At 50.7% G+C, this 121,896-nt stretch overlaps 7 protein-coding genes across 14 annotated transcripts; 2 read left to right on the top strand and 5 right to left on the bottom strand.

Annotated features, from left to right (window-relative positions):
- Positions 1 to 5,355: 5,355 nt before the first annotated feature.
- On the top strand, positions 5,356 to 16,907 carry PICK1 (protein interacting with PRKCA 1). Of its 2 annotated transcripts, none has more exons than XM_063322383.1 (13): positions 5,356 to 5,436; positions 6,424 to 6,516; positions 7,722 to 7,833; positions 8,319 to 8,447; positions 8,571 to 8,637; positions 9,957 to 10,046; positions 10,468 to 10,521; positions 10,622 to 10,684; positions 11,032 to 11,165; positions 11,917 to 12,009; positions 13,048 to 13,098; positions 14,582 to 14,726; positions 14,994 to 16,907. In XM_063322383.1, the coding sequence occupies exons 2-13, from the start codon at positions 6,476 to 6,478 to the stop codon at positions 15,239 to 15,241; spliced, it is 1,227 nt and encodes a 408-aa protein (XP_063178453.1). In that variant the 5' UTR covers positions 5,356 to 5,436; positions 6,424 to 6,475; the 3' UTR covers positions 15,242 to 16,907. The 2 variants fall into 2 exon arrangements, with proteins under 2 accessions (XP_063178453.1, XP_063178459.1); XM_063322389.1 differs by lacking the exon at positions 5,356 to 5,436 and adding an exon at positions 5,466 to 5,636.
- Positions 16,908 to 19,597: 2,690 nt separating this feature from the next.
- SLC16A8 (solute carrier family 16 member 8) lies at positions 19,598 to 28,309 on the bottom strand. Of its 2 annotated transcripts, XM_063322408.1 has the most exons (5): positions 28,208 to 28,309; positions 24,416 to 24,652; positions 23,788 to 23,931; positions 22,371 to 23,234; positions 19,598 to 19,989 (listed from the first exon to the last, which is right to left on the bottom strand). In XM_063322408.1, the coding sequence occupies exons 2-5, from the start codon at positions 24,642 to 24,644 to the stop codon at positions 19,598 to 19,600; spliced, it is 1,629 nt and encodes a 542-aa protein (XP_063178478.1). In that variant the 5' UTR covers positions 24,645 to 24,652; positions 28,208 to 28,309. The 2 variants fall into 2 exon arrangements, with proteins under 2 accessions (XP_063178478.1, XP_063178473.1); XM_063322403.1 differs by lacking the exon at positions 28,208 to 28,309 and having other exon boundaries at positions 24,416 to 24,814.
- A 1,609-nt stretch (positions 28,310 to 29,918) lies between these two features.
- BAIAP2L2 (BAR/IMD domain containing adaptor protein 2 like 2) lies at positions 29,919 to 41,837 on the bottom strand. Of its 3 annotated transcripts, XM_063322422.1 has the most exons (14): positions 41,509 to 41,836; positions 40,469 to 40,544; positions 40,065 to 40,151; positions 38,908 to 38,969; positions 38,251 to 38,322; positions 37,527 to 37,643; positions 36,974 to 37,120; positions 36,493 to 36,645; positions 36,105 to 36,234; positions 34,963 to 35,188; positions 33,937 to 34,008; positions 33,413 to 33,593; positions 31,523 to 31,563; positions 29,919 to 30,705 (listed from the first exon to the last, which is right to left on the bottom strand). In XM_063322422.1, the coding sequence occupies exons 1-14, from the start codon at positions 41,545 to 41,547 to the stop codon at positions 30,630 to 30,632; spliced, it is 1,479 nt and encodes a 492-aa protein (XP_063178492.1). In that variant the 5' UTR covers positions 41,548 to 41,836; the 3' UTR covers positions 29,919 to 30,629. The 3 variants fall into 3 exon arrangements, with proteins under 3 accessions (XP_063178492.1, XP_063178490.1, XP_063178493.1); XM_063322423.1 differs by lacking the exon at positions 40,469 to 40,544 and having other exon boundaries at positions 29,920 to 30,705; positions 41,509 to 41,831; XM_063322420.1 differs by having other exon boundaries at positions 40,065 to 41,837.
- A 1,156-nt stretch (positions 41,838 to 42,993) lies between these two features.
- On the bottom strand, positions 42,994 to 58,961 carry PLA2G6 (phospholipase A2 group VI). Of its 2 annotated transcripts, XM_063322424.1 has the most exons (16): positions 58,348 to 58,961; positions 57,600 to 57,815; positions 56,599 to 56,779; positions 54,845 to 55,032; positions 53,487 to 53,583; positions 52,313 to 52,495; positions 51,995 to 52,103; positions 51,253 to 51,402; positions 49,493 to 49,583; positions 48,688 to 48,851; positions 48,016 to 48,166; positions 47,700 to 47,836; positions 46,914 to 47,068; positions 46,003 to 46,170; positions 44,794 to 44,867; positions 42,994 to 44,293 (listed from the first exon to the last, which is right to left on the bottom strand). In XM_063322424.1, the coding sequence occupies exons 1-16, from the start codon at positions 58,554 to 58,556 to the stop codon at positions 44,152 to 44,154; spliced, it is 2,415 nt and encodes an 804-aa protein (XP_063178494.1). In that variant the 5' UTR covers positions 58,557 to 58,961; the 3' UTR covers positions 42,994 to 44,151. The 2 variants fall into 2 exon arrangements, with proteins under 2 accessions (XP_063178494.1, XP_063178496.1); XM_063322426.1 differs by lacking the exon at positions 51,253 to 51,402.
- Positions 58,962 to 59,486: 525 nt separating this feature from the next.
- Positions 59,487 to 62,836, top strand: MAFF (MAF bZIP transcription factor F). The gene is made up of 3 exons (XM_063322427.1): positions 59,487 to 59,581; positions 60,654 to 60,707; positions 60,791 to 62,836. Exons 2-3 carry the CDS (start codon positions 60,672 to 60,674, stop codon positions 61,202 to 61,204), a joined length of 450 nt encoding a protein of 149 aa, XP_063178497.1. The 5' UTR covers positions 59,487 to 59,581; positions 60,654 to 60,671; the 3' UTR covers positions 61,205 to 62,836.
- A 1,022-nt stretch (positions 62,837 to 63,858) lies between these two features.
- TMEM184B (transmembrane protein 184B) lies at positions 63,859 to 95,155 on the bottom strand. Of its 2 annotated transcripts, XM_063322428.1 has the most exons (10): positions 94,976 to 95,155; positions 81,342 to 81,602; positions 78,635 to 78,800; positions 75,043 to 75,133; positions 74,422 to 74,497; positions 71,237 to 71,328; positions 70,764 to 70,933; positions 69,341 to 69,535; positions 68,431 to 68,454; positions 63,859 to 67,200 (listed from the first exon to the last, which is right to left on the bottom strand). In XM_063322428.1, the coding sequence occupies exons 2-10, from the start codon at positions 81,540 to 81,542 to the stop codon at positions 66,959 to 66,961; spliced, it is 1,257 nt and encodes a 418-aa protein (XP_063178498.1). In that variant the 5' UTR covers positions 81,543 to 81,602; positions 94,976 to 95,155; the 3' UTR covers positions 63,859 to 66,958. The 2 variants fall into 2 exon arrangements, with proteins under 2 accessions (XP_063178498.1, XP_063178499.1); XM_063322429.1 differs by lacking the exon at positions 68,431 to 68,454.
- A 1,533-nt stretch (positions 95,156 to 96,688) lies between these two features.
- Positions 96,689 to 120,349, bottom strand: CSNK1E (casein kinase 1 epsilon). Of its 2 annotated transcripts, none has more exons than XM_063322431.1 (11): positions 120,089 to 120,349; positions 115,777 to 115,864; positions 109,704 to 109,814; positions 109,393 to 109,541; positions 108,467 to 108,695; positions 102,071 to 102,241; positions 100,259 to 100,407; positions 99,545 to 99,737; positions 99,307 to 99,446; positions 98,864 to 98,929; positions 96,689 to 98,237 (listed from the first exon to the last, which is right to left on the bottom strand). In XM_063322431.1, exons 2-10 carry the CDS (start codon positions 115,850 to 115,852, stop codon positions 98,897 to 98,899), a joined length of 1,251 nt encoding a protein of 416 aa, XP_063178501.1. In that variant the 5' UTR covers positions 115,853 to 115,864; positions 120,089 to 120,349; the 3' UTR covers positions 96,689 to 98,237; positions 98,864 to 98,896. The 2 variants fall into 2 exon arrangements, with proteins under 2 accessions (XP_063178501.1, XP_063178500.1); XM_063322430.1 differs by having other exon boundaries at positions 96,689 to 98,315.
- Positions 120,350 to 121,896: the final 1,547 nt, after the last annotated feature.

Consider the following 121,896-nt stretch of genomic DNA (forward strand, 5'->3'; position numbering starts at 1 on the left):
AAATGCCAGGAAGTAATGTTTTTTTCTTTCTTTCTTTTTTTTCTGGCTTTCTGGCACTCCACAAAATTTATTACACAGATTGATAAACAGCCAGAAATGATGCCGAGCAGCGCAGACTCTGCTTCCTCCTCCCTACCCCGAGTGGGGAAGCTGCCTCCCTCCCACGCATGAGCAAGAAGGGCTGGGGCCACCCGGGGAAGGGCATGATGGGTAAAGCAGTGCCCCCGAACAATTAAGCACTGTCCCAGGCACTGCACACCCCTGTCCCGGGAACAAAAGAGTCACACACAAGAGACCTGACTGTGAAGCCTCCATCCGCTTTCATCACTGACCCCCAGGGCAGCCAGGGCACAAGGTCAGCCCACTTAAACTCTAAACTCGACCAGAAATAGAGCTGGGAAGTGGGCAAGGGTGGCCAAGTGCAGGGGTCCCCAACCATTTGAGGGGTTCTTTGACTGAGCCATTTCATTTCATCAAAGACACATTTTTTTCTGGAAGGAAAATGGAGAGCAGCGGGTGTGAAGGGAGTAAGGGGGAGGCGGGTTGTTCACCGTGAATTATGACCACTCTCAACAAGAGTCTCTTACATTGTGGAGGTGAGGAGAGGATGGGGTAATTGGACGTCTTAGACCCATGCATAATGAGGGCAAGTCTCTGCCTGTTTCCCACCCTCCACTCTGCCACCGCGCACAAGATATGGTCCCCAATATGCCCCGTCCCTGTTCCATTGTGGGGGTCCACACCCCAAGGGCTCAAGCCAAGGACCATGAGCTTTGACTCGTCAGACTGGGAGTCCTCCTGGGCTATGCAATAGCGTGTGGTCATGCCCCTGGTGTAGAAAGACTGAAAATTGCCTTATAAATTAAAAATGATCAGGTAAGTTGGGGCCCATGCTTTCCATCTGCGGGGTCTCGGAAAACCTATTAGGTTTTAAGTCACTTTTTTTTCAGGTTGTAATTGCTGCCTTTGCATGTAATGCTTTCATATAGGTAACAGCTGGACCTTCTGGGGGTCAACACTGAGCAGTATATTAGTGGTAGGTAAGAATAGATGCTTCTGAGACCTGTGTCCTTGACTTGGAGTAGAAATCTGTTGGGGACAAAGTCAAGGGAGAATGAAACGTGTTTGGTGCATGTGGAAATACAATGCATCCACCATGGAGCATTGTCCATTTCACCAGGATAAGCCTAAATTCAGGAAATCTCAGAGAAAGGACAACTAAAACACCTAGAAAAAAATATTAATAAATGCACAAAAATACTGCTTTTTGTCCCAAAAACGTGAAGTTTCACCACTTGGATTAAGTCAGCCAGAACTCTGAAGGACAGCAATATTGTATTCTGCTGAAACTCTATGGGGCAAGCACTCAGAGCTCGGGGCCACCCTGGGGAGGGGTATCTCCAGCTTGTCAGTTGAATGAACTGAAGGTACATCTCATTCTGGGAAGAGTTTGAATGCAGCAGCAATAAGACATACAGGTTGGGAAATAAGCAGTCAGGTCATTTGCAGCCATGTTTTCAATGTTTCTCACCCTTTCCTTTCTCAGTTGGTAGCCCCAGGATGCAAGGGCTAACAGCAAACACCCACCCCGGGGTGTGATAAACCACTCCTGCATAAGACTGTCCCCTGTTCCACCTCAATGGGGCTACCACCACCACCTCCATGTCCCACCTGCACCATGTAGAGGTCCCTGCAGGGGTCTGGAGCACCCAGCAGAAGTGGAGAAGTGGGGCAGGGACAAAGCAGGGATGCTGTGGAATGGCGGGCAGGGAATACAATCCCCACACTTATCCACTGAAAATTCCCCCCAAAACAGAAAACACGGCTCGAGGGACAGCAATCAAGGAGGACATTAGCTCAGCATTAGTTGTGTTGACGCTCACAACAGTAGCAGAAAAGCAGCCAGAAACACGAGATTCAGCACAGACCCGGTACAGAGAAATGCATCTGAGTGCCAAGAAGCCAACTAGTCATGCAACGTGTGATCTGCTCGCAGACTCCTTATTACACGTGATGAAAGACAAGCAGAAGGGAGTTTGACTCTCAGAGCCTGGGCTGACTTTTCGTGGCTTGTCTATTTAAGACTGGAAAAATGTCTGTACTTGCAAACTGAGCCCTCTTGATCCAAGCCGCATTGGTAGACTGTAAGCAGTGAGCCCGTTTTTCAGGATAAAGCTGCATTTCAAATTTTTGATACAGCCCCATTCTTGAAAATGAACAGCTTCCTGGGATTTTTTACAAGTTGGCTAGCCTTATTTTTTTGGATTTTAGATAACCATTTTCATCAGTAATTCATTACTTTTTCCCTTGGGAGGAGGCGATCGGCTGGATTTCTAATATTGAGACAGACATGGCTTTAGGGCACACGCAGCTTCATTCTCCATCTCACACAGAGAGAACCCCATTGATCTTGGACATGTTGGAGCAACTGTGCACAAAAGGCAGGGTCAGTCAGCACACACATACAAAGGTTGATGCTTCGGGGACATACTGAAGGACATACACAACGTGTACACATCAGTGGAGCAGCACAAAAACAAGGCACATCAGACCTACAGGTTTTGGCCTTGTCAGTGTCAGCAGGTCTGTTTTTCTACCCCAAGCCAGTTCTGTCTCTTTCTTTCTAACGGCAGGAGCTGCCACAAAAGGAGAAATTCACTGCCCATTTTTTTCCCTCCCAGCTGCAGTAGCAGAAGTGGACCCAGGAGAAATAGTGTCCCAGGACTTCTTTTAACCAGTCTGTTACCCAGCGACACACAGGGCTCTGAGAAATCCTCTTGGGCACAACCAAATGATTTATGTTATGCAGGTGTTCTCCTAGGTGTGGGGGAAACTTTCCCCCCTACCCCTTGCAGTAAAGTAGAAGAAACACCCCACTGTTGCAAACCCAGTATCCAGGCCCCCTTCCTGCAGCAGAAGTTCTCAGCAGCGCCCACGTGGTGGAGCTCCCCCCTTACAAATGAAGCCCAGCTGGCTGGTCTGGTGGTCACCTCCTCTGGGTGACCCTGCAAAGCCCACGGTCACGAAGCAGGAGACAGCAAAGGGACAGCGTGGGACTTCCAGACCCCTACCCACTGCACGGCGCAGTCCTGACGTGGCATGGACACACGGCAGGCCCGACTTCTGCCTCTGACAATGATCTGCTGTCTGACATTTGCTTAATCAGCTCTTGTCTGTATTAACTGTCAGCTTTGGGGAGGGTTATGCAGGGTTTCCTCTGTGTTCAGCAGTGCCCAGCTAGCCAGGGGCTGGAGTTTATTGGGGGCTGCAATGTAACTGCATCACAAATATGTTAACGCCCAGCTGCCAATAGTGAAGCTCTATTCTCTGAGGAGGACAGAGGGGTAGATTTTTTTAAAAAACGCATTTCAAAGTAAGTATTTAAGAAGAAGAAAGTTATGGACAGTTGTTTTGATTCAAGAATTTGAAAGAGAATTACACAGGAAATGTTTCCAAATGTTGCAGGGTCTCTCTCAGGATCACCGCATCGCAGAATCTCTCCAGTTACATTTTCACCATCTCTAGGGATGGATATTCCAGTACCTCTCTGGGCTGCTGCTACAGTGCTTACCCACCCTTACAGTATTTTTTTTTCCTTTTATCTAAATGTAATTTCCATGCTGCAACTTGCCACCCCTGCCTCTTGTCTTTTGCTATGCAAAAGACAAGAGGAAGAGTTTGGCTCTGTCTTCTCCGTACCATCCTCAGCAGCAGTCAATTGTTGTTGTACCGCTGAGCCCCAGCGAGCTCCTCACATGCAGAGATCAGGGCCCGGCTCATCAATTCTAAGGCTTCACTGATGTAAAACTCCTGTCAGCGTCCAGGGTCAGGATGTCAGTCTCTTCTCTTCAGTGAGCTCACACCTGAAGGACTGCATTTCTCATTCAGCTTCCCTTCATAAATAAATCACCTCTTAGACCCAGGACTTCAAAGCGGTTATTAACAACACGCTCTTGCCCTTGTACTCCAGCAGTGTGGGTGGCTTCAGTCAGTGTTTTGATGTACACAGTCGAGAGGTTCATGGAGCTGCACACTGCAAACACTAACTACCCTCTCAGCCAGCAAGAGAGGTCATCATCATTGGCCTTGTTCCTGGTCACAGAGGAGTTTTCAGTTCAAAGAGTGAAATTTTTAATTTTTTTTTGATCTGCGTCAGTAAGTCAGGTTTCACAGCTTGGTAATTGCTCAGAAGCCAGCAGTGGCTGGAAGAGATGACACATAATGCAACAGGCAACCACATTCATCTGGGAAATCAAAGCATTCTCCCAGTGATGGGGTTGTCTTGATGAAGGCAGAAAATTCATTTGAACACCTAACCGCTACCCCCACCCCCACATCGCAGAGGAGAAAAACGCGCAGAAGCTTGGCAATCCTGCCATACACATGGCAGCGTGGCGGTTTTGCATACAGCTGTGCTGACTGACTTCCAAATCACTGCTTTCACAGGTCGCTGCTGGTCTGCCAGCAGTAGCGGTGATTGTGCCAACCAGTTTCAAAGCTCTTTGTGTCCCTGCTGTCATCTGAATCATCAGTCTGGGACGTGTTCACATTCACAAACATCTTTCTGAAACACTCCCTTCCACGGGAGGCCAACACTGGGTGTATTTCCGCAGGGTGCATCACCTTGTCGCTTTTTCGAAGTGACAAGTGCAAGAGAGCATCTTTTCCTTGAGGTGGGCACACTCCGGGTGCCCCTCCTGGTGAACAGCTGGTAGCTCGCCACAACCCACTAATAACAGAAGTAGGACAAGCCATGGTGCTGCCATTTCACCTGTGCCGTGAAACCTGTTCAACGCAGCGGTTTCACATCTTCTTCAGCTGCTGCCACCACTGAGCTCCCCCTCTGCGACTTACTGAGCCCAAAGGCTCTGCCTCCGGGTGCCCCACGGTGACTGAGGTACCTCAGAAACCTAAAGCTGAGTTGGACATAGTGCAAAACCTGTGCTGGTGGCTGCAAGCCCAGCCCCACCATACTGCCCAGCCCTCCCTCCCTGCACACTGTGGTGGCCGGAGGGGCTCGGGACGACGCGGGGGAACACACAACACGCGTGAAGGACGCTTTCTCCCAGGAGCAGCTCTCTACCGGCCCAGCTCCTGAGCCTGAGCCTGAGCCTGAGCCTGAGCCTGAGCCTGAGCCTGAGCCTGAGCCTGAGCGGAGAAGGGGACAGACCCTTTCCCCTCAGACGGAGGGGTGCCCGATCGCAGTGTTGACGCCGGGACCCCACCGCCTGCGCCGCCGCCGCCGCCGGCCGCTCTCAAGATGGCGGACAGGAGCGAGGTGGCCCCGCCCCCGCCATGGGGACCATGGCAACGCGGCGCGAGCGGAGGGGGCGGGGTCCCGCCGGGCTGCTTCCGGGCTGGCCCCGGCGGTGACGTGTCGGCGGGTTGTCAGGGCCGGGCGGTGGGTGGCAGCCGCGCGCCGGGCGGCCGCTTCCGGTGAGCACGAGACACTCCCCCCTCCCCCTCCTTCTTCAGGGGCCTGTCATGGCGACCCCCCTCCCACAAACGGCCGGGTCGGTGCCCGGTGACACCCCCCCTTCCTCGGGTCTGCGGGCTTCGGGTCACCGGGACACCCCTTCCTCAGGGCCCAGCGCCGAGTCCCCCATGCCGGGCCCTCGCCCCGCGGCCCAGCCCCGGTGAGAGGGCGGGGGGGGTGGCGGGCACGCCGGCAGCACCCGGCGGCAAAGGGCCGGGCCGGGCCCGACGTGCGAGGCCGCTGCCAGGAGGAGGGGAGGCAGCCATGGCCAGCTGCCGGCGAAGCCCTGGCCCCTCGGCCGCCGGTGGGGTGTGATGTGGCGGTGACCGCCTCGGGGCAGCGTCACCCGGCCTTTGGTGCTGCCGAAGGAGGAGGGCAACCAAACCTCGTCTGCTAATTACTGTGCGAAATTAAATAGAAAATTAAATGGTGGAGGGGTGGGGGGAGCGTGTAAGGAAATAATGAGGCCTTTTTTTGTTGAAAATGAGTTGCAAAAAGCTTTGTGTAGCCTCCCGAGGTAAGAAATAAGTGTTAAAAAGTGACATAAATTGTTATGAAGTCAAGAACAAAACAGAGATGTTTAACAGACCTTGGGATAAAACTAAATACAAGTAGCAGCCGTGGCGCTGGGCAGCGAAAGCATGTGAAGGAACAGCTTCCAGAATGGACCATGTTTCGTTCTGTGCTTTGGAAATACTGCGCACCTGTGGGTTTTGAAACATGCAGCATTTAAACTCGAGGACTTTCTCCTGTCTCATTCAGAGCAGAGAATCAGAGACGCTTGACGTGGTTTTCAACTTCCAATATAAGAACAGAAACCACAATATGACTTTCCAAAAAAAAAAAAGGGGAGGGGAGGGGGATTGGCAAGGGTGACAGGTTGATTCTCTGCAGTTTTCTATTGAGATCACTGTTTTATTGGGGTTTATTCTGTTCTTTCTTCCCAGGGAGTTTGGAATAAGCAGTTTCAGGTGAACAGGCTCCTCTTAACCGAAAACAATGTTTGCGGATTTGGACTATGATATTGAAGAAGATAAGCTGTGAGTACTTTGCTTGTCTTTTCCTGTTTGCTAACAATAGAAATAGTCTTTGCAGCCAAGACCTAATGGGAGTGGATAAATTTACCTCCTCCTGACGCTGTGTGCTGAAGAGTTCAGTCCTGATTTCTTTCTCCCTTTGGGGACTGGGGTTGAGGCATCGCGGTGCTGGTGAGCAAAGCAGAGCACTTTCTGTTTACCCTGGAGTGACTACCATGCATTTCTGAGTGCAAAGCAGTGCTGACAAATTTTCTGTAAATTAATGACCTTAGCCAGAGAAAAAAAAATATTTACAATGGAGGAAAGATAATAAGAGGCAGGAAGAAGTGGAGAGAAGCTCTAGACTCCTTATGTCTGTAAGGAGGAGAACACCAGCAAGTGTGGAGAGCACTGAGCAAGTAAAAGGTTTGATGAGATTAGCAATGAATTTGACATGGAGCGCTTGTCTTGCATCTCATTTATGCTGTGCCAGTTTTCCTCTCGCTCCAGCACTAAGAGCAGATTAAACACTCCCTAAAACATAGTAGTGTTTCCTTGGTGCCTAGTGATGGATGAGGGTGTCTCTCCCACCTCTCATTCTTGCATGCAGTTTCAAAAAAGATAGCCCAGAGGGTCTTTCTGCTGGTCCATGCTCATAGACTCTGTGGCAGAGATAATGTGATGAATTCAAGGGACTGGAGCACCTCTTTTATGAAAAAAGGCTGAGACCTGGGTCTGTTTTGCCTGGAGAACAGAAGGCTGAGAGGGGATCTCGTCAATCCTTATAAATATCTAAAGGGCGGGTGTCAAGAGGACAGGGCCAGACTCTTTTCAGTGGCTCCCAGCAACAGGACAAGAGACAGTGGGCACAAACTGGAACACAGGAAATTCCATCTGAACATGAGGCAAAACTTCTTTACTTTGAGGGTGCCAGAGCACTGCAACAGGCTGCCCAGAGAGGTGGTGGAGTCTCCTTCTCCGGAGATATTCAAAATCTGCCTGGATGTGTCCTTGTCCAACCTGCTCTAGGTGACCCTGCTCCGGCAGGGAGGTTGGACTAGATGATCTCCAGAGATCCCTTCCAACCCCTACCATTCTGTGATTCTGTAATTCAAATGTGCAGTGCCCATTATGTTTCCAGTTTGTATTGACTCAGATACCAGAGTTGTTTCATATACATGTAGCCCTGCCTACCGTGTTCGGTTATTCATCCACTCTTTCTCATTTAGGGGGATCCCCACTGTACCTGGGACAGTGACCCTGAAGAAGGACTCTCAGAACCTGATTGGGATCAGCATTGGGGGAGGCGCACAGTACTGCCCCTGCCTCTACATTGTCCAGGTGGGCACTTGGGGAGGGAGAATCAACCATCTTTGTGAAAACAGTGTTGGCCTGAGAGATGGAAAGCATGGAGAGTCCTATGTTGTTTGTTTTTCTCAAAGTGGGAGACATCATCTCACTTTCCAGTGAATAAGATTTCCTTACCCTAGTACCTAATAGATGTGGAAGAATTAAATTAAGACTTCTGAGATTATCCTTCTCCTTGGAGAGCGTGTTAGAATTCACAGGGGACAGTGTGACATTCTCGACATCAAGAAATCCGAAGCTTGAGGAGGTACATCCTGGAGGCAAGAACTTCCCGAGAGAACAAGATGATCAGCCCACCTCTTAGGAAAGGAGAAAAACTGTGACTTCACCAGGAAGAAAATACAACTGAGTTAAATAGGAAGAATGCAATTGTCCTTTTTTTTTGTTCTTCAGCCCTGCATTCACCTTCCTCTTCCTCTTGATTCCAGTGTACTTGTGCTTTTTCTCCTCTCTGCTAGGTATTTGATAACACTCCAGCAGCCTTAGACGGCACCGTAGCAGCCGGTGATGAAATCACAGGAGTGAATGGGAAGTCCGTCAAAGGGAAGACTAAGGTGGAGGTGGCCAAGATGATACAGATGGTAAAGGTGAGAGGTAGGAGGGGGTCACTGGAGCTGCTGGGTCATAGTTCACAGTTTATTGTCCATTGGTAAAGAAAGCCACTGCTACTTGCTTCCAGCCCAGCAGTTTTGCCTTTGTTCGTTCTACAGGGAGAAGTGACGATTCACTACAACAAGCTTCAGGCCGATCCAAAGCAGGGCAAGTCTTTGGATATTGGTAAGACTGGTTTCTTTCTCCCTAGACTGTTAAAGTGACATGGAGGGGTGAAAGATTGGTCCCAGATAAAACCAAAGTAAAATTCTGGTTCCGTTCTTCCTTTAAACTCAGTCATTTTCAGATGGATACTGTCAAAGAGAATTGCAGTTTTAAAAAAAAAAAAATCCTTCCTTCTTGAAATAGTCTTGAAAGTTAAACTGAGGCTTGACTGTTGTTGTGGGAGGCTTGTTTTTCTGTCCTGTGTTTAGCATGGATGATGAAACTCAACTAGATAATAATTTAGTTTATTTATTTTGAATACCTGTAAATTGTGCTGATCTGTTGAGAGTTTCAGCTGTCCACAGAAGTGCATCTATTGAAAAACACTGGTTGCAGTTTCTCAGCTTGGAGAACAGTGATGAAATACCTATCTACGCTGAGTTTTGTACAACCATAAATTGTATAGGAGAGAGGGGAGGCTTTATTTCTAAAACAGAGTGTTTGTTTTGAACTGAGCCTACACAGTTGTCTCCATTGTATAGTCTATGTTTCTCACTTTCCTAAAAGATCTATTCTTTTTCCTTTAATTTCTTTTCATGGTGATCAAGGTGCTAATGAATTGACAGGGGTTCAGAAAAATGGTGAGGACTGAGATAGGTTTCTGGGGAAATCGAAGTGTGATGAGAATACGGTGTTTTCCAGAGATGCTAAACACTGTGTCTCCGGCTGAGTTCTTGGGAGCTGCAGGCACTTGGCACCCCTGCAAGTTTGCCTCTAAAGAAGTGTATCTGATTCATCTGATTCCAAAGAGGGCATAATTGTCTCTAGTAATTTGCAGGGTATGACCACCAAAGATAGAAATGAATTCCATCAAGGGGTGACAAAAGGATTTAACTAAGATCCAAAAGATAAAAGTAAGAAAAGGGAAAACTTTGAGCATTAAATCCTATTTGTCTTGCTTTTAGCCTTGTCTCCTGACTTCAGTTGAAGTAATGCAGCAAGTAGCGTAAGCAAAGTTTAGTTCCAAATATCGTGATAGGTAGCTTATAGCAAAGTGTTTTATTGGAATAGTCTTCCAAAAGAAGTGCTGAACTCAATTGATTGAAGTATATAGGATTTGAGAGCAGAACAGACAGAAGATAAAAGATGTGCTATGCATGGCCGGACGGAGCATCTAGTTTGTATGGTAATTCTTTTTCTGCTCACTACCTCAATAGTGAGTTAAGTTCAGACCGGCCAGTTTATTCAATGCCTGAAAAAGTGGTGAAGTATGCGAGTGTGCTTTTCATGCCCATAGAAATGACCCTGATCCTCGTTTGCAACTGTCTTTTGGCCTTTAGTATTGAAGAAGGTAAAGCATCGACTGGTAGAGAACATGAGCTCAGGGACAGCGGATGCCCTGGGGTTAAGCCGAGCCATACTTTGCAATGGTACGTATTGTCCCAGAGGACAATTTTCTGAAGGGAACGCTTACCCTCTTGTGCTTACCAACATTTTAGAGTTACTTGCATGTTCCATGTTATTCCTTCATAATTCTTTCCTTCTGCTATACCTCACTGTTACGATTGCCTCCGCCCTTCCTGAATGATATATCCTGTCATTGGGGCCATTTAAATGTTAGCTAAGGTCAAATTAATTTAAAGTGGGGACCCACTTAGTGAATGCTGATACGCCACACTGTAAAACTAGTTGGCAGTTATTTTAAAAGCTTCCCATGTTGGACCAGGGGCCAGGCTTTAGAGGTGAGAGAAATTTGAACCAAAAATATGAAACTGGTGTTCTTCCAGTCAGTCAAGTCTTAACCATGTCCTGGATTTGACTGTTGTCATTCTGATTCTTGTTTCCATTTAGATGGACTAGTGAAGAGATTAGAGGAGCTGGAGAGGACTGCAGAGTTATACAAAGGTAAATTGTGTCTTCCCTCAGATGCCAGATCAGAGAAAAAGATGCCTCCATTGTGTTTCAGTGAAATGACTTAAATGTTTTTTTCTGTCTTCCATCACAGGCTTGACAGAGCACACCAAGAGTCTTCTCAGGGCTTTTTTTGAGCTATCCCAGACACACAGAGGTAAAGAATCTTGAGTGAAGGGAGCAGAAGTCTTTCACCTCCAGTTTCAGGAGTTTTAGTCACCACTTAGATGTGCGATTCCCTCACTCAAAGCAAACTAAGTGTTGCAGAAATGAGCTGGGGAGGGCTGCTCTCCTGGCATTAGCAGTTGTGGTGCTAACACAGGCCTCATCTTTCACATGAGATGTTGAAGAAATGCCCTGCCAGCCTCTGGCCTTTAAGGAATATGTAGCATCATTCCCCAGCTAATTGCAAAGTTATGGGAAGGAGTTGTAATGTTGGAGGCAAAATTCTTCTCTGGGGTCAACCTCTTCTTTCATCTGTTTGTATTTATTACCCCCATCCAGCATTCGGAGACGTTTTCTCTGTCATTGGTGTACGGGAGCCGCAACCAGCTGCCAGTGAAGCCTTCGTGAAATTTGCTGATGCCCATCGCAACATTGAGAAGTTTGGGATTCACCTTCTGAAGACAATTAAGCCGGTAAAGAATTTAACCGTGGGAGTAAAGGGTCTGGTGTGGTCTTACAAATCATTCAGTCTGGGAAGAATTGTCTTGGTCTGCTTTCCTTTGGGGAACTCTCTTCATAAAGAACCGAAGAGGTAACATAATGAATATATTAATCTTTTTCCTTTGACTTTTGCAGGTGAATATATTACCCCTTTTCTTTTGGGGATGAGAGGGTAGTTTGATCAGTGTAGTCCCTCGAGCCTTTTCCCTGATATTGGTACCCATAATTAAAAGATGTCACTAAATTTACAAGAGTTTAGGTAAGCAATCCAGGAACAATTTAAGGATTTCAATCAATATATTTAAGTGAGAGTCTCCAGAGGATTTGTCCACGTAGTTTAGGAAAGAGAGTATTAAATTTTGATTTGGGCACCACTATATGTGCCGTGTTGGATGGACAGCATTGGATAGTGGGCCTCTGAATCAGGGAGAGTGGTTTCCTGGACTAGTTGAAAATGAAACAAGATTATTTGAAAGAACACAAATTCAGACTAGAAGTGAGGCATGCATTTCTAACGCTGGAACCACTTGTCAGTGACTGTAAGGGATGCTCTAACCATGGCAATTCTGAGTCAAGATCAGTTATTTTCTTTCAGATACGCTCTAGTTAAAAAGACTTAACTCGAGGCAGTCTCATGACCTATGCCGGTTAGGAGGTTGCACTTGATGGATTGTAGTCATGCTTTTTGGTCTTACATTCAGCAACAGGATGTTTCCCTTGCAGATGCTTACTGACTTGAATACATATCTGAATAAAGCCATTCCTGACACAAGGCTGACTATCAAAAAATACCTAGACGTCAAGTTTGAATATTTGGTGAGCTGCTCTTTATTTATTTAATTATTTTAATGGTGGTTGAAATTATGTTTCCTAGAATCATATCCTGAGGGTCACATACAGCCTATACAATCACATGTCCGTCCCTCCACAGTCTATGCAAGAATGCATTATTTTCAGTTCTTTGCCCCTTGCTGGATTACTCAGATTCAGACACCTGCTCTTGACCCAGTAGTTCTCACTGGTAAGAGAGAGATCCCAGAACCCAGGTAACTTATTTTCTACATGGCCAAATTAATTTCCTTATTTATTTGTAAAGAGTTCCTATGCAACTTATGCTCTTGAACTCCCCTAAATAACTCCTCAGCCTTAGAGTCCATATTTTTAGGTAGTTTTGGATAGTCTTTCTTTAGCCAGATTAAACCACTGTCAAATCATGTTTGTTTTCATTCATTCACCATGCTTTTTTTCCCCCTTCTCTATTCCACTCACCCCTTGTTTTCTACACCCCAAAAACCAGGGTAGGGTTAGTAAGTGCATCTGTTCTGTAACTGTAGGAATCTGTTTCTGTTTACCAGTTCAGAGAATATTTGGAGCTGCAGCCCTAAGGCAAGTGAATATGACAGCATCTCTTCCCACATCAGTCCTTCCCACAATTTATTTTGGTTTTCACCCTCTTTAATTATTCCCTCCTCATACTTTTCTGGTACTGTGTTTTCGCAAACAGTAGATGAATGCAGGATCTTTTTCTCTTACTTAGGTTATACTTAAGTATTTTCTCCTGTAATAGGTTATACTTACGTGTTTGCTCCTGTAATATAAATATTAAGCATCTTCTCTCTCCCCTACCGTTTTCTCTCCCCATCTTTCTCTAAATAGATTTTCTTTCCACCTGGGATGTTTAATACACTCTGATCCCACTGTGCTTTCCCCAGTGTCCCTAGCTGCAGCATTGACGGAAGGCTTGAAATAGTACAACCCTATGGCTGTGGGTCATAATGAAATTGCTTCTAATTCTTAATATTTCCTTCTTGTTTTGCTTTTTGCCTTTTTTTTTTCCTTCATCATTCTACAAAGTCTTACTGCCTGAAAGTCAAAGAGATGGATGATGAAGAATACAGCTGCATCGTAAGTACCGATCCTGTGGCAATGACAACTGCATACTCTGTTTCTGCAGCTTCCCTGCACTTGTAATTACACTGCCTTGTAATTGCAAAAGCGCTCCTGTGCCTGTGTGCATCCGAACTAGCGAATACATCCTATAAATTACACACGTTTGTTCGTAATATATTAGAAATTGGAGATCCTTAAATGCTACCTAGGAAACACTGCCGATAACTGTGATGAATTGCTGGTGCTGTGGAATAGTAGAGGGACTAGACGTCTCCTCTGCAGCTTGTTTGATCAGTGGTTGCCTGTCTCAGTGTTTAAGTAATATTAGCTTGTGTAAGAAGGATTAAAGTGTTATCTTCACAGATTCCATTTGTGTGTAGTGTACAGCTTATCATTAATTCTGGACTTGTTTCTGAGAAATGGAGGTTTAGCTTCTGTAGCAGAACACATGCGAAAGCTGCATTAGTAGTTGAGGAAAATTGATTAAAGGATCTCTCTTAACAATAGTATTTTTCCTCAAAATAGGTAATTTAAAATCAGAAGACTTAAAAAAACCAAATCCTGGCAACATTCTCAGTTAACAGTTTGCTGTCTGATTTAGAGTTTTATGACTAATCCTTAACAGCTCTGTTTAAGATAGCTAAAGGTGTTTCCTATGTGCCCAGTTTCCCTGCTTAAAAGTAAAATCATGTTTTATCCTAGTTATTGATCTCAGAGCAGGGATTTGAATTCTTGGAATGCCCAATTCCCAGTGCCAGAAAGGAATAAAACGTTCCTAACACAACATTTAATTATATCTTTCCTGCTAAATGTGAAGGAAAGAATCCCAGTCTTTCCCAGCAGAGTTGGGTGTTGGCACATGCAGCGTGCCAAGCCATAGTCGGTAACACAGGTTTTTAGATATGTTATGTTTACAGGTGCAAGAGAAGAACGCTGTTTTGCTGACAGACCTAACCCCTTTCTCTCAAAACACTTTTGTGGGACAATGTATAGGTCCATCCCTACTGGTTTCCAGCGTTGGGTCTAGATAGTTGTAGATACCACACAGGGTTCCCTGTGTAGACGTAGAGTATGTCAGGTTATCAATATAGGGTGAAGCTTGCAGAGAAGGGCAGGATTTTTTGTGTGATTGATACAAATTAATGTATCCCTCAGACTCTAGACTTGTTTGTTCATAGTGCCTGTCTAAATAGTTCAGATAAAAAGCCATTCCACTTCTTCATGCTGGGTCGAAAGGTGCCTGTCCTTCTGTCTTTGCTTCGTAGTGATGCTTTTCTTTACCGTGGTTGGTGTGTATTTGGCCTTCAAAATGGCCCCATTGACTGCCAATTTGTTGACGTGCCTCAGCATTCCTAATGTTTCATGCTTCCTGACTGCAGCTCCAGTGAGCTTGAGGGGGCTGTAATAATCCAAGGTCATTGTGCGTCCGCATTGGTAGGCAAGCTCTGTGTACAAGCGCTGTTATGGGAGTCTGAAATGGCCCCGTGTTTTTTGGCAGGCTCTGGGCGAACCACTCTACCGGGTCAGCACTGGGAACTACGAATACCGCCTTATCCTGCGTTGCCGGCAGGAGGCTCGCACGCGCTTTGCCAAGATGAGGAAGGACGTGCTAGAGAAAATAGAGCTTCTGGACCAGAAACACGGTGAGTACCACTGCTGTGTCCAGCACCTGAAGGGGTCAGGCAGACATGGCTTTGGCCTTCATGCTCCTCCTTCATCTCAGCTCAGAAGTCTTTGCTGAATAACTCTTCCGTGGCTGTGCTCGAGACATCTGCCCTCAGGGGCCAAAAGGGGTGAATGTGTAGGAGACTGTAACTAACATTGGTGAGGGAGGCTTGATCACAGCCTTCATTGCTCTGCTTGTGAAGGGGATTTTCGCCTGATTTGTTCCCAACTTGTCTCTGCTACAGTGCAAGACATCGTGTTCCAGCTCCAGCGTTTTGTCTCCACGATGTCCAAGTACTATGACGACTGCTATGCCGTGCTCCGAGATGCGGATGTCTTTCCCATTGAGGTGGACCTTGCCCGCACAACTCTCAACTATGGGCAGAAGGACACATACACAGATGGGGCAGAAGAAGAAGAAGAAGGAGGAAGCGAGAGAGAGGGTAGCGGGAAGGAGGACGCAAATGGTGAAAAGCTCATTGATGATGCCTGAGTGTGCCAGCATGGCCAGAGGAAGGACTTTGCAGACTGTTATAAAAACATGTATTTCGGATGGCCATTCATCCTCTGTGATTTCTGTGTGTGTCCAGCCTGGGATTCCTCCTCTGCATTGGGTGGGGGGTAGCTGGTTGGATTGGGACCGACCTCTGCTTTCCTCTCTCTTCCCTTGCTTGTTTGCCTGGATATTCCTTTTTTCCCCCTCTAGAAGTCGCCCAACTTGGGTACTGAGGTGTGGGGAGGAAAAATCTCCTACCGTGCTGCCATGTGACTGTGCAGACAGGACACTGCAGAGCAGGTAGGAGGGACCACTCCCCTCTGGCACATGGAAGCCAGTTTAAACATCTGGAGATGATGGCAAATGGTGAGAACAGCTCCCTTCTGTCTTCCCCTTGTGCTATGGGGAAGCGTTCACACCAGCATTGTTTTCTTCACCCCACTGCTCACCGTCTTCAAGCTTCCCATTCTCTGGCCTGTTTTAAGCTTCCTCTGTCCCTTCCACCTGTCCCCATGGGCTGCAGGACCAATTTTTGCAGGATGATGGCTGCTGCCACTCCCAGCTCTCTGTGCTGCTGTTCGTAAGAAATAGGAGCAAGTCTGAGCTGATGCCTCGAACTGGTGGTGGTACAGGTGATCTGATCACCCCCCCCCCATCTGAGGGGCTGGTGGAAGTAGCTGCCTGCCATGCTGAGGTGCTGCAAAGATTTGGGAGTCTCTTCCCCTGGCTGCCATCCTCTTCGTGGTCCCTGAGCTCCTGCGCAGCTGGCACTGTCTGCACGCTCCATAGCCACACCCCAGGGTTAGAATCCTGCAGGATGTGGCTCTGCCCTTCCCTGTGGGAAGGAGGGACCCGACTTAGGAAGGAGCCCCCCATACTTGGCAGAGATACTGAGGTGAGCGAGCTTGTCTTGAGGCAGACGGGTTCCTGGGAATAGCAGCAAAGCTGCACGCATTTCCTTTCCATCGTTCTCCTCTCCTATGGCACCGTGCGATGGACAGTGACCAATGTGCAGCCAGCCCTGCACGCTCTTTCCTTGTGCAGGCACCAGGAGGAGCCACCTTAGAACCGCGAAGGAGGCGTCCCATCCTTAAACTAGAGAGGAGAGATGGGAAGCCTCGCGGAGAGAGGAGGACATGGCCTTTAGGCAGAGGCCTTGAGATTCTGTTAGCGCAAAGCGTGACTAGCGTGCCACCCTCTGCTCTTGTCTCTGCACAACAATTTTGTGCTGCCTCTGGGCCAGAAGCAGTAGCTCACATCCCGTTCCCCAGCACAAGGGAAGAGGGGAAAAGGAAAACCGAGGTAAGTGAGGCTGCTTCCTTCTTTCCTTTTCTCCTCCCTCCATCCTTTCGGCCTCATCCCAGATGCAGATGGCACTTTCTCTTTTAGTGGGCAGCACAACTGCCGGGAGTGGTGTGCTTCCCAGAGGCAAGGGGTTTGGACTTCTCTGACATTACGTTTTAGTGGTAGGGAAATAAAGTTATTTAAGGGCATTAATTTATGATCAAGATGTTTGTTTTGTTTTGTTTTTCTCTTTGATTTTTGTTTTTTTGGAGCTTTGTCATCTCTGTGGGTGCCTGGAAGAAAGCCATCCATGGTCAAGCTGCTCTGGAAGATTTAAATGGACTCTGATGTACTGACTGTTGTCTCTAATAAAGAAAAATGTGACATTTCGTTTCCTGTCCTTTGTGGGTTTTCTTTAGTGATTTTTTTTTTTTTTCCCTGCTCATCCTCCTTTGCTTTTAGTCTTAAAATATGATGGGAAGAAGGAGGGTCATGTGCTGGCCGTTATTCTTGCGCATACTGGTGGATAATCTCTACGCCAAGAGGCGGTGCTCACTGCAGCACAGCTTTCCAGGGGGAGGAGGTTTATAGATGCTGCGCCAAGGCCAGCTCTCTGTGTGACTCCAGCCTTCTCTGCATCTGGGCTTCCCAGGGGAACAGCAGCCTTGAAAAGCCACCCCTCCAGCCCAGTGGCATCCTTGTGCCCCTCCAGAGCTAGCTCCTCCACACAGCTCAGCTGTTGCATCACGAGCCTGAGCTGACGCTTAAGTCCCTGATCCTCTTTCGGAGCTGTCGTGCCAAAATACGGAGCAGTTAAGGAAAACAGAGGAAAGGCTCCAGCGTTTTGATGTTGGCCAAAGCCAACAATGCCAAGTGGAAGGCAGCGTAGCCAGGTTTTTTGCAACCTGAGTGGTGGAGGGGAAGGAAGAGGGCTGGGTATCTTACAGCACCGGCTGTGGGGGGATCTGGTGCCCTAAGGGCTTTTTTTTTTTTGTGCTTTTGTGAAAAGATTTAAAGGCAGGAGGCTTAGTGGGAAATGTTGACTGGTGACAAGGAAACAGAGGGGACATTGTGCCCGTGACCTGCCTGGCACTGATGAGAGCAGTTGTTTTCATGCTGTGGACCTTGGACCTCTGCGGGGGGTCATGGGCTGCTTCTTGGAGGGGGGTATTGGTGAATAAGGGCAACCCAACCCCAGGGGACGGGGTTTGGGGTTGCTGGGGAAAGGGCTGCAGGACAACTTGGTCTGGCAGAGCAGAAACAGTGATCTTACCTTGGAAGGAGGGAACAACTTTGGGGAGCGGTGAACGGGTGCCTACAGGGCTCCACTGCCTTTGCTGCTGCTGCTCGTTCTCTCAGAGCATTGCACCTGGGGTTTGTTGTGGTGCTGAGTCTGAGTTGGGATGTTTCTACGGGGCTTTGAACAGGAAAAAGCCCAAAGTCACTGTTGTGATGGGCTCACAATCAGAGTGAACAACGGTGGTGGTAGCCAAGGTGGGACAGGGCATGGGCCTGGCATGGGCTTTGCCTTCTCCCCTCCATTTCCCAGTTCTTAGGTCTCCTCTTAAACTGACATTCTTCAGCAGCTTTATTTTGCTCATCATTTACTGCTTGAGATGCTTGGGAGCATCTAGAATGAAACCCTTTCCTCCACATCCCTGCTCGCCCTCTGGGTTTAAACAGCTTTACGGGTCCTGCAGGCTTTTCCCGTTGCCCGTTAATTTGGGCTCAGTCTGGTCTGGAATGAAACACCCATTTTGATGGTCCCATGAGCTGCCTTCCCTGTCGCCTTCTGCTTAGTTTTTGATGCCTCGCTGTAGTCACAGGTTCCCCCAGGGCCTCTGAGGTGAAGCAGTTCAGGAAACCGGAAGAAAGGGCTTTGGCCTGGGGGGGGGGATGTTTATAAGAGATCCAGTCCTAAAGCAGATTAGGAGTGGTTTTAGCATGCCGGGGAAGGTTGTCCTCTCTGGATCTAGAAATCCACCACCGCCGCAGGGGTGAGGGGGTCATGCCTGCCTTACCACGTGCTCCAGCACCCTCGTTAGTGGCGCCCAGGGGCTGTGGCTTGTCCTTCTTGCCTTACCTTTGATTCCTTTACGTAAGAGGGTTTTCTCTATTTAAAAGGAAAACACGCCTCTGGTGGCATTCCTGCTGAGTGGATAATCGCTTGGGACACGGTTATTTACCTGCCCTGAAACCCCCACCCCCCCCAAGATGCGCCAAGTTGTTCCCTTCACACGTCAGCAGGACTCACTTCAGCCTAGATAAAGCTGGCTCGCTGCTATTCCTGTCGGCGAGGCTCCGACCCGTGGCCGCTCACCTAATGGCATTAGCCTTTCTTAGACATCTTCTTCTGGCACCTCAGCGTCGGCCTCTAACCCAGCGCTTCCCTACTCGGAAAAGCAGCATCATGTGTCACTGCCCTGGCTTCACCACCCACAAAAGATGCTCCAGGTGGTCGGAGCCGGTGTCCCACGGGTTTGGTAGTGCCCCAGGGAGGTATTGCAGGGAACGCAGTGCCTACCCCCACCCCGTGCTGGCCGCAGCTGGAGGTGGCCCAGATGACAGCTATGAATTACACCACCTCCTAAGCCTGCTTCCAGCTAGCCCGGCGCTATCCCGACGGGGGAAGTGGGGCGGAGGAAACACTGACACCAGACCAATGCGTACCAGATCTGATTACAAAGAGTCTCTAATTGTTTGTGTTCTGTACGGTGACAATGCAGAAGGAAAAGGAGAGTCCTTGGCAGCCTCTTCAAAAGACTTTTTCCAGGGCTGGTTTGGAATTGAGGAAAGAAGATGATTATTATCATTATTATTTTCTTTTTGGTGTTTGGGCTGCCCTGAGCCTGTGTTGTACCAGCATGGGTGCAGGATGCAAGTAGACGTATCACTGGGTAGGTATGTGGACATATGTACATAAGGGCCAGCTATTCTTATATCTCTCCCTCTTACTTCTTACACCTGCTTTCGGCTCAACTGTCTCCACCCCCATATCCCACCTACCCTCCCACGCTGAGGTGCACGCAAACGTGGCCAGTTTTATACATCGCCATTGCTCTGCCCTGCCTAAAAACTGTCCCTCTCCACCGTCTGGTCAGCGTTGCAGCCGTCTCGTGCCAACACCTCCCCGTGCCCCTCGGGACCCCCGCCTCCCTCCCCGCTCTGCTCCTCTGCCACATGGTTGGCCTCCTCGCTGGCCGCCACCACCGTGTTGTCGGTGTTGTGGGGCAGCTGGTGGTTGTCGCTGCTGTGCTCCTCAGCTTCCTGCACGTCAGACTCTGCTTCCTCAGTGTCACTCCCACCACCTGGGGGGTTCTTCTCCGGGGGAGGCTCCTTCTTCTTCCCTCGGTTCAGGCAGCAGTAGGTGGCCATGGCCAGGAAGACAGCAGAGAGCACCACCTCTGAGCCCGCCAGGTAGAAGATCACCTCATAGTTCTTGAGAGCATCGACCAAGCGGCCTGATGGTTGAAGAAATGAGACAGTTAGTTAGCTTCAGCCTACACACTCCTGCATGGACAGCCCAGCAGAGGATGGCAGCACCTGCATTTGGCTGAGGACCCATTTCTCAAGGGAAGAGCAAGGAGCCTGAATATCTAAAAATCATTCTGGGCAAGAGCTACACTATACCACCAGGGAAAGTACTGTAAGAGTGTGGGTTTCGTGTTTTCCCTTGTTTGGGCAAGATTAAATAATTGTGACACACTGATGTTATCATCTCACGTCATGTTTTTTTTTCCTCCTGCCAAGGTGAGATGAGCCTCTGAAGACTTGGCTTGCCCAGTCTCAGAAAAGAAAAATTTGAGAAGGCATTGCTATGTCTTAAGCTATCGTGTCAGGAAAACATTCAGAGGGGGAGAAGAAATGTCTCTTTGGCAGAGAAATCCCTTTGGCTGGCCCACACCTGATTTCTCTGCCAAATAAATGTTCTCAGCACATCTCCTGAATGCACCAGAGCTGGCACTGGAGGGAGGGTTCTCAGTCCTCATTGCTGGGGAGCCTGAGGAGTCGCCCCGTTATGGTCAGGATGGCACCCACTGAGTATAGGATGGGCTCATAGTGACCAGAGGCTTCCTCCCAGTCCTGTGTGCTCCTGACTGTGCATGTGATCCCCCCCCAGTCCCTGCTGCACTGTGGTGCGTGGCCTGAAACCAGCCCCAGGGCACGCTGAGGTGCCTCCTGGAGCAGTCATGGGAGGCACGTGGCAAATTCCTCCCCGGTTGAATGTGTCCCTGTTCACCCAAGCTGGACGGCGGGCGAGGAGCCTGCGTGCACGCACGCGCGCGCGTGCAGCTTATCCTGTGCCAAACCCCCTCAGCCCCACCGAGTGGGAAGCAGCTCAGGAGGATTACACCAAACAAAGCCACTTTGTTCAACCCCCCCCCCCCCTTTCTTCCAGCCAAGCGCTGCTCCACCGACTCCGAGCTGTGGGATTTGCCAGCACACTCAAGCTTCCCATACCGGGGGGGTCCTTGTGGCAGTGGGTCCCCCCGGGGTGAAGGTAGGAACCACAACTTGGCTCCCCCCAACACCATTCTTCGGTGGCCTTGCACCGTCTGTGTCCTGTTGTGCGTGTGCACAGTACCAAGGCACAGCTGAACCGAGGGAGGAGGGTTAAAGGGGTGTCCCCCATCACCACCCACTGCTGTGCCTCGCTCCCTGGGGCAAGGCGCTGTTAAATCCCCCTCTCCCCTCATGATCCCTCTGCAGCTGCCTCCGAGACACATATTTCTTGACCACCCCTGGCCTGGGACAGCCGACTGCCCCACAGGTTGTAAGATGGGACATGAATTATTGTTAGCATCAAGAGAGTCTTTTCTCTTGGCCACCAATTTTTACCTGAGAGCTCGGTGGAGTTGCTCAGGGAGAGTTTCACTCAGAGCTGGAGGTACATGCTGGGAAAAAACTCATTCACACAGAAGTCTTCGCTGATGAAGGTAAAGAGAAGGCGTGCAGCAAGCAACAGAATGGTTCCTGCCTGGGGATTTGCCCATGGTCCGTCCCTGACCCTTCCTCACAAATCACACGTGCAGGAAACTACACTTTATTTGAAAATGATCCTTTGGCACGATTTAGCTTTCTCAGACCTGATCAGACACTTAATAGGAACCTACACCAGACTCGTGGGTGAAGGGTCTCTCCCCGTTCAACAGCCTATTTATGGGCTGTTTGTGGGGCGTGGACCTTACCTGGGACTGTGGCCTAGACTAGGTTGGTTGAGAAGCTATGAGTTGCTTCATCCTCTTTAAAAAAAGGAACGGCAAATGCCTCAGGTGGCTCTACAAACTGCTTTGAATTGACTGACACCAGAATGCTTGTGCCTTGGGGTTGGGATCAACAAAAACTGAGACCATTATTCACAGCAGTAATCAAAAGGCCACGGACACCAAGGAGAACTTGAAAGATCCTTGTCTTTTCCTGCTGAAGACTCTCAAAGGTCTGCCTGCAGCATGTGCCTGACCCTACCCATAACATGATTTTATGCAACATTCGCAGTGAAGGCAGAGACCTGGATCCCAGCATGAGAGGGAAGTGCCCCTGATCAGGATTGAGGGACAGTGGAAGTCATGCCACTGGATAGCTCTGTATGCTTCCCATTGCTCAGGTCTCTGAGCAAAGCAGAGAGAGAAGCAGCACTTGCCATTTTCTGCCCCTGCTCAGATTTAAGTGTTGTGGTTCATGGAATGAGATTGGGAGCTCTTACTTCAGATCTCAGCTTCCAGGGGAAATTTAAATTTGAGAAATAGGGTCTTTCTTCAAGTACTGTGCCCATGCCCAACACCTACAATACCGTAGAATGGCAGCCAAACGAATCACCTGTGTTTTGCAGCAAGAGACCTACCTGCAGAGGGTGGACCGATGAGCACAGCGAAAGCCTCGATAAGTAGGACCAGCCCAATGGCGCTGGAGAACTTCTGGGAGCCAACGATGGCCATCAGCACCTCGAACTGCAATGCCCCCACCATGCCGTAAGAGATGCCAAAAAAGACGCAGAAGATGACCAGCCCCGTATAATTGCTAGCCCTGGCGCTGCAGATGTCTGTCAAGCCGTTGAAAAGCATAGCGAAGCTGAACAGGTATGACACGTGAGGGCGGACCCACTTCAAGCCTGCCACCATGCCACAGGCTGGGCGGGCAAAGATGTCTATGAAACCAATGATGGAGAGCAAGAATGCAGCCTCTGTATCTGGTACACCTGTGTCCTTAGCGTAGTTGACCAGCAATATGGGGGGTACAAAGAGACCCAAGACCAGAATGAACTTTGAAATAGTGTAAATGATAAAACCTCGGTTGGAAAAGATACTAAAATCCAGGAGCTTCTTTCCTTTCTTGGGCTTCTTCTTGGCTTTCTTGGCTTTCTTGGTTCCATCAGTGGTGCTGATTCCCTCCTCTGATTTCCCTCCTATGGGCAGCATCTCCTTGGCTTCGTATTTGTCCTGAGCCTTCTCCATCTTCCGCTTCATGCCCGCATCCAGGGGTCTCATGACTGCTCCACAAGTGCAGCAGTTAAGCAGAAGGCCCCCCATGATAAGGAACCCTCCTCGCCAACCAAACTTCTCCAGTAGCACTTGCCCCAGCGGAGAGAGGGAGGAAAGGAAGACAGGACTCCCAGCAGCAGCCAGTCCGTTGGCAAGAGGCCGACGCTTGTCAAAGTAGGTGCCCAGCATGATCAGTGAGGGCTGGAAGTTCAATGCCATACCCAGACCTACATGAGGGTGAGAGCCAGGAGGGAGACAGGGAATTAAAGAACATGAGACGTGGTTTGCAACAAGCTGAAACCCCCCCCAAGACTATCCTAGTCCTGAAGTCCCATGATGGGATTCATGTGTTCTGCTCAAGTCAAGTCTCTGCTCCTTCACGTTGGTGGGTTACCCCTGGAGAAGATGGGCTAAAACAACCTGTCTACCTGAACTGTACTTGAATTAGGTAGCTGTGGCCATGTTTAGACAAGACCTGTGCCTTAAACAGGAACTTTGCCTCCCTCTCCTACCCCTATATACAGATGCCATCCCAGTTGCCATGATCACTGGGCTCCACTTGCATTTTGTCTGTCCTTCTCCCCTCAGTCACAGGCCTCATCTGTATAGATGCAGCAGATCTATCTCCCACAGGTGCAATGTTCAGGACTAGATGCTTGAGCAGGTGCAAATAGGTGAGGGGAGACCTGATGCTAGACATGGCAACGCTAAGGGGAGATACAACATGGTCTTGGCCTTTCCCCAGATAAGTCTATCCCTCCCAGCTCCTGGGGCTCTCACCCGTCAGCACACCAGCTGTCAGATAAAGCTCAATGATATTGGTGGTAAAAGATGCCAGGATCATCCCAGAAGAAGCTAGCAGCCCGCCGATGAGCATCACGGGCCGGCAGCCAAACTGGTTCACCATGATGCTGCATACTGGTCCTGGGAGAAAGCAGAGGAGACACAGTAGGACAACTGGGAAGGGGCAGCCTTCCCAAGCAGGGCACCCGGGGAAGATGAAACACTAATGACGGAGATCATTGCTTGGCTGCTTAGATACACAGCCCTCGGGCCTGGCCAAGGGAGACAGGCTATGGTGTGGAGACCTCCGTTTTGCCCTGCCTTCAGCCCTCTGTTCCTTGGGAACAAGAAGGGGCTTGGTGTGATAGGGAAAGCCCTTCAGCAATGGGAGCAAACCCCATGTTAACTGTCTGAGAGGCAGGTGGGGTGACCCCAGAGCTCTCCTGGAAACAGGGACATGAAATGTAGCACACTCTAGAAGAGAAGTGGTGGGACAATTGTATTCTGTGTGTTGGTTTGTGACCAGGCCAGTGGGTGTGAGGCGAGCCCATGGGAACAAGGTCTGGGCCTGTAGCAGGGCAGGGAAGGCATAAGTTAGGGAGGGGGAAGCATATGCAGTCATCACCTGTCCCATAGAGCATGGCCAGCATGATGGAGGAGATCCAGGCTGTGTCACTGTAGCCCACGTGGAAATCTTTCATGAGCTCCTTGAAGTAGACACTGACGGCTTTCGGGAAGGCATAGGAGAAGCCGGTGATCACAAAGCAGCCAAGGAGCACGATCCAGCCCCAGCCACCGTCCGGGGGCTTCACGGGAGCTGGGAGATGCCCTTCCTCTGGGTCAGCTCTCCCCATTGTCTAGCCTGGGAGGGGAAAGGCAGCCCGGGAGGAGGTAGGGCAACAGAGAGACAGAGAGAGAGAGAGAGAGAGAGAGAGAAATCTCTAGGCACTGCAAGAAGAGAAGAGCACAGTGAGAAAACCTTTACTGCAAGGTTACTCTCCATGCCCACCATCTCCAAGCTCCAAGAGCCTCACTGGAGGAACCATATAATCTCTCAGCACCTTCATCGTGCCAGGCAAGGCAGGATCGCTTCAGGGTGCAAGGTCAAGCCACAGCTGGGCGGAGGTGGTAAGGTCCCCCTGACCTCGAGGCAGCCCACAGCCCCATAACCCCTGGTCAGATGCAGACAAGCAGGGTCACAGCTCTCGGCTTAGACTGGAGAGCTGCATCTGATGTATCTGAGCTATCATCTGATGTATCTGAGGTATCGGCATTTGTAGCACCCCACTTGCTCTATATCCAGCCTTGCCTGCAGGCTGGTGTGAGGTGGGAGCCAACAATGTGAACCTCGCTCGGCTCCCAAGATCTTCCTTTGAACCTCTCCCCTCCTGGTCTTCTCCAGCTGGGAGCCTTCCAGGACCTGCCCTGCTACAGATGCCTCCAGCAGTGAGGCACAGGAGGTCCATTAACCCCACTGTGCTTTCCTCTGGGAGGCCTCTGTGTGAGGCCTTCTCCTTCTCCCTTGCCCTCCCTTCCCTGCCGCGAGGGGCCAGATTTGGGAAATGGGTGAAGGGGGAGAGCATGGGCAAACCGGTGGCGGTGGTTATTTGCATGCCAGAGAGATTAGGGCTCTGTACCTACACGGAGGGGCCGGAACAAAGCCTAAGGGGGGAGAAGGAGGGAATTAGAGGGGGGTGTCTTGTGAGTTGCTCTTGCAGCTGTTAAGCTGCCCAGGAATTTTGCTCCAGTTGGCTGCTGTGAGTATGTTTTTCTCATTTCTCCCCTAGGCACCAGGTCTCTACCATGCCCCTTCCAGCACCATTGGCCTCAGTTTCTTGGTCGGCTAGGCTTATTTTCACACCTGTATGCAAAAACATCACTGGCCTTTGATTATAGATGCTCCTAAGTAGCATCAGACAGGTATTAAAAACCAGGCGGGCTTCCCCCATGCCTGAGAAGGGTTTTGCCAGGTCCAGTTTGCCCTATGACCATTCTGCTGGCAGTACACCCCCAGCGTGGGTCCTCTCTCCTCCCAGCTCCCTTGGCTGAAGGACTATGAGATGGCAGCAATGTCCCCATCCCTTGGCACTGGCAGTCGTGAGAAATGCCAGCAGTTACATGCTGACTGGAGACACGGACACTGCTATGGACAGTACACAAAGGACTAGCACCTGGGAACTTTGGATCTGGGTGCATTTCTCAAGGCAGGCCCTCTTCTTTGTGTCCTCTAAGCAATGGGGATGACTTGCCCTGATTCCCATAGTACTGCTGTTGCTCTGCAGGTTAAACAAGTGCAAACCCTATAGGCAAAAGCACAGATGTCACATGCTGCGGCAGAGTCCAGGTAAAGGGCCCTTGCTTGGCAAGAGGTGGTCCTACCCTGCAACATCCCTGAATCTTGCAGAAAAGGAGAATGACCGGTCTTTCTCAGGGTGCAGGAGGTTCAGCATGCAGAGCCAAGGCTGGAAACAGGGCTGGGAAGTGCTCTGGGAGGGGTCTGAAACCGTAGTTTAGGGGGTGCTGGAGGAGGGACTTTCAAGACAAGACAGCTAGGCCAGTTCTGGACCCCTCTGCAAGGGACATGGCACCTGCACCCACAGTGCATCAACATGAGGAGGCACAAAATGGTCTTGACTGGTTGGTTTTAGTCAGGTGCCCAAGCCAAGGTTGACCTAAGGAGAGAAGGGTGGAATCGGAGCCACCAGCCGCCCACAGCTGTCTCCCTCCTTCCCTCCCCTCCCCCAAGGGACTGTTGCTCCTGAAAACACTTGAGGGTTTGTTCATGGCAGTACCCAGGCATCTGCCACCACCACAGGTCCCTGAAGCAGAGATCCCCAAACTTTCAGGACCCCATCAGCCATGAAAAAAGGGAGCAGGATCTGGCTCTGAGTGTTGATTGGGGCAGTTCTTCTTCTGGATGGCCATATCCTAACAACTCTTGGGCTGAACCACCGGGGACGGCGCAGGTTACTCAAGTCTCTCCCCTGCCAGCCCAGGTCTCAGGGACTGGGCCAAGGGACAGATGCATTAACTGACACCAGGGTGCTACAAAGACATTTTCAAGGCAAAGAATCATTGCAAGGAAGAAAAGATTAATTATACACTCTCCAGACCCCCACATCTTCCCCCCTCACCCTTTCGGATGTTATCTGGATCACTAGCAGCAGGACAGTCAGACGGAACAGTCTCACTCAGCTTCTGCCATTACCCGCCTGCTGCTCCTCTCTCAGCTCCACCTGACTTAACAAGCTCAGTACAGCTGCGCAAAAGGTGACCTGCTGCAAAAGCACAGTGATTTCTCGATCTGTGCTGATGCTGCGCCACTGCATCACCTGCTGCACATAGCTACCCCCAATAAGAGCGACTGACACTAAACACACCCTAAGCCTTTTTACCCAAGCCATTCTCCCAACCTTGCTCTTCTTGATCTTGTCCTGCACCACAAACCAAATTAATCAATCAAACCATTGCAATTCATCTTTTTTTTTTTTTTCCTGCAGCTTCCTAGCAAGAAAATATTTGTCCATCTGAGTTTGGAGCTGGATGAGTTCCTCTGCAGGAGCCACTTGCTCAGTGCTAAACAACTGTACAGCAAGGCATGAAGGGGCTTTTACCTGCCTGCAGGTAGATGTTGGCTTAAAAAGATGAGGTACACCAGAGGAGCTCACCTGTGGAGATGCCTCCAAAGCCAATATGCTCTATAGCTTAGCTCTGCTGGAGATTTATCCCAGCTCTGAGCCAAGCAGTTCAGAGCTGCCTTGTCCTAACACCACAGAGCATACGCAGGCTTTTCTGCTCACGGCTGTACATGGTAGTCACACCATGTACCCTGCACCTACCTCTGCACACTCTACAGCTTGCTATTTATTTTATCCTCAGTTAAGGAGCTTTATTCACAGGTAAAAATACCATGAGTAAGTTCACACGTGCCTAAAAGCTCATCAGCATGGGCACCTGCCCATCCCTGTGCATCACACGCAGGTGGGCCAGAGCAGGCACTGACGCAGAGCTAGCTGCAGGTGGGTGCCAGGAGAAGACTTGCGCCAACACCAGAAGTCACAAGCCCAGGCTGGGAGGTAGAAGGACACAGCAGGTTCAGCTGTGGCTTTCAGTCCCTGGATGCACACAGAGCGGTCGGTGCTGGACAATGTCCAGCAAAGCCCTGCAGTGCCAGGGAAGCTGCATCCAGGAGAGTCAACAAGAATGTTAGGGTGGCTCCTCGTGCCTCCACACAGTATGGGGTGGGGGGGGTCTGTTCATTAAATGAAAGGGCCACAGTTCATGCCACCAGCCTCCCCAGCTCACAGACAACGCCCTGGGAAAGCTTTCTTTAGCGAATTAAATTAGTGCAGGCCTGGAACAAGCTGTCCCATCGGCAGATGGTGCCAGGAAGCAAGCACCCCTCCATGCCACTGACCTGCGCGATGAAGCGACAACCTCCCGAGCACGGGCTGAGCCTCCAAGGGCCAAGCAGACCTGTTGGCAGCGCTCCCTTCTCCCTCTGGCTGGCGATTCCCGGCTCTGGATGCGGGTGCCCCGTTAGATGGTCCCACTGGCTCTTTGCTCCATGGTGGGCACGCCGTCAGCTGGGCACGGGGTGATGCCTGCAGGAATCCAGTGCCTGTCGAGCAGTCTCTTGTGCCCGGCTCCTTCCTTCAGGGCAGCTATGTCCTCTCTAGTGAGGTAATCCCCCTCTCAGCCTGCTTTCCTCCAGCTCCAATGCTGCCCAGCAAAGCCACCTGCGGCCGATCCAGGGGGATGCCCCGTGCGTGGGACCCCCTTACCTCCTGTGGGTGCAGGTAGTGCCCCACGGAGAGCCCAGTGTGGATGTGGGTCAGCACCTGCTTATGGCTTCAGGTCGGCAGAGACTGGCGGGTGCTGAGCGGGCAGAAAGCACTTCTCCACTTTTAAGAGGCTTTTCCAGCCAATGGGGAGGAGGTGGCTGCCTGCCGCGGCCCGAATCCCCCGGTAATCCCGCTGCCCAGGGGCTCCTCGCCTTTCCCCAGCAGAGAGGGGCAGGGGCAGACTGGGAGGGGGTGAGGCAGGGGTGAGGGTGGGGGGTGCTGGTGATGGAGGGGGGGTATTTGTGATGGAGGGTGGATGCTGGGGAGAGGGTCAGTAGAGGGTGAAGGCACAGGCCCATGCTTCAGTAAGGGGTAAAAATGGGGGAAGGGGGCTGCTTTCGAAGCCCCCCTCCTCCCCCTGCTTCCTCAGCCGCCAGGCAGAAGGATGGAGAAGCCCTGGCATGGTCCTGCAGGGCACGTGCCCGGCTGAGAGCACAGACAAGGTGGACCAGCCGAGGAATTGCTGCCGTCTGTGGCTTGAAGGGCAGGATCCAGCCCACCCCTGGCAGCTCACTAACACCCCCCCACCCCCTGCCAAAATGAACCCCCTCAGCAGCTGCCACCCAGGAGGGTGAATGGTGGGCACCAGGGACAAGCCAGTCTATGGCCACACGTGGGGGGACCCGTTTTACATTGGGTGGGATGTAAATACAATCCCAAGTGGGATTTCAGGGAGGAGGGAAGGAAAAGCCCAGTCTGTAAAAGCCCCAAAGCCCCTCAGCCCCCACTGCTGTGCCTTCTATGGCAGCAGGGCCCGGGGGGAGGGCCTGCGGGGGCTTTGCAGTGCTCGCAGCTGCGGTTTAATTTCTATTAATAAGGCTAATCGGCTAAAGCCCTGGCCGTTGCTGGCGCTCCCTCCCTTGCCGCCGCTCCCTTTGGCCCCCAGCGGTGGGGCCAGGCTGGTGGGGCACCCACAGGCCCCCCCAGGGGAGCGTTTCCCCACCCCCTGCCTAGACCGAGCAGCCCTGGGGCTCACGGCCTGGGCGAGGAGAAGATGGCCACCAGGCCTTGTCCTCCCAGGCCAGGCCAGGCCTGCCCACGCATGGCAACCGGGAAGTGTGGACTTGCTGCCCTCCAGTGGCAGGACAGCTGGGGGCAGCCGGGGGTGGCTGGCGGTGGGTCGTGCAGCCCCCCTGGTGTCCTCCATGTCTGCCCTGGCCCTCTGGGCTGGAGGTTGCCCCAGCCGGAGCCACGGCACTGCGGTGTTCAACATAGGCAGCCGTCACGGCCCCAGTGCTGGCGGAGACTTCATGTCTCTGCATCCTCTGAGGTGAAAACCCAGTCACCGGGACAGCTACGGAAGCAACATTCTCCATTTTATTTAAAAAAACTCAAATCTTTTCCACAGGACAATAGGCAAAGGAGCAGGGCAGCGGCGCTGGGCACTGCCACCTGCCCCAGGGCTGCCCAGCAAGGCAAGGAGCCACGGCAGGGGGAGAAGGGGCAGATGCGGCTACAAACGGACAGGGTTGCCAAAGGGTCCAAGAGCTGCACACCGCAGACCCCGGCAGTCGCACCACATCACCGGAGGCCTTCTTGTGGCCTCCTCCCTTTGGGGTTCATTTTCCGGTAGCGAAGGGACTGTTCGGCGAGCGTCCTTCTCTGGCCGCAGCAGGGCTAGCAAAGCTTCGCCTTCCTCGTCCTGCTAGCACTGCCCCATGCCACAGATGATCTTACCCATCCGTCCCTCTGCCTCCCAGACCCACAGCATCCCCTCTCCCAGCCACTGGCACCAGGACTGCTCCCGCTCAGGCACAGTAATATCACACAGGGTGGGGGGGGACAGGGGGATACCCAAAAAGAGCAGCAGGGATCTTGCCACTGGCTAAAGCACGCCAGACAGCCAGGCGAGATGGGTCGCCATGTCCCGGAGGGAAGGGAGGGGAAGAGAGAGGTCACTCTGTGAGTGGTAGCACAAGGTTGCTGCCCAGCTTGGGGGTCGCTTGTATGCTTCCCCCTTCCCAGCTGAAATTCTCCGCCATCCGCAGCTCCGCTTCATCGGATGATGGGTGCCGAGCGGTCATTGGTGACCGTGGGACGCAGCTTGACTGTGGCAAAGGGGTTGGTACCTCTGGAATGGGAAAGGAAACAGGTGACCACCAGGAAATCTGCGAAGACCATGCAGGGGTCCCGCTGACCAAGCAAAAGCTATTCAGTCCTGGCAAACAGCCGCCACCATGCCAAGGAGGAGAGTGTGGTAAAGCTGGTTGCTGACTGTGTTTTCTCCCTCCTTAACACACCCTGCTGCTGGTTGACATGAGGTTCCCCTTGGGCTCTCCTCAGGGCTTCTCACCTTCCCTCTTCCATAGGATGAAGAAGGGACACTAGTATAAGGCTGTCCCTGCGGTAGCACTCTACGCTTGTGGCCCCTGACGCTCCAAGCAAGGAGTCAGAGAGAAGAAAGAGGCCACAGCACCATGCCAGAAACATGGAGACACCAACCCAGCTGCAAGGGGGAAAGAAAGGCGGGATTTATGGCAAGTCTCATCTCTGTAAACCTGATTCATCAAAGCTAAAAGCCATGTCCCTTGCACCTCAGGGCTTTCCAAGCAGGCAGAGCTACACAAATCATGTAACTCCACGCTCCAAGCTGCTATTGTGGCTCTTCCAAGATGGATTAGAAGGAGCATGCAGGTCTGGCCATCTGCTCGGGGTGCTCAGGCCCAACCTTGTGTTACCAGAGGTAAGAGAGAGCCTTCCCAGTCAGCCAGAATGGCCCACCTCTGTGGGCCCACCTCCTGTCCTGGAAGGTGGGTTGTGCATTGCTTTCCTCCAGACACTTCCCTGTTCCTCCCATGTTTGATAATCCAGGATTAAGTAATTATAGCATTGTAATAATCCTCCCCCCACCCCGATGATTGCAGAGCGCAGCTCCACGCCTCACTCACCGTGGGAAGAGTTCGGGGGGCTGATCAAATACTCCTGATTTCTGCAGTGAAAATAAAGGCAGCAGTGAGCGATCTGGGGTGGGGAGGGGAGTGGCGAGACAAAAGTGGGACAGGAAACACCGCACACACAGAGGAAGATGTCACAAAACACTTAAGCGAGTTAGGAGCCCAAGTCCTGTTAATGGGGCTCTGACTCCTTAGGCATTCAAACTTTGCATAATCCCACAAATTCACCACTACAGATAACACCCTGATTTCTGTGGTGGGGGGAGGTCCCTACACCACAGGTTGCCTGTTCCCCTAGGACACCTCCCTTTGTCTTGGGGAAGAAAGGAGAGGCCTCAGATGCCCAAAGTGTCATGTCTGAAGAGCACAGCAAACAGTGACAGTCTGAGCTACATTTCACCCTGCCAGCACAGCCAGAGATGCCCCCTTCATGTTGCCCACACATCCTGGCAAGGAGTTTATCGTCGGTGCCCTCACATGCTTCCTCCATCCACAGGGAACTCAAGAGTTGTAGCTAATACCCTACGCCACATACTGTTTAAATGTGGACCAACCTGATGGAAAGAGATGGACCTAAGCCCTGTGGCCCTTATCCTGGGCCAGTAGATAGTGAAGGATCAGTGACAACTGGCCTGCTACAGTACACCAGTTTCTGTAACTGGTGGCAGACAAGAAAGCCACATGTGGCTATCCAAGTTCCAGTTGGGAAGTCAAACACACACCCATTTGCTCCTGGCTCAACTGGAGGATGTCTTGGGCAGAAGTTTGGAGCAAGGCTGAATCTTTCCAAACTTCTAATGAGGCTCAATCACACTGCCATGGTACTCCAAATGCCCCACACACTTCATTGCTCAATCCCAGGTCTATCCCTACACCGCAGCCCTGGGACCGGATGGAAACCAGTGACCCAGAGCCAGGGATAGGCTGCAGATCCTGTTCCCTTGTGCAGCCCAAGACTCCCTGAAACCACAGAGCAAGACATGAAGGGAAAAAAGAGCAATTAAATGGGCATTTTTCAGCCCTTTGAGCTTGCAACCTCACACTGGTCTGGAACCAGTGACCAGAGATGAGGTTTTCCAGCTGCCTCTGAGATTGAGCAAGTAATGCCCCACAGGCAGCACTGGTTTTCCCTCTCCCAGATCCTCTCCTTTAACTGTCTTCAACTTTAATTTTGTCCTCAACAGTCAATTCTGTTATCACAGCTGGATGCGATGATAAGTGGAGGGTTTCCTTGTCAGCACGCCATCCACAAGCCATGGGTTGGACACAACTTGTAAGGCTCTCAAAAATGGCTGTGCCCTCGGCCTTTGCCCCTAGCTTTTCCCCTACCCCAGCAGTGATTTAACCCAACTCTTGCTTGAATTTAAAAGAGGAGCCCTATGAAACTCCTCTCCATTCTCTGAAGGGAGAAGGATGGCATCTCTGTTAGCTGGTCACCCACTCCCAGCCCAGCCTGATCACTCCATGGTCCTACTATTAGCAGAAAGAGGTGCTGCCCTTGAGCCACCAGAAATCAGGCTGGGAGGTCATGGAGAAAAGAACTGAACTGAAGGGCCCCTGGTGAGCAAAAAGAGAGAGAAATGACAAGGGCAGTGGCAGAAAAGCAGTCCCTCCAGGAAGGAAAGCCAGGGACTGCAGATCCGCACACAAAAGGCCGACTGGCGGGGGCCACTGGGACACGGTGGCATGGAACAGACTGGTTGAGAAAGGCCAGTGCTAACAAGACCCCTTAAGTCAGGAAGGGAGGAGGTCACAGACCAACATCTGGAAGGTGTTTTACTTTCTCAGCAGGCCAATGCAGAAAAGGTGTGCCTTGGAGGACAAAAGTCAGATGTGGCCCACTCCACACACAGACACACAACCAGTCACTCCTCCTGCACTCACCTTGGAGCCAGAGCTGACCGGGGTGGCTGTCCCACTCTGGTGGCTGCTGGCACCCACCGAGAGGGGAGGTGGGCTCGGCAAACTGGGCTGGGCAGCAGCAGGCCAGTAATTGCTAGAGGAAGGAGTGCTGGGACGGTCCAGGATGTCATCCATACTGTGACTGCTTCGCAGTGGGAAGGACCTGAGCAAGAGGAGAAGACAGCAGGGTGAGAGTCAAAGAGCAAGGAACAGGGGGCAGCACAGATGCTATCCACAACATGTATCTGTGGGATGGCTCTGGAGAAAATACACATGGCGTGGACTGGCCCAGTCACAAGCACCTTTGAGAAGATATTGGACGTGTTAGGGGAGCCATCTAGGGTAAGCCTGTTAGACCTCAGGGCACAGCGAGGCTCTCAGCAGATGTTCCAGCATGGGATCCCTGGAGCTTTCCACAGGGTACACCCCAAACAGGCACCCCACTGGTGTTAGTGACCTGCAAGGAGCCGCTCCAGCTCCTGCCTGGCCGATTGCTCTCCTGTTACCTGGTGGCTGGCTCCTCCATGTCCCTCGCATCCTCCAGAGGCTTAACATAAGCTTCGGGGAACCAGCCGCATCTAGGGCACAAAAACAGCGACGAATGAGCTCCAGGCAACCATGGTTTGTGGCTCTTCAGACCCAGCTGCCCAGCCCTCCTGATCTACACCCATCCCACACATCAACCAAGCTGCTGCTGCCACTATCTCGTGCGACCGGGTTTCTGTACATCTTTCACCCCCAGGTGGGGCACGGGGTTATTGCGAGACAGTCCTTGAGCTTGGAGCAGGACTCGTTTATCTCAGAGTCTGTGCAAAATCCCTGCTCCCGGGAGTAACGCTTGTGCAATCCAGGAAGAGACGCTCTGAACTGAGCGCGATCGCCAAGGCCAGCACACAAGGAAGCTGTGGAAATCCCTTCTCCCCAGGGCGAAGCAGCTCCACCCCCAGAAATCCTCCCCAAAAGAAAGGCTCTGCTCCCGCTCATCTTGCACCGGGGTGGGAGCTTCCCTGCAGGGCACAGTGCAAGGACGCCATGTTTGCATTCCAAACAGGTGTTGGCCAGCAGCGCTGTGGGGAGTAATTCAGGAACCACTGGGTGCAGCAGTTTCCATGCCCTGTCTGTGCTGGAGGGCGCGGCGGTAGTTGCGGTGTGAGCTGAGAAATGCCAGGCCTCTCGGGTAACTCCAGCAGCTCACAGCCCTGAGCTGGGTCCCATGACAGGAGACACTCAGTCACGCAAGCTGGGAAGGGGTCATTGCATCCCCGGCTCTTGCACCCAAAGCCCCTGGAACCTTCTCAGGCAGCTCATCCCACGCTCACCCTGCCCCACCACATCTCCTCGGCTTGGAGAGCCCCCACGCTAGGCACAGCCCATGACCGAGGACACGGTGATGTCCCACCCAGATGGTGGGTGAGACGCAGTGCCCAGGCCACACCAGGAGGGGAGCAGGGAGATAGTTTCGGGCTTAAGCCTCCCAGCTCCAGACCCGCCAAGCCTGCACCAGGCCAATTTACAGCGCCAAAGTCACGTACGTGGATGAGCCCTCCAGCTTGCCATACAGCCAGCCGTTCTGCGCATCCGGCATCAGCACCGTGATGACATCCCCGGGGTCAAACCGTAGCAGGGTGCGGTTGGCGCCTGTCGCGTGGGGCACGATAGCCTGCACTCTCGCCGTGCCGCTCCTCCTTCTGCCTTCGCCGCCGCTGCTGGCCTCGCCGAAGGAACCCGAACGGGAGGTACGGCCGGTGGGGAGCAAACCTGCAGGGAGGCATCAGAAGGGTCTGGCTGGAGTCCAGCATCCTCCTGCAAGACCTACGCTGCCTCGAAGGGACTGGTGCTTCCCCGGTCAAGTAATTATCCTAGAGGAGTAGATGGCTTTTCTCTGCAGGCAGAGAGCAAGGCATAGCATGGGAAAGGGTAAAACAATCATCTTGCAGGAGAAAATCAACCCAAGCTGAAACCACTTGCTTTGCACTACGTCCTTTTTGGCCAGATGTTTAGGGCACAGGCACTGCCTGCTAAATGTCTGGCTGCTGTCCCTCTTCCCAACCCTGCTGGAGCAACTGAATCATAGAGTAGTTTAGGTTGGAAGGGATCTTAAAGATCATCTTGTTCCAATCCCCCTGCCATGGGCAGGGACACCACCCACTAGATCAGGTTGCTCAAATTTGAGGTTGCTCAAATTTGAAAATTTGGGTCATTTTCCTCTCTCCCTGCCCCTTTTTTCTTTTTTTTTAAAGCTTTAAGCTGCAGTTTTTCAGGAAGGAAAAGCAGGTGAGACATGAGGTAACTGGCTGGGTTTTGTAGGGCAGGGTAATATTTAATCTGGCAGCGCAAGGGAAGGTTCATTACCAAAATGGGAACTCCAGTAAGAACCAGCTCTCATGGTTCAAGCAGCCTTGAAAATTGCACAGCTGTGGGTTCCCCTCCTCACACAGCCAGACAGGAAACCTGTCCTGGATGGACCCTGCTTGGAAGGTTGAGCTCATCCTCTGCTTCATTCAGCTTTGCCCTCCCCAGCTCCCATACGCACTGTCCTCTCACCATACCCAGGGATGTGGCTGAGGACCGGTGATCTGATAGAGCTGTGGTCCCTCCCCAAACCCAACCCTGTTCCCAGAGAGGTCCGACCACTGTGTCTTTCCCCTGTGTTTCTCCCACATATGGGTCATACTGGCTGATGGTGTCCTCCGCAGTGGCCACCTGGGGGACTCTGGTTGAGGAGACACTCTCATTTCTGAAGGCTCTGTAGAGAAGATGCTGGATCTACTCCCAGTCATGGGAGAACCAAGGGGTCTCTGGGCCTGTTGGAAGGAAAGGAGGCTGAATCCACGGGGGCTGCATCAAGTGGGAGATGATCTGAGAGATACCCAGTCCCTCTCAAAAAGCCAAACCCAGCCCATTCCCCCATTGCAGTCCACACACACGCTTCCCTTCATCTCGGCCAGGAAAGGACACAGGAAATACCACGGTCAGCCAAGGACTGGCTTTGCCCTGCAGCCTGAAAGGGGCAGCTGCAGCCTCGCCACCACCAAGGCAGAGGCTGTCCATGAGCTCCTCACCATCTCGAGGTGGGTGGGGGTGAGCCGGCCTGATGGATACCCCTGGCTGTGGGAGGCTGCGAGAAGACCTTGCGAGTGGCTGTTTGAGGGGTTGCGGCTGGCCTCCAGCTGCTCCTTCCACTGTGGCGCCTTGGTCAGGATCATGCCCCGGGCCTGGGGAGAGAGGGAAAAAGAAGGGGTGATGGACGGGGCAGAAGTGCTACAGAGGGAGCCAAGGGCTGCCACGTGCATTAGGTTAGGAACCAGGCAATTATGTTTGTGGGAATGGCTAAACAGAGCCCCACAGGCACCCTCCAGCAGATACCCTGTGGTCACAATGACCCTGAAATAAACACCTACATCGCCCTTCCCTCTCCCATCGCACAGATTCTGCCTTCACCCAAGGAGAAGCTCAGCCCTGGCTCCCTCCTGCCTGCATGCCCCCACTCCAGCCATGCTGCCTGCTCCCCCAGCTCTGCTTCCGGGCACGCCAGGGCCATACCCTGCTGTAAAACTGGAGGAGAGTGTTGTAGAGCATCTGGTGCTTTTCAGCCAGGAAGCGGTAGCGGCGTTTCTCCTCCAGCTCAGCCTCCCTCTGGCTCTCAGAGACAAACGCCTGCATCTCCGAGCGGAGTCGCATCACATTCTCCTGGGCCACAGGGGAAAGAGGGAGGAAGGGATCAGCGTAAATCCATCGGAGTGGGCTCACACACAGCAAGGGGAGGGTTGAAACAGGTCGTCGTGTCTGCCAGCTTCCCGGTCCACTCGCAGTGCTGGAGCAGCACAGAGGAGCTAGAGCAGAATGCCAGGGATTAAGTCCTTGGACACTGAGGCTTGCTAAATGAGGAAAGGGCTTGGCAGGAGTAAGTACCACAGGTCAGCAGCACCCTGTAGAAAAGGAGTTTCCTCCTTTCCAGATAAGCCTGCTGCCTTTTGAACATTGGGGTCAACCCCTTGGCTTTTAAGGAAGGTCAAGGTTGCTCAGAAACCAGATCTGGCTCCAGAGAAATCATCCAGTTCTTTTTCCAACTCCCCGTCCTGCAATCACTGCTCACCTTCATCTCCCGGACATTTTTATCACGGGCTCTCTCCATTCTCCACAGCTCTGCCATGCACTTATCCAGGTTGGTGGCTCTGCGTTGGTACTCCAGCTCATACTGCTTCTGGCTTTCCTGCCAGGGACAAACCAGGCTGGGTGAGGAACGGGAGACCCAGCCACACTGTGATGCAGCAAGGGTCCTGCCCTGATGGGTTGTTGAGCATCTGAGTCCCTCTGAAATCAGGTTTCACCTGGATCTCTTATAAAAATTCTTTCTTTACCGTTCTCTCTTCATTTTGAAGGGTCCCAGAGGGCTAATGAGCCTCAGGATCTCAGGAGCAAGAACTGGCGCCCAGCTCCCCCAGGCCTCTGTCTCCCTCCGTGACAATGCCTACCAGTGTGGCCAGCTGGGCCACAACGGCACAGGACTCACACCTATTCAGAGGCTGCGGTTTGGGGAAGCTAGGAACTCTGCTTTTCAGATGCCAAGTCTCTCAGCCGCATTGAAGCATTCAGCAAGTCCCACTGCACAAAGGAGAAGAGCTGCCTGCCCTCTTTAGCCCTGTATCATCAGCCAAAATAGGGGTGGGGGTTGGTGTATGACGGGAGAAGAAGATAAGCCCCCCTAACTCCTGCTGAGCAAAGTCGAGGAAAAACCTCAAGCGCTCAAGCTAAAGCCCTTGGTGGAGGGGAGAGGGAAACGAGGAGGGCTGAGGAGGAGGAGGGAGTTCATCACTCACACTGATGAACTGCACGTCCATTTTGGTGTTCTTCTCCATGTGCTGCAGCAGGTCCACGTGGAAAGTCTGAGCCTGGAAGAGGCACAGGAGCCATCACCCTCATCCCTTCACCATATGTGGGCTTGCAAAACCCACAGAGCTAGTGACTCCTTTGCCACCTGGACTCCATATAGAAGCCAGAAATGGGCACATTAGGACTACCATGGAGCAGCTCTGCAGCCTGGGGGTGGGCACTCAGCAGCCACCCGACCATTAACCCCCGAGCTTCAGCACAGGCACAAACAGCAGCTATCTGGAACCATTAGCATCCCCTCCACTCCTGTCCCACCACTGCCACTCAGGGAAAGAGATGACAGCCTCACTGCATCTTCAGAGCCGGGCATTCCTCAGTCCACTGCACACCTGCCACCACACTTGCAGAGAGGTGGTGACAGTCCACCAACGGCACCAGGCATTGAACAACAGCCAGGCTCTGGGCGTGCCAGCTCTGCAACACCCCTCCGTCACAGGCAGGAGGGATAGCAGGGAGGCAGGCACCTGCCAGCAGGCGCGTCAGAGGGCTGGAGATGGGGCAAATCGGGCAAAATGCCGGCATGCTGTGGTTAAGGAAGTCCCTTTTTCACCCCACCTGCACCAGCCGCTGGGAAAACCACTCACCACGACTTCCAAATCAGAGCTCAGGAGTCTCTGCGTGTTGGACATCTGCATCAGAATTTCACCTTCAGGGAAAGAGACAGGAGAAGGTAGAAAAATCCCGCGGCCATTTCCTTGCACGCTCAAGCAGGCATGCGACTCAGGCTGATGATATACAAGTGTGAAAGTCCACCAGATATCACAACGCACTGCTCACTGCACCCTGCGAGAGGCTGGTAGCCTTCCTCCCCAGGGCTCAGCTCCACCACCACTCCCCCAGCGCTGCCAACACGGGATTGCTCCAGCCCATGAAGCTGCCAGCCCAGAGCTCTGCTACAGCCCCAGGTGCCAGCAGGCAGCTCTGGCTCTTCCATGGGCTCTGGGTGGGGGGTTTACACTCTGCCACAGCCCCTACGAGCCCCATTTCCAATCCCGGTGGCGTCACAGCTATGGTGCACAGTTCTGACTGTCCTACAGGAAAGCAGCTGCAGCACCCACTGCTGACGCTGCGTGCGGTCCCGCTTCACCAGTGTTAGTAGTATGAAACCATGAAGGGAAGAGAGCGATGATAGGGAGCAGAAGAGTGAGCTGGGCGGTGCTGGTAGGACTCTGCAGAAGGGACACATCTGCTGGAAGTTCTTTTACTGAAATGTTCAGTATCGGAGCAGTTCCCTGAACGTATTTTCAGCAGCCATCATTAGGCTGCAGAATTATTTGAGCTGCTGAGTGTAAGCCCCTCAGCCCTGAGCTGCCATTTCAGGCTCAGAAGGACAACACCCCATCAGCTTTTGTCACTCCATGCTCTCCAGCTTTCCCCTCACACCTGCAAGGAGGAGCAAAATGGTTCCTCCAAGATGAAAACTTCAACTCTCAGGGCAGAATGTCTCAACAAGGACTGGTTTCCATGAGAGGTCCATCACTGGAGGTCCATCCCAGGAGCTGGGCTCGGTCATTGATCTCAGAGAGATACAGGGGAGATTTCTGGGGCCTTGGGGGATATTCAAGGGTACACAACGAATTTGACTGTTACTGCCTGGACAGGGCCAGGCGCTGTGAGACACCATTTAGAGGAGCTCTCTTCCTTCCCCCAATGCCTGGAAAGGGACTTACTAAGGGGGAAAGCCAAAAAACGTAACTGTGGCTCATCAGAGGACAGAGGATGGCGAGTGGGAGAGCCTTACCCAGCATGCGTGAGGTGGAGCTCTGCAGCGCTTGCTCCCCAATCTTCTCGATTGCCTTAAAATACACTTCAGCCGCTTTAGATAATGCTGTGAGGAGAGGAGAGGAGAGGAGAGGAGAGGAGAGGGGAGGTAAGGACCTGGCCTGCCTTCCCACCAGCCCCAGCAAGCAGCACACAGGACAGCCACCCCCTGGTACCTCGCCTATGGGCAAGGGCACCCTCTTTTTCCCCATCTGTGCCTAATAACAGCAGTGGGTCCTGGAGCAGGAGAAGGGTGCCAAAGAGCAGCTCAAGACATGTCAGAGGGGAGGACCAGCAGCCTTGTCCCGGGTGATGGCACAGCGAGTGCCCAGGACAGATGTAGCAGCACACTCTGGAGCCCGGGCCATGCAGGACCCCACTCACCATGGAAGGCACGCAGATAGTTGTTTCCCAGGTACACCAGGTTCTCCAGCGCGGGGTTGAACTGCTCCAGGATACTCTGTGGCCAGGCAGGAGCACATTAATGCCAGACTTCCCCATGCCCCAGAGACCTCAGCTGCGGTTCGGCCGGGTGCAGCAGGGACTCAGAGAGCCCCCCAGCCACGACGCTGGATGGCTGTGGTGATGTACAGCTGGGCACACAGTCAGCTCCTTCCATCGGAGGTAGCTGCGACCCTCAGCTGCCCTGAGTCCTCCAGCCAACCGGGAGAGGAGCAATGCCAGAGAACAAGGTATCTTGTCAGAGAGCCAAGTGGCTGCCTGAAGATGGCTGTCTCCCGAGGCCCCACACCCACTGCAAACAGGGGAGTAAGCGCAAGGGGAGCTGAGCAGCCTTTTCCCTCATCCCTGAGCCTGCTGGGGTGAGGGCCACCGCTTATTATCCAGGCACAAACACGACTTTTTCCTGGCCAGGATGTGGTGCCCTGCCAGACCTGGCAGCTTAGAGAAGGGACGGATTGCTCCAGACCAGCCTCTCCGCTCTTACCTGCTGTAGGTATCAAAGGTGTTTATTGCCTACGGCAGAGCAGATCAGAGGGTAGAAGAAGCAATTGCCCTTCTCCCAGCCCTCGCCACCTTGGTGCAGCACCGATGTGCGTAGGGAAGCGTTCGTGAGATCAGACTGCTCTTTCCAAAAAAGGGGAAAACAGCTGACTCGGCTCCAGCTTCCTACCGGCAACCAAGGCTTGTCACCCTTCATAAACATGCTTCGTGTCCAAACCACCCTGGTTGCCCAGTTCCTCCCCAGATCTGCTTTAAGACCCGCACCACCCTCCCCTCCTGCCAGCCGTCTGCTCTCAAACATGTCCCAGGTCCCACAGGAGCTGCTGCAGTTCAGCCCAGGGACGGATCCAGCCCTCAGCTGTCCACCCTTGAACGGAGCCTTTGGCAGAAAACAGCTCTTCTCCTCCCACCCGCACATCTCCCCCAGGCAGACGGAAGCAGCCTCTGATGTTGGCACTGACCTTATAGATGGAGATGGTGGATCTGTAGGACAGGTCCATCTCCAGACCTTTTTCCTTCTTCCACGGAGAAGCAAGGAGCAAAGGAGAGTGCAAGGTGCTATACAAGGTGGCCCAGAGGACTCTGCTTCTGCAGAGCCGGCTGGATGGAAAGAGCTAGCCAGGTAGGACAACAGGAAGACACAGACGTGGTACAAAGGGAACAGAGCACTGCTGGAGTTTAATAATTCACCAGCCAAGAGGCTGGAACTTGATCTCTGGAAGTAACCAGACTCTGGGAAGAGAGGAATCCTGCAACAGCCAGCAAGGGCATGTGACCGCCTCTTTGAATTATTGATGGCTCGGTACCCAGCTCCACCTGCCCCGACACCTGCGGAGCCAGCCACCTGCCAGAGTGACCGCCTTACGGCTTGCTGCCTCCATCACTGCCCCCGCTCGGAGGTGGCTCGCTCGGCCTCGCTGTGCTGGCAGAGCATCTTCAGGTGTCTCACGCCAGCACCGTGAGTCAAGAGATCCCTATCAGCTTACCATCGCCGGCAACAACTAACTAGGGGGAAGCAAACATAAGGAAAGCTCAAAATGGGTTTCACCTCTTCCCTTCCCACTACTCCACCACCCCAGGCCTCAGCCCTCTGGCTCTCAACCTTCCTCCCCTTCCTGGTCTCAATGCGATTCCCCAACAGCAGGCAGGAGCTTGTGCCTGAACCCTCCTGCTCTCCCTGCCTGCGTTCAAGGAGTCCAAGCACAGCATCGCTCTGAGAAGTCCCTGCAGATGGTGCAGGCTTATAAAGAGAAGGGGAGAATGCAAGCCAGGGGCAAAAAGCAGAAGGGAGCTCACGTCCTCTCCATCCCAAGATGCGGGGGTTTGTTTTTCCACAGGAAGGTAAGCCCCTCTGTTATGTAGCAAAAAGAAAACCTTTACTCCACACTAAAAGCCCCTTAATTCCACAATCTCATTTGTGAAAGTGAAGATCAGAAGGCAGATAATCAGTTTTTAGCCCTTTTCATGACTCAGCACCCACATTTCTGCCAGCAGTGTCCCTTAGGAATGGGTGGGCACCAGGTCCAGCAGGCTTGCAGCAGTTACCTTGTCCAGGAACCACCTGGGGATACCAAAATTAAAGCCCCATCTCCAGTCATTTGTATCCCAAGGGATTTCAGTGGTCCTCTTTCTAGGCCTGACCGGCTCCAAGAGGATTCTCACACAGGAGAGGGTACAAAGCCTCTCTGCTGGCTACAGCTGATAAGCCCCACGTGCAATGCTGCGCTTCATGGGACAGCCAGCCACCCACACCACACATGTGCTCCCAGGGCTGGCTGCAGGGACAGGCCATTCACCTCTCCAGCCTGTACAAAGGGTATGATCCTGTGTCTCAAGAAGCCCAATTCCTTATTTTCTACCTGTAAGAAATTGAGAGGCTGCCAGCTCAGAGCCCCTCTGCGACTTTACAGGAGGGAGAGAGAGAGAGAAGGCAATCACGGACTGCATGACAGTGGAACCAAAGCCAATCCTCTCTTTATTTCAGGTCATGTTAGCCTTGCATAGAAGCACTGTTTGCAACAGCAGTCCGTCCAGTCAAAAACAAATGATTAAGAATTCAGTTTTCCAGGTTACTCCTCAAAACGCCTCCAAATAGATACATAAATTATTTATAAATACACAAAATTTACGGCAGAAACGTTCAGTAGTGCAGCATTCACAATGGAACTTCCATCAGTAGAAAAAGTAAATCCAAATTGTCACAGGGTCAGCTTCTTTGGTGGGAACTGATTTCAGAGCATTTCAATTCCACGTTACAAATAAAGAGAAACAATCTCTCTACCAAGCCAAGGCCATTGTCCCTCATCTTGAGCTTGCTGCACGTAGAGACAGGCTTTCACATCTCAGCCCTTGAGCAAAGGGTAGCACAGCAAGTCGGGGGCACAAAACACTCTTGGGGCTGGGGGGGGGGGGATCCTGCTCCCAGCCTGGGTGCAGTCAGTACCTGTGTTGCCAGCCCATCCCAGAGGAAAAGGGAAAGCTGCTACAGAACAACCGGCTCAGGAAAGGTTTCCCCTTCTCCCAAGGCCAGTTGCAACATTTCGCATCATATCTACGGCAGAAAGTCCCAGCATTTCTGCTCCCCTTAAAACTGGGCATGCCGAGGGAAGAATAATTCCTGTTCCCCATACTATACACTCCGAAACACTTTTGCCCCAGTGGGCCAAGTAATCTCTGAAGCTTTATCTGGCCGGGGCCCGCTCTATGGCGTGGGAAGGTGCACGGTGCTTTGTCAGTGGAGGTGCTGCACAGACAGGAGACGGACTCCAGCTGCTACAGCTCGAGACAGGTAGGTGGGGGCTCTGGCTTCTGGGAAGGGCTGTAAGGTCAGAGGGCAGGGCAGCAAAACCGAGCACAGCAGCAGAGATGGGGCTACAGTATGAAGATATCTGTCAGCATTTCACAGCTGCCCAGGAATACATAGGTGCATCCTGGAATACATGTGTATGTGTGCTATTGTCTATTAAATATCATTAATTCCTCATTATTATTAGTAGTAGTAGTCCCTCCCCCACCTCGACATCTTGGTTCAAGGGCACATCTGAGCCATTTCAGTGTCTTCTGCTCCTTGCCATGGGGACACTGAACAGGAACCTCCAGGTCTGTCATCGGCAGAGATGTTGCACCAGCTGCTTGAACTGCTCACGCTGCTGGTAGATGTAAAGCTGGGTGTCCCAGAGAGCGTTCACCAGCACGGTGTCGTTCACCTCGTCCAACATCACCTCCGTGTGCAACTGAGGGCTGAGCCTGCATACGGCAAGACAGCATCACCAGCTGGTCACAGATGCGAATGCCACAAGGAAGCCAGCCTGCCGAGCACAAGACTTGTGCAAAGCGGCTCCGGCCATCCTGGGTGTTCCCTTGCCCTTATCTAGCAGAGCGGAGGCCTCCCCCCTCCTCCAAGGCTGGGCCACAGCTCAGCAATGGCAGCACCTAAGTAAGGCACGAGCCTCAGAACACACTGTGCGTGGTGGAACAGGGCAGGATGCACATCCCCCTCCGGATCCTCTTAGACAGCATCCCCGGAGCCCCCGCTAACCGACCCCAGACAAGGCGTGCTCAGTCCACCACTGGGCCATGGCATCCTCCGATATGTCACCGAGGCACAAGGAGAGGGGGCGGGGGGACAGGTCTGGGCAGGCATGCTGCTAGAGGGAACACAATTTGGGACGAAGCATGCCGCAGCCAGGTTTGAAGTGAGAGGGATAAAAATAGGTCGGTGCAGAGAGCGGAAAGGAAGCTCCTACCGGAAATATGGGACATCCGTCATCTCGCACCAGGCTCTGGCACGATCCACAGCTGGGCCATCTGCGTCAGTGCACTGCAGGAGAAACAGGCCCACAGTTAGAGCCTGACTGTCACACTGCTCTCCCCCTGCCTGCAAGAGGCTCCCTTGGCACCAAGTCGAACTTGCGCAAGCCGCAGAGGGAGAGGAAAAACAAGGAACAAGTGCATCTTGGATGGCAACATTCACCACTAAGAGCGGGGTGGCTTTTTGTTTGTTGGTTTTGGGGTTTTTTTTATTTTTTTTTTAATATAAGAACAATGCTCCTGATCCTTAGGACACAAGGAATTGCACCCTACAGATTCTCCATCCACCACAGCACTGAGTGGATTCCCTTAAAAGAAACCCCCAGGATGATCTGAATCACAGCCTCATTGGGATTTCATCTCTATCTATTTTTGTCCAAGCCCAATACCAGTAGAGCCTGTGACACTGCAGGCTCTCTGGGCTGTCCAGGGACAGCTTCCCTGGGATCCCTGAAATAAAAGACAGGGGAAGCAGAGGGACCTCTCCAGGTATTTTCTGGCTTTAGAAAGCTAAGAGGAGATAAAGCCACAGAATTAAGATCACACAGTTCTGGTCTTTGTGGTTTCATTCACTCGGAGTGTTTTCATTTAATAAGCTTCTTTCCGAAGCATCCAAGAACGTATGCCTATCACACACTCCTACCCACAGCTCTGAACTCCTGCTTTTTATTGGCGATACTCCCACTTCTCTAGCATTTGCTAATTTCCCCAGTGGGGATAACAAAGATTTTCTAAAGAAAAATTAATTTTCTGAGGCTTGATTTTTTTGGTCCAGGTTGCTCAGATGACAATCAATGCTCCCTGGAAAGATACCACGTTTAACAAACTGACACCTGCAAAGGTTCTGGGGTCACTGACCACCATCCTATCCTTAGCTCTCCCACACCTTAGCTCCTTACAGCTGCAGGAACTGCACCTCCCTTGGCACTTGAAACCCCAACAGGCAGACAGGCCTTCAGACCTGCTGTGCTCCCACAATTCTTAGGTTACCCACTAAATCCATTCCTTGAACTGGCCATGGTTGGAGCAGTTCCAAGGAAATACGATTTTCTTCTAAAAGGAAGAAGCTGAAGACTGGAAACCTTTGCTCCCTCCCTGCAAGCAGCCCCAGGGGCCTTCCCCCATCCCCTCCTCCCAGTACTCACACAATCCACCACCATCTTGCCAAGTTCCCTGGCCCCAAAGACGGTCTTCGCCAGCTCCCAAGGGTTGGAGGGGCGGAAGACATCCACAGAGCTCACCGGGACCTGCGGAGGCTTCCCTGTCCCCAGGGAGACCACCAACCCCAGTTTTCTTGCTTCCTGCCTCTGACCCTGTGGACAAACAAAAGATTTGTTTGCAAGGACCAACAATTAAGGCAGAGCATATCCTTCACAGCAGTCTTAGGGAAGCTCTGAAAGCCAAGGCAAAAGGCTTTTCTCTCCCCCGTCCCCCCCCTTTAGTGCTGCCTGATGAGACGGGTATAATCCACATGACTTCAACAGTTGCACTGTTCCATCCCTTACACCCTTGGCTGCACCCAAACCCATGGGATCACCCCAAAGATGAGGCCTAGGATCAGATGACTATGAAACAGTCCAACTCTTTCAGTCATTTTGGCAACACACCTCCCCTTTCAGCTACAGGGAGCAGTAGCTGCCAGTAGTTAGTCATCTTTCTGAGAAGCTTGCCACACCACAGAAAGCAGTCACTCTTCAGCCTGACAGAGTGCCCTACTATTGTCTTCTCCATTTCTTTTGGGGCAGGAAAAGGCCCTGCAGAGACATGTCAAGGGCCATACACAACCATCAACTGAATCATCATCGCTGAAAGTAGCAAGGACATGCTAATAGGGCTGCCTTCCCGTCTCACACCTTTCTCAGAAGAGGTATTTCACCTCTCCGCCACCATTCCCAACACATATCCCGCTCCATATGCTCTCTTCTAGGGTGCTGCACTGCTAACTTGTTTATCCACTAGAGAGGCATCCGTTCCCAAACCTCCTTCCCCTTCAAGCAAGGCTCAGTGGAGGCAATAAAGCCCCAGTTACCAGTCAGGGCCAGGATTTTCCCCTCACCTTTTTGATCAGCGTCTTGTTGTACTCATGGATCTCCGTCATGGCATCGAGGGTTGGGTTGTTGGCTAGCAGCCCACCATCCAGAAAGCGGCCTATAGGCCGGAAATAAGTGGGAGCCGCACCGCTGCAGCGGGCAGCGCGCCATACAAGTTGGTCTGGAGGGAGAGAAAACAAACAGCCTGTTGCAGCAACTTTCCCGTGTGCAAGTACCACCTCACCTTCACCAACACAAAGCAGAAGGGCTTGCAATCCCAGAAGACCCTGCCCTAGATAGTTCTGCCTCTTTCTCCCAACAGTAAGGTCCTCTGCCTGGATGCACAGGATTCTTTTGTGGGATTTTAAAGGATGTTCTCACCACTTTTTACATATCCTGGGTCAAATTTGTTCTCTACCAGCTTCATTGCTGCTATTTTGAGGGTGAACCGGTTAGGTTTGCCAGACAAAGAAAGCAGCAAGCTGGAGGCAGCTGCATGCTTCAGTTACACAGTTTTTCCATGTTAATCTGCTCCTGGGAGCCCAGGGAAAGGCACTGACTGTACACAGGACTCCTCCAGCAGACTCCTTCCTCATGAACCTCTCTAGCCAGCCCCTCTTCCTGGTACAAGAGAAGCCAAGGGAGCAGGAAAGAGGAGAAAAGGGAACCATCCTTAGGACAAAGCTACAAGTCAAGATAAGGGATTGCTGGGACACCTCAATTTTCAGAGCAATGGGAGGAAGAATCTTCTGCCTCTGAGGGATGGCCCCCTCCTCTGCCAACCAGCTGGACTGCTGTGTGCCAGCATTTACCTTCTGGCTGAGTGAGTGGTCTGAAAGATGCACTTGTCTTGTATTCCGTGGAGGTTTTCGTCTCTGGTACAGGGTAATTCCGGAAAAGGTGGAGCTCAGCTGGCTGCCGGTCACACAACGTCCCTGTCACCATAACCCTGGGGAAGAAGACATGACAGAATGAGTAAAATAGGAAAAAAACGTACTTATGGCTTCAACAGTTTGCACATCGCGCTCCTACAGATCTGCTCTAAGGAGAAGCTGAGCATCTCTGCTGAGAGGGGTCTAGAGCACACTCAGGAGAGCATCAAACAGTGCAGCCCCAGGCAGGACTTACTTGGGTTTTCGGACATCTGTCATTTTGGTGTTTTCCCCAAACTCCTTCTTCAAGAACTCATCCAGGGGCTCCGACTCGTAGGGCCGAGAACCCCGGAACACCATGTCCTTCATGCGGAAGTACAGGCAGCGCATGTAGTCCATGGACTTCCCTGAGATGGGTAATAGCATCGGCAGGAGCAGGGGGAGGGGGGAAGGGCAGGCAGAACAAACAGCACATCAGAGATGGGACTCTCCAGGACAAGCAGGAGATGGGAGGCATCATTCCCAATCCCATCCCCTTCCCAGGCTGCCTGCCATCTGCTCAGACCTCAGCAGCATGACTAGGAAAGATTAAAAAGGGCGGGCAAGCTTGGAGAGTACTTTCCCACTACCAGAAAGTGTCGATCACCTTGCTGTAAAACCCCCATGGAGGGAGAGAGTAGGAAGAAGAGAACATTGCACTCTGCCACCACACACCTCCCAAACCCCAGAAAGCTGATCAAGGCCAGCTGATGTGAGAAGCAAGCGCAAAGCCAGGTCTAGGCTTTCCTTCATTAAAGAACATCCCTTCCCTTCTTTGGCAGGGACAACAAACCTCAGAGAGGCAGCTCCCACCCCACATCTGCTCCGCGCAGAGGAGCGCTCGAGCCGACAAGAGTGAGAAGGGGCCCATTATTTGCTCTGTCCTCACCATGTACAATAGCCAAGGCCAAGATCCCCCCAGTGCTGGTCCCTGCGATCCAGTCAAAAATCTCACGAATGGGACGGCCCGCAGCCTTTTCGATAGCCAGGAGGAGCTGGATGAGCACCAGGCCCCGGATGCCCCCTCCATCCAGGCACAGGAGGCGATCGTGACTGGAGAGAGACAGACACAGGTGACTGGGAGCTGTGGGACAGCTTACAAATCACAGCGTACCACAGTAACAAGAACGCCGCTGTGGACAGCATAGTCAGCAAACAAATAAATACACTGGTGCTTCCTCAGATGCAAATAAGACTGGACCTGGCTAGATATGCCTCACTAGAGCTGGTGCAGGTCCCTTATTATGCAGTAATGTATATTGTGTCATAATTAAAAAGCAGACAGCCCTAAGATCCTACCAGCAGCACTTCAGTGCCAACTGCTCCACGCGAGGCGAGGTGTAGGCACTGCCAAGGCAGTGGCACAGCCCAGTAAAGGAGCTGGGTGAGGGTCAGTGCAGCGTGTGAAGACAGGGAAATCTTCACACACAAAGCCAAAACGGCTTTTCGTGCCCAGCGGCAGAGGGGAGGGACAGAGCAGCGGTTTCACCTGCTGAGCTTGGGCTCCACTGCAGCTCCAGGGCTGCAGGCAAGAACAGGCACAAGGTTCTGCCAAAAATTGCAAGGTCAATGGACGTTAAATAATGTAATCTCTGAGGATACCACATCCACGGGTGTGGGTGGGGAGAATTCACACACATGGCTTTCACCTTCAAGTTGCACAGGAGCCTGGGCAGAAGCTGTTCCTCACTTACTTTCTTCTACCTTCACTGGGCGAGTCCACAACATCTGGTGCCTTCAAGAACTGTCCGAGTGTTGTGGAAACATAGAGAAGGTCCTTATATCCTAGAGGGCCAGGAACATGCAAAAGACAAAAAAAAATTAGAGACCACTTTGCTACCTGAACCCTCTGATATGTGCCTCAGAGATACTAGTCAACCAAATTATACTTAATCAATTAGAAAACCTTCAATTATTCTTCCTACTTTCTCTCTGTCCCCAGAAAACTTGGTCAAAGCACCCAAACCTCCCACCCCTACAGTAAATCATTTCTACCACAATCACACAGAGAACAGCTGACTCCCTTCCCAATCAAATAAAGCTCCCTGCAGGAGACACAAGCCATCCTACCCATAGCCACCAGGTACCCCCCCAGATTAAACTCTGCACCAAAGAGGAGAAACCCCATCCTTTAGAGCAGGCAGCTGGAGATGCACTGGCAAAGATGAAGGATTTGTAGAAGCAGGTGATGAGCACAGTAGGTGAGAGAAAAGGCAGAGCCCAGCAGCGTGCCCACTACGCAGTTTACTGCAAGCCGTAAGATAAAACCTAAATCTACTCCTGCGAGGTAACCTAGGCAGGAGAGCTGTGGGGACAGGGTGGCTTGTCATTACCACACAGCTGATGTACACCCAGGCCACCCTGGGTGTGGGGCACCAATCCAGCCTAGGTGAGAAGCCAGCCTGTGAAACCAAAACAAGAAAGAACAGGGGGAGAGACGTTAAATACTCCTGCCAGCACCCAGGCCGGAAGGTGGCTGCGGATGACAACGAATGTGGTGAGGAATTTCTTCAAGGGCCAGAGTCCAGGACGAAAAAGGACGTTGCTCTGTCACTGCATCAGAACTGAAAGTTGGGGGGTCGCCTTCACAAGTCCACAGTGAGATGAAAATCCTGGTGTCACCAGCCAGTGACACTTGTGGCAACACAGAGGCACTCCAGGGAGTGTGAGGGTGTTCTCCTCTAGCCCCACAGGAGCGCCTTTGCAAAGGAAACCACCAACCTGAGAGGGAAAATGGACCCCAGGCAGCTGTTATCTGCCTGCACACCCCTCACGAGGGTCAAAGCCTCCCTCCAAGCCAACTCACCCACTGCCCACTCCGTAACCCCTCACGCTGCCTGTGCCTGAGCTCCAGAGCTCCCTGGAAGAGGAAAGCCAAGCACTTAATATAGACCCATGGGCTTATTCACAGAGTCTGCGCAGTATGCAGCACAAGCTATGGCACAACCATATATCCCAACTTTGGCTTGTCCTACGCATAACATAAACCTTGTAACCAAGGTCACTTATCCTTGGGCTTCAACCCTTCCCTCTCCCAGCCGCTGGCCTCCAGGGATCTGAATGAACAGCATTTCTAATTTCCTTGTGACCAGCATGACACTGGGAGGTCCTCAAGGCAGACCAGCAAGTACCTCCCCTTCTGTACACGACCCAGTGGATAAAGTACATGCAAGCAACTAAGTCCTACACCTCTTCCAGAGGGATGAGGGAATCAGTTGTCCCTTTCCTTTTTACAGAGCTGCATCGTCTAGAAGACAAAATTTTATGGTGCAAGAGTTCAGAGTATGCACACAGGAGAAACAGAGAAAAGTGACAAGATCCTGCAAAAGCTGAATGAGGACGCCAGACAGCTAGGAGATTGTCCCCAGCACACGGCCCATCTGAAGAAGGGATCTGAGACAGCACTGTGAAGCAAGAAGGGAGGAGAGCGAGGGAGGGCTAGGGAAGGCTTTACCTAAGCTGCTGAAGCTGCTCCGCGAGGAAGGTTGGCCTTCCAGGAAGGAGGCGGCAGATGGTGCCAGGCTTGGGGAGTCAGGGTTGGGTGGGTGGCAGCGTTCGGTCCCTACAGTTTGCAGCAGGTCTAAGAGCACTTTCCGGTTCGCACCTTAGGTGACGAAGGGGGAGTCACAGATCAGAAAGAGAATCAGTGCACGCACACACTGGGAGGGGCTCTGCTAAATCCACAGCAGCCCCAACCCTCACGAAACCCTCTGGGATGACCTGGGGAAGGGGAAAGCATGTCCTGGGTATCTCTCCCCTAACACCAAGCATCAGGACTTGTGCACGGCAGGAGTACCCAATGCTGTGCAGCTTCAAGGGTGTGTGCCACACACTTCTTGCCACTGCAGAAACCCCCGTGTCTGCTTACGCCTGGGTGGTTCAGCAGCACTGCATCATCCCGTTGTGAGCCTGCAGTGCCCGACACTGTGGCTTCAAAGAGGGGGAGCGCGTGCCAGCTTTTCCTCTTGCATCTCTGTCTCATAGAAGAGAAATTCATCAAGGGCTGTTAATACAAAGCCTACGCTGCTAGCTCAGGAAGTGCCTACCCTGTAAGCAACTAGAAGCTGGGAAAGCGTGTTGGAGAAGCATCACCCGTGCTTGGCATGTTTTCACCTCTCCACAAGACACTGTTTTGGCCACCAAGGGGAGACAGAATGCTGGGTTTACCCTGCAAGGCTGCCGACATGCTCCCTCACCTTTGCTGCTCCTGGCTGCCAACAGCCCCGGTGTCTCCCCAAAATCATTGGGGATCTCGACATCTCCTCCAAACACGACGATCGCTTTGATCATATCCAGGTGGTCATGCTAGGGGACAAGAGAAAGCTCAGTCAAGAGCCACGCTCTGCCTGGCTACATCATCTCTCATTCCCTCCCTCCTCTTTCATTAGCCAAAGCACCCACAAGGGATCATCCCATGAAAGACTACAGCTAGGATTTCAAAGGAGTCTGTCCCTGCCTCGACCCTTCAAGAAAAATCTCTCTCTCCTTCCCAGCAGCCTCTGCAGAAAACTCACCTTCATGGCCAGGTGCAGCGGTGTGTTGCCATCCTGACCCCTGGCGTTGGTGTGGGCCCCGTGTGTCAGCAGTACCATGGCACAGTCAAAGCGTCCCCTCTTGACCGCAATGTGCAGAGCCATGTCAGCCGTCCGGCTGGTCAAATTCACCTCAGAGCCGTACTCAAGCAGCAGCTGTGTCATCTGTGCCCAAGCATGCACATGGCAGGTCAGGAAGAGAGAAAGCGATCATGAGGACAACTGCCCGGGTGCTCAAATGATCCAGGTCTCATGGCAAGCAAAGCAGAGGAAGAGGAGGGAGCCTTAGTCTGGATGCAGCTGGCTGGCAGATGCCAGCTGCATTGTTCCAAGCACTGGGGATGGGGTTTCTCTGTTTTACCGCAGATCTAGCTGGTGGTTTCACATTCTGGCTAGAGCTTCTGGATGTTTTGGGACTTATATGCAAGTGCAGCAACTGTCTGAGAGCAACGGAGAAAAAACAGTTCCTACTCAAGCCAGAATCCTTGCAGACTGGAAGGAAAAAGTTTGCTTTTTGATATTCTCCTCTTTATAAGCCAAGCAGATTTATGTCTGCTCTGAAACTCCACACGACATTTCTAAGAGGGATGTGATACTGCAGGCGGGAAAACAGTCCTGCCACAGGGAACGTCCTCTGCTTGCAACAAGCACTATTTGGGTGCTCCAGCATGGCATATCACACCACCGATCTGCCCATCTCTGGCAGAAGATGGACTGTAACCTACACGCCACCACCCTGTGCCTACCTCACACTCTTCCTGCAGTTTTCAAGACATCAGTCTGCTTCCTTCCATCCTTCCATGAAACTGCCACTAATGAGAGAAAAGAGCTCCCCCCAGGGGTAACAGTGACACTGCTGCAATTCCCCCAACAAAAACGGAAAAGGGACAAGCTGTCAGCTGTCAGTTTGACAGACACGGATGACATACTAGGGATGAGCCCATCAGTTTGTTTCACTGCAAGTCTCCACTGCTCCGTCCCCTGTGGCAAACAGGACTGATCAGCACAGGGCAAAGAGAATCAAACACCAAGGTGCTGTCTGGGCTCTGACACTCCCAGGGCTCTGTACATGCTCTCAGGAAAGGGAGAGGTTGGCAGCAGGAGGAATTAACCAGGTGCTGAGTGGCAGCACGGGCCACGCATTGGCTCCATTTACCTCTGCCTTCTTCGCCCAGTGTAGCGGAGTAGCTTCATAGCGTGGGTCCTTGGAGCGAACTTGGCTGGCATCCACCTCGAGGATGGCCTGGGCACACCTGGCAAAGACAATGAGATGAAGGGATGGGTAACTGCCGTCTTGACTCACACCTCCACTCGTATCAGCAGCTGCCTCCCGCCCAGAGCCTTTCAGGAAACCCTTCAGCAACAGCAGGCTCCCTGCAACACCTGCAAGTTCCTCAGCTGCAGCTTTGTTTTGCTCTTTTTAGAAAGGAAGGGCGCAGCAGGAAGCGTACAAACAGCACAGCGTTTGGAGGAAGCAGGATAATTCCTTCCCAAATCCAAGTGGTGGAGCAACATCTGGGTGCTTCTCCAATACAGGAATATGGCATTTCTATAAACTCTCAAGACCCAAGGGGAAATTCTTCTCTTCTCCCTCTCTCTCTCTGTGGAAATGTAGGGATAAAACCGAAAGAGTTAAATACTTGCTTAAATTAAGAATCTGTATACTTCCCTACAAGTGAAAAATCACACCTACTGTGACTCGACTAGTACCTAGTGCCTAGAAAGTGTGGGTAGGCACACTTAAGAAACAAGTAAGTATATGCTCTCCACTCTGAAACACCACCAAATAAACCATGTACAAGAGATCGAGCCCCACTGCAAACTAAGGGACCTAAGTACATTTTTGACTTGTGAATGTATCTCTAAGGTTGGAAAGCACTTTTCAAAATGCTGCAGCAGCTAGTGTTGACTTGAGAGCCCTATTGGTAGAGCTCGGACACTCTATGAAAGTTAAGTATTATAAAGCACATACAAAGAGAATCAAATTTCTCCAGGGAAAACAAAACAGGGAGTAAACATCGTGTCTCTTTTGATTCAGTTCCAGAGAGCGTTATTAAGAGTCAAGAGTACCTTTGGCCCACAGGAGACAGGAATAACTAGGCTTTGAAATGAAAGCTTATTAGGATCAGAGCACTCAAAGACAGAGGTACAGCAATTAGCAATACTATTTAAGCATCAGTACATTATCTCCTCATGGGTCATTCTGAGAAAGAAGTATTTCACCAACATTTTTTTAAAACATCTGTGTCTTTCTCCTGATGTCTGATACTAAATAATATACACAGATAAATTCAGGGAAAAACATTTTTTTTTTTCCTGAAAGTGTTTCTTTCTTTTCCACACCAGCACTTCTCTGTTCTTTTGCCATCTTGGTGACGCAGCAGAGGACAGCACGGGACATCTTCCTACCAAGCACTGCCCTAAAAGGGGTTCAGTCTCGGACAACCCTGAGCAAGCAGACAGGTCCCCAGACTGGAGGAAGAGCCCTGTTCTGGCAGCCAAGCGGTTCCTTACCCCTTCTGGGAGAACTTCAGTGCTGTGTGGATGGGGTAGCCCAGCGTCCCCATGACGCTGCAGCTGGCACGGCATTTCAGCAGAGACCGAACCATGTCCTCTTTGCCCAGCTGACAAGCGAGATGCAGAGCAGTCAGCCCTTCGTGGCTCAGGTGGTCCAAGCCAGTAGTCGGGGTTCTGCCCAGGAGCTGGGAAGAGGAGACAATAGATAAATACATACAGAGAGACATAGAAGAGTGTTGGTTGTCTCTCTGAGCTCGGAGGACACTCCGGAGCACTGGGCTCCTCACAACGCTACAGCCTGTCCTCTCCACCCCTGCTTCCAACAACAGTAGCTATGGAAGTGCTCCCTGTTTTCTCTCCCCAGAGGGTTGATCACTACTCTCTGTGCCCTATTCCTCTGGCCCACGTGCCCCTGAGACACCCCTCAGTCACAAAGTGTTTACACAACCTTGAACAACACAGCCTAGACGACTTTCACCATCAGCTGCGGAACAGTAACACCGAGTGAACAAAAGTCAGCCCAACTGAATGAGCGCAATAACTGAAACCAATAGTCTCCTCTCCTGGTACGGCCCCACCAGTTACCACGGTCAGTCAGCAAGCAGGGGCTCAACCTTCCCTGCAAGCCCACCATTGCTTTTGGATACAGACAGGATTATCTTTAAAATACACGTGTAGGGATATGTTTGAAGGAATTTTCCTGTTCTCCATGTAAAGTTTAGACCTGTTACCAGCTGACTGATTTGTTACACAAAAATATCCCACTGCCATGCTGGGGAAACCCTGCAAGCCCTGCTTGCGCACAAGAGAAGCAGGAATTTAAAGTTGCTTTTCTCTATTTTATCACGGAATCAAGAGAGAAAAGAAACAAACAGGAGACAGATCAGACTGGGAATTATTTCTGTAACTACAAGCCAAGTTGCCGCCATCAGAAAAATCTTTTTAATACAAAGATCTTAACTGCCCTGCTCTACAGCATGGCAAGCTCCGATCGTCATCCCTCCCCCATCGCTCCTTAGGAAACCCCCGCACAGTCTGGCAGGAGGAGGGAGAGCTGTCACAACAGGTATTGGGCAAATGTAGGGGGTGCAGCAGCAGAGGAGAGCTGGTCTCACACTAGGTGCTAGGGAGCTGACAGACCTGAGGAACCAAGGTGGAATGCCACCCACACCCTCACGAACCCTGTCACTCTGCCCAGCACTTCTCAGCAATCGAGAACGCCTCTGGCTTCAGACCGTCTCTGCCTCGAGGCTCTGATGACTGTCCCCCACGCAAGGCTGCTCAGTTCAAACAACAGCTTCTGTAGGCTCAGGAGAGACCACAGCGGCTCCAAACTGTCCTGTGCGCAGCACACACTCCCCCACAGCAGCATAAACACATGGTCCCCCACGGGAGCACTCTGCCCAGAAGCAAATACCCTGCTCAGAGGAGAGCGACAAGGGACAGCCAAGGGCCTGGGGAAAGGCAGGATGAAGCCCTGATGCAAATAGCAACGAAGGACACTTTCTGAGGAAACTTGCTTAATACCCCTGTTCCACTGCAGGGTGGAATATGGAGCCAGCTTACAGGAAATAGCGCCAGTAAAGGGGGAAGAAAAAGGCTGAAATCAGCCTCAAGCATTAACTCGATGCTGCAGCAGGGAGATTTGACTTTTTCTCCCCTGTCTGCAGCTATTTTCCTGTCTCCCTCCACACAGCACAGAGAGGACCCATTCTAGTCCCACTCCCCCTCAGCTTTGAAGTCGCTCCCACCTCAACGATCTGGGGGCTGTTCCCTCGCACAGCATAGTGGAAAACGGTCTCCCCGTTCCTGTCGGTAATGTCCACCCGCGCGTGGCACTCCAGCAGCTCCAGCAAGCACTCCATGTCTCCCTTGCGGCACGCCAGGTGCAGTGGGGTGCAGCCATCCTCACTGTCAGTGCTGTTCACACAGCTGCAAAAGAGGCGTCAACGTGAGGCCAAGGAAGGGTGTGAAGACAAGGACATGTAGCCACCCTGGGAGCTGATACGAAGGTACTTTCTGTGCCTGTGACGGGCCCAGCTGGTGCGAACCACGACGTTCACAAAAGCTTGGCCTCTTGCAAAGGAAGGAGCACAGTGAAGGGCCACCAAGCAGCCCTGCCATGGACCCTCTCCCTGACACACTGCTCCCTCCTCCGCCCCTACATGCAAGCAGCTCCCTCTGCCCAAAGGAAGGCAGGAGACACGTTACAGTCAGCAACCTGGCAGAGGTGCTGCCATTAGTCCCCCAGTCCCCTGACTCCTCACTAGTCCCCCCTATCCTCAATGAACTTCCCCACAGAAAGAGAGCAAGAGCGTGTGGCCAAAAACTGTTTCCAGAGAGACAGTCCTACTGTTCCTCCTCTCGTGCGGTTTACAGTCAGGTATAACCCCCTCCAAAATGCAGCTCCACAAGGGTTGTAAGAGTCTAATTAGTGTTTCTACCTACAGTTCAATCCTTTACCTCAAGCACCAGAGCTCTGGTCCACAGCAGCAGGCTGAAAGCCCACCAGTAAGCTTACACTAAGCAACCATCGGACCCACTTTGCTACCACATCTGTCATTCAGGCAAGACACACCAAGGCCAGCGCTTTTAAACTCGACCTCTGCAATAACCATAGGTGTTAAGGTCTCCCAAGCAGCAGCCCACGTTGCTTTGGTACATCAATCCAGGATACCGTAGCCTGGCCTAGCCTGCCCTCCCGAGCTTGTTCCCAGCACCAGGCCCACCAGAGACCCCTCCTGCCCCTTGCCTCAGAATGTGGTTGTGCCGGAAGCTCTCACGATGGCCGAACTCCACTGCAACGTGTGCCGAGGACCAGCTGGGGTGGTTGCGAAAGCAGTCACTGAGCTGCTGGAGCTCCTCCAGTGACAAGGGCTGGCACGAGCTCTCGTAGAAAGGGCGCAGCTGCCCAGCATACTGCTCAAAACGCACCAGGGCATCTGCTTCGTTATCGAGTTGGAAGAGCCTGGAGGAAAGGCAAACGCAGTGTTGGTCCTGCTCAAAGAAGTAACCTCCATCCCATGTATGTGAGATAAGCAGCTCTTCTCCAAACATTAGTGCTGGGGACTTTCCTATTCCTCCTTGTCTGGTGTCACACTTGTTCCAAAGACAAAGGGAGCCTACTCCATTAGCAGAGAGCACCCCCTCTTCCTGAGGAACATTAACTTTTGGGCTGAAGTATCCTGTGCTCCAGATGCTACAGCAGCAATATGTATAAGTGCGTGTACCTGTGGATATTCTGACCTGGGTACCTATTTCATAGTTGCTTGTTTTCACAGTGTTTGGACTCTGTCCTGCCCTGTTCTTGCAAGATGTTTTGATGACAGCTCCTCCACCAGCACACGCAGGGGCCTCCTACTCCTCACGAGCCCACCCGCTGACCAGACACATCACCCCACACCCACAGCCACGGAGCACTGCGGTCCCGAGACTGGAGATTTCGTCTCTTTCGTTTCGTTTCATGCTTCAGTACTGACTGCTAAAGGTCTATCACTTACCGGAAAGTGACCTGCGGGCTCTGGGGATTCACCAGCACGCAATCCCACGAGTGAGCGAGGCTGTTCTTATACAGGGCCACCCTGCCCTCCTTCCTCAGGCAGGTGTGAGCCGCATACTCGGCAGCCGGCACCTCCTTCACCCGGTACGGGTTCGTGAATATCTGGGTGACGCTGTTGATGGTGTTCACCAGCCGCCCAAAGAACTGCATCTTTCTGGAGCCTCAGGCGGCTTCTGCCCCCGCGGCCTGAGGGAAACGCGGTGACCGGCCCGACCCCTGTCCTTCCCTGAACTCAGTCACCGGGGAAAGGAGAACCGAGAGCCGCCGGAGTGACGCCCCACCCGGGGAGGGGGGGGAAGCCCGGAGCCGGCACCTGCGGCTCGCTTTCCTGGCGCCTCGGGGGAAGCGCGCCCGCTTCTCCTCAGCGCCTCAGGCCCACCGCCCTCCCGCCGGCCGTACCCCACCGCCCCGGCGGGAAACCTCCCGCCTCCGCCACCTGCCCGCGCTGGGAGGAGGCGCCTGCGGCCGGGGGAGGCGGAGCGGAGCCCGGGGCTGAGGGCGGACCCGCGGCCTGGCAGTGCCGGGCCCAGGGCCCAGCGGGCGGTGGCGGCGGTGGCCGCGGAGTACGACGGGCCCCCAGCCTCCCCCGCGCGGAGCCCCCGGCCCGCTGCACGGCCCGCCCGCCAATCACCGCACCGCCCCCCGGGGGCGGGCCAATCAGCGGCGCCGCTCCCCCCCCCCGGGGAGGGGCGATTGGGGCGGGGGAGCGCGGCCAGCGCCGCTGCGTCACGCCCGCCGCCATCGCGGAGGAGGGCGGAAAGGCGGGGGGCGCCATCTTTGTTGAGGGGCGGGGAGGGAAGGGGTGCTCTTCTTAAAGTGGCAGCGTCCCCATTGTGCTGGGGTTGGGCGGGGGCGTTCCGCTCCCGCGTGTGGCGTGCGTCACCCCAGAATTTGGGGGGAAACCAGCAGTTTCTGGGGAGTGGCTGCATTCATAGCCCGGCAGCGTGTCACCGCGGGCGCCTTCAGGTTGAGCCGCCGCTTTAAGGACAGGGTGGAGCCCCCCCCCCGCGCGGCGGCGGCGGGGGGGGCGGGGCGAGGGTGACGTCAGCGCATGACTGTGTTTTTATGAATGAAAAGAATCCGCGGGTGAGTAATCGCGGGGAGCGGGGCTGGAGGCGCCGCCGCCCGACGGCCCGACTCGGCAGCGGCCCCGAGGGGACCGGCGCAGCCGCCCGGTGAGCGCCGGAGGGGACGGGACGGGGCGGGAGACCCCGCCGGGGCGGGGGGCGGCCGGGAGAGGGCGGCGGCGGGGTCCGGCCCGGCACCGGCTGGAGGCCGCTCTGCCGCCGCCGGGACTGGGATCTGGGCCGGGGGGGCGGGGGGGGTAAGTCCCCGGTCGGGACAGTCCGCGCTCCGCTCCCGAGTCCCCGGCACCACCCGGAGGGAGCCGCCGCCGCCGCTCCCCCGGCTCCGGCTACCCAGCCCGGATTGCATCAGCTTCCAGCCGCCCCGGCTCCACCTTTCCCGCCGCCCCCCTCCAGCCCCTCGCCTCCCCGCGGGGCGCTCCCGGCCCCCTTCGGCCGTTCCGCTAACGGGGAGGGGGCTCCCCGAGGTGAGGAGCGGCGGCCCGGCCTCCTCCCCGGGGGCTCTCCCTTCTCCTAACCCCGGGACCGGCCACCGGCGAGGGGACGGGCGCCGCTTCGGTGACTTTTTTCCCCCCCTCCCTGGGCTGCTGAATCACGGGGGAGGCTACTTGTCGCCCGCCCACGCTGCGTAGCCGCGGGCCCCCGACCCCTTCACCCCGGGAGCCGCGTTGCCCTCGCCCGCCGGGCCGTGGGGACGGTGGGGTGGCAGCTCCGCGCCGGTGCCGGCTGGGTGGCTTCCCCGGCGGGCGGTTTCGCCCCGTGGGGCCGTTCCTGCTGCTGCTGCTTTTTACTTTCTTTTCAGCCACGGGCGGATCTCGCCCGCGTTTCCTCCCCGGGGGGAAGCCTGGGCCACCCGGCAGCCGGGCTGGGGCGTTTCGGGTCCCCTGGGCAAAGCAGCATCCCGACCACCTCGGGGCGGGATGAAGGAGGGATGGGAGGACCAGCCTTCCTCCGTTATTATGAATTTTTTGCAGTCGTTATTGCTATTATTATCGCTGTTATTATTATTACTACGTAATTTTTAAAGGAGTAGGAGTGAGTCATAGGGCCCGTGGGGGGGACGTGGGCACCGGGCAGGGGGCCAGCGGGACCGGTGCCCTCTGTGCCGAGGCGAGGGGCCGCAGGCAGGCAGTAACCGGCTTTTCTCCTGGCTGCTCGGCAGGGCCAGCGTAAAGCAAGGATGGCTGCGGACCCGCTCTCCAGCAAGGCCCTGAAGGTGAGCACTGGCAGGACTGGGCATCTGGGGGGAGCAGGGGTCTGGTTCTGGGGGTCTTGGGTGACGGCCCCTCTCTCCGGCAGGTGAAGCGGGAGCTGGGGGAGAACACACCGCTGCTGTCAGACGAGGAGCTGATGGGGCTGTCGGTGCGGGAGCTCAACCATCACCTGCGGGGCCTCTCCAAGGAGGAGGTGGCGAGGCTGAAGCAGCGCCGACGGACGCTGAAGAACCGGGGTTACGCCGCCAGCTGCCGGGTGAAGCGCGTCTGCCAGAAGGAAGAGCTGCAGAAGCAGAAGATGGAGCTGGAATGGGAGGTGGACAAGCTGGCCCGGGAGAATGCTGCCATGCGCCTGGAGCTCGACACCCTCCGTGGCAAGTACGAGGCCCTGCAGGGCTTCGCCCGCACCGTGGCCGCCCACGGGACCCCCGCCAAGGTGGCCACTGCCAGTGTCATCACCATTGTCAAGTCCGGTGCCAACCAGGCCGCCTATTCCTAGTGTCGGCCTCCGTCCCCCGGCTGGGCATGGCCCCCCGGGGTGCCTTCCCCCATGAATCCCCTCCCCTACCCTCCCTGACCTCCTTCCCACCAGGACCTGTGCCTGAAGCCCTCCTTCTCCCATCCCTTGACCTCCAGCTCCCCTGTGCAGGGAGAGCTGCCGCGGTGTGGGTGCTGGGGCGGAGGACAGGACCACACTGGTGGCCCCCGAAGCCTCGCAGCCCCCTCCCCTCCAACCCAGCCCTGTTCCCTGCTGCAGACCCCCACCTGAGGGATGCAGGCAGGAGAGGGTGAGCCTACACAGGCAGCAGTGGCGGGGGAAAGCATCCCATGGCTCCAAGCTGTCAGGAAAACACCAGGCACCTCTCTCTATTGGGGAGGGCATGGGAGAGCTGAGTGTGGGCCAGGTGCTCCCAGGAGCATATTCCGGGGAGGGAAACAGGAAGAGAGGTTTCACAGCGAGGGGCAGAAGGGGATACGATGGAGGGGAGAGGAGGCGGGGGTTGGCAATTGGACCACGGCTGGAACAGGGAGGGAGGTGGCAGCATGGCTGGAGCCTCTGGGGATGGAGATGGCAAGGGCAGGTGGCAGGTCAGAGGGGGCGAGAAAGTGGCTGCAGGTTGATGCCTGGTAAGGGTGAGCGGGGTGGGAAAGCGCCGTGACAGCTTGTGGGGCTGGGGGAGCCCAGAGGTGACAGTGATGGAGGAGGGACCCTTGGGCTGGGGGACGTGAGCGGGTCAGCCCAGGCTGTTGAACGCAAAAGGCAGAAGCTGTGGTGCTGTTTTATCTCTCTCCATCACGCACATCCTTCACGCCTCTTCCTGCCTACGGGGCCGGGTGTCTATGAAACACAGCAGCACCAGCAGGAAGGAAGCGGAGGCAGCTGGAGCAGAGATAAACACTGTTTTGCTCGGCCCAGGCCAGCTTGTATGGCCCCACCAAGGGCTCCCCGGCGCCTCACTGCCTACAAAGCCCACAGAAAGGTGCTCCTGGTCCCCCCCGAGAGCCAGAGCTGTGGACGCAGAGAGAGGGGTGGAGGTGCAGGAGGTGGGAAGCGGGGGCGGAGAGCATCCCTGCTCCTGGGAGCCGCCTGGCAGGCAGGTAGACTCCTCCCTTTGGTGTTTTTTTTTTTTTTCCTCCAGCTTGGACACTGGTGTGGGACAACTGGCTCTTCAGCAGCCTGAAAGGCTGGAGAAGAGTTGGGTTTGCTAAATAGAGGCAGCGTGGCATCTGCTGCCATAGATGATCTCCCCCTTTCTGCCCCTGTCTGGGTATTGCCACGCCAGCCGCCCTCGGCTGCAGCCTCCATCCCTCCCCGGAGAGAGGTGCCCGCCACAAGTGGGCACCGTGGTCAGCATGGCCCACCCTTCACCCCCCCAACTCCTCTTGGGTTTATTTATTGCACGAACATAAGTTATTTTCACGTCCTCTTTGCCATTCCGCCTCTCGGCACAGCCAGGATGTTGGTACAGAGCCGTACTTTATATTTTATATATGCAAATCACATTTTATCTTATACTTATATAGAGCAAAAAAAATACTTATTTATTTTCTGACTTACAGTACGTGTCCTACCCGACTCCTCTGTATTTTGTAGACTTTACAAATAAAGCAAGTTCTTTTTTTTTCCACAGTGAGAGTGTGTTTGGTGGTTCTTGAACTTCAGGAGAGGGCTGTGTCCCAGTGGGACCAGGTTTTCTAGCTCCCTCTAGCTTTGCTGCAGGACATGTTGAAGATTGCACCCAAAAAAAAGACTGGGAGGGGAGAGAGCTCATGACTTTTTAGAGCAAACACAGATTTATAGTCTCTGGAAGGAAAAGGGTCAGTAAGCAAGCTTAATGCTGAACACCGTCACCACCACCACCGCCCCCCCCAAGCATTTGCTTTTACAAGCAGTTCAGCTGCGCTGAATCAGCTTTTCCTAGGAAAGATGATGCTTTTTGCTAGAAAAATTCCCTCCAGTGCAGGAAGAGAGGCAGGTGCAAGCAGGGCAGCTCTACCCAAGAACTTCCCTGCCGCCTGACCTCACCGCCTGACTCGGGAACGGCGAGGAGGAAAGCAGGGAGCTCGTGTCCGTGGGTGGCAGGAGGGGAAGGAAGCGCGGCAGGTGCCTTACCCAGAGGTGAAGCCCGACCTCCTCCCTGTGGGGAAAAGCCACCCTTCCTCGCAGCAGAGGCGGAAGCAATGAGCGTGTTCCCCTGACGCCCAGGTCCCAGCCTCCCACCAGCTTGAAGCGCTGACGTGGTGGTTCTGGGTTTTACGTTCTCATTGCCTCTTTCCACTGCAAACCGCCCCAGCCCCACCACCACTCGTGGAAGAAAAGCTCAGAGCTGCTGTTTGCTGGGGCTCATCTCTGAGAAAGCAGCCCCCCTCCTCCCATGGGTGTTCCGCACCCAACATCAGGACTCATCTCTACTCCAGGTTTTTGGCAAATGGGTTTCACTCCTGCCCTGGGCCAGTGATGTCTTGGTTCCCAGGCTGCTGTAGCACTGCTTCTCCCTCAGCTCCTGCATAGACAGACAGCATGAAGCCTTCCTCTCGTGAAGAGGAGGACAGGACACACTGACCCACTAAGCCTCAGCCCCTGCAACCAGCAAAAACTCAAAATCGGTTCAGAGAAATCACCCAGACAGCACCACGCGGAGGCAGCTTAAGTACAATCTATATTATCTCTATATTTTTATTTGTCATCATATTTGCTCATTTCTGCAGAGTATAACATCACAAAGACCAAAATAGAGAGAGCGGCTTGTCGCTGAGCTCACATCAGTTAAACACGATAGGTACAAAACTAGGTGACTCTGTCTTATTTATCATACATATTTTTTTCAGTTGTTTATATACAAAGAACTACTCTATATGGAAAAATAATAAACAAATCCCATGGGTATGTTACATGGTAAACCAAAAGGAAGGAAAGAAGGGAGGAAGGAAGGAAGGAGAAGGGAAGCAGGTGAGGGAGAGCAGCTCCAAGGGCCTACTTCTGGAACCAACAGGTTTGTTGGGGCCCTGGGCTACCACAAGCAGACCTGCAAGACCACGGATGCCTTGGCCTCCTTGGTCTCAAAGCTCTGGGTCTTATATTTGTTCCTCCAAGCCAGAGCAGCTTCAGAGCCAGTCCTTGCTCCGGCACTTACCTGTTGCGAGGGAGAGCAGGAAGCTCAGAGATGATTTTGTGTGGTGTTAAAAAATTATATATATATATTTTTTTATATATATATATATAAAAATTATAACGCACGGCAGCTGGCTGTTGTCTGGGTGCTAGTTCTTCATCAGGCTATTCCAAAGGCAGCTAGTGCAAAAGGGTTATACTTTAAACCACTACAGGAAGCTTTGAGAATATCCAGAATCCTCTGCACAGCATATATATGCAGCATACATTTCAAAATAATTTTTTAAAAAACGCTTCCCCCAAGCCTGGCTCATCTTCAAGCTCAACAGGGCAAGCCCAGAGATTTCAGATAGCCACCCAATGCAACAAAGATTGGGGACAGTCACCAACGAAGCGACACTGGGACATCATCAAGGCCTGCAAATGCAAGGAAAGGGGAGGAAGGGATCACGTCCCACGCTCCACTTTCCTAAGAGAGAGGGGAAGTTCAACATAAATACCTCACGCTAAAGCCATGGAAGATGGAAGGAAAGCCCGTTCAGTCTTCAGCCCTGCTTTCCAACTGGCTTATGGCATGAGGAAAAGGAGTTTTACACCAAGCCCACACAAAAGCCTGGCAGATAGCATTTGCATGTCCACTTACGCAGCGACAGATTGAGGAAAAGCAGTAACTAACCGCATGGCTTCACAGGATGGGTGCAGAAGGGGAAATCCAGCAGCAGAAAAGCCGCTGGATCCACTGACCTTGCACCCAGCTCCCTCAAGAGTCAGCACCATTGCTCCCACCTGCTTCATCGTCCCCCCAGATACGCCAGTACAGAAGGAGACACTGTCCTTAAGCCTTCCCCGGGCTTGTCCTCATAGCAGGCGCAAACCTGCCTCTCTTCAAGCCCTTTCCCCCCCTGCTCCTGACCACACACATCTGGCAGGGGTGCTGAGGAAATGAGGTGCTCTTCACTCACAGTCACTTCTGAGAAAGTGAATGAGCAAGCATATAAATTAGGACACAAGAGGAAAGGTAAACTCCAGGCAGTAAACCAGACCCCAGTTCTCCCAGCAGAGCAATGAGGGGCAAATCTGGAAACGCGCGGGTCTGCTGATGGCAGGGAAGGCATCAAGCAGGAGAGGAACAGAGAAACTACAGCCAAGAAGAACACAGCAGCTTGCTCCAACCTCTCCATTTTGCTTCCTGCTTGGGCGTCAGGGCATCCCATCTGTAGCACCTGAGTGTGCTCCCCCCTCCTCCCCTAGACAATTTTAAGTAAGCAAGAGGCATTTTCTGGTCCCTGGATAGATCTGCAGAGAGATCATTTTTATTTTGGCTCCACTAAATACCTAGGGGCCAGTCCAAAACCCAAGAAAAGTAAGGGGAAGCTTTTCCTACTCCCATGGATGCTGGCTCCACCCTCCATAGCATTGCAGTTGCTGCAGGGTCTGTGAAATGCGCAGCAGCAGCAGGAACTGCTGCCTGGGAAACTAAAGAGGGACAGTTTTAACCAGCCAAGTCATGTCAGGTTTCAAGTCTGCTCCAGTTTGGCCAGAACAGCTACAGAGTGTGCAACATCCCTTCCTGAATACTCCAGCCTAAGGGCAAAACTTGTGCAGCTGGCAGGGGAAGTCAGTGATGACAAGCATGGGGAAAGCTACCTGTGAGAGACCAGGGCCTGCTCTGGCAGCTACATGGTGCAAGCTATGTCGGTGGGGGACAGGAAACAAGAAGAAAAAACATTTTAGCGTTTACATATCTTCCTTTCCCAAAGAGGGATGAAAGGGCCAGAGCTCTACAAACTTCCACCACCTATCACGGCCCATCCATGGTCTTGTTAGCAGGTGAGAGGTGCTCCAGAGAGGCTTCTCGCCACAAGAATGCAGGGGAGATAGGAAGCTTGGACGCCTGGTGATTAGAAAACCCCACCCTTGAGAGACAGCAATTCCATCCCTACTGAGCTTCAACATGCATCAGCTTTGATGGGGAGCAGGAAGGGATGCAGGGAGCAGAGGAACAAGAATAAAGTCCCTTCCTTTTCCCCCTCCCTCACTCAAATGCAGGACTGCACAACCAGGTGCTGAAGAGGGTGGGGGCAGACGGTCCTTACTAAGCATTCAAGGCAATGGCTATAAGAGAAACCAATCTCCGATCTGGTCCTCAGGAATGCTTATCGCTGCATCCTATTCCCATTTCCCAAAGATCACCAAGATGTTAGTACCAGGGAGCTGGGGGAGAAAATTGTGCCTATATCAACCACTCAGGAAGAGGAATACAAAGCAATCGGGTTGTCCAGTTGGAAAAAAAGCAAAAACATTTTTGGCCACAACTCCAGGCACTGGCCAGTCACACTCCACATCAAGCTGGGCAGGTGTGGGAGGCCGAAGCCCCCAGTCTTGGAGCTTTGCTTCAATTAATTCCAGTCGATTGCTGCTGTAAGGAATGGGCTCGAGAATGGAGTCCTGGCCATTCCCTCACCTCCACACTGCTCATCGTGTCCGTACCCACAAAAGCTAATGGGAAGTGCCCACTTCTGCAATCTGCACTCTCTAGGAAGTGATATGACTTGCATGTTTCTGCTTCAATAAATTAAAAGAAAATAAAAAAAACAACAAAAGAAGGAAAATGACAGCCTGGGCTGGGAGTTTCCCCTCCTAGAATTCATCATCGGAGCTCAGCAAGAGGGTCTTCTCGTTGTCGCGGGCACCCGAGCAGCTGTGGGAGCGCGAGATAACATGACTGCCATTGCGCCAGGGTGGACCATGCTCCAGTGTTGACTGCTGGGTGTACTGCTGGTAGGCTGGGGAGAAGTTGTGGATCGCATCTTGGACAATGTCATGGGGGTTCATGGTCTCCTTGAGGCTGCTGGAGATGCTCTTCATGGGAGCACAGCGACCTGTTGGGGTAAGACAGGGAGGGACAAGTGAAGAATACTGCCGCCTTCCCCACACCCCTTAACATGAAGGTAAGGAGAACAGGGAACATGCACTTCTAGATTCTGCAGAATTCACTTTACAGACTTCCTTAAGCAGCTGCTGAGGAAACGCCACACAAATGGTGTCAAGTTGCCCAGAGAAGTTGTGGATGCCCCATCCCTCAAGTTGTTCAAGGCCAGGCTGGATGGATCTTTGAGCAACTTGGTCTAGCAGAAGGTGTCCCTGCCCATGGCAGCGGGGTCAGAACTAGATCATCTTTAAGGTCCCTTCCAACCCAAACCATTCTATGATTCTATGAAGTTTTACCAGTAGTGCTCCTAAATCCAGCCTCTGCCAGCCAAGTGAATCCACCTCAAAACCAAGTGGGGGACGTGCCATGAGAATGGGACATACCCACAGCGACAACCTCCACTATACACTACCTGTTGCTGGCTTGAGCATGCAACAAAGACAGTCAGGCAGGGAGGTGCTTCTGTAAAGGGTTTCAGAAGATAAAAACTAAAGAAATTCTAAAAATATATGAGAAATGGCATTTGCCATTCCCATTAATTGGAATTTAGACTGATAGGCAGTATCGAAGTACCCACAGGAAAGAGATCATAAAAGTGGAAAGCAGCACATAGGAGGGAAAGGAGGGGAACAGGCAGTACTAGAGGCAGAACCACTCCACGGGTGGAGTGTGATACCATGAAGGAAGCAACAGTTGGCATTTGTCCCACCCAAGTGCTGAGCACAGAGGAGGGCTGTGTGTCCTTCTAGGAGCTGCCATTTCTCATGGCTTCTAGGTCCCATTTCCAGTGTGGGCTTCTGGCTCTGCTCAGTCCCGGGAATGAAGTTCCCCAAACAACCAAAGCAACGCTGATCATCTGTGGCAATTATGAGAGTGAAGGTAGGCTGGGGTGAGAGAGCAAACCACCTCCTTTGAGAGCCGGTGCCACTCTTTGGAGAGACATTCACACAATCCTAACAGAAACGCTCTAAAGGTAGGTGTTACACCACTGCTCATGGGGCTGTTTTACAACTTATGATCCAGACAAGCCTAAAGCAGCTGTGTGAGGCAGTCAAGCTACAGACCTACAAGGAAGGGGAGCAAGGAACAAAGCAGGCAGTAGGTAGGCTGGGAATCAGGATAGAAAAGCATCCCAGTTTAAAACCAACGGAGACAAACACACAGAGCATGCTGTACCTACCGTATGGCCCATATGATGGAACAGCTGCATCAGGGACCAGTGGACAAAGCAAGGGAGAGATAAAAGGGAGAGGAGAGAGACAGAGAAAGAAAGAGAAAGAGGAAATAACAAGAACTCAACAAGACCCACCACCAAAACATCCCCCACTGTACTGGCCAACAGTTTACCCTTTCATCACCCACAGATCTCATCTGCCCCGGCTGTGGCCACTGTCCTTCCAAAACCTCTGGGGCTGGCTGGGATGGTGGGAGCATCTACATGAACGCTGCCCAAGGGCTGCTGTCTTCCTGCACCTCAGCACAGACTCCCCCCAGCAGGAAGGAACCCCTGTATTTGGAGAACATTGAATGTTCTTGTGTAGACTGGGCATGAGAATCCTCCTTTTCCCAGAGATAACATCCATCTCCCTCTTCCCTGGAATAAGACTCTAGCAGCCCAGCCCTCAAAATCATTACAGGAAGATTGTCCTCCTCGAAGCCAAACACATTGCCAAAGCACAGCCTCATCTTCCTGAGCCAGATTCAAAACAGAGCCTGTTTCAGGCCCTGTCCCTCCTGCCTTCAGTCTGTTGCACAATCTGGAGCAATGGAGTTCCCCTTCGGGGAGACAGGAAGGAGGACAAACCCACTCTACCAAAAGGATGCAACTTCTTGCAGCCCTCAGGTCTGCAACAAGCTGTCGTGGGTGGCATACTGGGGAACTGAAAAGGGAACAATGCAATTTAGGCAAGGTTTCTGCCCTGCAGAGCCATTGCGCAATGAATCTGTTCAGACACCACGGAGGAGGGGATGCGATGTTTTCCAAGCATTCAGGTTGGGAGTCATATCAGTGTGTTGGCTGCCAGAGGGACCAGTCTCCACCCAGTCTCACTACCAAACAGACATGTCATATGTGATGGCATATTTCCTACCTTGGGCATCAAGTCTCTTGTCCACATACACCTTGTATGTGAACGCATGGCGCAGGGCGATGGCTGCAAAGAACATCTCCACACAAATGATGAAGTCCTGATACCCAGCAGCTACTGTGCCTTCACCCACAGACACGTTGGCAGAGTGGATTTTGGGGATGGCACCACACTTTTCCAAGATGGCCAACAGCATCCCTAAACAAAGCATAAAGCTCATGTAAATGTGCAGAAAACATGATCACATATTAGCTATAAGGAATGAACATAGCTGTCTGTGCTGTATGTCCTAGATGCAAACCCATTTAACACAGGAGCTACAAACAGAGCAGGCTAGATACTCCCATCTACACTCACCTGTACAACAGAGAAAGGAGGAATAAATGAGACAAATATGTTTAAGCAAAGAGTATTCAAGCACTGGCCCTGTTCTATTCTCAACTGACGTGTAATCTGTGGAACTAGCTGCTGCAGGACTTAATCAAGTCCCAGTGGGTAAGAAACAGTCAGATATTTCTGTGAGCACTTCTGTGATCTCAGCAATTCCATTAGCTGGAGCAAAAATTGAAGTAACAGACCTTCCCATTTAAGCATAAAGTGTTTTTGACACACCATTGCAAGAACGATGTTTCTCCCTGTCTATAGCCAGGTGGCTGAAGAATTCCAGAGAAGGCAAGACGTGTGTGACCAGATGGCTCAAGATGATAAACTAGACAGCTTATTAGTCTGTCTGTAGACAGGGAGGATAGACCATACTCCAACAGCCTAAATTCCACCTAAGTTCCTATTCAATTAGTCTTTGAAGTGCAACTCAGTAAACCTAAGTAGGGCACTGAACAGGGAAATGCTTAGAGCCAATTAGTAAGAAGCATTAAGCTTAGGTGGAATCTCAGCTTTCTGAATGTGCCTCTGCATCATGTGTACGTATTCTGAATGCCCTTCTGGCTTGGCGGCGGTTCTGTGGCAGCACACACTGTATTCAGCCAGCTTGCTGCTTCACATGAATCACAGACTTACCATTAAAATTTTATTTATAGAGCATTAAAAAAAAGTATTAAAATTTTTTAGATGTGCCACTTTAATCAATAAAATGGCAGCATGCAGATAAAATGTTGGCAGCTTGTGCTTTATGATTGTTCCAGGAATGCAAAGGACTCTTCATCCAAACAGCTGATTTTGCCAGGCAGATATGAGCGTGCACATGCACGCGCGCAGGGACAATGAGGATTCAGGAACTTAGAAACAAAGATTAAAATGAGCAAAACAGGTTTTCCCAGAGAAAAGCAACGAAAGACTATAAAACAAATACAATAATAATACAGAAAGACATTCTGGCTATTAATCAGCATCTGCTCTATCAACTCTAGTGTCTGAGCCCCTGCAGAGAGCTCTTTGTGCCTACCAAGGGAAGGGAAATGCAGCTCACCTTGCCAGAAGGACAAGAAGATGACAGACTTCACCATGAAGAACTTGAGAACTGGGCTATAGGGACTCAGCAGCTCACGTGTGGCGAAGTAGAAAAGGAAGAGGGCATACAGTGCCAGGCTGACAGAGATGTTGTAGATGATCGTCACGTAGAGGTAGCCACTGGTTACACTGAAAAGAGATGATGTATGTATGTCTGAAATCTCAGCATGATCTTTTCCCCTTGCCGCTGTCACTGGAGAGTTCTAAGACCCAGTGTCCTTCCTGCCTCGCTGTCCCCATTCCCTCCCCCAAACCAAGGCAGAAAAATCCTGAAACCAACAGGCTTTCCCTCCCTGCCCCCTTTTTTCACATGCGTGTTCAGCCTGCATTGTTCCCCTGTCTTTTCCCATGGCCCGGCACACACATGGACTATAAGCACAGCTGGACAGAGAAGGGGCAGCCAAGGCTTGCGTGACAGACAAACAAACTTACTCAAAGTCACCATCCTGGTACTTGCCGAAGGCCTGAAGGATGACTGTGCTGATCGCCATGAGGGGCTTCACCACACAGAACTGCAGGGTAGCCTATAGGAATGAGAGAGGGAGAATGAGAAGGCAGGAGGTGCAAGAGGCCAAGTTCCCAAACCAGCACCACGATGGTGTGTCCACTGGGACAACTTAGCAAGGCAACACAATCCAGCCCCAACAAGGAGTCTGACCCCACCACTTGCTAACCGATTGTGCTTGAGGACTGCATCACCCAAAAGGAGATAAAAGAAGATTCAAAAGAAGTATGTGTGCTATCTACTTGTCCAGAATGTGAAGAAAAACCTCTCTGTAAGTTCCTCCTAGAAGCTGCTCAGCTGTTCTCTTCGAAGGCTGTTTTTCATAGGCTGTGTTGCAGCATATTTATGCACAGTAACATCATAAAAAGCAAAAAAATCCCACACTGATACGAATGCAGCAAGTTTAACAAAGGGATACTAGGGAAGGGAAGCAAACTCCAATCCATAGTTGCCATAAAGCTAGGCAAGAAGGTCTCCTGGACAGGAGTGGCAACCAGCTCTCTGAGGAGGAACTTTGACAACTGCCACCATATTAAGGCATTTTGTATACAGTGATGTGTGTTGCCAGACAAAAGTTAAGAACTATTCTGTTGTCAGCCACACAACATCTACTGAATCTCCCCAAAGGCTCTGTGGCACTTGGGATCAGCTCTGTCCATTCTGCCAGTATAAATCACTGAGAAAGGACAACTCCTCTCTCAAAGCCACCTTCTTCATCTTCAAGGTCCTAAGAAAGTGGAGGGTCGTGACCCTGAAAACGTCACTCGTGTCTCCCTGAAGGAGACTGGAAGAGCCTGGGCAGGCACTGACCTGCGCACATGTGGGGCGGGCTGTGTATGGAAAGAAGGTAAACCAAACAGGAATCATTGCTTTGGATACGATGCAATTTGTTAGTGGTCATAAGACTTCAAGGAGATTAAAAACCCCAGCACATGCCAGTTAGTGAGTCACTGTAAATACGTGAACTGGAAAAGGTCAAGTTAATTGGTAAACAACTCTGTCCTCTGAGCTTCCACTCCTTCCAATCTGGGGATGTTTTAACCATTTCCTCGCAATTCAAACCACCACGTCCTATTTTTAGTTGCTTCCCTAGAAGACGCTGCAGCATATGGGAAGCACATGGATGGTGTGTGACTGATCTGTGAGGGTCACCAGACACAGACCCGGCAAAGAATCTTGATCTAGACATCTTTAAGGAAACAAGCTGTCCAGATTTTACACCACAGCCACCAGCATACCACCCGACTGCTGGAAGGCCGCAGGCAACGCAGGCAGACTGACTGACCCACCACAGGCACCTGCCTGAGAACAGCTTGGGGTGGGGGCGAAAATGGAAAGAAGGAATGGTTATAACACACAGATTCTTTCAGGATGAAAGGGACTGGAAAGAGCAGAAAACGGGCAAGTGGTGGTGGGAGGCAACAGGAGTGCTGGAGATGCTTAGAGCAGGGACAAAATGGGCAAAGTACTCCCTCCAGCATGTTCCTCCTCCTGATCACCACAATGGTGGATACTGCACAGATCAGCACCAAGATCTGCTCTGTTGCCCTTCTGCACCAAGCTACCCAGGAATTTGCCTTGAAAGGTCTTCCTCAGCAATCCTGGAAGTCTAGAAGTACTAGAAAGTGAGTCTTGGTGCCGAAGCTTTCTCACCAGGACAACATTTAAGCTTGAGCCAAGAAGAACGTAAGTACTTAAATATCCCTTTGCAAGACACCTCCCTCAGAGCCTCCACAGCAGAGCTAGCAGTTTGCAAAGGGCAGGCCTGACTAGAAGAATTGCTGCCAGATAGCAGCAAAGCAAAAGCAAAATATCCACCTAAGCCTGAGTCACCAAGCGAGCTGAGGATTTGTGGAATCAGGCAGAATCCGCCCCCCCCCCCCCCCAATAAAAGTGCTTCTTGTCTTCATTGTTGTGAAAAAAACTTTCCGAACGCAGCCAGATGCAGCCCATGTGGAGATAACTGCCAGAGGCTGTAGGACCTGAGAAACAAGAGGTCCAAGGAAATTATTTCTCCAGTACCCTTTTACCTTGACGGGTGTTATGTTTGCTTATGACATATTTAAAGGTAAAAGTTAACATTAGGAGCAAAAAGAATAGGTAATGCATCAAATCAAACATGGGGTGTACAAATAAAGCCCAAGAAAATCAGATGAAGCAGCTTAGAAAATAAAAGTATCAGGGAAGAAAACGGGAAAGCCATGAGGAAAGAACATGCGACAAACAGAACAGGGAAAAGAAAGATGTGGTCCTTTGAAATAGGACAATTGTGCTGCAGAGATTAACACTAGATGTTACTATGAGTCTGCATTGTACCCTTGATGTTCCTGCACATTGCTAAAACACAGAAGATGGGACATGATGTGGAGAAGCCAGGACAGATATCTAGACCCAGTGACTGGAATTACAGTGACCTGAGCCCTTTCAAAGAACCAGACCTGCTTCATGCTGTCTCCAGAGAAACCTCACGTGTTCATTTCAGCAAGTGAGCAAAGCCTTGAAACTCACCTGCTGTTTCATGGCAGCCAGAGGTGACTGACCTGGGATGAGCAGACAAGGGCTGTATCGAGGTTTAGATCTCCCCCATTATCTCCCCCTCAACATCCCCAATTCAGCAGACAGACACACATGGTGAGCAATACTCAGTTCCTCCTACGAAGCGTTGTGTCATGCTTAACCCCCACCCTCTCCTCAACTCCAAACCACAACAGCAGCACTGGGAATTCAGGAGGCTGTTACACAACTGTGGGGTGTCTGCAACACAACACAGCCATCAATTTCTTAAAGTTGGGACCTCTGCAATCCAGAAAGGGAAGAGACAATCAGAATTTCTTCCCACGGCTAACATCAGATCCAGAAGATAAACTGGGCCTTTTGCTAAGGCCTTCCTGATGCAGGGTCGAGTAGAAAAATGTTAAGATCATTCAAAACAAACAAACCAACCAACCTCGAAACACCCTCCCTTCTCACCAGTATACAGGCCTCTCAAAACAATATTATAAAACCCCTCAAAGGAGTGCTCATCTCAGAAGTTTATCAGCAAAAGGCACCATTGCCACCCACACACACTTCATTAATTTCTAGAGGACAGCACAGTTCCTTCAGCCTGTACCTGTTTGCAGAACCTCAGGAATCCAATCGAATAGGTCTTTCCCCACAGGCAGCAAGTCCCGTATAAACAGCTGGACCTGAAAGAGCCAACACAAGACGACAGGGTTCAGAAGCAAGATTTGGGCTAGAGTGCAAGATTCCTACCCTCTTTGTCTACCTCTCTGTAGCAAAGTTGTAAGACTGGTGCTTTCTCCAACTGTGATTACAGTTACAGCCATACCCTCTTTCAGAGACATGTTTAAAAACATCCTGACTCCACACTCCAATCTTTTTCTTTTTTTTTTTTTTAAGCTGAATAGCATGGGGAGAAACACAGATGCTAGAGGAAGCACACACAGCCAACCAAAGACAGAAAAGATTTAAAGGAGGAGAAGGGAGTAAGAAAAGAAACAAAGGAGTAGGCAGGTGTCCAGAAAAGTTGTGAATCAGTTCAGCTTGCCTAAGAGGATGTGATCAGCCTGACGTGTCTCAAAGCAGGATACTGGTAAATCATCACCATCCATAGTGCTCAGTCCCAGCAGACATTTGTCACCTGACACAGTTTTTTGGGGTAGGGATAGAGGCACAATAGGTGGGCAAAGGAGGAGGAGAGCATCATGCTTTAAGCACAATAAATACTCACTCAATTGGTTTCCCTCTGATCTCAGACATGATGGAGCTCTCCCCTCCCAAGTATTCATAGCAGAGGCTGAGAAAGTTGTATATTACAAAGGCTGCAAAGACATCAATCAGAGTAAAATGACAATCAACTCCAAAACAGGTGGAAGGACCAAGAGTACAGGCAACAGCCCAAACATTAGCAGGGACTGCTTATGCAGCATCTTTCCCTTCAAAGCACTCCAGATTATTTTCACTGCATTTATCATCCTACCTCAGCACTCACAAGACTATCTAAACTGGAGTTTGGCCAAGGTCCCAGGCCAGTTCCATGACTCATGCCAAAAGGGTCACAGGACCATTTAAAACTGTTTTACTTGGCATCTGTAAGATGACGTTCTTTACAGGGTTCCTGTGCATTATTCCAGGACATTACACTGGTACTAAATAATTTGGAAAAGTTATCTCCGATTCATCAACCATATCTTATCTCCTGTATTTAACCTTTTAGGTGATGAACATAGTTTCTCTCTCCGAGGTAACTAGACTATAGACATAAGAGCTGGGGAAACAGAGGGCTTTTACCAATCAGTGAGACTCTGTTTTCATGTCTGGTGGAGATTTCTGAAAAACAGGCTCTGTGCTTCATCTCCTCAGAGAGCTGAAACTTCTTGTGTACTGAACAGCCTTCGCCTTGGGCCACCTGTTTTTTGCCTTCCCCAGCAACCAGTACAGATGAGGAAGAGTCTTCTCAGACTGACTGCTAATACTCTGCCCCTTTTCAATTCTCTTCAAGTCTCAGTTTTGCTGATATATATAAACTGAGGGGAAGACACTGTGGGGAGCGTTCTCATCATAACTACAGACATGCTTTCTTTTCATGGGATCCAAACCCATTTAACTGTGCACAGAGTAAGCCTGTACTATCTGCTACTATCTCGACTTGTTATAATCGCTGCTGGACCCTCATACAGTTGTGAGATTTTTAAGGCAAGGACTATTCTCCTAAGTTTGACACGTTTTCCTTGGTGAAAAACGACAGACCAGGTGATCCTTCTTTCAGTGCTATTTTCTACGATAGTCTGTCCTTGGACATTCCCTGGAATGCCAACACCCAAATCCTGGTTTTGGTGCCCAGAATTGACATAATACAAAGAGAAAATAACTTGGGATGGAAACAGAAGTCTCAAGGAACTTTGAAATAAGAACAAAAGCCTAATAATATACAGTGGTGAGAAGCTGACCTCACCAAGCAGCCAGTTATTAGACCTGAGGTCAATTTTCCTATGTGGATGAACTTCCAAAGTCAGAGACAGACATCAACTCAAATTCTTCTACAAGCATCCAAACTATGTCCTGGAAAAGACATACTCAACACTCCCCAAAACGCTCATAGTCTCAGAACATTACATTTATGGCTTGTAGGTGTGCCTAGCTGGCAAGAATGCCACAGCACATAAAAGCCAGCGGTATACCTGCCTCTGTGTATGTAATTGGGATATTGTTATTCCGTCTGTAATCCTTGTTAATGAACAAAGTTAGGTATGTTCATACAGCAATGATTTTGCTAAAGCCTTAATTAGGAGAGAAAACACCAACCATAGAAAACTTATTTAAATAACTGTGGTAACCCCTTTTGCCTGCAATTTTCCTGCAACTTAGCTGACAGCTCCCAGCACCCAGAGGAAGAAAAGCTGTGCTTTTCCTATTGTCCTCCAGTGACCCCTGCCCTCTGATGTGGTCATTACAATACCAGCTGCCCATTCCACAAGCACTAGGGAAGAGATGACATCAGAGGAAGAGAAGAAAAAAAAAGACAAGGAAAAAAAAAAAAATAAAGGAGAGGGAAATATCTGCCCCTCCATCCCCAAAAGAAATGAATGCTAACTAGCTAACTATCAAAGCTCACCACACCACCAAAAGAACTCTTCTCCCATTCATCATCCACATTCATCAGATGGTGCTCATGACATCAACGTAACAAAAAGAAATGTCTACTTGTGTCAGTGTTACTGACACTCAGGTTTGTACAGAGGCAGAGTCATATGAAAAAGCAACACCAAAATATGTTCATCCTAATGCACACTATGAAATGCAGCCCATAAACAGCCCAAGACAGTTTTCGAAATTTATTAACCAGGTCCCCCTGTTCCCTAACAGAGCTCCCCCCATTTTGCAACCTAATACCTTCCCAAAAATGAAATTATAAGATGTATGGCAAGGGAAAGCAGAGAGCAAAACGGCTGTTTCAAAGCAGTCCCCAGAAAAAGTGAGGGAGAGAACCTGCTGACCAAAGGTGCTTTCACTTCCACCTGTGGTCTTTTTGCACAGCCCAATGTGCTGAGGTGAACTCTGGAGCATGGGCTGCCTCCTGAGCAGATGTTCAGATGTTTGCAAACTCCCTGAGCAAGCTAGGCAGAGAGATACTGGCTGTTGCTAGGAGAGGAGTTTTGCAGAGCAGCAGGCTTCCTGCTAGACCTACACACACGCACAGAGTGGGGAAGGAGGGAAGAAGAAAAAAAAAAAAAAACAAAACCAAAAAAACCCAGGCCCAAACAAAGATGCCTTATGAATCACATGCACACGTTCGCCATCTGCTGCTGCATCCCAGAGCATTGTCATTGTATGCGAAGAAGGGCCTGCTGGTCCCTTCCGCTGATTAATGTGTTCACATGGCCAGGGGCACCTCTCTGCAATGCAGATCTTGCCAAAACAACTGCACCAGCAACTTATGATTTCATGAGGGTATAGCGATAAACTGTCCTCAAAAATACACTGCTAGAGTGCAGTTTCTCCTGTTGGATGGGTAGAACGCTCCTTTCTGGATGAGATCAGGAGGGCAGTTTAGATAGCATTTATTGGAGAGTAAATGTTTCCCTCGCATAAAATGCTAGTGGTATCATCCGCAGCAGATTACTAAAAATTATATAATTGGTAACTCATCCTGAACACAGCACCCTGTCTTCTACAGGACTCCAAAGCACTTTACACCTCACCAACACCAGCATGTGGTAGCTGTGCTACCCTGTGTGATCACAAAAGCGGCCACAGGATGGGACCAGAAGAATACGCCGCTAACATACTGCACCAGGAAAACAGGACAAAGCAAGCATCTGGCTGCTAAGTAAGTGCTTGTCCAAGAACCAGGAGGTAACCGGTACCTTGCTTTAAACACCCAGCTAGAATCAGATTTTTGGCTTTACACGTTCCTGAAGCAAAAGACCCAAGAAAATAATAAACTTTGTCTCTACAGAACATTGAAGGGAAGGCTCAACACATCTTGTCATGCTCAGAGGCCAGCGAGGGAGAAGGTCAGGTTGGACACGGCTCTGAGCAACCTGACAGTGAAAGATGTCCCAGCCCATGGCAGGGGCATTGCACTAGATTATGTTTAAAGGTCCTTCTCGACCCAAACCATCCTATGATTCTATGATTTTCAGTGAACCATGCTGAAACCAAAACTGAGCAAACCATGGTCACCCAGTGAGGCACACTGTAAAATTTTGTCTCAGTAGGTGACAGTAATGCTTTCTCCACGTCCCCAAACCAGAAGCAAAAGTTCTCTCAGGGCAAAGACTTCCCACCTCCCCCGTATTTTCTGTCTGACCCCTCCTTACCTTCATAGCAGTCCCGCACTGTGCCAAAGTAAACATAGTACTGGTCATTGGTGAAGAACAGGAGACTGAGCCATGAGTCAAAGGCGTAAATGGGCACAATGAAGAGGATCCGAACAATGTAGCGCTGTTCATTTGGGCAGCTATAGCAGCGGAGATGCATGTAGATCTGAGAAGATGGAGAGGGGAGACCAGGATCAGTGGTATATGGAACAGAGAGGAGAAAGTGGAAGTGAAGAGGCAACTGGACTAACAGGAAAAAAACCTCAGTAAATCATCTCTTGATTGCCTCCAGCAACCTCAAGGTGATGAACATTAAAAAATAAAAAAAAAAAAAAAATCACTGTCATCATATGCCATTGATACAGCGTCCCTTAGTTTGCAGAGAGTGGGAAGAAGGAGGAAAAGGAAGTGGGAGGCATTTCTAATCTAGTTTCTCATTGGGAATTAATTTACTGTTATTACCATCACCACCTTGCCCATATTTTGTTCATACCTTTTCTTCTAATTATCAATCCTATATTGCTGCTATTCTGTTTTAAGTACCCAAGATTCACAACACTGCAGGCTGCTTGTCTCTGAAGAGAGAAGGAGCATGCACTTACGCACATGCTTATTGTAAACACTCTCCCTCTTGGCAGTTTTGGATGCTTTCAAGACTTTCACCTGAAACAACCTAAGAGAGCCCTTGGCAGTTTTGGATGCTTTCAAGACTTTCACCTGAAACAACCTAAGAGTGCCTTTCACAGCAGTGCCAAGAACTGATAAGCCACAGCCCGTCCGCTCAAAAAGCGCCATTCTGCACATTGATGACAGCACAGCCACAAAGCGTCAGCCATCAAGTGAGCACCGAGTTCATGCACCAAAGGAACCACGCAACCACACTTATTTTGTCTGTCTGCACACACGCTAATCCCCCTAAGTCACTGGCTGAGGGGACTGCAATGTCCCCACCCTATCCACTCCCACCGCTCACAGTTTGTTAGCCATCATTAAATCCCACACCTAAAATGCTTTTTCATAGAATACTCACCTCCTGGAAAAGGTATTGACCTCAAGCCTACCCTGAAGATGAACACCACTCCTGCAATGGCCTAATAACACACAGCCAGAGCTTCAGCACGAGTTGCAGGTACACTCTGTCAGCCACGGAGTCAGCAGAGGGCACTTCTCCAGAGGCAAGGCCTCCGTACGGCAACCCTCATCAAGCGACTGCCCTAACTGCTGGGATTAATAACAGCTAGTTTACTACATACATGCCTCATGACTGACCAATTTTGCTGCCTGAAGAGGCACAAGCATTTTTCTGAAGCTTCAACATGCATTTTGGGGTGCTGTGAGGATTTTCCAAGGTCCAACAAAGCATACATTGATGCTCTTGCCTTTCCCTTGCAAGGGAGAGGGGGTTGCCTCTCCCCAGCTGTCTGTTGCTCATCTTTTCCTGCCTCTTAGTCCAATCTGGTCAAAATTGACTGAAGGGCTCAAAATACTTTTGTTTCCTCTCCCCATCCCACAAGGAGCTCACAAAAGCCTCATTTCCTGAGGAGACCAGGTTGAAAATAAACTAACAAACCTTAGGGATATTTTTTCCTTGTGACAATCCCAGTGACACACCTCACCCAGCACAGGAACAGCTGACACTGGAGTCCAGATGACTTTAAGCTTTGCCCTTGGGATGTCACAAGAGCCCTGCGATCCATGTGCCTATAAGAGCACAGGAACTGCTGCCTTGTAACAGGACAACAGCGCGTTTCAATCAACACTGTGTCTCTGGCGCTGAACTCCATTGGTTTCTTCAGAGAAAGGCATTAATGCCTAAGTTTGCAATGCTATACTACAGAGGAAAGATTTCTTTCTACCCTCAGTAGGCAATCAATTTGTGTTCTGAAATAGGAGGATCCATGGCACTTGTAATTGTTACCCAAGCTGGTGAAACTGCAGATGTTACTCTTATTCATCAGTGACTAACCCGTTTTTGAACTTCACTAGCCCCTGTACTCCATCAATAGGCTGTAGTTTTCTAAACCCTAGTCATCACTCTGGAATCTACGGACAAACAGGTACAAAACACAGGTTGATAAATAACAGGGCTTGCGTTTCCCCACTGTGTTTTTCAGTTCACATGACAACTCCGTGAAAGAGAGGTACAGAACAGGATGCAGGGTTTGATTTGTTCTGGCCCCCAGGACACCTGCCCCAGAAAGAGGGAAGGGGAGAAAAATTAAAATAAAACATTTCCTGCTACTCCTTTCCGCAGTGGAGTTCAGCCTGTGGAATCCACTGGCACAGGAGATCAAAGGAGGTATGTCAAACAACAGATGACCACGATCATTTAGCTAACAGCTGACACAATAACAACATGGCTAGATTCAGCTACAAGACCTGGGAAAGGATGGCTTGACATAACACACCTTTCTGCAAACACTCAAGAGATGGTGAAATATTTTCTGCTAGTTTTAAAGAGTTTGGTTCCTCTCCATTCGCACTATGGAAATGGTCTGAACCTGGGCAGAAAAAGGCTTTCGTATAAAGTTGTCACCTTCATCAGCACAGACAATATATTAGACTCCAAAGAAGAGGTCCTGGTACCACTCCAGAGTCTGTAAACCCCCATCACACAGCTGCATCTGGCAGAGATAAGCCAGGGTATCACGTGTTCCTCCATATAGGGAAAAGAAAAGGATGAGAAGTAGGAGTGATGGGGTTTTACCTGATGGCAGGTGATAAGCAAAGCTGTCCATACAAAGAAACCTGAGATGGCCTGAGCAGCTGTGGTCATGAGGAATATTGGCTGCTCCACAGCCGTGGGGCTGCCATCCTCCGGCATCCAGGAGAAGTTGGGAGCCACAGCTGGAGTGGTGGCAGTTGACCCCAATCTGGGGGCTGCAGTGACGTCAGTCATCACTATCATGGTGGCTTTTGGTGTGAGGTTCCAGTTGGGATTGCAAGAGAGCCGCCCACGAGCCAAGACCTGTCAAGGAAGAGAACCAAAAAGCAATTGAGCCCAGCTGAAAGGACTCAGGAGCCGAACAGTAACAGTGCTTTGCATCTCTCACATGTCTTTCACCAGGCTGCTCACATGGTTTATGAACAGGACCTGGATAAGTCTGCCACTGCCACCCCTCGTGATACAACAAATCATGTGGTACTCAGGAACCTCTCTACCACTCACAACACAGCCTCCCCAAAATCATGGAACACTGCCACTGTCACCACCCTTCTGCGATAAAAATATTTAAGAACAACATGAATGCAGCATTCACCTAAGATCAGAAGGAACTCCTTCAGTATGGATGATTTCGATACAACGGGCACACTTGAGTTAACAGCTCTACTCCACGAAAGCACGGGCTATTCTGACATGTCCCGAAAAGCCAGAATCTTAGTCTTATGGTTTCATCCAGAAGGCAGCAGAACGAGCAGCAGCAGGAAAGAACATGCACCACAGAGTGTCACTGTGTAGCAAGAGGGAAAGAAGAGCATCCCTGTTCCTCCAGCAAGCAATCTCCATCTCTCCCCCTGCCATTTTGAAAACGACACTCAACCCAAAGTACCTTCATTGGAAGGATATGTGCTAAAAGTTCTCCTCGCTAGAAATAAGAGCATGAACGTGATGCTTTTACCAAATACCATATAGCATGGTACGCTTAGCCAGCCTATCATTAATTCTACTAACTTAGCATTGCTTTCTATATGACATGAATTTAACCTGATTGGCTTTTAGAAGCCAGTTGACCCATGAAAACACACCCAGAACACAAAGATATGCAAGATTTCAAAGCAGCATGACCCCTGGTCATTTCCTGGATGAAAAGCTATTTTCTGCCAATGGAACAAATTCTTGAAGGTCTATGATCTAAAGCAGCTATTATTTTCAATTTGGTTGTAAGCAGACTTTAATGTGACCTCTGGATTGGAGGAAGATAATCCACTTAAACCAAGATCACAAGCAGGCAGCCATTGGTTCTATCCACTAGAAGAGCTGCTTCTGATGCGGTTGTAGTAAAGACACAGTTACCAACGGGAAGTGTATAATACTGCCTCCTAATAGTTTTCAGGATGCCTTTTCTTTAAAAGCACAAGACATAGCTCCTATGCAGGCCTTTAAAATCAGCAGATGGAAAGGGCTTTAGAAAGGCCAACAATCCATCGCCACGGTTTACAGCTGCAGCAGGGAAAGACACGTCTGTCATTTACTGACAGGGCACAGCAGAACACGAAAGAGAACATACGTTCATAGATGAACTGCCCCAGCTTTGCTTCACCCAAAGCCACAGCACAAATCGGGGAACAAGCACCCTTTAAAAGCAGAGGGCCAGGAGCAAATCATTTCTACATGCACACCAGGGTGTGCAAATGGCCCCTCCAGCACATGGTTTTCCAGACCACATACCTGAACCAGCAGCGTGCAGCACTCTAATGTTACTTATGCCACATTCCACCTCATTGCTGCTTTCTTCCACAGGGGGAAGAAAACAAATACAAATCCTGAGACGTATCCAGATTTGTTTAAGTAGATACTATCTTACTATAGATGGAACTGCACAACTGTGATGGTTTAATTCACAAAATAATCGCCAAACTTGGCTTTTCTTCATTCTTTCCAGTCGTTCTTTTTCCAAAATATCCCTGCTCTGAGTTACAGCTTTCCATAACTGCACATACCGAAGGGTAATTTCTTTCCAGTCCTGATCAGTACAGGAACTATAACTGTTAAGTTTTGAGTTTCAAAGCATACACACACACATTAAATTACCCATACTATATCTAAAAATTTGGAGAGATGAAGACTGGATGGAGATGTCACATTGTAGCAAGGTTTTTATTGCTTTCAGAAGAAAGGGATTTCTACACAAGTGGCTTCTGAAGCGACTGAACACTCCCAGTGCTGCGAGTGCTTCCACTAAGCTCACAAAGGGCACATCTAAAATGAAATCAGAGCAGATGCACCTGTGGTTAACCTAGCTCTAAATAAAGTCCAGCCAGCTGCGATCCTGCACATCCCAGTGCACTTTGGGAGCTATGCAAGAGAGGAAGCTGCTAAGCCCTTCCTAAAGTTCATGGGGGGAGGATCTCTACTGCAGGACACCAGTGGCAGGAGGGACAGGATCTGGAGCTCCACACTCCAGCTAATCAAACTACACCGACAGCACAGACCCCAATGCAATGCCAGTAACATCAGCAGAACTGAAGACCTGCAAGGGAATTCCTCTGCTTCTCTGCCCTCATTTTAAAATAAGCTGAAACAACAAAAAAGTGATCAACAAGCATTTTGACGTGACAAGGGTTACGTATTCAGAAGCAAGGACACTTACAAGTTCAAGTTGTATATGTAACCTTAACACTGCCCCCTTGTGATTATACATCAACTGTTATTAATTACATGATTATGTCTCATTCTTCACCTAATCCCCTTTAATTCACAGAGTCATTGAAACTAATAACTCTTCCCAGCACTGTATTCTGAAAGAAAATATACAAACTGTCTTAACCAGAGCTCCACTTCTCTTTTCCTACCCCAAACTCCAATCCACCTCACCCATGAGCACCCCCCTGTTCCTCCGGGTTTCCCCTGACGACAGCTTTTTAATCGGTTGATACTTTTTATTGGCTCCAAGCATCAGCTTGCAGTTCATTGTCCTTGCTAGTGAAACACGAAGGAACACTGTACTCCTGAATCTGCAAAATTAACATATACCTTCGAAATTATCCCTTCTAATCTCCTGAAGTCCCACACACCACTGCTACAGTGACAGGTACAAGCAGTGCACAAAGCTATTATGAAAGACTACTGTATGCAAGAAGCTGAAGCTGTAAGAGCAATTCCGTACTGTATTTAAGAAATAGATAATAGCACAGATGGTTGGAGCCTTAACCAGGTGAGTGGATTTCAGCTCGTTCACTACCACCAGCTCAGAGGCTGCCAGCTGCTATTTTGCCTTGCTAAAAAGAACATCATGAGAGCAGGCTATAGCAACTCTCTTAACAGGCCTTGTTTCCGAGATGCCTCTTCCCCACCGTGCAAGGAGACACCAGCCCAGTACATCATTAGAACAGGCTTCCAGCAAAGGCAGTGCCTGGGAGCACATCACGGCAAACACGCTGCCTTGACAAGCTACAGATCCAGCATCTTGGTTAAGCAGCTTCCCTCTTACCCGACACACTGAATGTGTTTTGATAGGCGTTTCTTGGACGCCTACCTCCACCTCAGCTCATGGCAGTGCCACAACACGTGCCTTCCTACTTCCTCTCACGCCTGGAGAAAAAGGTCCTTTCCAAGAGCCACAAAGCTATTTCATATTCACCTCGATTTTCTCCATTCTCCCACTTTGCTACTCCAGCTGTGCAACAACCTGACAGCAGTTAGGCTACTGGCTGCAATCTCTTTTCTGTGTACTCCTCCCAGCTGCCTACATGGTCTCTGTTGTTTCTTGTGCATTTTAACTCCTTGGGACAACCATCTTTTTGTTCTCTGCCTGGACAATTCCAAGCACTGCGAGGTACCGAACCATGAGGAAGGCACCTGACATTACTATATGGCAAATTAGGCGCATTTTGAAACCTAAATTACCAATGCAATACAAACCAAACCAATCTAACGCGTAATAAATTTTGAAGAGCTCCTTACTCTTCTGCCATATCATGTTTCCTCTGCCCATCTCTTTCACTACCACCTCATTGCTTCCACTTCAAGGGAGAGTAAAATTACTTGCACGCTCATTCTCCCTCTGTGGAGGGCTCTCCTAAATATATCAAAGGAAAACATTTCAACACTTCTAAATTTCACTCTTGAAGCTTTACCCATCGCCAGCTGACTACCTTGCTCCCCCTGGAGGTAACCTGCAATATAGGGCATCCCAAACAGGACCAGTAGAATAGATAGCCAGGAAAAGCACCAAACTTTAGAAACTGGAAACATGCACACAGAAAAGTATACCCGGGTAAACACAAAGGGCTTTCGGATGCAGGGTTAGGTGTATTTCAGGATGGCCGCAGGAAACTTGAATCAGCTGGTACGATTCCTCTATGTGGGCTACATGAGCTTCAGGCAGTGCTTAGGTCTGCATGAGGTCTATAGCCAACAACCCCAGATGTGGAATGCAGAGATGACACCCCCATTCCCAATAAGCCACTGCAAGTTACGCACATTAGAGCAAGACAGGACCTTGCACTGCTAGGGCATTCGCTTAAACACCAACCTAGTACCAGCTTAAACTTATCTAACAGATCTTCTGAAAGCACTTTAGGAGCATTAGGGTATGCTCTCAATGCAAGGAGGAGAAAAGAAAATACAGCAAAGCATGTGCTATTGATATCAAGACGTCTGTCCAGAGAAGTTGTGGATGCCCCATCCCTGGAAGTGTTCAAGGCCAGGCTGGATGGGGCTTTGAGCAACCTGGTCTAGTGGAAGGTGTCCCTGCCCATGGCAGGCAGGTTGGAACTAGATCATCTTTAAGGTCCCTTCCAACCTAAACCATTCTATGATCCTATGAGCTATCCTGATAAAAACCTAGAGATGCAAAACACCGTTACTGAGATTCTTGATAGGGAAGGGGCTCCAACCTGCATGGAGACCGGTTCCATAAATGTAAAGCTGGCAGGGATGTGTCCACAGGGCCTGCATCCACAGAAAACCGACAGGGCAGTAATTCTCGATCAGAAGCAGATTGCCAATTCTGTATCTTTTGGAGACAGAGGCTTTCTGTCTCTAACATTAACATTTCTTCTACCGAAAATAAACTCAGAACAGTAAACAGAAGGGATACGGCACAAGTGAAAACAAAACCCCTCCATTTTTGGCTTGCGTAAAGGCATGGAAAATGTTACCACCAAGGAAGAGCTATTTCTACATAAAGATAAACAAACAAATATGTAAACTCCATTTCTGATGCAACAGAAGTGGTGTAAGAGGAGGGAAGAAACGTTCAAGTTTGGTCCTTCAGTTCCTAGGGGTACTTCTGAACACATATTCAATCACGGAGTCCAGAAAAGGAGTGGCCTGCCAGCTCTGAGCAAGACCCACTCTGTTATGCTGCTGGCAACAGCTCACTCACTTTGCCCTGGTGTCGGCAAGAAAAGAAACCCAAACGACATGACTCTGAAGCCGTTCCCTGCCATCTGCAAACACAATCTGTGTTTTTAAAATAGATCATCTCCTCCGAGGCTAAAAGAATTTAATTTCTAAACTGCTGAGAGAGCAAAGAATGATGCACAAAGCTATCCCATGAAAGAGTCTTAACAGCTAAGCCTCCTTCTGCTGTACAAGATATGATCCAACAAAACATGCATGACCTGGCTGCAAGGTTCTCCTGGAAAGCTACAAGACAAGAAACTGCTCCTCCTTAAAACCTACTCCACGCTTACTGTAGTCTCAAATATCCACCATGCTGAACTTTGTTTCCGTTAAGATACCACAAAACCATTTTCCATTCCCTTCTTAACTTCTTATCCCTCCAAAAGTTTCTCCATTAAATTATCATTATTCTGGACCCAAAAAGAACAATGCAGAAGCGCCATGTGGTAGGTGATTTAGAGTCTGAATTTTCTGCATCTATTAGGACACAAGCCAGAGCTTTACATCAGCGAAAGCAGGAGCTTTATGGTTTTCAGAATGTCCCCTAGACTTACACGGAGTACAAGAACACATGACAAAATGGTTCAAGGTTTATTTTAGACTATTTTAATTATAAGAACGGCTAGAAATGCCAACTGGGATCAGCCCTTTCCATTGTGCTAGGTATATATTGCAAATTCATAATTGATTTAAAGTCTTTTTCAACCCCCAAAGGCATGGCATCACCAGCTGATCTGGTAAAAGGTAGGAAACAGAGGAGGTAGAGAGTCAGGACAAAATAACTTAATGCTATACAGTGAGAGAGTCGCTGGTGCAGCTCAAATCAGTGACAGCTATAAAAGAAAATCAAATGCTTTTAAATTCATTACTTCTTAAATTGCTTTTACTCTCTGGGGTGGCATCTAGTTTACTTAGCTATGAGACATGAAAAGGTCCCAACAGTGCACTTTTAAGCTCTCCAGCAGCATTCCCAAAACAATCTGAGTTAAGTATGTGACCTGGCATGCCATTTTTACTCGTGCAACTCATTTATGTTTTACTATTCATGCTGGGCAAAGCTTTCTTGACATCAAGTCAGGGAAAGTCACCCCACAACACGCACTACGAACACCAGCATATGTACATAACTGCAAACGCACGTGAGCAATACTGTGCTCAGCTAGAAGATGGACATTTGACAAGATTTACAAAAACATGCAGTGACTGAATCTATGGTTACTGTGCTTTGTATCAGCTTAATGCACTTCTCTCTCTGCACAACAAATTCTGATCCAAATGCAGTTCTTCACAATGTTATGTCTCCAGAGGTGTAAGAAGTGTGAAAGCTGAAGGGATTTTGCCCTGTTGCAATTTTCAGAACAGCTGTCAGTATAGTCAGTGAAACAAGAGAAAAGTGTCACTGGGACATAAAACCAGTAGCGCCAGCGTGAGCGGAGCAGGAAGAGCATTAGCCTCAGAAGCAGAAGGCAGAGGAGTCATGCACCAAGGAGGACCAAACCCCAGGGCAAGGCACACACCCACTAAGGTATACTCAAGAGATGATCCAACGCCTATGTACACGTAAGAGCATACCGTACACATAAACAATTTAACCTTCAACAAGGCCATGTAACTTCTTTTCTTGTTTTAAGGAAATTAAACTCTGAGAATACCACAAAAATCTTCTCCACTTCCAGCTCACACAGCCCCCGCCCGTTTTGGTAATCTACACACAGTCATCCAAACAGAGAGCAGCTTCCCCTCCCCGTACACCCATTTGAAAACTCAGAATCAACAATAAAACCCTTTTACCCTGAGCCGTGCACTCTTCTTTCCAGAGTTTTTTTCTGCTCTATTAATTTCTGTTGTCTCGCTGTACTCACACAGCCCTCCTCCCCACATCCTCCTCCTCCTCTTTTTTTTTTTTTTTTTGTGGACTGACCCAGATTGTGATAGGTCAACATCCAACATCCAGTCCCTTTTTGGAAGGGGAAAGGAAAAAAGAGAGAAAGGGGGAGGGAAAGAAGGAGAAAGGAGGTTCCCCAGCCTTCCAACCTCTCCTTCAAGAATAGGATCAGGCACACTTGGTCCGTGCACTGTGTCCCTTTCCCATTTTCCCAGCAGCCCCACTCCACACGAACCAGTCAAGCCCTCTACTCCCAGGAGGGAAACACAGAACAACTACAAAAATATTCTGCAACTGGCAGAGGGGAAAGAGACGATGAGAAAAAGGATGTGTTGTAAACACTTGTGTCCTCCCTAACAGAGGAAGTTTACATTTCATTTTCCAAATTCTCAAGAACAAAGTCAAATCAGAACTTACTCCACCACCACTTGCATTCATCCCTTCCCACATCCAAGTGCCATGACAGAGGAGACAACAGTTTTAAAGTTGCCACAGGGTATACAGTTACTCTAAGAAGAATGAGAAGTCAAACTCTACAGCAGGATCAAAAGCCATTGAACTTGTGGCAGTCACACATACATTTGACCACACTTTTCCACACAGAATATAACATACAGAATCTATCAGATCAGATCCATACTTAAATTCATCAAGTAAATGTGCTGGAAGAAGCCAGATATCTTATCACAAGCCTAGGCAACTGTGCAGCGATGCATAAGAGGAAGACAGCATATCCAACTTCCCCAGCAATCATTCTCTGATGCAAATATGTAACAGTGATGAACACTGCAAAAGTAAAAACAGCAATTCTCAACAAAGCACCCAAAGCCACTCTCTATGAAGCCATTTTGTTATCACTAAAAGAACATCTGATCTGCTTATTTTTGTTTGTGGGCTGTTGCTTTTTTTATTTTTTTAAACTCTTGACATGACACACATACATCCTTCTTGTTAATTCCCAAAAATCACTGACTCCTAATTTCATTGCTCCTGTTCAACATTGCCCCGTTGACACTTCTCTCCTGCCCTGTTATTCCATCAAGAAAAATAAAAATCCTACAGATGCAGACTTTCAAAAGCAGAGTGAGGAGCTTTGTACTCCTTGGAGAGGATAGTTCCTCCCCACACAAAAATGCCAAGCCCCAGATACATCAGCATTGCAGCTTTGCTAGTTAAAGAATGAATCCAGACACAGCACTTGCCTTACACAAGCTACCTCTGGAAGCTCACAGGCAGAGAGCAATGCCTGGGGGAGGAAACCATTCTCACCCTTGCTGGCTAAAGCACAGGCAGCACCAGAGGGGAAAGCCTTGCCCAGCATCCTCTTCCAAGGGCTACTTAGGCCACATGAATGGCTAGAAGCTGCTCAACCTTTCCTGACGGAGCAACGAAGCCAACCACAGAGGTTTGCAGAGAAGTTGCAAATACTGTTAGAAGCTGATGGATGCCAAGAGCTACTAAAGCACAGTTTGAGGGGATTCTGAAATACCTGTCTCTACCCCAGAAGTCAGCAACAGCAATGCATTTTCTCTACACAGAATGAGGTGCACCAAGCGCCCACCCGAGAGGGTACGTGCTTAAAGACAAAACTTCAATTTTTCCAGACACGGTAAGATTAAATTACCCAGTTGGACGAAGTTGCCTAAATGGTAATTTATATGAATAACTTGTGGCTTAAAACTCTGCTGGAAAATCAGTGCCATCACAAAGCCATTTGGACAGGGGAAAAAAAAAAGCCTGAAAGTCAGAGGAGTCTGGAGGAAGAGAGAGGTCACTCCCAGCACCCATGGGACAATTAGCTGCAAATACCTTCACCCACCACTAAACACCTCTTCCTGGCAAAACTGGCAACAAGGAGACAAGATGTGATGAGCCACGAAGAGAAATTCACTCTCTTCTAATCTGCGTCCTCAAGCGACTGGCTTCTCCAGGTTCATTTTAAATAACCTGGACAGAGGCACAGCTACTTACATTACTGCTGCCTGGGCTCTGTCTGTGCTGGAGATGAGCAGGCAACTGCAGGCTCACAAGAAATCAGCACAGCAGCCTCCAATAGCATCCATGTCATGTTTCACAGCCTGGGGAGGGAACAGTGGGCTGGCAAGGTCAGCTTTTAAGTTATTATTTCATCTCATCCCCTTCTCAAAGCCTCACTGCTGCACCAGATAATGTGTTGCAGTCATTTTCGTTGCTGAACCAGAGAGACTTTTTTTTTTTACCTTTTTGCCACAGAGTAAACCAGGGGCCAGATGTACAACATACCCAGGCAGGGAGGAATGCTTTCAGGTTCAAAAAAATCTAAGGCCGTGACACCACCTCTCTATGTTCTTCGTCATTCTCCATTATACAACATCCTCAAATAGCTGATCATTTCAGTATCATCGGACTCCCAGGCATTGTGACCGTCAGAAAATAACAGAAAAAAGCAGTATTCCCATCCTTTCAATCCAGAGACAGACTTGAGAGTGGGGGGACAAATATCTGGGTACTCTATGGGTTACAGGACATTCAATGCTCCACGTACAGCATGTAAGTTCTTTCCCTGTTCAGGTTTCCTGTAAATTGTGCCCCTCGGGGGCTATAAAGACCTGGTCACACCTAGATACAGCAGGGCTCCTGGGCAGCTTGCCTATACACTGCATTTTTCCTGCACACAGTTTGCTCTGTTGCCTTCCCAGACATTTTACTTACACCCTCACAAACAAAAACCCCACAGAGGCTGAGCTGATTTTTAAAGACTAGAAAGAATCTAGCTATAAGCAAGTATTCCAGTCCCCTGCCTTTTCCCAGAGGAGGAAGATTCCAAGGTGAGGCTCCAGGGTGGCTGCAGCTCACTGCTTCAGATGGCAGAATTTCACCTCCAAAATCTTCCTGGGGAATTGCTGCTCTAAAAAGAATTCCAGTTGCTCTCTCTCAAAGTAGTCCGTAAGGAAAAAGAAAAAAAGAAAAAGAAAAAACAAACCCACACCAAAAACCTTTTCAAAAGGAAGTTTCCACTCCATGTGCTATCATATTTTACAGTTATTTCAGCTAAGTGTTTTAATCCATCTTATCACAGTGTCAAACCACTTTCAGAGTCCCAAGTGTTCCGATAGGGTGTAACGTCTTGGCAGGAAACCGCTCTTCCACCACAAGAAAGCAAACCCCAAAGAGCTTGGGAAGAAGTGAGAACAGCACACAACACACACACCGCTTCAAGCAAACAGATGGGCAAGCCAGCACACAAAACCCAAACACCACGCTATTCTTTACAACACCTCAATTTTCCAGGGCCTCGATGAGTGCAATCAATCACAAGCTCTAAAAGAGAGGAAAGCTTCTGCCCCCAGCCCTGTTCAATAACACACAGCAGCTTTGTTACGCAGATAGCTAGCAGCAGTTGTGTCCTAGGAAAGCTCTACTGTACAAAAGTGAAGTGCAATTTCTCTCTGAGGCTCTACTATTCTCCTGATTCTGCAGACAGCCCAACCTGTACGTTCACCACTGCTTTATAACCTTGTTTTCCTCAATTTTACCCTGAAAACCCTGTGAAGACTAGTCACAGCAGCAGCCCTTCAGAATCAACAAGTCTGGTTTGCAACTTCGTATTTTAGCTCAACCTGCAGTACTTTGAACGGTGCAACACCAGGCTCTTGAAGCAGCCAGGACCAAATAACAAACACCTCCTGAGGAATTCCTTGCTCCCACCAGCTATTACTGCAAGATCTCAAAGATATCCTTTGAGCTACCGGAAAATGAAACAGGCACTTCTGCTAGAAGAAGTAGGAGGCAAGAGCTCATCTCCATTGCTGCAAACATAAGCCAATTAAACACAGACCCAAAAGAGGAGGGGAGGAGGGATGAAGGGCAAGTTCCATCACATGGAAATTAAAAGGCTGTTGACTTAAGTCAAAACGTGTAATGATTATTAGATGCTTTTGTTAACTCAGCAGTAGAACTAGACAGAGAAATGGATTGACATAACATTTTTAGGGTGGGGGGAAGGTGTTTTAAAAGTTACTTTCATTATGAGTTGGGAAAAAACGACAACCCATCCTTCCTTTATCTACGAGAAAAGAACCCTAATCCCACAACTGCAAACCTCAAAAGCTCATCTCCCAGCCTGCTACCAGCTAGCAGGCAAACAAGCTGACAGAGAACAAGGCGGATTTCTAGCTGGATTCTGTCAAATCGTTAGACACCAGCCAGCTCGGAATGCTTTCGTTATGCCAAACCAGCTAGTCACGCTGGACTTTATTTTCTGAACAGCTTATGCATGTCTAAGAACCTTCCCCTTCTAACTGCCACGTGTCCCAAGGAGACAGGCAAATAAAAGTACAAGAGATGCCGGAGTGACTGTGAGGCGTTCTTCCCCTTGCCCCACATTTCCAAAACACAACCTGTTCAGCACTCAGAACTGATTGTAGAGACCTGAGCAGAATACAAAGAAAAACATCTTCCCGCACCACTCAACTGTTTAGAAAAGCTCATTTTACTAGCAACGTTTTCCTGATCATTTTACATCAAAACTGAATCTCTCCTGCTCCGGATGCACAGGTAGCCACCTGCTGCATACATGGCACTTAAGGTTTACAGCACAACCATAACAACAATAGTATTAAGGACTTACAAACTGCTCCACTAAACCAGAGCAGATTCGAAGCCCATTTTCTTGAGGACAATGGTGAAAAAAAGCCTGAAGTAGGCCTTTGTGGAATACTTTCACCATAAGAAAAACCATCCCTAAAGCCCTATTGTTTAGTACTCAGCCAACATCCTAAAAGCATGAGAGTTTATTTTTTTCCAAAAGCACCACACAAACTTTTAGTATTAGAAACCTGAATAACACGAACATTTCTAGAGAAATCTCTGGTCCCTTTTAGGGAGGGGCTAAGCTCTAAGACTCAAGGGTAACTTCCAGCAACACTAGTTCAATGGAACAGTTAACTATTGTGTTAAAAAAGCCGAGTCCTTGTTAGTGGGATGTATGCTTTATTGCATTTTCATCGATTGTTGTCTTTTTCTTGCAGGATAAGAAACAGACATTCCTATTCATCCTGTTAGCCTTCGCTCTATTATCGATCAATGCCTTCTATTTTTCTCTTCAAACGAGGCAAACAGTCTTCTCTCTGGGGAAGCCTGTCTATATCTTCAATAATTACTCCTGTTCAAGCTCCCTACGTGGCAAGAACTGTTTCAAACTTTCTATAAGGAGGAACCATCTTCAGTATTTCCTCTAGATTTCCCACTCCTCCTCCTCCCACTCTTGACAGCTTTGTGGTATTCCAGGCAGCTTTCATAGAGCTGTCCCTGAAACCACTCCAGCCCCTTTCCTGGATCACAATCCACCAGAGCCCAGTCACGCACGCGTTCTCCCAAAGCCCTCCTTCCACTACACATTGCAGCTGCCAAGACTGAATTAGCCCTCGTGGAGCGACTGAAATTTCAAGCCACCGTGAGCATCTGAACAAGACTGACCGTAACTCACCTGCGATAGAAAAGCACGAAGGCACAGCGACAGCCTCCTCACACACCTACCACATCAGCGCACACACACACGCGCGGTGCTTGGCAGTCCATCCAGCCCAGACCAGGGGAAGCACAGCAGCCACGACCCTGGCGCCCACCGCCCTGCCGGGGTCTACTGTGCTCCCAGCCCGCCTGGGGGCAAACACCGATCCAATGCCACCAAGCAGCACGACAGCACCGGGGGGAAGGGGGTGCTGCATGGGGCAACGCGTGTGCATGCATGGGGAGATTGGGTGGGCTGCAGCTGGGTGATGTTGGGGGCGGGGGGAATTGCAGGAGCAGCATCAAGGAGTGGGGGGGGATTGCGTAGGCTGCACCAGGGGGTTGGGGGGGATTGTGGGGGCTGCACTGGGAGCTTATGGGGAAGCACGGCGCGGGGGGAGGGTGAGAGGCGGGGGGAGGGAGAGGAGCGGTGTATGGAGGCCACGCAGGGAGAATATGCGTGGTGGCTGTGGGGGAAGAGGGGGGACTGTGGGGGTGCGTGGAGGGGGAATGGGGGGGGGGGGCGCGGAGAGGGGATGGGGGGGGGGGCGCGGAGAGGGGATGGGGGGGGCACACTAGGGGGACTGGGGAGGAGGGCTGAGGGGGCGGCACCGAGGAGGGCACGGGGCTGGGGGGGGGGCCGCACCGGGCGATCGTTGTGAGCTACGCTAGAGAACGAGAGGAGGAGGAGGAGGAGGAGGAGGAGGAGGAGGGAGGGAGGAGGAAGGAGAGGAAGAGCAGTGGCGGCGGCCACACCGGGGCGATGCGGGGGGGGGGGGGGGGTGTACGATGAGTTTGCGGGCGTCTCACCGGGCACCCGCGACCCCTCAGGCCCTCCCCGCGCCCACCGCAGCCGCCCCGGCTCGGCGGCCAGCCTGCCCCCGCCACGTCTTACCTCCCGGCGGACGGGCGGGACTCAGCTCGGCCCGTCAGAGTGAGGAGGGGTCGGGTCAGGCCCTGCCCCGCTGCCCCGCGGGCGCCGGCAGCGGCGCGGGGGCGCTGAGGGCCTCAGGAGCCCATGGCGACGCCGGGCCCAGCCCGGCCCTCCGCGCCTGCGCACGGCACGCCAGGCCACGCCCACTCCCCCGCGCCGCGCCGCGCGGGCGGGGCGGCGAGAGAACAGGGTGACGTAACCGCCCCGCTCTTAAAGGGGCCGCACTGCCCTCGGGAAGAGTTCCTTCCCCGGACAGGTTTGCGCCTCTACCTCAGGGATTTTTTTTCCCCAAAAACTGCGAGGAAAGACACACGTATAGGTGTTGGAAAGCAAAGCCGTAGCTCCGTTCAAGCCAGAAAAAGGGATTTTCAACCTAAAAATAGAAAAAAAAACTCTAAAAAAAAAAAAAACCCAAACCAAGTGTTTATAATACACAAGGAAAGCGCGTGAGGAGGTGACAACCTCTCAGAAAGTCTCGGTGAGGCTTCCCCTTGCTTCTTTAGAGGCGTGCTTGAGCTCTTCTTTTGCAAGAGATGGACCTGCTAACCCCCTATCTCCCAAAATGGGGCTGCGCTTCCCCCTGCTCCCAAAAAAGAGCTCCCACCCAACAGCCAGGGACCTCTCCTGAAGCCACCCCGATGAAGGTTCCACCGCCTCCACCACGACCACGCGGGCAGTGGAGCAAAGGCACCACACAGAGATGAGTGTCACCTTCCACCTAGGCAACGCTCCTCTTCCTCACCGAAAACAAGATTTAGAAGGGAAAAAGTCCAGCTTCATTTTGATCCCTCCAAAATACACTCAAAATGGAGGCAGGACCAAGGCGGGATAGAGGCAACAGGACAATACTCCCATACCCCTGAACCACCTTCCTCTTCCTCTCCCTCCAACTCCTCTCATCTGAAGAGCTGGAAAGGAAGGAGCTTCTCTTCCTGCTCAGCTGGTAGAGAACAGGATCACCAAGATCCACCATTGATTTTTCAGAAACACCTGCTGGGAATAAATTTCAAGAGTTTTTACGTAGCCTGCAGGAAAGAGGCCTCTCGTCTGGATAATGCAGGGAAGCATAACCACAGGAGCAGTGATTTAGAAAAAAAAAAATAATTAGTATTAAAATTTAATAATTTATTGTCAGACACATCAGGCAACCAAAGGAGGAGAAACCCAAACAAACCACACCAGCAGACACCAGAGCAGCAGGTGCCGCTTTACCACGAGCTCAGCACGTTTGCTGCTGATGGGTGCTTGGGGCTGCTGCTCTCACCCCTCTCCGTCCCCTTCCTCCGTGATTTGAGAAGAAAGCAAGCAAGAAAATACAAAATCCGGGGTCCACCTCTGTCGCGCTCAGTGCACGCCCAAAGCCAGCGGCGTGGAGAGGTCCCATCCCACTCCTCCTGAAGGCCCGACGCACGGGACACTGGGGGCTCGAATCCAGGAACCGAGAGATCCTGCATCGGATTTCACGTAGCTCTCACCCTTCCAAGGCTGCAACTGCAGAGAACAGCTCAGATTTATTTTTAGGCGCTCCGGCCCTGTGCCTTTTTTCCAGTAATTCTCATCAAACTCATTCCTGGAACTCGGGAACAGGTTCGGCCGCAAGACAGCGCTTCCTGCGCGATAAGCCGTCACTCCCAGCAAGGATGCCAGGGAAGGAAGAAATGACAGATGCTGGTGTCACTTTATCATTTTCTACTTTATTACTTCAAATTAACAACCACGATAAAGCTCAAAAAAGTCCAATATTTACACAGGAAAAAAGTACAAAATCCCCCCCAAAGTTCTTCAGGTTTTTTTTTGTTTTTTTTAAATTACAAAGTAATAAAAAGTTTTGCTCTTTAATTAAAAAAAAGAGAGAGACAGTAAAGAGGGGTAAATAAATTAGGAAAAAAATAGGGAGGAAAAATAAAGTGTTAAATAGAAAGGATAAAAACAAACAAAACAAAGACTAACCCCACCCTCCCCGCCCTGCCAACAACCCATCGGCTCCACACTAGTGACAGTGTGTCTGCTACAGGCCATAGGTCGCAGTGGTGATCATTGTGTTTCAAAGCCCCAAGCGCCACGAAGCAGCTTGAGTATTCCTAAATTATATTTTAAAAAAACAAAACAAAACAAAACAGCTAAAGTTGGGGGGGGGAAGAGGGGGGGGGAGACGGGTGGGAGAGGGCAGGAAGGGATTGTGCATGTACGGTGGATCTTACTTGGGGTTGCATGAGGGAAGGAGAGAGAGCAAGAGCCGTCGCTCTGGAAGAACACCAAACTCCAGTTTCTGTGCGCCCCTCTCTTCTCCTCAAGTCCCACACTCTCTCCGCAGGAATTAAAACAAGTTTTAATTAAAAAAAAAAAAAAATAAAAATAGAAAAACACGCACAGCCAGACGAAAAAAAGACCCCGCTGCAGGGATGGGAAGTGGGTTCTCGTCTCCCTGTCTTTCAGCTCCAGCCTTCCCATCCTCCATGGGACCAGGTGCCTCCCCATAGAGATCCCTCGGCGCGTGAGGACCGCTCGGATCAGGGAAGTCTGGCACTTCTCCCAACAGCCAAAAACAACCCACAGAGAAGCCACCCGAGGAAAAGGAAGCCCAAGTCAATGATTAGGCCGTTGCCACAATTCCCCTCACAGCTTAAAATTCATTTAATGCTTGAGAAAATAAATTCTGTTATAATAATAAAAATCAGACTTCTACCATCAAGTGTGGATAGAATCCGATTCCCTCCTGGCCGACAAGGCTCCTGGAAAAAACAAACAAAAAAACCAAAAAAACACAAACAAACAAAAAAAAAACCCCACCAACCCCCCCACAATCCCCTGCCCTCAGAAAAAAAGGAGAGCAAAGTTAAAATTTATATGGCTAGAAACCATAATATTTGAAAATTTAAAAAAAAAAAAAAAAAGCAGAATATATCCAAGAAGAAGAAGGGAAAAAAAAAAAAACCACAACGGAAAAAAAAAAGAAAGAGAAACCAAAGCCAGGAGCAGAGAGTCAGGAGAGGCAGCTGGGGTAGGCAGTGGGGGCTGCGGTAGGGCCGGGGTGGCATGGGGGGGGGCAGCGGAGGTGTTCCCGCACGGCTCCCACGTCGTCAGCTTCTCGGAGGCGCTCGCTCACGCTGGGGGACGCAGGCGGCCCTCTCGGAAACGGCTCACGCCAGCACGGGGGCACAGCTCGACTCCTCGTCGTTGGCAAAAAGAAATTCTGTTGGGGTTTTTTTGTTTGTTTTTTTGTCTTTTTTTTTTTTTTTTTAGTTTTTTGTTTGTTTTTTTGGGTTTTTTGTTTTTTAAAAGAAAAAATACAGTGAAGACACTAGAAACAGGGGGGGAGGGAAAAAAAAAAAAGAAAAAGGAAAGAGGACATTAGAAGAAAAGGCTATTCCCAACAATTCCAATGACAACTGGAGCGTAACAAATCAAATCATCCCTTTCTTCTACACTCCTGCCACCCCTCAGAGTTACCTTGTCCAGCTACTGTTGTTTCCTCGGCAAGAGGCACTCGCTAGCTGTGCAAAGTCTCGCACACTTGATTACATGCGCAGCACTCGCCTCCCCAACACTATCACACTGCCAGAAAAGCATTCGTTAGGAACTAAGGAAACAGCTCCCCAGCCCAACACCTTCTCTACCTTCCCTACCCTCCTGCAGAAATGGGAGCCACCTTCACGCCCAAGATAATCCATCCCCCCAAGGCTTTGGCAGCCAACCTTACTCTTCCCTCTGAAGCCAAAAACTATCTCAAAGTAAAGCGAAGGGAAAGGAAACGTACCAATCCCCCTCACCAAGACCAAAGCTTTAACCTAGTCCCTAACGCCAGCAATTCTCTCCTTGGGGGATCCCAGGCACAGAGGATAGGCTCACCTAAGCAAACACTGGTCCAGTGGCAATTGCTCCTCACTTCCCAAGGTGATCAAATGGCACGCTTGTCTACAAAATAAGAGGAATAATAAGTAAGGGATAGAAAGGAAGAAAAAAAGGCATGAAGGACACCAAAACAGAACGGCTGCATGTTTCTCTCAGGATACCCTCCCTCCCGAGAGTTTACTGTTCCACTTCTCCAAATCACTGCGGTCTGGAAGATGATGACGGCTTACCAGGAGCAAAGAAAAGCTAAGACAACAGTACTGAGTATGGCCTCCAGAAAATAGGTAACTGGAGAGCCAAGGCATAACCTGGTATCACTCCCCTCACCACACAGTAGAAGCTCACGTCAGCTCCAGCAGATCAGGTAAAAACTGCTGTGGGGCCCTTAGTCCTTCTGGGACACCCAGGCCAAGGCCATGAACTTGGCAGCAGAGACTCACCTGTGATGCTGAAATCCGTGACACTTCTTGCCGCCCTGTGAGGTCAGATGAGGAGACATTGGCAGGAGCTCCTCGGTGTAACCTCATGCTGACCTTCCGCTCCCTGTCCACTCTTGAGATTGCTCTGGGGGACGTGTTTCCTGTCGGGGCAGAGAAATGCAAGAGTATCAGTCAATAGTTTTGGTTTCCAGCCAACGACAGGGGTGGCACCCTCCCCCAGCTCTCCCACCCTACTCACCGGACTGTTGGATTCGGGAGGTGGGGGTGGAGGCCATGGGCTCGGTGACATTGCGAAGACGGTTGGCAGTGGCTCCAGCAGGCGGGCCGGGGGGCAGCGCTCGCGTGGCTGAACCCCGGAGTTGCCCCATCCTCTCTTCTCGCTCGTGCTCTCGCCGCTCCCGATCCATATCCTCGGGGTTCCGGGCTGCTCCCTGAGGAAAAGAGAAATCCCCATGCCATGCACGGCAGTCAGGCAGGAGAGACAGCAGCAGCCCCAGACAGAAAACACACAGTGCTCCATCACACCAAGAACGCGGAGCTCCATCCCCAAAACACGTTCTCCCTCCACAATCTTCCACTCCATGAAAGAGAATGAGGCCCTCTCTGGGTGAAGAGACGGGGACGAAAGCATATAGTGGATATTGCAATCCACATCTGTGTCTCACCTCCAAACATAGCTCTCTCCTGAAAAAATTGTCTCTACCTACCTACAGCTATAGATCTATGGACACACATGCTCCATCAGACACATTCACTAATACAACAGTAGCTATACTCCCGGTTAGTACCACCAAATAACTCTGCGTCTTTTCACTCCTCCTGGTCCCCTTTCTCAAGTTGCTCACCAGGGTAAGCACAAATGGCAGGCAGTTTCCAAATTCCCTCCCCCATCTCCATGATATGAATCAACCCCTGCCCCTCCAGCCCTTTCCCCCCCCCCACACACACTCACAAATTTAAGCATGTTCCAGTCAAAGACGTAGTCGTAGGAGAAGCCTTGGCGGTGGAAGAGGTTGCGGAAGAGTTGCCGCAGATACGAGTAGTCTGGTTTATCATCAAACCTCAGTGAGCGGCAGAAGTTGAGGTATGTCGAGAACTCAGCTGGAGAAAGCAGAAAACAGTTGGCTGTTGAACACCATCCCAACCCCCTGGGTCCCACCACAGAGCCACTGTAGCATTTCATCAGCAGTGTGCTGGACCAGGGCGGACACAGAGCTGCGTAATGAAAACAGAGCCTGCTGGTTGCAGTGCCTTGGCCACCGATAAGATCCCATCCCTATTTAAAAATAGGGAATGCTCACGCATCTCTCTCTTCTGGCTGTTTCTTCAAGCAAGAGGTAGCAACTCACAGAGCCTGCTGGAGGCAAGTAGGAATGCAGCCCTAAAAAACAGGCTGAGGTGAGCTTTGGGAAGCCAGGCCTACATGGTGTGAAGATGAGCAAGGCAGTTCAGAGCAGCGGCACAAACAAGATGGGATGTGAATTCTGAAAGGCTAGTTGTGCTCAGCTCAGACCAGACCAGAAGTCCTCCTAGTCCAGTAGCCTGTCTTGAGCAGTGGTCCAAAGTAGACAGCTCCAGAAGAGAAAGACCAGGGCAAGCATGTCCGACACTTACATTGACATTATCCCAGTTCCCACCTATTTTCATCTCAGGGAACTTCCTGATCTGGAGGTACTTTCTAATTATTTAATAACCCTCAGCAGAACTCTCTTCCTTGTATCTATCCGATCTCTCCTTGGACTACCATGAGCTTTAAGAATCCACATCATCTTCCGGGAAGGAGTTCCACACATCTGCTACTGGCTGTGTGAAGAACCACATCATTTTGTTCTGAAGCTGGCGGGAACCAGTTTTGTTTCTCTTCCAGTACAAAAGCCGGGGACACCAAATAATCAACTCCCATCCAAACTTCTGGAGGCACAGTGAGAGTGTAGACTTCTATCACCACTCTAATCACCTCTTTTCCAGGTTCTAGCCCACTCACTTGTTGCTTGTATAGAAATCACCTCACCTCTGATCACCCTTCTGGCCCTTTCCTGGACATTCTTCCTGTTCTACTGCATCCTTTCTGAAATAATGGGATGGACCAGAGCTGCACACTGCATGCAAGGAACGAGTGGGCTATGGCTTTACGCACACTGGTTGTACTTTTTGCTTTCCTAGTAATCCCTAACACCTGATCCACTTTCCTCAGCAGCCATAAAGCACAAAGTTGATGGTTTCACACAAATATCTATTGTAACTGCAACAGCTCATTGGCAAGTGGCACTGGTCAGTTCAGAGCCTACTATCCTGCATGTGACATGAGGATCAAGCCTTCCGCTCTCCCATCACATACGTTACTCCACGTTTAGCTACAAAGAACTGCATTTGCCACTTCATTGCCTGGTTATTTCTGGAATTCATTACAGTTGACCCTCATCTTCATTACGCATAACAACTCAGGATCATCAGCACACCTTCTCACCTCACTGCCCAGCCCCTTTCCAGGCTGTTTCTGAGGTCCTCAAGATCCCTCTCAGCACCCTCATGCCCTTACTAACACAAAGCTCAACTCTCCATAAAAACCATCTTTCCGACTTCTGAACCAGAGCTGTACCACCACTGGTCTATTAACCTTCTCATCACTGGTGTCAGCACCCCATTCTGGTCTGGGGGTACTGGGCTTAACTTAAGTTCCCTCAGGACTTAAGACTCCATGGGGTTTCAGCAGGAGAGCAAGCCATGCACCAGACAAGACAGCTATAAAGATCGGAGCACTTACAAGGGTACCCTTTGCAGAGCACCTCAATGGGCGTTGACATCTTTTTCTCGCTGATCCTCTCGTACTTTTGGCGCTTGGTGGCAGCCTTGAGGCCCTGCCACGGCAGCGAGCCCAGGTTGAAATACATGAGCACGTAGCCCAGGCTCTCCAGGTCATCACGGCGACTTTGTTCTGTGGGAGGAAGTTACACAGGGGCAAGAAGTGAACAACGACGAAAACTGCTTTGGTAATCACACAGCTTTGGAGGTGAACATGGAACAAAAGAAAAAGCCCCCCTCTCTTCTTTAGTAGATTTCTATAGATAGACAAACTTGTAGAAGACATTCCAGTACAAATTCCTGCGGGGATGTTCATACTGCCAGAGTTAAAGCACTCCTCTCCCCATACAGCCCAACCCACTTCATAAATGAATAATTACTCTGACTACCTCCTCACTTGGACAAGCCTTAATTCACACAAGAATTCAACAGCTCAAGAAGTGCTGCAGCAACACTGCCTACTTTCCCAGTCCCAGAGGAAGGGCACCTACACTTCTCCACCCAGAATACTTTACCCTGGGGATTAGTCATGGCAGAGGTAGGCAGGGAAAGACGAAGTTAAGAGAGGTAAGCCCAGCACAACCATTTTAAACACATCTTCTAATTAACCTCCTGAAATTCTTTACACAGGGAAGAAACGAGGAACTAGCGACCCGTTCTTGTGGTTAATGACTTTGTTGATAGTTTAGAGACGCCTAACATGTAACACTGTGCAAAGATCTTTCTGAACTGGTGGCACTTTTCAAGCCGTGGAAGAAAGAGGCATGAATTGAGAGGTATACTTAGAACAAAAGGTTCCCCTCCAAATGGGGAATGACTGTGTAACTGGCATCACTACTAACTCTACTTCAGAGTAAGGGCTGCCCTTAATATGCCGTAGTAAGGGCCTGCTTTTAGATGCTTATTTATGAAACAAAAAAAATTGTTTCCCAAACAAAAACATTCTACATTGAACTTGTTCTCTGGAATGGCCATGCTATTTTAAGTTGCAAGTTAGCTCAAGACGGAGTTGATGCAGAATCTCAGCAACTGAAAATGTTGACTGGTTAACTTGCGAAACTCCTCCCAGCTCCTCCAACACACTTACAAATTCATCTACAAATTTTGCCAAGAAGCTCTTGTCCCTGTTCCCCACCCAAATAAACTAAACGCTATGAAAAAAGTACTTTACACAGATAACAGAGAGGCAAAATATGGCTTGAGGGAGAGCACAGGGGTAGAAGAAAGACTAAAGAGATTCATTTATTAGATTCATTTACTACTACAGCACGTTTTGCTGGATTCAGTGCCATGTCCTAGAAGATGCTGCAGATTATGTATTGGTCTGTGGGTTAATTCTCACTATCAGTTACATGCTACCACCTGCCCCATCCAAAGGCCGGTAGATTATTACAGCTTACTCTGCTAGCTGGACTGAATCCTGTCGAAGGAATAGCTGTAGCAGGTCACAGATCTAGATGTCCAGATGTACCGATGCAAGCTGTGGGTCACCATGGGCCTCTTTCCTCCTGCATGCCTCTCACGACCTCCTAGTGTTTTTGAGGACTAGGAGGCTTGGCAAATTAAAAATATTAAGGGGAAAAAAAGGCACTGTGGTTGCAGAAGAAAAGGAAGGTGTCAGCACTCCATAACTGAGTGGAGGAGAGAGCTTTTGGTTCAAAGCACGTGAAATGCCATAAAAATGCCATGTTCCAAGACAGGAGTAGAGGAGAAAGCAGACATGCAGATCCCCGAAGTGTCCTTCTTGGAGGCTGCAGAAATAACAGCATTTTTTGACCTAACTTACTGCCTCACGCTGCCCACTTTAAAGGGGCTAATACTTCCTAATCTTATCAGGCTGCTGCCAAAGATAACTACAGGACTGTCTGGGGGATGCTTAGATGCTATGAAGGTAGAAGGGAAAAGAATCCCCCAATTTTGCATTTAGCCCAAGGCTGGGACACGTGTACTCTCAGAGGGCTGCAATTACACAGCACGCATACAAAATAAATAAAACTAAGCAATATTTGATAGTGACCTACATCCTGAGACAGGAGGCCTGTGGAAATAGGAGTCAGAAGAATGCACATCCAGGGCCTGAAAGCACAAGTGACAAAGGTAACCTCAATCCTGCAATTTGCCAGCCCTCAACTTATCTGTGCTGAAGCTTTAAAGCCTGTAACTGGGTTCCCTGTCTGGAGCATGGGAGTGCCCCTCAGAGGAGTAGGGAAAGACAGGGCGGGAACCAGAGAAACCTACCGAACAGACAAATCAGCCTTTTGGAAATAAATCAGGATCTTGCCTCCAAAATCGTGCTTGAGCTCCACACTGCTTAAAGTAGGCTGGACCACACATCACTATTTGCATGGAGCACAGCAGCTTGGAGCACAGCCACCGACCCCATCCAGAACAAGAGGAGATGTTCTGCGAACGTATGTTTAGGCACAGTCCTAGTGATTTGGGGAAGGCCAGAATTAAAAGACTTGAGTTTAGGGAGACTGAAGTCAGCAGGGGATGCTACATTCCTTACTGGAGGCAAGGAGAGGGGTTACAAAAATCTGTAATTTTAGCCCACTTAAACAATTTCAGTGAGATTCAAATCCACGAGGAGCTTGAAGCAGAACATACTGGGTCACACCTGTCAAGCTACCTGAAAACACTGTAGCCATCTTCCACCTCTGACCCTGACTAAAATATCCTGAATGAATCATCCTTGGATGATGGTGAAGAACTACAGCTCCTACCTCCCATTTCTTTGTTTCATCTTCAGTTACTATTACATGTCTCCAAGCTATCTCCAAATTTATTACTTTTTTTAGCCTGGCCTCATATGCCAACAGCCACATGATACTAGGTAACATTAGACAGCAAAAGTGGAGTAATTAATTAGTTAGAAAAAAAAGTTCACCTCTACACACCAAAGGAACGTTATTTAACATCACCACTTTCCACTTTTAGAAGCTTGACAATCATTGACTAACTCTCACAGCGTGCCTGCGACGCAGGCAGAAGATCTCACTTTACAGTTTGAGAAGAGAAAGAGAAACACAAGTGACGTCAATGCGTGCCCAGAGCAGGTCAGTCCAGAAGCACGAATACAGTCATGACCTGTGACACCACATCACACTTCCTCTCTCCGTTTTATTTCAGCTTCTCAGCTCTCCTACAAGAGATGAGGGACTGCTACTTGTATTATAAGACACTCATCCTTTCCTCCCACCCTCCCAAAACCCTTTCCAACATGAAACACAAGGTAGCAACCCAGCACGACCCCTCAAACCCAACCCAGCCTGCAAGCAACCTGTTACCAGTTCCTTCCTACTCCCAGGGAGGCTCCCAGCCAGCCCGCACCCTCACTCCCTCCCCAAAGCAGGGTCCTCAGAAGGAGCTGAGTCAGGGGTGAGTAGCAGGACGGTGAGTTACCTGGGGAAGACATGCTTGGGCAAATACAGGAGACCGAGGACTGGTTGCCTTGGATGCAAGGTTTCGTGACAAAACTTGTTTGCGGTGTAAAGTGCGTCCTGGTCCCCCAAGACAGCGCTTCCCCTCACACCGATCCTATTCAAAGCGATGCTGTTCCCATGCAGGACTCCCGAGAAATCAGCTGTCTTCACTGGGGCAAGCAGTCTTAACCAAGCAACATTTTCCTGATTATATACTCAGATCTGATTTTGCACATGCTGGGACTACATTTCCCTTTCTCCCCACACTGCATGGCAACAGACTTTTAAAACACACAAAAATCTGGAATGGGTGACAGAGGGTAGGATGGGCAGAAGAACTTTATGCTCTGCACAGCCTACGCTGATGCCATCTAGGACAGACATTTGGGGAAGAACTGCCCCCAGCCTCCTGTTTTCCAGACAGAGCCCACCAGGCTTCTTCCAAGACTGTCTCCTGGGCACCCCGGGCATCTATTTCAGACTTTACAAGCTCCAGAGGGTACAAGGGACTCTCATCCCCAGAGCATGTGAAAATTGACTGGAATGCGTGAACCAAAAGCCTGCACAGTCCAATGACTCCCTCAACAGCAAGCCTCCAGCTGTGGAAACCCTCCCCGATCTTGCCTCCTACTTTCCCCGCCCTCCCCCCCCCCCACACCCAGTCACTGGGAAAAGAATGTGTTTCCTCCAGACATTGGAATGCCCAACCCTTAGCTTGCACATTCAAATAAAGGCATTTATTCATTTGCTATTCCTGTCACACGAATACCCTGGCACCTGGTTCTTTCCCTCTCCCTAAACCACATTAATGTAACATTAAGACAGAGAATTTAGTCTCTGGAAAGTCAAAAAATTCAGAGTGACGGTTCCCATGGCAATGCTGCTAACTCACAAATGTGTCCGTCATACACCCTGTGGCAAGGTCTTGAGAAACAGGAACTCCAGCTGCCACCCTGACACCCCCATCCCCTTTCCTCCAGGCAAGCCATGTAACCTTTATGCCATTCAGGGGAACTATCTGCAACGTGGAGATAGTACACCGGAGACCTGTTGCACAGAGTAACTCACACCCAGACTTTCCTGAAGCAAAGGGCATGAAGAGAGTGAAGGCTGCGCATGAACAGAGCGACCGATGGCCTATGCAGTTTGCCCCCGGATTAGTGTTCAGACATTGTTTGTTCATCCTGATACACAAACCAAGCACCAGTAGTAAAGGGCTAAGTTGGGGTGGGATGAATAATAAAGTCCTTCAAAAAGAAAAAACAACCCCACAACCAGACATTTAGCCTCTCGTGATCAGTTCAGACAGAGCAGGCACACACAAAAGTATCAACAGACACAGTAGTGAGAATTATTTTATGCATGTCCCCTTGTGACAGTTACCATGGCTGTGGAAATCCTGACCAAGAATTCGATGGAGAGTCAGTTATATATAAGCAAGTCAAGCCAAAATACAGAAGACCAACTTGGAAAACCCTACGAGAACTATTTTTACTACATGGAAGAGGTCAGGAGATCACAGCCCACTCTCAACACACCCCATTTCGATATAAATAACGCATTTTCAGTCTACAGTTATACAGTATTAAACAAGGAAGACAATGGGAAACTGCTTTATTTTCCGCAGGTCAAGTCTTGACTTCAGATTTTTGAGAAACCATCTGCAAGAAGGGAGAATGGGAAGCTTTCCCTAGGAAGAATGAGGACACAAAATCCTGTGGAAGCTGTTAGTTTTAAAGGTTTGAGTTCCCTGCTCTGATTTCCAAATTCCCAGCTTACACATTTCAGTAGAAAGTCTCCCAGAGATAAAAACTGAGCTGCGAGCACAGCAGCTACCTTCCTGGGTTGACAGCCAGGGCAACTTCAATGTTTCTGCTCTTTGGATTTGCCAATCAGTACCAGAACCAAGTCAGCCTGCTCAGAACAGAGTCCACGGTAACTATGAAAGCCTCACACTGCGGACAGACAAAGTTTACCCAAAGTTTAGCAGGGGAAAGAGATAACACAACAGAGAGAAGTTTCCAGTCAGGGAATGGAAGAAAAACTGCAAGAGATTTTCACCTCTGTTCCTCACAGCAACCAGGTGTGGCACACCAGGCAGGGATTCATGCCGAGGACGAGAGTTTAGGTGACTTCAGGAGGTTTGAGTGCAGTGGGTACTAACCCGCACAAGGTTTTTACAAAACCTGTCAGGATGGCCATCACCAGTGTAAGACCTGGCTGAACTCTCAGCACTCCTTCCCAGACTAGTTTTATCCCCACAGTACTAGCCATAGACACTAAGGACAGAGCCCTACCTCCTTAAATATGCTTCAGTCTCTCTCTGGGGCAGTGAGGTTCTCAGACACATGTATTTTCAAGGCCCATGGCAGCCAATCCTCAATCACAAAACCTGGATGTCCAGGCAGTAGGAAGTCTCCCCTTATTTCAGCTTCTTGTACGCTTCCAGCACACGGCTGTCCCCATCCTCAGCGGTGGGTAACAGGAGCATGACCATATTGCAATGGGTCTGTATCCTCCTGCTCTGACAGCTGCAGAACAATCACTGATGAAGGCACTCAGGAGTCAACATGAGAGGTTTTGGTTGCACATATCCCCAAAGGCTCAGTGCCTGAGAACGCCTCCTTTATATATCTAATCAGCCAGCAAAAACTGTGCAAGACAGAGTTAGTAGAAGTAAAGTCAGGGAGGCCACAGCCTTGCTGCTAAATAGGCCCCATTGTATTAAGCAGCGCACAAACACACACTGGTAGACAATTGCTGCCTTCAGGAGCTCAAAGTGCCACAAAAGGCAGGTGAGGTAACACTGGCGTAACAGTTACTTGCCCACCACCTCAACACAGGTCAGCAGCACCAGGCACAGAACCCAACCCCCTGCTTCTGGGGACACGCGACCTCCCCTGGAAAGCCCCACCAAGGGGCAACAGCAGGCTCACCGATTCCCAGGTGGGTGTTGATAGAGGCATAACGGGCTGTGCCAGTCAAATTCTTGTTTTCCCGGTAAGGGATGTGCTGGTGGGTCCGGGCATCTCGGTACTTCTTGGCCAAACCAAAATCAATGATGTATACTAGGTTGCCTTTTTTGCCGAGGCCCATAAGGAAGTTGTCTGGCTTCACATCCCGGTGGATGAAGTTCTTGGAATGAATGTACTCAATACGGCTGATCTGGAGAGAGGGAATAAATAAACAAATAGTGAGACAAGTGAGAAGGTAACTCACCCTAACTGCATCTGTTAAAAAAAGTACCCTGTCCAGGAGAGTGGCCTGTCAGAGCAGGGAAAGGGACATTTTGCAGAGAATATCAGAGATGACAGTCAAGGAAAAGAGACACCCTCTGGAGGCAGAAGGATCTTGAAATGAAGAATGGAGATGGAATTCAACCCTGCACGCCAGCCCAGTCCTCCATCTGGGGAAGTCACCGTTAGCACCACAAGAAAGCAAGTTCATACAGACTAAAACTTTGAGCTTCAGTATTGACACAAGTCAACTTTAAAACTTAGCCAGGCTGGGAAAGGATAGAGTCCAGAACAACCAAGGCTCTTAAACCTAGGACATAGGCAATTGAGTCGAGATAAACAGTGATGCCAGTCATTCATCACACAGGCAAAAGCTAATGCACCCAATGTTAACACAGGGTGAGCAGCCGGGGTGGAGATCAAGAAAAGCCAGCAGTGCCCAGGTTCCAGGCCCCCAGCTTCATCAAGAAATAGAAACCTGGCAGCCACTTGCTGCTAAATGAAAAAAACCTGGGATATAGCAGTTCTTGAGCAGAGGGGATAGGAGAGAAGAAAAGAAAAAATAAAGAAAAAAAAAAAAGGCATGGAAAAGGAGAGTAGGCACAAATGCTTCAGAGGAAACTCACCATCTGGTCTGCCAGGAGCAGAACTGTCTTGAGACTAAATTTGCGGGAACAGAAGTTGAAGAGATCTTCCAGGCTGGGCCCCAAGAGCTCCATCACCATCACATTGTAGTCCCCCTCTGCTCCACACCACTTAATGGAGGGGATACCCACTGGGGAAAGAGAAAGATTAAGCCCAGGGAACAGAGGAAAACTGCTGCATCCCCTGCTGAGAAGATCACATGTAACACCAAATCCTTTCCTTTCTAAGGCCCTCCAGAATAATTTCCTTCTTCAACCACTCCCCCGGCCCCATCCTTTCCTCCCCATCTCACCTCCTCCCTGCATCATCTTGTAGAACTTGCTTTCAATGTGGAGCTGGGGATGCTTGGTTTTGACACATTCCAGTTTGATGGCCACCTCTTCACCAGTCGCAATATTGGCTCCTGCAGGGAAATGAGGGTGAAATAAAGATTGTGCAAGCTTCCGCTGAAGCTAAACAATTTTAACAAGGCCCGTACAGATGGTAAAACCATAAGATTTGCCCTGAAATTTATCCTGTGTGACAGCAATGAGACTCAGCCACTTCATACAGTTTCCAGCGCTGCCATTTGCAAAGGCAAGCCCAGAGGAAGGCACACGAACAGAAAACCAGCTCTGATCCTGCAGCCAGGCCAGAACAGTAGTCCTACAATGTGTTAACTGCCTCCTTATCTCAAAAAGCACCAGACTTAAGGAGGTCAACCTCTATGTATCAGCAGTACCTAAACCGAGTGGAAGCTTTAGCTGTCCCTGATGATATATATACCTAGCCCCTGAACCCAAGCCAGCCCCCCCAGGCAGTGATATGGAGTACCTCTTCCTGAGCAAAATTACTGGTTACCTTAGGTACATTGTTTCAACAGAGCCAATTAGTTCAGGAGGAGACATTGCTAACATTCCCAGCTACCTCTGGTTTCTCCACAGCCCTGACCTGCTCAATACAGACAATTCCCAAATTTCCAGCTTCTCCCTCTCCTGAGGGCTTTAATAATACCTTTATCTTTTGCCAACACAGAAACATTGGCTATATCCTAATTTAGAAGCATGAAGAAGTAAACCAAATCCGGTACCGAATTAAGCTACTCAGATGCCTTTGTTGAAGGTATTGCTAGATTGAGATGACACAAACCGACCACCCCATGCGCTTCTTTCTGAAAAGAACTGAGCTGCCAGCCACGAAAGCCAGCACTCTGGTCCCAAAGTGCGCTGTCAAAGGAGCAACAGGCTGGTCTTTATCTCATACTAGCCAAGAGGATTCCAGATGTTTCACATCATCCTAAAATGGAAAGGGTGAAGATCTGTACACAGGTCACGGGAATGACACTCAAGACTTGCTTCTCTCTACCCCCCCCCCCCCCGCCCCATGCCTGCCTCACGCACACACACACAGACAAGCCCTTCCTCATATCTGGAACTATTAAAAATTGTACTCAAACACAAATCAGAGAGCAGCTCTGATCACGATCAGCTTATAAACACTGTCATAAAATAACCTACTCCAGAACATGCACGCTAAACATAAGCTGGAGTCAAAGGCGATGTTTTGTAGATATCCCATAGCTAGTTTGGTAGGTCTGGTTAATTCGTGCCTCTTGATCCATGTGATTACTTTCAGAGTCCACAAGGACAGCTGCAGACAGAACTCTCCACCCATCCTTTTTCACACACCACCTCCAGAGCCAAGGACCAAAGAGAAAAAGGAAATGTTCACACAACTGGATCCCTTTTCCCTCTGGATCCTAAGGATATCCATCTCCTGTTGAAGAGTTCTGGCTTGTACACAAAGTTAGCCAAGAGCTGCCTGTTAGCAAAAAGACGTCATCTAGATACTACAGCGCCAGGTCAAGACAGACAAGCTGCTAGGAATTTGTAAGAGAGGAACAAAAATGATTGGGGCCTAGGGGGATTGATTTACTAAGAAAGATTAAAAGAGCTAAATATGTAACATAGACGAGAGATACAACTAAGAAGGGTGGGGAGAAAGAATGGGACATGACAACAGTCTGCAAATATTTGAAGGCTGTAAACACTAAGGAGGGAGAGGAATTATTTAGGGTGCTCCAAGGCAGGGGAAGGAGGAGCAATGGGATGAATTTAATAAGGGATTTTACTCGAGATGTAGGAGAAGGGAAAGGGAAAAAGCCATCCTGAGAGCTAGAGCCATTTGACCAATGGTTACTCTTGGGAAGATGATGGCATTTTCCACTTAAAAACTGCTGGCCAGCAAAACAAGTCTCTACATTCCCTTCACTCCACCACAGGACCCTTCTTACAAGCATCAGGAGTGCAAGAAGGAAAAGACCAGTAAGAACATGGCCCTGAACTAGCATCTACCTTTTAAATTAGCGTTCAATCACTGGCCCTCATTCAGCATGGAAACACCCAGGACATCAAAAAAGATATGAGCGCTTCCTTCTCTTCTCTCTTTCCCCTGCCTTTGTGAAGACTTTCCTCCAAATGTTCTGCACCATCTCCCTTGTCTGTTCCCTGGGGGAATTCTTCCCTTTCCTAGTCCATCTGCTGACAAACACACAATGATAAGTCTTGCTAACTTTTGGCAGTGCTAGCATTAGCATTCTGAATGAACCCTACTCCCCGAAGTTGAACAGTGGTAAGATGAATGAGTTCTCGTCTCCACATTACACCGCGTGTTTAGGAAGATGATGATGCATCCATCTACTAGGCTGTCTGCAGGTGGGGAGTGCTATCTGTGAGCATGTAAAGCAGGAAAAAGGAAAGGAGGGGTAAGCATCAAGAAAACTTAGATTCTGCAAGATGTGAATATGCCATTCAAATGATCAACGTGGCTTTCAGCCCCACACTTTCCATAGGCTAAACACAGGTGTTAGGCTCTTAGAAAAAGAAGAAACAACCCTGTGGTCTGGAACAGCAAAAATAAGATGGATCAGACCTAATGAGGAATTAGTCTTCGCTGAGGGGGTCACCAACTGAACACTTTAGGCTCGTCCCCTCCCCAAACCACCCTATGTCTTCAGGATCCTCCCTCTACCGTTTCCTGGATAGAGATCTACCCAGACCTAGACCACCTAAAGTGAGGAGGGAATTTAAGGGCAGGAGTCCCTCTGATCCTTTGTTCCACGCTTTAACCACCATCTTTTTTTAAAGATACAGATACAAAAGCAACAGTTCTCTGCTCCCTTTCCCTTTCAGAAAAACGCAGCAGAGCCTTCAGCCACTCGAGAGAGACGTATGTAGGACTGGGGATAATTCCTAACATCCACCCCCAGTCTCGCTCCGCTGTGGGGGCTGCACAAATTCAACTCATTCATCACGAGCTGTTTGAAACGGGGCCCCGGGGACAGAGGATGTCACCGGCTAAACAGGACCTTTTTAAACAGGATCTTTTCGGAGTGGAAGCTTTACTGCAAGTCTGATACAATAAACGCCGCCCTCCCTGCGCATCAGGCAAGCCGACAGGCACGGCCCCCCTGTTCCCTCTCACTAGCTTGCCAGGGGAAGAAAAGGAGGGCTGGGAACAGATGGAAGAAGTCAGATAGGGCGAGAGAGAGTTAACAGGCCAGGAAACAAAGGGAAGGCACTCCCCTCCCAGCAAGGGAGGAGCCTGCCACCAGGAACTGTCCCCAGCCAATGCAGGTCCCAGCATGCTTTGTCTGCCCAGCTCCTCTCCACCACCCATGTCCCCTCCAGTGCATCCCAGCCTGGCGATTCCTACCACATCCAGCAACCCTGCCCTGCCTCTCGGCCAACACCTCTGACAAAGCACCTCTCCTGACAGCCCAAAGGTCTCGGCAATTCCTCTGCAAACTGGGTTTTGCTATCCTGAGTGAGCTTTTTTAGAGGCAAATGGGCTAGCCAAGTCCCATGGGCAGCCCGATCTCACCTCCCGCCCTCCCAAGCCGACGTGGGGAGAATATCCCCCAAGATAGGGCATGGAAGCAAGGCATTGTGCTTTAAGCCCCAGCTGAGGATTAACAGGAGTCCATCCTTTGTGTCTGCCCATGTAGAAATTCAAGTTTCCTTCTGAAAGGAAAACCCAAAAACAAATCCCAAAGAGCACAGCACGTAGTACCCACTGGTCACAGAGTGGGTGAAGGTGCTAACATCCTGAAAGAGAGAAGCTGGGGACAAATCCAGCTCAGCCACGCTTGCCTTCAGAGACAGACAAGGCTTGTCTGTCTCTGCACTGTCTCCACACTGTCCTGGTTTGAGGCTCAAACCACGACACACACCATTATCAAGAGGGAGAACTATGAGGTGAATCTGGTGCAGGACAGAAGTCCTTGTGAATGAGTCCCTCTGTCTGCAGAGCAGACCATGAGAGGATAGCGTAAGTACAAGCGTCCTCCAGACGCACCATCAGAGACTACATGCCTGATCCCTCCAGGCTGGGGAGTCACCCAGGCTCCAAGAAGTCTCGCTATCACTGCTTCAAAACACGCTGGCTTGCACCTCAATGAACATCACAAGGGCTTTGATACTGCATTCAAGTAACTTGGCTGAACTCGGCTGTTGGAGGATCCTGCTGTGCTCACCACACCAGGGCGATGGGGCTTCCTCTACCTCTCGTGCTGTTTGGTTACAGGCACTGCGGGCACAACCCCTTCACCAGAGCCTGTTTTCCATGCCCCCTTTGCACAGGTGGATGACCTGTTCCGTGGTGCAGAGGAATACAGTATCAGGCTTCTCCATTCAGTTCCTCCCTTCTTTCTCCACGTGTACTCCAGATGTTTTGCAAGATCCCAACAATTTATACTGTCCTAGAGAGAGTCTGGAAGGCTTCAAGCTCTAGTATAGCTGGAAAATGCTGTGTCTGGGCTATCATCCCTCAACCCCTAGCACCTGGGAATTAAAAGCACTGTCACCTGAGACACTAACTGGCTGGAGGACCACAGAGGAGTGACATACAGGAGTAGGCTGCAGTAAAGGCAGCACATGGTGGAATTGGGATCCCAGATCCATTATTTATCATCTTTGTTCATGCTCTGGATAAAGGTGGCAACAAAGCCTGTTACTGATGATTCCCACAGGATACTTAATCAAGAGAGGCTGCTAACACCAATCGAGAGAGAATAATAAAGCAAGAGGGAACTGGAGATAAAAGCCAGAGGGAGAAAACAGGTGATATACAAACACAGGGAAAAGTAATCTGAACAAGAGGTATTCAATGAAAGGAACTCAGGAAGGGATGGGAAGATGTTGCAGAACCTAGAAGAGATCTACAATACAGCTGACAGCGCGCTAAGGCCAACTCTGCAACCTGATAGGGTGTTGGTGATGGGGGAAGCCAAGGAGATCCAAAGCAGTCTATGCAGAGGCATCACGTTACAGATCACTCAAGGGTAGCCCTTCACTGCCATGCACTGGAAATGCCACACCTCGAATGCTGTGTAGGCTCCAAGCTGCTCAGCAGATGGACAAACTGGGAAAAAATGAAGGAGCAGCAAGAGCAAGGAGTGGTAGATGTACTGAGAAGCAAACTACAACTCAACCGAGCAAATTAACAGTCAAGGAGCACATGACGACCATCTGTAAGTACCCAAAGGGTGCAAACACCAAGAAGGGAGAGGACAATCATTCTGCTGGCTTGCAGGGCTACAGCTAAACAGGTAGCGGTGAGAACTAGACGACAGGTAAAGCCACACCAGCTCTCACGGAGTGATCAATCAGGCTACTGGGTAGTCTCACCACTCTGGCCCCACATAGTATGAGCCAATAAAAACATCAGCAGGCAAAGCATCGGGGAACATATCTACACATCAGCATACTGCCTTGGAAGAGCTTCTCCCCAAGTGACCTGCTGCGATAACAGGAAACCCAGCATCTCATGGGCTCTGTCCACTGAGCTCCCAGCTCAGGTCATTCCAGACATTAACTCTAAATCCCATTACAGATCTAACAGATCTAGGCCCCAGGACTTTAACCAGGCCAGCCTCTCTGACCCGTTTTACATCTCTTAGTCTCAGACCTCTCTCACAGGTGACGGACCACCTCTTCCACTACCAATCTTCCCAAAACTTTATTCCGTTTACCCTGAAGGAACAGCCACTTCCACCACCCACACACACCCAAGCTCAAGAAAAGGAAGTAAGAGAGCTGGAGTAGGGTGTATGACAAATATGCTCTGAACAGTCCAAATCTAAATCAGTCTGATCAAACATTGCTGTCTCTCCAATACCTGCGAGGCAAAACTGAGCTCATCCCACTTTCTTTGCCATCAAAAGACCGTCAGCAACCAGCAGTATTCCTTGAAGCTCTTTTTGTCTCCACCACCTCCAACCTTACATGGTGCCCACAAATATCAACAGGCAAGAAAAACAACCCCAGAACAATGACGCAACTGAGAAAAACAATCTTGCATGTGGAAGGACAGAGGATCACACTCACCTAGGTAAATGTCTCCAAACGAACCACTGCCAATCTTTCTGCCCAGACGGTATTTGTTCCCCACTCGAAGCTCCATGGTTCAGTCGTGCTGAGAAAAGAAGCACAGAAAACGCAGCGTCAGAGCAGAAACAGGAAGTGAATCATGTAAGACTACAGAAGAGACCTCCCCACTTCACCCACAGGCTGGGTACAGTTTTTAATCCTGAAATATTTCACTTACTACACGGCCCCTATCACCGCTCCTGACCTCCTGGATGTCCAGAGGCAGCATGAGCTAGAAATGCTGCCCGAACATGACCCTTTCAAGTATGTTCTCCATGTTCCCATTATGGGAATGAAGAAGGGTTGAATCTCTTCCCCACCATTTTGTTCAGAGACTGGGGGGGCAGGACATCCCTCCTAAGAAGATTTCAGTGGGTGATCACTTCACACTACTGTGAAGAGAAATGATACTGCCCCTTGTAACCTACAGTACCTGGCACCTAGACAGTGATAACCACAGGAGGCACCAGACAGGACATGCAAAATAAACCCCATGAGAAGGAGCGCTCTCTGGCCCAGCCTTAGACCAGCACCTTGGTGGCGGTGAAGGACAGGACCCAAGGGCTTTGAGAGACAGACAGACTGCCAGGAGCGACTCCATTGCCCCTAGGCAGCGGCCAGCACAGGGGACAGGGAGGAGGCATCTCGCTGAACTGAACCCTGCAAGGTGCACACTGACTAGGAACGTCATTTGCTTATCTCCACGCACTTCTGCTGATGGGATCACAGCCTCCTTTGGTCTACCTGAGCCTCTCCGCCTCTGCTGCCTACCTAGGTGTGCTGGCTGTTTGTTTTTAGCAGCTCAGGCCTTTCCTCATCCCTTTACCTGAGGTGATTAGCTAACCCTTTGACCTGCTATACCCCATCAACATGCCCAGGCTTAGCCTACTCACCTTCCACAGAAAACCAACTAGGTGGAAGGACCACAGCCACAGAGTTTGCTCTCCCTGCCAACCTCAACTTCTGCTACAAACACCTCAGCCGAACACAGTTCCAGCAGTTCCCCCCTTAACAGCCCCTTTTCCCTCGCCCCTTCCAAGGCCACCAACTTATTCTAGAAACCGCGGCTCTTCCCAAGATAGCCAACGCGGTTCCTTTTAGAGGGATTTGCCACACTCCTAATTTATGCACTGCCACATTATTAGCGTACAAAATGCAGACACAGAGCCTGTTGGGGACAGGAAAGGTGAGGAATGATTCATGTTTTCACAAGTAGGTGAGAGGAACTTTCCCTTGCTAGAGCTCAGTGGGAAGAAAGCATCACTGAAGGAAAGGAGGGAGGAACGGCCTTATGAGACACAAGCACAAAAAAATATAATCCCAGCTACAGGATTCTGGGCATACTATAAACCCAGAGCTGCTTCTCCTGCCCCAGGAGATGGGATTACAGAAAGAGGAATGGACGGGCTGCGGAGATGTACGGGGAAATAATCCTATCAAGGCATTCAGGGGACATTGTGAACCCTGAAAGCAGAGCTCCAGTCACTAGAAACCACACACAAAACACTTAGAGGTGGAGTCCCCTCACCTAGTATTTACTTATGCATGTGGGTTTCTGTGCGTCTAAAGTCTACAAAACCCTGTGGCTATTTCTGACTTTCTTACTACAAGGAATGTAGGCAGAGCCTTGGGAACCGAACCAGGAGGCAGGCGTACCTGGGTGAGGGCGCAGCAAACAGACATGATTTTTATCCGCTGCCTGCTGTTCTGTCTAACCACATTAACATACATCTGACTTGCTTACACTCCTACTCCAATAAGCGATCAAAGGTCCGTGTCCCCGGGAACCCGTCACACCACTGTCAGGGAGACAGGCTCTTGAACTTCCTTCCTTCGTGGCCACGTTCGCCCCAGGCCTGCGGACCCTGAGCACTTCCACTTGGATCCAACTCCCAGCCAGGGCAAGCACAGCCGAGAAAGCCGCAGAGGCCGGGCAACAGGTCTCGGCGAGGTCCCCTCGGCACCAGGGCACAGGGGTTACTGCTCCCGCAACACCACCGTCACAAGCCAAAATTTGGTCCCACCCTTCTGGGACAGGCAGGAGCCAGGTTAAGAAGGGTTTCTCGCACAACCAGGCAGCAGCCCTTCTAGCTGATTAAGCAACAGGCTCCAAAGGGGAATCTAAAAAATGCTCCAGGGCGAGGGGGTGGAAGCAGGGAAGCAGGATAATGGGAGTGAAAAATCATGGGTCTCACACAGCTGTCATTTCGCCTTATCTCCATCCCCCCACAACACACACACAAGTGTGATTGGAAAAACCTGGGTGGAGGACAGCCAGAGAGCAACAGCCTGGATTTACAGTAAGGGGAGCGGGCAGGACACACACATCCCACCCATTCCCCCCTCCCAAACAACTGCTCCAGGAGCTCAAACATCTACCACATTTCCTTCTACTTCACACACACACCCCCACCATCTACAGCTTCCGCTCTTATCATCTGATCTTCAGGCCTACTATTACAAGAAGAAGAAAATTTTACATATAAAATTTATATTATTATATATGAAATTTATATTACTCTCTATATATTGTCCATATGTGTAAAATTTAAAAAGCCGTCCCTCCCTCCCAGCAGGCTTAACCCCCCCTGCCCTACCACCCTCCCTGAGCTCTCCAGCCAAGGCAGCGCTCCCAGGGGCTGCAGGGCAATCATTTAGTTAAACCATTTAGTTTTCCATACGGGATTAACACACATACAACCTCAAAGCGACTGTGTGCTCTGCAGGAGCGTCTGCATACGTGCATACCCAACATTACACAGACACCTACAATATACTACACGGCCTCAAAAAAAAAAAAAAAAAAAATAAAAAAAATAAATTACTATCCAGCCGCCAGCGCTGCTTCCCCACACACACCATTTTGCACCAATCCCCTTTTATATAATATAAAATACCCACATACAGGCACAAAGGCCATTATATAAACACACGATAAGAGTTGATCTCGCTCCGCTGTGCCAGCACCGATGGCGACTAAAGATGCGGGGACAATCTTGGGGGGGGGGGGGGGGTGGACACACGACAGGAGGGCCACCTTGGTCCCACCTGCGGGGATCGGGAGCAAGAAGATGCCCTGGCTAGCAAAAGCCACAACGCAAAACCAAACCCAGGGCTCCATAATGGAGGCTGCCGAGCCCAGCACCGCTCCAGCTTTCTGGGGAAGTGTGGGGAGCGGGGGCTGCTTTGCCCATAGACCATAAAGGCTTTACATGGCTTTTTGTGTGCGTGTGTGCGAAGGGAATAAAGGAAGAGGCTGGCAAAACAATAATTCGAACCGGTTTAAAAAATGGGAAGAAAAAAAAAAAAACAACATAAGAGAAAAAAAATTACATTTGGATTGAAATGCAAAACATCAACCCCCTCCAGACCCTTTCACACTTACAAAAAGGAGAGGATCTAGCGACAAATAAGATGGGGGGGGGAGGAGGGAGAGAAACCCCACGTACAGAGCATTTGGACTACATTTGAGGAAGAAATAGCCACAACAGGAAAACAAGGGGATGGGGGGGGGGGGGGGGGGGGGGAGGGGGGGACACACAAAAAATAAAATAATAATAAATATGTCCCTTACACCCCCACCCCCTACAGGCAAAACACTACGCGAAGACAGCCTTACCCGGGCTGTTATTTTTCCGGGTAGGTAACAAAAAGCAGCCACCCCCGGGAACGGCGCTGAACTTCTCCCCGTGTGCGTCGTCCCCCACCCCCCAACCCGGCTCCGGCCGCCGACCCCCGCCCTCACCGCCCCCCCGCAAAGGAAACACCGACACCCCCCCCACACACACACACACAAAAAAAAAAAGCAGGACACATCCCCCCGAAACAGGCGATATCGGGGGCTGGGGAAGGGAGACGGGGAGCATCAGTGAGTTGGGGGGTTAAATCACACTGGGGGGGGGGGGGCATGGACCCCCGCAGCCCCCCACGGAGAACGGCGCGGCAGCCCCCTTCCCGCTCGCCTCGGCCCCGCCGGCAGGGCCCGGGCAGGGGGACAAGGGGAAGAAGATGGGGGGAGCCCACCCCCCCACACACCAAAATCCGCCGCCGGATGGGGCGACCCCCTCCCCGCGCCCCCACAAAGGGGCTTTTGTCCCCCGCTGTCCCCCCCCCCGGTTCACCCCCCACCCCCCCCCGGCCCGTCGCATCGCGCCCTGCCCTCCCCTCCCCCGCCCCCTCCCCCTCCCTCCGCACACACAAAGAGCCGGAGGGGCCGCCTTTCCCCCGGGGTTTGCGCCCCAAGATGGAGGCGGGCGCCCCCCATACCCACCCTGGCGGGAAGGGGGCCGTGTGGGGCTGCTGCTCCGCCGGCTGTCAGGGGGCCCGGCGGCCGCGGCGGGAAGGATGACGGAGGATTGGGGAGGGCTGGTGGCGGCCGTGCCCGGCGCGTCCCTCCTCCTCCTTCGGCTCGGCTCAGCGCGGCGCGGCGCTGCCTGCCGCCTCCCGCCCGCTCGCCGTCCCCTCCAGCCGGCGTGTGCTCGGCACAGCCCGGCGCTCACCCAGTTTCCATTGAGCCCCGGAGCCAAACCCACTGATGTCACCCAACGCAGCCCCAGCCCTCCTCCTCCTCCTCCTCCTCCTCCTTCGCCCGACGTTAAAGGCGCAACCACCCGCCGCCGTTCCCGCCGCCCGCCCGGCGGTCCCCCTCAGCCCCGGACAGGGGGTGGCCCACTCCCCCTTCCCCACACACACAGAGGGTGGGTTCTGGGGGGACGTTTCCCCTCAGCGGCCCCCGGGGTCCCCGCTGAAGGTTTTTCCTTTTTCGGGGGAGGGGGAGTGGGGCAACAGCCCACCCGTGGCACCCCACGGCAGCGGGGGGGCAGCAGTGGGGCAGCCCCAATATGGCGCCGTTGCATGGTACCGCTTGGGGATCCTCATCTCCTGGTCCCACTGGGGGATCCTCACAGAAGCGCGCTGGGTCCCACCGCGATGAGGGCGGATGCCGAGGGGGCATGCCCAGCCAGGAAGGCCCACGAGGTGTCAGAGCCGCCCCAACCCCACAGAGAGGGTCAGGGCTCCTTGGCTCATGCCCCTCAGGAGCAGGGGGGCCACCCGTTGGGTGACACACCGGCAAACCCGCACAAATGTCAGCACGCACACCGAAACCCTAACATGGAGGGACAGCGGCCCACGGGTGCCTACCAGCAGATAGGGGCGAAGCTGTGGGTACCCCCCGGGGTGTTTGGGGGCCAGGTGGCCACCGCGTGCCACAGCAAGCCCCAGAGCAGCTCAGGAAGAGCCGGCTGAGTCGGGGGGTGGGAGGCAGCCAGGGTGTATCAGACCCACATAGGGGTGCAGGAGCGGAGCCCAGGCTGGGGAAGGGTTTGGGGGCTCCCAGGAGGTGGGAGGTTGGGGCTGGATGGGGCAAAGGAGGAGCGAGGTGCCATGGGGAGCTCCAGGAGCAGGAATGCGGGGGGAGGCTGGAGGCCAGCATAGGGTGAGTGGGAAGGGGACAGTGGTGGGTACCATGGAGCAAAAGCCAGGCACTGCTGAGCTTCACAGGCATCGGGATGCCTCGTTAGGGAGGAGCTGCTTGGGCGCAGTCATCCCAAAGTCAAGAACTGCCCGTTCCTGCAGTCAGGAAAAGGTGGAGGAGATAAGTGTGATGGGGGAAAACCCAAGAGCCACCATACCAGGCCACCCCCTGGGTGCATCAAGGCCAGGACCTCCATGTCAACTTCCAAACACACAACGTAAGCACGAGCTGTTGGCACCAAGAGGCCCAAGTTGCAACCCCGCTGGCACTGTGCGGCGCAGAAAGCAGTCGTTGCTTCAAGCCATACCAAGATGGTGGTTCACAATGCTCTGAATCCCGCTGCCTCCCTCCTGCGTGTCACCAGGCAGCGCCTGCGCTGAGTTGATGGGTCATTGGGACCTGGGAATAGTTCCTGTTTGTTTTATGCAACCCTTTGGGAACCAGCGCCATTTCCCCCTGTCACTGCCGGGCCATTTTTATCGCAAAACTTTGTCTCCACTCCAAGAAGTTAAAATTTAATTGAGTTTTTGGTAGCAGTGACATTTCCTTACCCATGCTCCGTTGAACCTCCGTTGTTTCCCAGCTTACGCAACAGCGAACAG

The sequence above is a fragment of the Chroicocephalus ridibundus genome, chromosome 1 (genome assembly GCF_963924245.1).
Source record: "Chroicocephalus ridibundus chromosome 1, bChrRid1.1, whole genome shotgun sequence".
Classification (NCBI taxonomy): domain Eukaryota; kingdom Metazoa; phylum Chordata; class Aves; order Charadriiformes; family Laridae; genus Chroicocephalus; species Chroicocephalus ridibundus.

Bases quoted from the DNA above. Each gene is read 5' to 3' on its own strand.
- MAFF (XM_063322427.1), top strand. From the start codon at position 60,672: ATGGCTGCGGACCCGCTCTCCAGCAAGGCCCTGAAG. The intron at 60,708-60,790 runs GTGAGCACTGGC...TCTCTCCGGCAG, and splicing joins TCTCCAGCAAGGCCCTGAAG to GTGAAGCGGGAGCTGGGGGA.
- SLC16A8 (XM_063322408.1), bottom strand. From the start codon at position 24,644: ATGGGGAGAGCTGACCCAGAGGAAGGGCATCTCCCAGCTCCCGTGAAG. The intron at 23,235-23,787 runs GTGAGAGCCCCA...ACCCTCATGTAG, and splicing joins GACAGCTGGTGTGCTGACGG to GTCTGGGTATGGCATTGAAC. The intron at 19,990-22,370 runs GTAGGTCTCTTG...TTCAACCATCAG, and splicing joins CATCGGTCCACCCTCTGCAG to GCCGCTTGGTCGATGCTCTC.
- BAIAP2L2 (XM_063322420.1), bottom strand. From the start codon at position 40,296: ATGGGGAAAAAGAGGGTGCCCTTGCCCATAGGCGAGGTACCAGGGGGT. The intron at 37,121-37,526 runs GTGAGCAGTGAT...CCTGTGGCCCAG, and splicing joins AAAATGTCCGGGAGATGAAG to GAGAATGTGATGCGACTCCG. The intron at 30,706-31,522 runs GTGAGTGAGGCG...TTCCCATTCCAG, and splicing joins CCCCCCGAACTCTTCCCACG to AGGTACCAACCCCTTTGCCA.
- CSNK1E (XM_063322431.1), bottom strand. From the start codon at position 115,852: ATGGAGCTTCGAGTGGGGAACAAATACCGTCTGGGCAGAAAGATTGGC. The intron at 109,542-109,703 runs GTGAGATGGGGA...CTCTTTCCCCAG, and splicing joins CAAGATGATGCAGGGAGGAG to TGGGTATCCCCTCCATTAAG. The intron at 99,447-99,544 runs GTGAGTAGGGTG...CTGCCCCGACAG, and splicing joins CTCCCGAATCCAACAGTCCG to GAAACACGTCCCCCAGAGCA.
- TMEM184B (XM_063322428.1), bottom strand. From the start codon at position 81,542: ATGATAGTGATGACTGACGTCACTGCAGCCCCCAGATTGGGGTCAACT. The intron at 78,801-81,341 runs GTAAAACCCCAT...CCATCTTCTCAG, and splicing joins TGCTTATCACCTGCCATCAG to ATCTACATGCATCTCCGCTG. The intron at 71,329-74,421 runs GTACAGGCTGAA...TCATTCCTATAG, and splicing joins TCCTGAGGTTCTGCAAACAG to GCTACCCTGCAGTTCTGTGT.
- PICK1 (XM_063322383.1), top strand. From the start codon at position 6,476: ATGTTTGCGGATTTGGACTATGATATTGAAGAAGATAAGCT. The intron at 10,522-10,621 runs GTAAATTGTGTC...CTTCCATCACAG, and splicing joins GACTGCAGAGTTATACAAAG to GCTTGACAGAGCACACCAAG. The intron at 12,010-13,047 runs GTGAGCTGCTCT...CATTCTACAAAG, and splicing joins ACGTCAAGTTTGAATATTTG to TCTTACTGCCTGAAAGTCAA.
- PLA2G6 (XM_063322424.1), bottom strand. From the start codon at position 58,556: ATGCAGTTCTTTGGGCGGCTGGTGAACACCATCAACAGCGTCACCCAG. The intron at 55,033-56,598 runs GTGGGAGCGACT...TCCTCTTCCCAG, and splicing joins ACAGCCCCCAGATCGTTGAG to CTCCTGGGCAGAACCCCGAC. The intron at 47,837-48,015 runs GTAAGTCCTGCC...CTTCTTCCCCAG, and splicing joins ACAGATGTCCGAAAACCCAA to GGTTATGGTGACAGGGACGT.